The 144,179-nt window shown below is 42.7% G+C and overlaps 4 protein-coding genes across 17 annotated transcripts; 2 read left to right on the top strand and 2 right to left on the bottom strand.

Moving 5' to 3' along the window:
- Nucleotides 1–15,540: 15,540 nt before the first annotated feature.
- pou2af2b (POU class 2 homeobox associating factor 2b) lies at nucleotides 15,541–20,550 on the top strand. Of its 4 annotated transcripts, none has more exons than XM_014195828.3 (5): nucleotides 15,541–15,736; nucleotides 17,205–17,305; nucleotides 18,945–18,987; nucleotides 19,292–19,596; nucleotides 19,920–20,550. In XM_014195828.3, the coding sequence occupies exons 1-5, from the start codon at nucleotides 15,712–15,714 to the stop codon at nucleotides 20,334–20,336; spliced, it is 891 nt and encodes a 296-aa protein (XP_014051303.1). In that variant the 5' UTR covers nucleotides 15,541–15,711; the 3' UTR covers nucleotides 20,337–20,550. The 4 variants fall into 4 exon arrangements, with proteins under 4 accessions (XP_014051303.1, XP_014051302.1, XP_045572793.1 ...); XM_014195827.2 differs by having other exon boundaries at nucleotides 18,942–18,987; XM_045716837.1 differs by having other exon boundaries at nucleotides 15,568–15,721.
- A 3,068-nt stretch (nucleotides 20,551–23,618) lies between these two features.
- On the top strand, nucleotides 23,619–35,030 carry stk36 (serine/threonine kinase 36 (fused homolog, Drosophila)). Of its 5 annotated transcripts, XM_014195808.3 has the most exons (21): nucleotides 23,620–23,985; nucleotides 24,125–24,265; nucleotides 24,405–24,482; nucleotides 24,617–24,747; nucleotides 25,153–25,402; nucleotides 25,631–25,724; nucleotides 25,839–25,999; nucleotides 28,324–28,505; nucleotides 28,725–28,863; nucleotides 29,004–29,120; nucleotides 29,337–29,513; nucleotides 29,697–29,788; nucleotides 29,935–29,998; nucleotides 30,087–30,197; nucleotides 30,402–30,476; nucleotides 30,562–30,679; nucleotides 30,928–31,054; nucleotides 31,222–31,405; nucleotides 31,739–32,779; nucleotides 33,438–33,547; nucleotides 34,799–35,030. In XM_014195808.3, the coding sequence occupies exons 1-20, from the start codon at nucleotides 23,902–23,904 to the stop codon at nucleotides 33,534–33,536; spliced, it is 3,465 nt and encodes a 1,154-aa protein (XP_014051283.2). In that variant the 5' UTR covers nucleotides 23,620–23,901; the 3' UTR covers nucleotides 33,537–33,547; nucleotides 34,799–35,030. The 5 variants fall into 5 exon arrangements, with proteins under 5 accessions (XP_014051286.2, XP_014051283.2, XP_014051284.2 ...); XM_014195809.3 differs by lacking the exon at nucleotides 34,799–35,030 and having other exon boundaries at nucleotides 28,728–28,863; nucleotides 33,438–34,056; XM_014195810.3 differs by lacking the exon at nucleotides 34,799–35,030 and having other exon boundaries at nucleotides 30,565–30,679; nucleotides 33,438–34,056.
- A 234-nt stretch (nucleotides 35,031–35,264) lies between these two features.
- Nucleotides 35,265–40,829, bottom strand: atf5a (activating transcription factor 5a). Its single transcript, XM_014195818.3, has 4 exons — nucleotides 40,604–40,829; nucleotides 38,993–39,247; nucleotides 37,424–38,663; nucleotides 35,265–37,146 (listed from the first exon to the last, which is right to left on the bottom strand). The coding sequence occupies exons 2-4, from the start codon at nucleotides 39,135–39,137 to the stop codon at nucleotides 36,957–36,959; spliced, it is 1,575 nt and encodes a 524-aa protein (XP_014051293.1). The 5' UTR covers nucleotides 39,138–39,247; nucleotides 40,604–40,829; the 3' UTR covers nucleotides 35,265–36,956.
- Nucleotides 40,830–71,360: 30,531 nt separating this feature from the next.
- Nucleotides 71,361–141,216, bottom strand: phldb1a (pleckstrin homology-like domain, family B, member 1a). Of its 7 annotated transcripts, none has more exons than XM_045716823.2 (24): nucleotides 140,999–141,216; nucleotides 126,424–126,534; nucleotides 125,041–125,164; nucleotides 123,156–123,326; nucleotides 115,407–115,532; nucleotides 107,949–109,177; nucleotides 97,137–97,388; nucleotides 95,602–95,772; nucleotides 94,870–95,007; nucleotides 94,213–94,341; nucleotides 87,631–87,786; nucleotides 86,137–86,337; nucleotides 85,288–85,443; nucleotides 83,930–84,055; nucleotides 83,586–83,744; nucleotides 82,983–83,129; nucleotides 82,636–82,758; nucleotides 82,357–82,447; nucleotides 79,050–79,197; nucleotides 78,429–78,519; nucleotides 77,966–78,112; nucleotides 77,034–77,253; nucleotides 74,264–74,349; nucleotides 71,361–73,698 (listed from the first exon to the last, which is right to left on the bottom strand). In XM_045716823.2, exons 2-24 carry the CDS (start codon nucleotides 126,490–126,492, stop codon nucleotides 73,558–73,560), a joined length of 4,401 nt encoding a protein of 1,466 aa, XP_045572779.1. In that variant the 5' UTR covers nucleotides 126,493–126,534; nucleotides 140,999–141,216; the 3' UTR covers nucleotides 71,361–73,557. The 7 variants fall into 7 exon arrangements, with proteins under 7 accessions (XP_045572779.1, XP_014051272.1, XP_045572783.1 ...); XM_014195797.3 differs by lacking the exon at nucleotides 140,999–141,216 and adding an exon at nucleotides 134,569–134,758; XM_045716827.2 differs by lacking the exons at nucleotides 85,288–85,443; nucleotides 140,999–141,216 and adding an exon at nucleotides 134,569–134,758.
- Nucleotides 141,217–144,179: the final 2,963 nt, after the last annotated feature.

Here is a 144,179-nt window from a genome sequence, read left to right as displayed (position 1 = left end):
GCACGGCGCATTTCGTGACAAAAAAATTCTAAATATTCCAATACCGTACTTCGAAGCATGTCAACCGCTGTTTAAAATCAATTTTTATGCCATTTTTCTCGTAAAAAAGCGATAATATTCCGACCGGGAATCTGCGTTTAGGTAAAAAGAGGAAAGAAAATAAAGCACGGGGTCGACTCGTGCACACGCCTAAGCCCATTGTCCTCTGATTGGCCACTTGCCAAAAGCGTAAATGTGTTTCAGCCTGGGGCTGCCTCGATATCATTCAGCTTTTTCCCGGGCTCTGAGAGCCTATGGGAGCCGTAGGAAGTGTCACGTTACAGCAAAGATCCTCAGTCTTCAATAAACAGAGACAAGAAGAACAAGATCTTGTCAAAGAGGGCACTTCCTGTACAGAATCTTCTCAGGTTTTTGCCTGCCATATGAGTTCTGTTATACTCACAGACACCATTCAAACAGTTTTAGAAACTTTATGGTGTTTTCTATCCAAAGCCAATAATTATATGCATATTCTAGTTACTGGGCAGGAGTAGTAACCAGATTAAATCGGGTACATTTTTTATCCGGCCGTGTCAATACTGCCCCCTACCCCCAACAGGTTAAGGACATTACATCAAAGTTGGATCAGCCTGTAGTGTGGTTTTCCACTTTAATTCAGAGTGTGACTCCAAATCCAGACCTCCATGGGTTAATAAATTGGATTTCCATTGATTATTTTTGAGTGATTTTTGTTGTCAGCACATTCAACTATGTAAAGAAAAAAGTATTTAATAAGATTATTTCATTCATTCAGATCTAGGATGTGTTATTTTAGTGTTGCCTTTATTTTTTTGAGCATTGTATATTTAACCAGGTAGGCCAGTTGAGAACAAGTTCTCATTTACAACTTCGACCTGGCCAAGATAAAGCAAAGCTGTGCGACAAAAAACAACAGAGTCACACATGGAATAAACAAACGCACAGTCAATAAGACAATAGAAAAAGTCAAAATACAGTGTGTGCAAATGGCGTGAGGTGGTAAGGCAATAAATAGCCCATAGTAGCAAAGTAATTACAATTTAGCAAATTAACACTGGAGTGATATATGTGTAGATGATGATGTGCAAGTAGAAATACTGGTGTGCAAAAGAGCAAAAAAGTAAATAAAAACAATATGGGGATGAGGTAGATAGATTGGAAGGGCTATTTACAGATGGGCTATGTACAGCTGCAGCGATCGGTAAGCTGCCCAGATAGCTGATGCTTAAAGTTAGTGAGGGAGATATAAGTCTCCAACTTCAGCGATTTTTGCAATTTGTTCCAGTCGTTGGCAGCAGAGAACTAGAAGGAAAGGTGGCCAAAGTACGTGTTGGCTTTGGGGATGACCAGTGAGATATACCTGCTGGAGCGCGTGCTACGGTTGGGTGTTGTTATGGTGACCAGTGAGCTGAGATAAGGCGGAGCTTTACCTAGCAAAGACTTATAGATGACCTGGAGCCAGTGGATCTAGCGACGAATATGTAGCGAGGGCCAGCCGACGACAGCATACAGGTATCAGTGGTGGGTGGTATATGGGGCTTTGGTGACAAAACGGATGGCACTGTGATAGACTGCATCCAGTTTGCTGAGTAGAGTGTTGGAGGCTATCTTGTATATGACATAGCCGAAGTCGAGGATCGGTAAGATAATCAGTTTTACGAGGGTATGTTTGGCAGCGTGAGTGAAGGAGGCTTTGTTGCAAAATAGGAAGCCGACTCTAGATTTCATTTTGGATTGAAGATGTTTAATATGAGTCTGGAAGGAGAGTTTACAGTCTAGCCAGACACCTAGGTATTTGTAGTTGTCCACATATTCTACGTCAGAACCGTCCAGAGTAGTGATGCTAGTCGGGCAGGCGGGTGTGGGCAGCGATCGGTTGAAAGCATGCATTTAGTTTTACTAGCGTTTAAGAGCAGTTGGAGGCCATGGAAGGAGTGTTGTATGGCATTGGAGCTCGTTTGGAGGTTTGTTAACACAGTTTCCAAAGAAGGGCCAGATGTATACAGAATGGTGTCGTCTGCGTAGAGGTGGATCAGGGAATCACCCACAGCAAGAACGACATCGTTCATATATACAGAGAAGAGTCGGGCTGAGAATTGAACCCTGTGGTACCCCCATAGAGACTGCCAGAGGCCCTCTGATTTGACACACAGAACTCTATCTGAGAAGTAGTTAGTGAACCAGGCGAGGCAGTCATTTGAGAAACCAAGGCTGTTGTGTCTGCCGATAAGAATGTGGTGATTGACAGTTGAAATCCTTGGCCAGGTCGATGAAGACGGCTGCACAGTACTGTCTTCATTCGATGGCGGTTATGATATCGTTTAGTACCTTGAGCGTGGCTGAGGTGCACCCGTGACCAGCTCGGAAACTTGATTGCACAGCAGAGAAGGTACGGTTGGATTCGAAATGGTCAGTGATCCTTTTGTTAACTTGGCTTTCAAAGACTTTAGAAAGGCAGGACAGGATGGATATAGGTCTGTAACAGTTTTGGTCTAGAGTGTCACCCCCTTTGAAGAGGGGGATGACCGCGGCAGCTTTCCAACCTTCAGGGATCTCGGACGATACAAAAGAGAGGTTGAAGAGACTGATAATAGGAGTTGCAACAATGGTGGCAGATAATTTTAGAAAGAGAGGGTCCAGATTGTCTAGCCCAGCTGATTTGCACGTGTCCAGGTTTTGCAGCTTTTTCAGAACATCTGCTACCTGGATTTGGGTGAAGGAGAAGCTGGGGAGGCTCGGGCAAGTAGCTGCGGAGCTGTTGGCTGGGGTTGGGGTAACCAGGAGGAAAGCATGGCCAGCCGCAGAGAAATGCTTATTGAAATTTCCTAGCCTCAGTGCAGTGGGCAGCTGGGAGGAGGTGCTCTTATTCTCCATGGACTTTACAGTGTCCCAAAACATTTTGGAGTTAGCGCTACAAGATGCAAATTTCCGTTTGAAAAAGCTAGCCTTTGTTTTCCTAACTGACTGCGTGTATTGGTTCCTGACTTCCCTGAAAAGTTGCATATCGCAGGGACTATTCGATGCTAGTTATTATGTTTTTGTGCTGGTAGAGGGCAGTCAGGTCTGGAGTGAACAAAGGGCTACATCTGTTCTTAGTTCTAAATATTTTAAAGGGGCAAGCTTATTTAAGATGGTGAGGAAATTACTTTTAAAGAACGACTAGGCATCCTCAACTGACAAGATGAGGTCAATATCCTTCCAGGATACCAGGCCAGGTCGATTAGAAAGGCCTGCTCGCAGAAGTGTTTTAGGGAGCGTTTGACAGTGATGAGGGGTGGACGTTGGACCGTGGACCCATAGCGGATGCAGGCAATGAGGCAGTGATCACTGAGATCCTGATTGAAAACAGCAGAGGTGTATTTGGAGGGCAAGTTGGTGAGGATAATATCTATGAAGGTGCCCATGTTTACGAATTTAGGGTTGTACCTGGTGGGTTCCTTGATAATTTGTGTGAGATTGAGAGCATCTATCTTAGATTGTAGGACTGCCAGGTGTTAAGCATATCCCAGTTTAGGTCATCTAACAGAACTAACTCTGAAGATAGATGGTGGGCAATCAATTCACATATGGTGTCCAGGGCACAGCTGAGGGGGGTCTATAACAGGCGGCAACAGTGAGAGACTCATTTCTGGAGAGATTCATTTTTAAAATTAGAAGCTCGAACTGTTTGGGCGTAGACCTGGAAAGTATGACAGAACTTTGCAGGCTATCTCTGCAGTAGATTGCAACTCCTTCCCCTTTGGCAGTTCTATCTAGATGGAAAATGTTGTAGTTGGGGATGGAAATCTCAGATTTTTTGGTGGTCTTCCTAAACCAGGATTCAGACACGGCAAGGACATCAGGGATGGTGGAGTGTGCTAAAGCAGTGAGTAAAACAAACTTATGGAGGAGGCTTCTGATGTTAACATGCATGAAACCAAGGCTTTTACGGTTACAGAAGTAATTTGCCGCCATCCATTTCCTTCTGTCTGAAACACAGGCTTCCAGGGAGGGCAATTTTGAGGCTTCACCATGTTTCATCGAAATGTACAGCTGTGTGTCGTCCGCATAACAGTGAGGTAAAATATATAGTGAAAACAATAGTGGTCCTAACACGGAGCCTTGAGGAACACCAAAATGTACAGTTGATTTGTCAGAGGACAAACCATCTACAGAGACAAACTGATATCTTTCCGACAGATAAAATCTAAACCGGGCCAGAACTTGTTTATGTACAACAATTTGGGTTTCCAATCTCTCCAAAAGAATGTGGTGATCGATGGTATCAAAAGCAGCACTAAGGTCTAGGAGCACAAGGACAGATGCAGATCCTTGGTCTGACGCCATTAAAAGATTATTACCAAGTGCAGTCTCGGTGCTATGATGGGGTCTAAACCAGACTGAAGCATTTCGTATACATTTATTGTCTTCAGGAAGGCAATGAGTTGCTGTGCAACAGTTTTTTTTTAAATTTGAGAGGAATGGGAGTTTCGATATAGGTCAATCATTTTTTATATTTTCTGGGTCAAGGTTTGGCTTTTTCAAGAGAGGCTTTATTACTGCCACTTTTAGTGGGTTTGATACACATCCGGTAGATAGAGAGCCATTTATTATGTTCAACATAGGAGGGGCAAGCACAGGAAGCAGCTCCTTCAGTAGTTTAGTTGGAATAGGGTCCAGTATGCAGCTTGAAGATTTAGAGGCCATGATTAGTTTCATGTGTCAAGAGATATTGTATTAAAACACTTGAGTGTCTCCCTTGATCCTAGGTCCTGGCAGTGTTGTACAGACTCAGGACAACTGAGCTTTGGAGGAATACGCAGATTTAAAAGAGGAGTACGTAATTTGCTTTCGAATGATCATGATCTACAAGACTGTTTTGCTAGCACAGACTGGAATATGTTCCGGGATTCTTCCGATGGCATTAAGGAGTACACCACACTGGCTTTAATACTAAGTGCATCGAGGACATTGTCCCAACAGTGATTGCACGTTCTGTACATACCCCAACCAGAAGCCATGGATTACAGGAAACATTGGTACTGATCCAAAGAGTAGAGCTGCCGCTTTCAAGGAGCGGGACTCTAAACAGAGATGCTAATTCTAGGTCCCAAGAAACAAAGAGATCTTCTGTTGAATCTGACAATTAATCTTGATGGTTGTACAGTCCTCTCAAATAAAACTGTGAAGGACCTCGGCGTCAGTCTGGACCCTGATCTCTCTTTTGACGAACATATCAAGACTGTTTCAAGGACAGCTTTTTTCCATCTACGTAACATTGTAAAAATCTGAAAAATTCTGTCCAAACATGATGCAGAAAAATGAATCCATGCTTTTGTCACTTCTAAGTTAGACTACTGCAATGCTCTACTTTCTGGCTACCCGGCTAAAGCACTAAATAAAACTTCAGTTAGTGCTAAACATGGCTGCTAGAATCTTGACTAGAACCATCAAATTTGATCATATTACTCCAGTGCTAGCCTCTCTACACTGGCTTCCTGTTAAGCCAAGGGCTGATTTCAAGGTTTTACTGCTAACCTACAAAGCATTACATGGGCTTGCTCCTACCTATCTTTCTGATTTGGTCCTGCCATACATACCTATATGTACGCTACGGTCACAAGACGCAGGCCTCCTTACTGTCCCTAGAATGTCTAAGCAAACAGCTGGAGGCAGGGCTTTCTCCTATAGAGCTCCATTTTTATTGAATGGTCTGCCTAGCTATGTGAGAGATGCAGACTCGGTCTCGACCTTTAAGTCATTATTGAAGACTCATCTCTTCAGTAGGTCCTATGATTGAGTGTAGTCTGGCCCAGGAGTGTGAAGATGAGCGGAAAAGCACTGGAGCAACGAACCGCCCTTGCTGTCTTTGCCTGGCCAGTTCCCCTCTCTCCACTGGGATTCTCTGCCTCAAACCCTATTACAGGGGCTGAGTCACTGGTGCTCTTCCATGCCGTCCCCAGGATGGGTGCGTCACTTGAGTGGGTTGAGTCACTGACGTGATCTTTCTGTCCGGGTTGGCGCCCCCCTTGGGTTGTGCCGTGAGGGAGATCTTTGTGGGCTATACTCAGCCTTGTCTCAGGATGGTAAGTTGGTGGTTGAATCTCACTCACTCACTCACTCACTCACTCACTCGGCCTGATGACTCCTTGCTGTCCCCAGTCCACCTGGTCGTGCTGCTGCTCCAGTTTCAACTGTTCAGTTTCAACAACATGCTACCTGTCCCAGACCTGCTTTTTTCAACTCTCTAGAGACAGCAGGAGCAGTAGAGTTACTCTGAATGATCGTCTATGAAAAGCCAACTGACATTTACTCCCGAAGTGCTGACATGTTGTACCCTCTACAACCACTCTGATTATTATTATTTGGCCCTGCTGGTCATCTATGAACATTTGAACATCTTGGCCATGTTCTGTTATAATCTCCACCCTGGCACAGCCAGAAGAGGACTGGCCATCCCTCATAGCCTGTTTCTTCTCTAGGTTTATTCCTTGTTTCTGGCCTTTCTAGGGAGTTTTTCCTAGCCACCATGCTTCTACACCTGCATTGCTTGCTGTTTGGAATTTTAGGCTGGGTTTCTGTACAGCACTTTGTGACATCAGCTGATGTAAGAAGGGCTTTATAAATGAATTTGATTGATTCACCCGGAAGCTTATCATACTACACTGGCTTTGACACTCGTCGGATGTAGCAGGGCTTGCAAACTATTACAGACTACAAAAGGGAAGCACAGCAAAGAGCTGCCCAGTAACACGAGCCTACCAGACAAGCTAAATAACTTTGATGCTCGCTTCGAGGCAGGTAACACTGAAACAGGCATGAGAGCATCAGCTGTTCCGGACGACTATGTGATCATGCTCTCTGCAGTCGATGTGAGTAAGATCTTCAAACAGGTCAACATTCACAAGGCCGCAGGGCCAGACGGATTACCAGGACGTGTACTCCGAGCATGTTCTGACCAACTGGCAAGTGTCTTCACTGACATTTTCAACCTCTCCCTGTCCGAGTCTGTAATACCAACATGTTTCAAGCAGACCACCATAGTGCCTGTGCCCAAAAACACTAAAGGTAACCTGCCTAAATAACTACCGACCAGTAGCACTCATGTCTGTAGCCATGAAATGCTTTGAAAGGTTGGTCATGGCTCACATCAACACCATTACCTCAAAAACCCTAGACCCACTCCAATTTGCATACCGCACCAACAGATCCACAGATGACGCAATCTCTATTGCACTCCACACTGCCCTTTCACACCTGGACAAAAAGGAACACAGATGTGAGTATGCTATTTATTGACAACAGCTCACTGTTCAACACCATAGTGCCCTCAAAGCTCATCACTAAGCTAAGGACCCTGGGAATAAACACCTCCCTTTGCAACTGGTCCTGGACTTCCTGACGGGCCGCCCACAGGTGGTGAGGGTAGGTAACAACACATCCACCACGCTGATCCTCAACACGGGGGCCCCTCAGGGGGGCCCCTTCGCTTCCTTGGGCACAAGGACTATGGTGGTCTGCTTGAAACATGTAGGCATTACAGACTCGGTCAGGGAGAGGTTGAAAATGTCAGTGAAGACACTTGCCAGTTGGTCCGCGCATGCTTTGAGTACACGTCCTGGTAATCAGTCTGGCCCTGCGGCTTTGTGAATGCTGACCTGTTGAAATGTCTTGCTCACATCGGCTACCGAGAGTGTTATCACACAGTCGTCCGGAACAGTTGGTGCTCTCATGCATGCTTCAGTGTTGCTTGCCTCGAAGCGAGCATATAAAAGGCATTTAGCTCATCTGGTAGGCTCGCGTCACTGGGCAGCTCGCGGCTGGGTTTCCCTTTGTAGTCCATAATAGTTTTCAATCCCTGCCACATCCGACGAGTGTCAGAGCCGGTGTAGTAGGATTCAATCTTAATCCTGTATTGACGTTTTCCCTTTTTGATGGTTAGACTGAGGGCGTAGCGGGATATCTTATAAGCTTCTGGATTAGTGTCCTGCTCCTTGAAAAGGGCAGCTTTAGCCTTTAGCTCGATACGGATGTTGCCTGTAATCCATGGCTTCTGGTTGGAATATGTACGTACGGTCACTGTGGGGATAACGTCGTCGATGCACTTATTGATGAAGCCAATGACTGAGGTGGAATTCTCCTCAATGCCATTGGATGAATCCCGGAATATATTCCAGTCTGTGCTAGCAAAACAGTCCTGTAGCGTAGCAACCACGTCATCTGACCACTTCCGTATTGAGCGAGTCACTGGTACTTCCTGCTTTAGTTTTTGCTTGTACACAGGAATCAGGAGTATAGAATTATGGTCAGATTTGCCAAATGGAGTGCCAGTGACAGATTTGTATGCGTCTCTGTGTGTGGAGTAAAGGTGGCCTCAAGATTTTTTTCATCTGGTTGCACATGTGACACGCTGGTAGAAATGAGGTAAAACAGATTAAGTTTGCCTGGGGATTTGGGCCCATTCCCAAGAAAGCAGTATATCCTTTGCTTCAGACTCGTTATAGAAAGTGAGTAATCGCTGTTCTAATGTCCAGAAGTTATTTTCGGTCGTAAGAGATGGTAGCAGCAACATTATGTACAAAATAATTTAAAAATAAGTTACAAACAACGCGAAAAAACCCAAACAAAATAGCACAGTTGGTTAGGAGCCTGTAAAACGGCAGCCATCCCCTCCGACGCCATTCTAAGACAGTAATGAAATTACTGTTCACAAAAAATGTACGCTTAATCCAGTACAAACTATTGCATACAATTTATTATACAAGAGACAAAATTCACAAATTCTACTGGACAACACTAAAGTCCCTACTGTCTTAAGTTTAAAACTAACAGTGATTCAATAATCAATACTTTCTGGGAATGCTATAAAGTCCAAAAGTTATGGGCGGCGCTAGATAGTTGGCTGTCAGAAGCATTGCAATGTAAAGTTACTTTTAATCCGTCTGTTTGCATATTTCAAGACCTAACATGAACTGGACGATTCTCTTCTCATCACTCATCTTGAAAAAAATGTATATTAAAAACATGGACATCAATTAATCCGCCATCATTAACAAAATGTAAAAATCTGATGATTAATTATTAAAATAGCATGGGTGAACGAGAAAAATAATTGGTACAATTTAAGGCCATGTCGCAAACAATAATGCAGGCACTAGTGATGGAGGTGTAAGCATTTTTTTCACCTTTATTTAACCAGGTAGGCCAGTTGAGAACAAGTTCTCATTTACAACTGCGACCTGGCCAAGATAAAGCAAAGCAGTGCGACAAAAACAACATCACAGAGTTACACATGGGATAAACAAACGTACAGTCAATAACACAATAACAAAATCTATATACAGTGAGGTGCAGATCTGGGCAGAGGAGATGTAGTAGTTGTTTATGTGAATCTGTAAATTGTTGTTTGTATGTGTATGTTTGTATTTGGTGTGGAGAAAAATTAGACAAATAAATTAAAATAAAGAAATCGGCCGAGTCAAATGACAAAAGCGGGCCGGGCATGGGGAGACAATGATAGAACGTAGGTTCTTGTTATCTGTGAAAGCTATCAAAGGGATTTAAAGAGACTTGGATTTAAAGAGACTTGGAGAGAGAGAGAGAGAGAGAGAGAGAGAGAGAGAGAGAGTGCAGTCCACAGATGGTAGTGTCATCAGGTTTAGCTAGCTTCTGGTCACTGAGTTGGAGTCCAGAGCCCAGTAAGGCAGCTAACACTTATGCTTATTTATGATGGGAAGGAAAGGACAAGACTTGACTACTCCTGGCTTGGTTCTCTTCTCCAGGAACCCAGCGCCATGGCTGACCTCTCAGTCACTTCCTCATGCTGTGACGTCCGACTGTTGGTCCCCTGGATGTTTATTAATGATTGCTATCCCAGAAACCACGGAAGCAGTTATGACAGAACCTCGAAAGTGAACAATGAGAATCTACTGTATACTGCACAATACCTAACACCAACATTCATTGACAATACAGGACCGTTTTGCCAATTTCTTTTGAAATAATAATTGGCAATTTTGGGGGTGAAAATGGGGGATGGGGAGGAAAGAAGAGATCAAGGATCAGAGGAGGAAGAGAAAAGATGATGGCGTAGAGAGAATAAAAACAGAAGAATGGAGTGAATGGAGTGTATTTACAGCTTGTTGTTATGAGAGGATGTTGAGGTTAACCCTAAGCCTAAGAGATGAGGTGATGGAGGCTGACGGTGCAGGTTGAGGTTGTGGTTGACTCCTGATTGGAACTCCAGACTGTGTGTGTGTGTGTGTGTGTGTTCATGCGTACCTGTGTGCGTTATCTAGACACAATGGATGAGACAGACAGAGCCTCATCTCCCAGGCTCCACCACCATAACCTCTCTCATATGGTCAACATATCCCAGGCAGTTTCCTGGAAAGCAACAGGATTCTGGATGCAGAGAATATTTTGTGAGCAACATGCATGGGTCTCATTCAAAAGTTCCATAAGCAAAGGCTGTGCTCAGGTGTTTCAGAAAACTATTGGATTTTGGCTGGTTCGGATATCAAACCGTGTGGCTTGTGGCTTGGTCTTGTGGCTCCCTGTTTAACCATCTGAGACAGTCGGACAGATTTAGCCTACTGTAAGCAAGGGGAATACTGACACCTAGTGAAGTTAAAATAGAACTAGAGGGATATTTTACAGTTCTCCATTACCTTGTACACTAAATCAATAACTTGGGTGTTACACTGGTTTTAACGCAGAATGTCAACAGTGAGAAATAGGTTGACTTAAATTAAAGCAGCTAAACCCGATGTTTATTTATCTTGCCCTGTCACCCAACACTACCTCATCTCTCAGATCCAAAGGCCAGTGAGTGATCCAATGACATTATTTATACTTAGGATTTATAAATAGGATGACACAACTGTATATGAGTGAAAGAGCATAGCAACAGAGTGGGTACTGATCAGATCACCCAAACAGCGGTAAACAGACAGACAAATGTAATGTTATTGTAAGCAGTATTGACTCCTCAACTGTTGGGTGTGGTCACTAAGCAGACATAATACCACTACAGGTGAGGTGACAGTTGCCTCTGACATCATCCCTAAGTGAGGTAACTAACAGTAACACACCTTTGGGAAAAGGTGATGCTACAGTATTCTCAGCTGGATGACGACACCTATCTACCTGGTTTGGATAAACAGGTAGGTTGCTAGGCATTATTCTATTCTGTCAGGATCTGCCCTTAGCTTGGCTCCCCAACACAACATCATGGAAGGATAGCAACACGTTGTCATCTGACTGTAGAAACTTGGCAGATGAGTGATTGCCTTTAGGGGCAGAGTTTCCTGAACAAATCCGTCAATGAGCGTAATCAGCAGATGTCATCTACTGTATGTATGCACTCTATCACTGTCTTTAGATCATAGAAATTAGTCAACCAACAGACAGCAATGACGATTTTCTTATCATTTATCTTGCGCTAAATTAATGAATTAATGAGTGAACGAACGACTCGTAAATCGTCAAATAAAACAGTTATTTGCCACATGCGCCGAATAAAACGGGTGTAGACTTTACCGTGAAATACTTGCTTACGAACTGTTCAACGATGCAGAGTTAAAAAATAATAATAAAATGAAAAATATAGTTACACAAGAGGAATACAATGCACTAGAAGCGAGCTATTTACAACTTACAGGGAGAACCAGTACCAAATCAATGTGCAGGGGCACGAGGTATGAGGTAGATACACTACATGAAAATCGTCAAAAATCATGGGCATTAATATGGTGTTGTCACTGCCCCTATTTGCTGCTATAACAGCCTCCACTCTTCTGGGAAGGCTTTCCACTAGTTTTTGGAATGTTGCTGTGGAGACTTCCTTCCATTCAGCCACAAGAGCATTACAGAGGTCGGGTACTGACATTGGGCGTTTAGGCCTGGCTCTCAAACGGCATTACAATTCATCCCAAAGGCGTTCGATGGGGTTGAGGTCAGGGGTCTGTGCAGGCCAGTCAAGTTCTTCCACACTGATCTCTACAAACCATTTCTGTATGGGCCTCGCTTTGTGCAAGGGGGCATTGTCATGATGAAATAGGAAAGGGCCTTCCCCAAACTGTTGCCACAAAGTTGGAAGCACAGAATCGTCTAGAATATCATTGTATGCTGTAGGGTTAAGATCTTACCTTCACTGGAACTAAGGGGCCTAGCCCGAACGATAAAAAAGGCCCAGACCATTATTCCTCCGCCACCAAACTTTACAGTTGGCAATATGCATCTGGGCAGGTAGCGTTCTCCTGGCATCCGCCAAACCCAGATTAGTCTGTCTGACTGTCAGATCGTGAAGCATGATTCTTTACTCATCAGGATAGATAATAATAAGAGTAACATAAAGAACAGAGCAGCAGCAGCATATAAGTATAAAAGTGTGTGTGTGTGTGTGGGGAGGGAGGGGGTGAGAGTGTCAGTGTAGTGTGTGTGTCTATATACTGTGTATATATAGGAGTGTGAGTGTGCATACAGTCAGTGGAAGTTAGAGCCAGTGCAGATAGTCCGCGTAACCATTTAATGAACTATTTAGCAGTCTTATGGCTATTAAGCAGTCTTATGGCTTGGGGGTAGAAGCTGTCTCGGAGCCAGTTGGTCCGAGAGCCGATGTTTCATAAATATATGGTTCTTACAGCCGTCTAACCTGCTGGTTTGTTGATTTTGACTAATATATCTCCATGGTCATCTAGTTTAGCGGTGATATACTGTAGGTCGAATAAGAATGCCTTAGCATATTGAATCCTGAGCAGTGATTGGCCCATTGCCAGGAAGGAGAGAACAGTGATTGACCCGTAGCCAGGAAGGAGTCAGGATGGGATTTCCTGTTGGCTCCTTTGTAGTGTCAGACAGATACAGGGCCCAGTGTGCCTCAGGTGTCAGTCCTGTAGTGTCTACAGTACCCCACCTGCTATAAGCCCAAGGCCAGACAGTAGCCTGCACTATAGGCCAGACAGTACTCTCAGTACCCTCCACTGATTAAAAGAGACTAGAGAAGAGATGGCACTGACATTGACTGAGAATATCCTTTTGTAGGTCTATTGAGGCTGTTTTTTAATCAGGGATCCATTGATGTGGGCTTTAGAAGTAATAAGGGTCCTTTGTTTCTGAAATTAGTTTTTTTCATGTGGTTTTTATGATAAGAAAATAGGCTAAAGGCACAGATACTTTACATCCTGTGGATTGACTATCAGAGGATGTCTCGTTCTGATATGTGAATGAGTGTCAGATGCCTGTGCTGTTGTGGCCTTAATTAAAGATGGATGCTGCAACGTTAGGGACTTTTTGGTCAGTTTTACAAAATGATTAACTGGTCCGTCTCCATCCCTTCTAGGGCGCTCTTTGATCTCTCCTCCGGTTGTGTGTCTCTTTACGATGTAAGTCACAACCATCCCTCTCTCTCGCTCCCTCTGATGACATCCCTCTTTTGAAGGGAAAATGTTTGCCAGCCTCTCTTAAACCTCAAAGGCTGCCTGGCCTGTCGTAGGTGTGGACCATGTCACACTGCCTCCGCTCCCTCTGCCCACTTCCTCCTCGCTCCGATAGCCATCGACACACAGAGCCTGCAGGCCTAGTTAGTGCTCCTTCCTGTATTTAATTAAGGGTGCTGACAGGTCAGGAGCGTGAACGTCCTTCCGCGCCTCCTCCTGCATCTCAGCTGCGTGTCAAAGTCCACTTTGTTCACCCACCATATTGGATCCGCCATGAAGCATCCTGAGCCAATGCCTGTCCCTACTGTCCTGAGAAATTGTCCATAGAATAAAAAGTCCCTGAAGACCAAGTCCTGCAATGACTGTTGATTGTGCCTACCTGTGTCTCACTGTCTGTCTGCCTGCCTGCCATGGAAAGAACTGGAGCAAAGATAAGGTCAAGTTGTGCTTTTAATACTGTACTGTTATTTTGAATGAGATGCTATCTCTGATCGACGACTCCCACCTAACCGTCTGAACGCAACTGCACTTGTTGATGTACCACTCAGACAATAACGAACACTCAGCGCCAGAGGCTATACTCCACTCTGTCAGGCCATCTCTAACCCACAGGCCTCTACCCCCCCCACATCAACCATGACCCAATTACAGGGGGTACAAAACATGTATCATATTACCAAACATGCACACACAGGCACAGGTTTGAGGTGCCCAGGCTCCATTGATATTGAGTCTGTTCAATGTTTGCTTCTTCTGCAAACCAGCAGACAGTGGCCACTGGCCTTTGTAGCTCTGTGTTGCCAGAGAGAGATAGAGGGCACTGCGTTATCAAACTGTACACACAGAGCATGGGCAGAGGGTTTCTCTCTAGGAGAGGGTGGAGTTAGTTAACCTGATTATAATGTTCCCATGAAAACAGAAATGCAGCTTGAAACTATAATGATTGACTGTGCCTGGCCATTTCCATTTCTGTGGAAAGAGATGGTGCTTTCTACATAGGCTCCCCTGCAGGGGGTCAAAATAGCGGTTAGTCGGGTGGCAGGTCATTTAGTGGTTAGAGTGTTGGGCCAATAACCGAAAAGTTGCTGGATCGAATCCCCGAGCTGACAAGTTACAAATCTGTCGTTCAGCCCCTGAGCAAGGCAGTTAACCCACTGTTCCCCGTGCGCCGAAGACGTGGATGTCGATTATGGCAGCCCCTCACACCTCTCTGATTCAGAGGGGTTGGGTTAAATGCATAAGACACATTTCAGTTGAAGGCATTCAGTTGTACAACTGACTAGGTATCCCCCTTTCCCTTTTAACCCCTCCAAAATAACTTCCCTTTCCTGTGTCATATACTGTAATTCACTACTACTGCACATGACCCACTGACATGCATTACATGCATCAACAGTTTTACACACAGGACAGCCATGGTAGAAAACCGATCATCGAATTATAAAGCCCAGAGAACTTTTCCCAGGAACTGGATACACATTCAGCCATTTCCAATATTACAATGGCATTACACACAGGACAGCCATGCTCAAATCCCGAAATATCTTAATGAATCCTAGAAAATAAAAGTACGGTAATAATAATAATAAAATATATGCCATTTAGAAGACAACATTTTAACCCAAGTGAATTACAGTCATGCATGCATATATTTGACATAATAAAGCACACAGGACTTTTCCCAGAGATTCATATTGGACACCTGTTTAATCCCCTACATCAGGTCTACCCACATACAGCCGTTTGAGTCCTGGGAAACCCCCTCTACTAGAACAAGTTGGCTTTGTGAGATATACTGTAGCTTGACAGGTGAACAAGCCTGCCTTCTCAGTTAGGGCATAATTTTTATTTTTTTATTATGTAGTATTTATCATCAAAAGTTGTTGCCCTCCTCATTCTCTTACCGATCTCATCTTCTTTCTCATCATCAACACCATCATCATCATCATCTCTACCATCACCAAAACAATTCCAAAACACATCCCCTGCATCAGTACGATGGGTAAGGTAGGTTCTCTCTGTCTAATCTGGAAAAATAATGCAAATAATTTTTTTTTTAAACGTCCAGCCAATAATTTGCATTTACACAAAGCAAAAAGACTGCCTCAGAGGCACTTCAATGACTGGGCTATCACATCCGAACTTCTATAGGACTGGTACAGAGTTAGTTTGTAAGGGGCTGAAGTTTGGTATCATGAACACTGTTCACTTCAACTCCTGGAGACATTAAGAGAATACCCTTTAAGATCCTTGTGTGGATAACTAGGCCTACACGATGGAAGCAGGTGCGTTCATGGAGGGTACGGTATAGTATATTTTCTCATGTTTCATCTCAACATGGAAAGGCCTTTGTGCAAAACATCTTAGAACAACAATTGTTTACGTTTAGTGGCCGTATAAAAGAGCTTGGCTAAGTCCTTATTATAGAGTTAATTGACTTTTGAAGCCATGTTAAGTTACAACTGAGGAAAAACAGCATGTATGTTTTGTGTCCTGATGGATTAGCCTATGGCATTTGTTCAATGCCTTAAAATCTTTGGCTTAAGGTAGGTAGTTTAGCATATTACATTACTGGTATCTGGTCACTTTGAAGTTAAAGCCACTAGGGCTTATCGTTAGCCAACTGAATAAATCAAAATGACATTTTCCATGTCAATATTTAATTTATTTCTCCATTTCTTCTCCATAACAAGTTTTTATGGATGTGTAACATTTCTGAGTAGCTAGAAATAGCCTACCATTTCTCAGAATGACTGCTGACATCACTGTTATATCATTGATGTACGGCCTAGTACATCACTGTGGCCAAGCTTCCTGCCATCCAGGACCAATATACTAGGCTGTGTCAGAGGAAAGCCCAAAAAATTGTCAAAGACTCCCAAGTCATAGACTGTTCTCTCTGCTACCGCACGGCAATCGGTACCGGAGCGCCAAATCTAGGACCAAAAGGCTCCTTAACAGCTTCTACCCCCAAGCTATAAGACTGCTGAACAATTAATCAAATGGTCTCCTGGACTATTTACATTGACCCCCCCCACCCCCTGTATTTAGAGCCTCGTTATTGTTATTTTATTGTGTTACGTTTCATTATTATTTTATTTGGTAAATATTTTCTTAACTCTTTCTTGAACAGCACTGTTGTTTAAGGGTTTGTAAGTAAGCACTTCACGGTAAGGTATTCGGCGCATGTGACAATTAAAGTTTGATTTGATTTTGTTGAGGCGTATCTTGCTTCTTCTAGACTGTATTGTCTAAAATTATTTTATCTGAAATTAAATAATATGGCAGTGTGGGTTCCATCTAACTTCTCCCATGATCTCATGGTATGGAAACTAGAACATCACAAGGGATTAAATAAATGCAGATTGGACAATGCCAATGCACGTTGTAGCCATTGTTAATATAATATCTCAAATAGGGACTTTCTGTATCATATCTTTTCTTTTTACAGTGCTGAGGAAAATATGCTGCCAAAAAGTATGATTTAGCGCCGCAGCTCTTGCATAATAATCATGTTGTGTCATTTGAAACCCTGATGAAGAAATTATTACATTGGCGCTACTAGAGTGAGCAGATGTTCCTTTTCTTTTAATGTCTCATTTGATTGTACAATGTGTCTAGAGAGAGAGAGAGAATATCCTGCCTGTAGGCTACTAATATATTGACCAATACATACAGGTCAAATGTTTAAAAATATTATCATAACAGTGATCACTATTTGTATTCTCTGGATAAACAGGTTATGACTCTCCCGTGGTTTCTTTGCAGAGTACTCCAAAAGAGTGTACCAGGGTGTCAGGGTCAAACACACTGTCAAAGACCTTCTGGCAGAGAAGAGACAGAGACAGACAAGTGTTCCCAGGTTCAACGTGAGTTTACTTTTCGGCTTGTCCTCTTTTGCTCCCATCCATTTTCTCTCTTTCGGTCTTTCGCTCCCTAGTAGCCTCTCAGATTATTTACATTCCGCATCGTCTTTCTTTCAATTAAACAATCAACGTGAACACCACCCGACCACACAAAGGAAATACCCATGAAGAGAGTGTGTGAGAGAGTGAAAGTGTGTGCTCCCAAGAGGCTTCAGTTGACAGTAGGCTACATCCCTGCTGGGTTTTCTGTGGTAGCACTAGCAGGTCACCTATCAGAATCCTGATATCAGGCACACCTGCCAATGCTACTAGCCTTCTCCCCGGCAGATCATTTCTGACAAGCGAGCCATTGTTGGGCCCCAGACAGTTAAGCTGAGGTTAGGCCATCTCTAAACCCAGGCCTAGATCAAACAGGGAAAGACAACAAGCTCTTTTCATCAGCCACCACCAAATCATAAAATGGCTGCTCGTTTTCAGTTGGGGACAGGTCAGTCTGATGACGGATCACAAAGAGCTCGACTCTTTTTCATTAACTCTCAATGGGAATGGGGACTGTTTAAATAAACTGATGTATTGTCAGTTGACATATATTTGTATTCTCATAGATATGGTTGGTCATTGTTGGCTGGCTGAAAAGCTTGGTTCACACACATCTATGAAAATAGAATACAGATATATGGTTGGTCATTGTTGGCTGCCTGAAAAGCTTGGTTCACATGTGTGTCTTATGACAGTTTATGTGAAACCATTTCAAATGGTTCATGCAGCAGAGCATGAGGGAATTTACCTTGTTCTGCTATTACCCCGTAATCATACCATCCAAACAGTTTAGAAAAATAACAAAACCTGTGTGAAGGAGAATGTTGGTGGTGATTTGAATAAAATTCACTAACTGGAAAAACAATTGATTTATTCTAAACTGAATGATAGACTGGGGTCATTTTGCCAGTGCATTGCTACTCTTAGTATTTGGAAAATACAAGTCCATTTAACTCTCATATATTTTTCACTAGTCAAGTGTTCAGATAGGTATTGTATAATTAAATAAACCAACTCTGCAGGTGTGATGTCTTCTCAGCCATCAGGCCCAGTCAGTATTGGCTCTGTATTCTGTTTGTGCTGTAGTATACTAGTTTGTGTATCAAACACATTTATTTATAAAGCCATTTTTACATCAGCAGATGTCACAAATTGTTTATACAGAAACCAAGCCTAAACACCCAAAGAGCAAGCAATGTGTACTCACTAGGGAAATGGCACTTGGAGGGGGTAGGGCACATCCCAATGGCGAATTGGCAAATGACAATCAAATTTTTACCCACAACATTTGCCTGCCTGCCCTCCATTCCGCCTCCTTCCCTCTCCCTCGGTCTCACTCAGTCTCTCTCTCATGCTCATTGCTTACTTCCTCTCACTCTGTCTCACCGGAATTGTGTGCTTGATCCAAGTTCAGTGCATTGTTTTGCATAATGCACACACACACACACACACACACACACACACACACACACACACACACACACACACACACACACACACACACACACACACACACACACACACACACACACACACACAGAGAGAGAGACAAAGCGGTGCCAGTGTGGTAGGTAGTAATCATCAGTCTCTGTCTCACCAGCAGGCTGGGACAAGTAATTCCCAGGCAGCCTTTGTGCAGATGCCAGGTGAGTCTATTGTTGGAGCCTATTGTAATATTCACTATGGCTGAAGCTTTTACAACAGCATACAGTATGTGGGGGTTCATATGTAAAGATACCTACTTCTATTTAGCTCAATTGGTAAGAACATGGCGCTAGCAACGCCAAGGTCATGGGTTCAAGTCTGGCTGGGAATACATATACTAAAATGTATGGACACACAGTAATTTAAGTCTCTTTGGATAAAAGAATCTTCTAAATGGTATATAATATGGAGGGGGAGGGATTCCACTGTTACACTGGAAGCTTCACCTCTAGACTCTTTCTACAGGATCCCATATGCTTCCTGGTTACTATAGCATGAGGAGGCCCCCCTACCTGACTGACTCAGACTTCAGCCCGTCCACTAAACAGTACTCCTCAGATCCCTACAGCTCAGCCCTGGGGGGAAAGGCCCTCTCCTACGACCACCCCTCCACTTACCCTGCCTATATTGACAGCTACTATACACCCGAGTCATTTGGGGACTACCGTGGTGCCACAGCCTTCTCTACCAGCGGAGGATCCCTCTTCCCCACCTCGTCTCTACCTCATCTGCTACCACCTCTCCCTGGGGAATCATCAAATCTCCTCCTGGTACAAACACATTTCACCTTAACTGCTATAGAGACAGTTTCAAAAATAATACAAAGAAAGAGAGACAGAGAGTGAGAGAGTCTTCCTTTAGTGTGTCACAGTGCATTTCAGCTGCTGTCTTATAAAACGTAAAGGTCTCCCTGACGGTCAAGTCAAGTGTAAGACCTTTAAGTTGTAAAAGACACCAGTCTCTCCTCAAATGCTTCTCCATTACTTTCATATTTGTTTTATCATCACAACCTCTGAGTATTATGTGAATACAGTAGATCTGTGTTGCTCTCTTAACCTTCCCCTCACTGTTCTCATATGTCTTCCCTCAAAAGAGAGACTCTTGGGAGCAGTCTGACGGACACTCAGTGAGCCAGGATGAGGTCCTGTGTTCCGAGGGCCCAGTGCCCACCACAGCCTCCTCTGGCCTGGCTTCACCTGACCCCGACAGCCCCTCCCTCTATCGGCTGATACCTGGCCGTAGTGGAGGATCCACCCTGTCCGGCTCCCAGCCCTACTCTCTACACCCCCTGGAAGAGGTGCACTACCCTGGTGCCTCGTACAGCCCCTCATCCAGCTACCCCTCCAGTTACACATATTTGACATCCCCAGGGGAGACTCCAGGGGTCAAGGTATCACCTGTGCCCTCGGAGGACCCTGGCAGTGTAGCCGTCAACCTCAGTGATGCCTCGTGGGCCAAGGATGACGGGACTGGCTCTTGGTTGCCATATGAACCCAGGAAGGCCTATTGATACGCATGGACACTGACTGAGACACGGACTGACATGTCGTTGTGGACATTAATGGATAGATACAGTACAGTTCACTACAGAGTCACTACCACAGAGAATGTGGCTGAATGTGGATGTGGGTTTGTTATACAATATAATTATATACTTTGTATTCCGTTTGACCTGTATATAAACATTTCATTGTGCAAATGTTAAAATACAGATATAAATCTTTGATTGGGACATATGTGTCTGTGTTTTATAACTCTGTGTGTGTGTGTGTGTGTGTGTGTTTTTATAACCATTTAAAAACATTATTCAAGAAACTAGTATGAAAATGCATCATTAGGCCTACCTCTTTTGGGAGCATTGTAACTACATGGATGAGACAATAGAGGTCGCCGTAGACCATAAAAACGCTTCTCTTTTTGAGATGCATATTTGAATATTCAAATGCATACCCCACAATCATTGTTAATAGTTATGACGACAAGGTTGTACACTGTATATATATGAATCACAACACGCAGAAGTAAAAACAGAAGAAATACAACTGACCTGTATTTCTGGTTCACGTCTTAGCCACGTTTGTAGGTCCTACCTCGTGTTTCGTTTGTTTCCATTGAGTGAGTTGATCCAGCACCTTGCCGCTGTCCACTGACTGAATCCTCCACCTAATCGGCTTTGAACTGCATTCTTCTCAGTTTTGTGTCTCCAAGCAAAATGTCAGGTGGTGAGTTAATTCATATTTTGATAACTGTGTATTGGTTGGCTGAAAAAGCATCAGCAAGTAAGTAAGTGAAATAAAATAAGTTGAGGACGTTGTTATTCTCATGCTCAAAGTCATTTAAATGGACCATTGGCAGGAAATTACTGAAGTGTAGCCTAATGTTAAGATTCGGTCGACAATAAGGCTGGCGGCATATTCACCAATTAATGATTTAAGTGCGCAAAAAAGAAACTACGCACATTGCGTAAAATGGATAGGCGTAAATGCATGTGTGAGAAGGCCGCGCGAAAAGCCATTTTCTTATGTATAAATCTACTAATTTCTTTGACACAGAAAAGCCAAAGGTCTACGAAGGTGTTCGGGTGAAGATCACGGTAAAGGAATTGCTGGAAAAGCGCAGAGCTCGTCAAATGAAATTGTCATCGGTAAGCAGAGATCCTTCGTTCCAAAACCAGAGAAAGAACACACATGCTCTCACCATCATCACCATCTCCGCTTTAAATAACTTTGCAAAAAAGTAATGTGCAGTAAAATACGATAAGATCAAATTCACAATGCACCTTACTATGTGGTATATTAAACATACGATTTTGTGTAAAATAACACATTTTTGATATCTTACAGGAATATCCAAACTCTTGGTATCAAGATGCTGTTGCCACACCTTTCTTAAGTCTGGTGCCAGAGCCAAGTACACAACCCTGGCCCTGTGAAGACAACCCCAGTGACTATGGGACAGAGTGTCTCTCATTATACAGTGATAACTTCAGCTCAGCTCAACAGACTGAACCTGCAGCATACAGTGAACCCTGCAACTACACTCATCAACAGCCCTGGTCCCTTGGACATATATTGCACAAGGACTATAGGGAAGGACAGGTACGCATAATGGCTATTCACACAGTGATATCCTTTAGCTTCCTCCCCTGTTTTTTCCCCTTCTTAAATCCTTATCTATCGCTAATTCCCTCTGTTCTAGCTGTAGGCTAATTGATTATCTTCCTAAATGTCTAGGACTGTTAAATAGCCTCTTTGAATGTCCCCAAATCTTCAATATCCCTTTCGGAATATGGTGCCTTGAAAGCGCCTTGGCTACGGCATATTTGGTTGTCTGAAAGGACACACTACGACTTTTTAAATGCCGCAACGAAGACTTCTCTGGAAATACTGTAGTTTCGAAGCGCCACTGAACAGGCATGTAACTTGTCTGTAAAGGAATGATGCTTCTGAAGGGGGTCTAACGTCCATCAAGGCAACCAGCACTGTCAATCAAATTATCTTGAGCTGTCTGCACGTAGCCTGCGTGCAGACCACTCGCTCCTAAGAAAATTACTTTGACGTTCGTTAAAGACAATGACTTTCCAATAGATTTAGTAGAAAGAAAACACATATCTACCATACCATTAAAAAAACAGAAGGGCAACACAACAGCACATCAATATGTAAGGTTTATTGTTGTCAGGGAAACAATACCGAACATTCTATGAGGAGCAGAATTCTACAGTCTGAAAAGGTACAGAGGCTTCTGATGCGGCCCTTTTTGTAATTGTCTAAAAGGTTATCCATTTTCGCGATTGACCCATTACTGTAGCGGTGTCTTGTGTATGAAAAGGGTACAATTGGATGCATATTCTCTTGAACATCATCTTTTCATGTTTTGTTGCAGGCCTCCTGGTCATCATTAGAGACTTGGACTCCAGCCTGCACACCAGAGAATATTAATCCTTTGGACACCCATCATCTCCCCTCCTCACTACAAGAATACTCAGACCCTGTGGATCCCACTTACATATTGCTTAATACAAATGTCACTCAATACGATACCTCTGTGTACACAAACCGTACTGAATCGGCCTCTACAATACAGTGGATGCCCTGACCTAAGTAGCACAGGTTATTATGGGTTAACTTTGGACAACTGTTATTATAAATGGCAAGTGTCAAGCATGAGTCATGTTTAAATACAGAGTTTGTGGAGGGTGGCGGGGAGATGGTGGCTGGCTGGGCACACTCTGTTCTGTGCCCCATCTGGAGACCAACCTGAGGTTTAGGGCTGGCAGGGTCTACTGTGTGTGTGTGTGTGTGTGTGTGTGTGTGTGTGTGTGTGTGTGTGTGTGTGTGTGTGTGTGTGAGAGAGAGATAAGTTACTTTTTTATAGATTGCCATAATTATTTTTCAAGTCAATAAAATGAAACTGAAAAAGATTGTCGTTGTTGATCATCCAGAGCTGTAGTTTATCCAAATATGGTTTAGAAACTCTGGTTTATGTATCTTTTCCCCCATCCATCTATTCATTATATTTCTATGGCCCAAATCCACCGACAGCATCGGTTACTGGGAAGCAAAATCGGTTGTTAGGCTAAGGACTCATGTTAAATTTGCTGTCTTCTCAGTAGCCTGCCTCAAATATGTATTACGGTTTAATACAAACCATTCAAAGTAACGTAATGAAGTATTTTATCAATAAATATAATAATTTGTTACGAAAGAATTCCTGCGATGTAGTAATAATCATTAGTATTGTCCCTATGCTTCTTTATGAGACTGTTTTAAAACGGCGCTTTCTTTAGACGCAACAGGTTGTCAAGCGCTCTTTGTTTTCTTTCCTCTGCACGTTGGTTAGCGCTTCATTGCAGAAAAATAACCAATAGTCATATTTCATACTCATGGAGCAAATTTAATATATGTTAAGGTCCTTCAAGTAACTAGTCTCTGCGACAAACGTGTATCACCTCATTAGCTAGCCTCTATCATTTTTCGAGGGATAACGTGGAGTTTTGCTCCACGTTATAAAGTTTTGCTAGCTAACGTTAACGTCGTTTAGCGAGCTAGCTAAGTTCTCAAACCCTCTTCAACATGGACTTCTATCACGTTTTGGAGATGATAGGAGAGGGCTCGTTTGGACGAGTGTATAAAGGACGTAAAAAGTTCAGTGGCCAAGTGAGTATATGGTACATTATTGGGAAAATATAAAAGTTACACGCTGACCTTTCTGCTGTACGTTAACTTCAGCTTTGTCTACCATTAAGAGCTTACAGTCCCATTCATTGCGCATCCATTTTGTTTTGGTCCGTTGTAGGTCGTGGCACTAAAGTTTATCCCCAAGGTGGGCCGTTCTGAGAAGGAGCTGCGCAATCTCAAAAGGGAAATTGACATCATGAGGGGACTTCAACATCCAAACATTGTCCTGCTCTTAGACAGCTTTGAGACTGAAAGAGAGGTATGTAAAGCTGTTGTCTTCACCTGCATATAATGTCATCACTTATATGTTACATTATTACTTAGCATGAAAGATGCATGCTTACAATACATTTTAATTACATTAATAACATGATGATAATGCTGTCTGTTCATGGCAGGTTGTTGTTGTGACTGAGTATGCAGAGGGAGAGTTGTTCCAGATCCTTGAAGATGATGGGAACTTACCAGAGAGCCAGGTAAAGCCATTGACTCATAATTTAGTAGATTATTTCTCAACGTATTACAATAAGAACGGCAAAGTACTGTATAATGAAACCTATTATCTATCAAACAGCAGATATTCATGCATGTATTTTTTTCCTATGCAAAGGTCTGTGATATTGCCTGCCAGCTGGTCTCTGCCTTGTATTATTTGCATTCCCATCGGATTCTCCACCGTGACATGAAACCACAGAACATTCTGCTGGGCAAAGGAGGGGTGGTGAAGCTGTGTGATTTTGGGTGAGTATATTTGGTGCTGAAAGGACAGCCTTTGTGTTGAAGGAGAACTTTGTGGTGTTGAAAGCTGTGACATTCAATCCGTTAAGAAAAGCTCTGACGAGACCAACAGGCCAAAACGTAAGCTTGAATAAAAATAGTGATAACCATTAGCAAGAACAGTGTGCGGGTTTCTCTTTTCTTTCAAGTAATCTCTTTGTTACCATGCACCTGCAACAGACGGTTCAGATGTGCGAGTGCCTTTTTGAATTTTGATTCAATCAGTTATAGAAATCTCACTGATGAGGGCACACACTTTATTATATGTATGAGTAGAGGAAACTCAAGTGGAGAATGATGCCTAATATTACCCTATAGCGAGTCTGTCTCTCTGCCTTTAACTGTACCTGTGTGTGTCCTATCCTCCAGATTTGCTAGAGCAATGAGTGTGTCCACCCTGGTCCTGACCTCCATCAAGGGGACGCCCCTCTACATGTCCCCAGAACTGGTAGAGGAGAAGCCCTACGACCACACAGCTGACCTCTGGTCTCTGGGCTGCATCCTCTATGAGCTCCACACGGGGGCGCCACCATTCTACACCAACTCCATCTTTCAGCTGGTCCAGCTCATAGTCAGAGACCCGGTCAAGTGGCCGGACACCATGAGCCAGACCTGCATGGTACTACAGAGTCCCTGTTAACTCTGAATTAATCCAGTGTTTTACCTTGAAATACAAACTGAATCATGCTACATTTCACAGTGAAACTATAGTGAAACTAATAGTGAAACATTTAGTTTGTGTAATTCAATTTGGAATTGAAACTAGTGATTTTAAGCTCATGTATATTAATTAAGATAGCATTTAGAGTCCCAGCACCACATGGCTTGTCTAATCTTTCCATGCCAGACTTTCCTGAAAGGTTTGTTGACCAAAGACCCACAGAAGAGGTTGTCATGGCCACACCTCCTAAAACACCCATTTGTTGCTGATGGAGTTCTAGGTAAGACCCTTTTTCATTCTACATTCTATTTTTTATGATAGACCTCTTTAAATAACAGGCTTCTATAGTAGACACAGAGACCTCGTCTATTCCTTGTGTTGTTGTTGTCTGTAGTTCTCTCAGACCCTGTTGTGTCCAGCCCGCTGACAGTGGCCCCCAGCCCAGACCTGCAGGTGCTGAAACTCCAGCAGGCAGTGCAGAAGGCAGCGCCACATGGTGGAGAGGGGAGGTTACTGCGCAAGGCCAGGGAACAGAGGGACAAGAGGAACAGACAGGTAGGTAGACTGGGCAAGGGCCCTCACTAGCTTTAAGCACCAGCTGTCAGAGCAGCTCACAGATCACTGCACCTGTACATAGCCCATCTGTAAATAGCCCATCCAACTACATCATCCCCATACTGTATTTATTTATTTATCTTGCTCCTTTGCACCCCAGTATCTCTATTTGCACATTAATCTTCTGCACATCTATCACTCCAGTGTTTAATTGGTATATTGTAATTACTTCGCCACCATGGCCTATTTAAATAAAGATGAAATAAATCAAATAAAAAATGAACACCTGCCCGGGACAAGTAAAAAAATAAATAATAATAATTAAAAAAAAAAAAAAAAAAAAAAAAAGAATAGCAGGCAGGCAGACTAAAGATATAAGTTGACCGAATGGACAAGTCCAAAAAATATCACACTAAAATCACAATATCTTACACAATATATTACTCCGATCAGAAATTGGATCAGAGTGTCATCCGGATGCAATGTTTTGCGCACTATTCTCCCAATTTCAGCAGAGCGCGTCGGAGTAGAATTGTTTTGCAATGACAGGAATGAGCAGTCTTTTTCAATCACCAAGGGCCGGTTGCACCAGTTGATCGTAAGCCCTTCTATGAGTTACAAATGGGGCAAATTCAACGACTAGTGGGGAGCAGGCGTATGGTGTTAAATTGGGACTATATCATGATAGGCATAGAAAATATTAGCGATCTATATGTTTTTTAATGTGTCTCGGGTTTATATTGCACACACTCTGCAGGCTTTTGGATTTGCATATGCGTGAGGTTATTTAAGGTTTCATTAGCAAGCTAAATGTTTCTTATCAGTGATGGATCATCTATTTGTTGTCTCATCTATCACCTCCACTTATTTGCCCAGCTAGAGATCAATTAACCAAATACACAGAGCGATTCAGTTAGACTAATCAATCAATGTGGTTTTGTTTATCAGACAAGTCATGGGTTTTTGGTGGGAGAAGGCGATTGAAGAGAAAAATAATCCACTTGTTGAGATGAGCAAACTAGACTAAAGATGATCATAAGCACTCACCTCAATTAAGCTAACATTTTCCTAACCTAATTGCAACCAAATATCCAAACGGGGATTCAGTGAAAACTAAAGTCTGACATTGATTGATTTGTCAAGACATGTCCCCAGTCGCCACACTTGTCTCAAAGCAGCACGATGGCACTGTCCCAATCAAAACAGTGCTGAAATTATAATCTTTTCCACTATTGCTTTACTTTATTAACAGTTGGTGGCTTTGGGAGTTTCAGAATATTTTATCCTTACAAGGTTATAGATAAACATATCTTAGTTACCTTGTTTGAAGTAGCCTACCTTAGCCATTTGATCCCTTATTAATTGAATGAGGGAATTATTTTATAAAGACATAAAAAGTATTCGTTTTAATTGTAGTGTTGCAATATTTTATAGGCTACTTAAGGCGTCAGAATGCTTCAGTTCGGCTGGTGCCTAGCCTAACCGAACGAGTGTGCTTGCATACTCCCTTAAAAGACCTTTGCTTGAAAAACTAGAAAAAAACAGCAATAGTACTGTTTTGTCCGTTTTGAGACGAAGTAGCCAGTATGCACTTCCTCAAAAGAGTCAGAATGAATTTAAGATAACTCAAGAAATCTGTCATTAATTTCAACATTTTTGCCAAAGAGATCTTAGTTGTGCAATTTTACATCTAACAGATGTTTGGTGCAGTATTTTTCTATGAAAGAATGTGCATGTAAACAAGTCATCTCTCGTTGAACGACAACACTTTATTGAAGAATCCCTACTGTTGACCAATCACTGACGAAGGGGCATAGACTTTTTGTGTGCCCGATAAGCCAAGAAAACCCTCAAGTCCAAAACGAACAAAAATGTCACAAAATGTCGTCATAATAAATTCACGAACTAAACTGGGAAGCATGTGGACGCCTTTAGGGTGGCCAACCATCCACCAAGGGAGCCTTGTTGTATTTTGATAGGCAGAATGTAGGCAAAAGAAAAATCAGATTTGCTATGGTAGTAATAATAATGATAATGCATTTTATTTTGTAAAGTGGTTCCTTGCATAATACAATGATGTAAAAATGGTGTTACAAAAATCTGTCCTACTTGTCTGAAGGTTAATGTCAAGCACTGTGCGCACAAAGTGACAGACAGAGCTGTTGATTCAACACACAGTATTAGGCCAGAAATGTTGTAAAAGTAAAGTATCATGTGTATCATAATTGTGTGTGTCGTAATCATGAACGTACATAGAAATTGAAAGGAAGGACAAGTTGTTCTATTCACTGTAACTTTCACACTCATGTACACTCTATGCTCAGGTGGGAAACGGAAAGACTGAATCATCTAGTCGGGCACCTTCAAGGACAGCCCCTGCAGTGAAGCCCCTGTCCAAAGACAGCCTGGTGGCTCCCTCAGATGGTTTGGATCAAGATCTGTCACAATTAACCGCCAATCTGAGCCTTACCCCAAAACAGTCTGCCATTGAGATTTCCACTAACAGGTACAATGTGGTGAGCCTTTAAAACTCCAGACAGTCTACTCCCCACAGACAGGTGTGTTCTATGAAAATGATCAATGGAAAGCACTCACACATCTGAGGGTTGCTTCTCCAGGTGCATCGTAAATGTTCAAAGCTTTGACAAAGGCTGTCAACCTGAAACGTTACTAATTTACAAAAGTAGTTTATGTAAATGTAAAGGGGTTTCCCCCATGTCCCCAGCAGGGGTCAGATCAGCCGGGACTACGAACAGGAGTTCCCCTCTGTGGAGGTTGGGCCCCGACAGGCCCTGAGGCGACCTGAGACTCAGGAGCGGGGCCAGGCCAGGACCAGCCTGAGTGCTGTGAGGCTCCACAGCCAGGTTAGTGTCACTGCTGCTGGAGAGAAGTGCTCTTTGAGTGACGAAGACACAGTCTAGGATAGGGTTTTGGGTTTCATGAGTTTTGCTTAAGCTTATCATGGTTTGTAATTCATTGTTGGTTCTTTACTACTTTTTGTTAGGATGTTGACAGTGATGAGGAGTGGGAGAGGTTGATCCAGCAGACCTCCGTTTCCAGCGGCCAAACCATTCAAATCATACCTCGATTGAAAGAGAAGTTGCTGACATCCAAAACCCTGGTAACTACTACTCACAGGCAACTACAGTAGAATCAAGTTAGTTGAATTCAAGTTGGATAGAAAAAACTTATTTGGTGTGATTTGAATTCAGTGCCACCATAAAGTGAGGGATGTCTTCTATGCTGGTGACAAATCCAATTTCCCCTCTGAGGATCAATAACGTTTATTCAATTGTATTCTTTGACATAAACCCTGTGTTTCTGTGTTCTTGGTCAGCTATTGGATGGTATCCTGGAGGGGGCATGTCAGATCCGTCAGCCGCTGAAGGTCCTGTCCAACCTGATCTTGACCTCTGATTCAGAGGACTCCCATCGACTTAGACAGGAAGTTGGACTACCTCATTTCCTGTTCAACCTGGTCCAGGATATTGTGGAGAATCCAGTGGTCGTTAAGGTTAATTTGGTGACATTATCCAAAATATTTTCAATAATCCAATGAGATTGTGAGAACTATTTGATGGCTGTTTTATTCAAGTAAATATGTGCCAGTAAGGACTGCATTGTTCATTTCTGTGGATATCCCCTCAACTGCTAACTCGCTTTTTCTGTCTCTCATCATGTTAATAATCTCCATCAGCAACCCTGGAGTGTGACAGTACTGGGGGAAGTGATTGTTCTACTCTTGAACTATTGGGAGAAGCACCGTGACTGGCAACAAGCAGATAACAAGTTTGTTTCTTTATTTCTTCTCCTCTCTTAGTGGTTTAAAATTGTTGTATTTAGTACATTTACATAGTTAGAGGTCATAGTTTAAAATGACATAATTTTTAACAATATTTCAATGTCATATGACACAAAACCTTTTCTCACTGTAGACTGGAAGATTACGCCATGCCCTTTTTCAAGATTCTGCTTCGGCCTGACCCTAACCCATTGGCAGTAAGTATGAAACCTCTCAAAGAAATGCAGTAGGCTAGTCGTGTTGAATTGGCTCTGGACAGACTCCTTTTCTCCATCTCTCATCTAGCCTCTGGCTGCAGCCATTCTGGCCATATTCAGCCAGTGTGGAGTCTCTGTGGTTGTTAGCATGGACAGGATCACTGCCCAGCTCAACAAGCTTCTTTCAGACTCCGATGAGGTAGGCAATGAGTGTCTATTAAATTGCATAGCTAATGTACAGTGTAATATAAGTGTATGATTGAATGGTGTTATCTTTGTGTGTAAATATTTATACAAATAATTTGTATGACAGCTTTACTTCTTGAAATAGTTTTGCAATGAAAAAATATGTATGATTTGTTGTGTCTGACTAGACTGTTCCCTGAAATGTTCCCTCTCCCAGCCACGCGTCCCGTTACCATCAGGCTGGGGGTTCTGTGATGGCTTCTTGTCATTGGTTCTCCACACCCTAACTGAGGTTAATTGTGCCTGCATACAGATTTGTCAATAACAAAAATATTTTGATCCATTTAAAAAAAGATCCCCTTTTATTCTTTGAACAGCAGGAAAGCCCTCCACACTCTGCTTCTTTGGATCCAAGCATTCTGCGCCTCCTGTGGGTTAAAGTTGGTACTTCACTGGAGAAAACATCAGCCAGAACGAAGTTCTGCTCCTCAAACGGTATAAACTACACTACCTGATGATGTTGGTCTCTCACCAACATTGAACACAATGAAGAAGGCTAAAACCGAAACGTCTGTCTAATCTGTTTCCCTGCCTACTTAAAAAAGACATTAAACAACAAATAATTATTTTCTGGAATTCTGTTTTATTATTATTATTATTATTACCCTTCATTTTTTTTGACAAGTTTTGGGTTGAGCTCTCACCAATCTAATATAAATGGTTTCCATCTCCTCTCCCATCAGGGCTGTATGTGTTCCTGTCCCTCGCCCTTTTTGTCCTTACCAGAGACCCGTACTGCTGTGTTCCCCTGTTCTCAGACAGCGACACAAACTGCTTACTCACCCTGGGCCACCTGCTCACCACTGATTGGTTAGTGACCTCTCCATCTCTCTCTCCCTCTCTCCGTCTAGCTGTCTTCTTGCATAACACATCTTCTTATTCACTTGTGATTGTCCTAATAATACTTATAGCATATCAACAGTCAATCAATACCATACTGTTACGGTGGTGATATGTGGAGAGTGCCTCTTTTCCAGTGTTTCCAGGCTGTCTGACGAGACTCACGGCCAGCTTTGGGGTGGTGACTCCAGTGTGAACAGCCTATCAGTGTTGAGCTGCCACCTGCTGTGTTTCCCCTTTGCCCTGGACCTGTCCTCAGAGACCATGGACAGACTACTCCAGCTGTACCACAGCGCTGGCATTGTCTCTGGCCTGCTGCAGGTCAGACTCTCCCCTTACAGCACCCTTACAAGAACATTGTTAAGCCTTTGGATGTATGAGTAGATATTGACAATGCGCAAAGACCACACTCTTATTTGATCTCCCTCTGTTGATATGTCTGTCTGACATACCGAGTGACTGAAAACCTTAAAGTTTTTCTGATGCAATTTAAGATGACGCTTGCTCTAGTCACACATCAGGTTCATCCCACAACTGCTACTCCACCACACTGCTGTCTTGGCACCATTGGGAGAACATTGTGTTGTTCAATGTCTGGTGTCTTTGATGGTTGAACTGGATTGTGTGTGTTTGTTTTTTTCTGTTCTGGATCAGGTTATCCAGTCCGTTCCTCCGTCTCTCCTAGAACTGCCTCTCTCTCTGCTGTGTCGCCTGCTGCTGTGTGACCCCGGCCGCTCTGTCCCCTGCTTCACAGCAGCCGCCAGGGCCCAAGGATTCTTCTCTCCACCCAGCAGTGACCCCAAGGAGGATAGAAGAGACCAGGCCCCAGCCTCCAGTGTCGGGGACCAGGCTGGGCACCCAGTGTCTGTATCCAGGACTGCCAGCTCCCTTCTCTCTGACCTGCTAAAGCCTGATAGTGAAGCCCTGTGGGGGTCGGCCGTGGAGCTCTTCACCCTACTATCCCAGGCTGCCCGCTGTTCCCCCAGGTCCCGACCCTCCACCCCTCATCTCCACTTGGAGCCTACTCCCCTGCACCAGGCCCTGGCTCACCCAGACGACAGGGTCAGAGCTGCTGCCTGTAGCCTGCTAGGTAACCTGGACCCGTTTACACCTCATACTCCTCCCTCCACCAGTGACCCACAACGGACCCGGCTGCAACCCGCCATCCTCAGAGACATAATTGGCTGTCTCCACGACCCCTCCGCGTCCGTACGGAGGATGGCCTGCAAGGCCGTGGGCAATTGGCTGGGGCTCATCGGAAAGGCAGAGTTTAGAACACGGAGAGCCAATGGGAGAGAGAACAGTAGTGCCTCTATTGCAGCCCGGGACATGAAAAAGGGCAAGCCAGACAAGACTGTGTCCTCCCAGTCCCTGGTAGGAGATGGAGGAGACTCATCCACAACACTCAAACAGCAAGTAGCAGACCAGGAGGATGGAAGTGGATGGGTGGAGGAAGCCAATTGGGCAACAACTGAGCTACTCTCCCTCATAGCGGACCCTGATGCCCTGACGCGCCGCCACTGCTGCGCTGCCCTGGGCAACATGGCTGCTGTGGAAGGGGGTGTGGCCTCACTGCTGGAGGGAGATGTGCCCCTTCTCCTCCTACAGGCCGCCTGTACCGACTCCCAGCACGCAGTCCAACGAGCGGCTGTCGCTACCCTGAGCTTATACAGCCAACAGGATGCACTACGACAGGTAATAGAGGGTGATATTACCAGGGGGTAGACATTGAAATAAATATACGCACCATAGAATAGTTTAGTCACAGTGGATCAAACTTAATTTTTTTTAAAGAAAAATGGTTTCATATCCTCCATGAGATGGTGAATGTCTATCTAACACACATTAAAAAAATAAGAATAATAACTGTGGCTTGTTATCTAATTTAGAATGCAATTAATATAACTCTTTGAAGTGTTTACGTAGTTATTAGACTTTCTACATTTCTAAAACCTTTTTCAGTGTGTTGAGGCCAGGCTGTTGTGGAATGTTATCCTCTCCGAACCCCTTGCTTACACAAAAAGTTTTTATTTAGTCTTTCTATTATATCATTTATTGAGTTTCTTAAATGTTGCCATATCTCATGTCATGATCAAACACCAAAACTTTCTTTACTCACCATTGCCTTTAGTCATTTAACTCTGGATGCAACACTGCATGTCTGCTCACACACACACACACTCTTATCACTCTTATGCTTACACAGATACACACTCACACTTTCTCACACACTCACACTCTCTCACACACACACACACACACACACACACTCGCTCTCTCTAACACATACACAAACAGACAAACTCTGTCTCTACTCAGACCATATTCCAACCTCTTTCATCTGTGCCTTAAGGCTCTGCTGTCCCTTGATGCACGTGAGAAACTTCGTCAGGCTTCACAGCATGTCGCACCTCCACAGTGTGACTACTGTCAGATCATCAAGCTGCTATGAGGGCCAATGCAGTGAGTGAGAGAATAGTGTGTGTCTATTTGGTAAGATCAGACTTGTGGATCAGCCCGTCTGCCTTTGCCTTAATACTGGGATTCAATGTATAAGCTGGATGGCGGATGTTATATCCCCTACCCATAACTCATCTGTGCAGCGCGCTTGTTGATAAAATTATTGCCATCAATATTTTATGTCTTTGTTTTAGAAGATAAAAGTGAATTTCATTACATTGAGGGATTGTCATTTGGGATAACTTGTTAACATGTTTTACTCTCTTGAATTGAAAGGCGCATAATTGATTTGTTTAGTTTGGGCAATATGGTCTGGACTTGTACGGTGTAAGTCAAGTTTTTTGAGTGTAATGTAATTTGTAGTGCTTTGAATTTGATTAAAATATGTAGTGTAAGCCTATCATAAATTGATAGATTTTGTTTAACAATGTAAAATGGTAGTTTTCAAGTAATTCTTCACGAAGACTTTTGATTTGTTATGCACTGGTATTAATAAAACCTCCTGTGCCATTCTACTGACAAGGACTATATTTGTGATAGTTTGTTTTACCTGCTTTTGAGCCAATCTTAATTATTAGATAAAAATGTCATATGCACACACTATCAAGGCATTCATTCAAATCATAATTTAACAAAGTATAATAACTCAATTGTAAAACAAAAAAACTACAGATGGCCAAGTGAACAAGTTTTCAGAACAAAATAAAATTCTAAAAATCTGTTTATTTTGATTGGATTATTAAGATGTCAACTTTTAAATTAGCCCATTTTATGAGACGGAATATCATTCATGTATGAATATAAAGGGATTTAGAACATTGGCATTGCACATGTTGGTTGTACAACTTTCTTGCCAAAGTGCAGTTTGCGGCAATTAGCAGGAAGAGAGATCATGTTGCGGATTTCCTTGTGGCACAAAAATGTTTCGTATGATCCAATTGCATTTTAGATGGGCATAAGGTCTCTTGTGAAAATGTCTCAAATTAGTATTTGTCAAAGTAAATGTTTTTCCCCCGGAGTACATAAAACAATATATTTGAGTGTGATGTATCCCCTTAAAACATCCATTTTGAGGAGATAAAATATATATAAAATACTGTTGAACATTATATGCTTGATAACATTTGGTCCTAGGCTGTGTGATATAATGTGACTGATAGTCGAAACACACCTTCAATGATAATTGCATATTTGTTAGCATGTCATTTTTTTTATATGTCGGTCTACACCACTTAACTTGTCTTCTTTTCACAGAAAATGACATGCTCGGGAGTGAATACTGGGTCCATCTCACATGGAATGACTGGTTGCACTTGTTTGAAAAATGTATAAATGTATATGCTACAGGTATGTATATCAAAGAAAATCCTGTCGTGTATAAAAATTGCTTGCCCTCCATAACAAAAATATAGACGGGTGTTTTTGGCCTTACCCTCCGAGGAGCAGATTGATAAAGCAATAAAACGTTAAATATATTTGAAATCAAGCCAGATTCTGTACAATAGTCCATGTAATCCACGCTGTGTAAAAGACAACAACATAGCCTAAGCATCTAAAAAAAAATACTTTTAATTCCTCATTTCGAAACAGTTCCAAGAAGTATCCTAATCTGTCCGTTATTTCATTTATGTGGGCTAAATCTCCCCTGGCTTTTCACCAGAAATTACCCATGCATAACGGAGATGAGCTCAAAACAAGAATAAACTGTTAGGCTACTGTGTAGACACAAATCACTTTATTTGAATAAAACGAGTGACATGTAACACAAAGGAAATATATTGAGAGGAAACATTGGAATTATTTCAAAATTACTAAATGGTTGGTTATTTTATCTGGTGTAACTTATTGGTCGTAATCGTGTTGCTGAAATGTGTGAGGCTTAATATTGAAAGTAATAGAATCTCAATATCACAAAATAACATTAATACACATTGCATTAAAAGCTGTATTTCAGAAACATGATTGTATATCGCCAAGATAACAGACCATATTTGAAAAAGATGCAGTGTCCTACCCATTCATCCAAAAGATTGATAACAAATTATTACATTATATTAAGATCTTAACTATTCGTTAAGACATTTAAGAGTTATTGCATTTCAACTTAAATTCATTCAAAAAGCAACAGCAATTCAATTGGATTAATTCCTATTAAAGATCAAATTAGATTTTCAAATTTAAATATGATATATTGTTACATTTGCTTAAAGCAGATTGACCGTTTTTAGAAAAATGTAGAATTGTACCTAATTATAAAATAAAGGTTTATACTAAATTAATTGACACTGCATCCTCGTAGACAAAAGCGGGAAAGAACATGAAAAGCTATCACAAACATTCTAGTGAAAAATAGTTTTTTTGTTCTTTTTTAGAAAAAAGCAAAGGCTGACTACCTACCTACCATCTCTCCTTCAAGACACAATTGAAAAAGTCTTTATAAATTAGACGAGCATACCCGCCATATAAAATCACAAACCCTGATTTGCTTTTACAGCAAGTAAAGAGACAGAGGGTCCCACATTGATTTCTGAAATCCTATACCATCTAATCCAGTGAAGAGAAACGACTAGGAAAGAGCTAGAGACAAGTGAATTTGCTGAGAGAGAGCATGGAATGTGAGGCTGCTATGGAATCAGTGCACAGTAGCTATATAGCATTATATAGACAGACAGAACTTGTTAATTTTAGTAGCCATGAAAGTCTTTGCCATGCAAAAAAATCTTCAGTCAAGAATTACCAACTTACATACTTCTAGAACTTTGGGCATGAATTGCATAACCTGAGCTATAAAACTGATTGTATCATATTGCAATTAGCATTTAAGGTGACAACACTTTCAACAAAATCTTAAGTCTTCCCTAAAGGCTGTTTTTGCATTCATATTTATATTACTTTGCTTTCAATTATTGGAATAATAATTTGGGAAAATATACAAATAGTGCAAAGCTCCCACAAATAAACAAAGATTGTCTTTTGATAAAAAGCTAATGAGTATATTGAACCAGTAGCTAAGTTATTGACATCAAGACCAGTGTAAGGCCTTAGTTGAATCACATTAGTCTAACCAGTATATAAAAAACACCACTGGTGGAAATCAAACCCATCTCCATTCAACAGGAAACCCATTCAGAAATTGATTGTCAGCTGAGACTTTACAGCATCACAGTGCAGGCTTGCTTGGTTAGTGCCGATTGCCGAAACAGTGGAAGTATAAAGTAGTTGTTTGACTCGTAAAAAAAAAAAAATCACGTCATCAAAACATGCAATTGAACCCCTTTGTCGCCCCCCACCCTGACCCTCCCAAAGAAAAAGAAAAAAATGTATATTCAATTTCAAAACATTGAAAAACTAACATTTCCCTGTCATTTTTTTCTTCAAATCTACTTGCAGAAAGTCTTCGTCATCTTCATCATCAGGCGTCGGTGTCCGGTTGCTTGAGCCGCTGACTGCGGGCCTTGTACACTTCGATCAGTAGGTCTTTAACATACTGGATCTCCCTCTCCACTGACTCTGCTTTGTCCCGAAGTTCCCGGTTATGCCCCTCCAGACCGTGCAGCTGCTCCTCAAGGCAGTCCAGCTCTGCCCTTTTACGTTGGCGATACCTGGTAGGGTGGGGTCAAATGGGAGAAGATAGGATCAATCACAGTGAAATCAAAGTAAAAGTCAAATGCCAGTGGCAATGTTCTGTTATCAACAAATCAGACAACAAAATTTGGATAACCACAAACCTGTCGATTCAGAGTTGAGATAAGCACACACAACTCAGACTTTCGCTAAAATCATTTATTGATGCCAATGGGAGACTTGTGTAGAAATTGTGCGCAGATCTCAAGTTTGAATACCACCTTAAGTTTTCAGCGCTTGGTTGAATCATCATACCTATGAGCGGCAGTCTTGTTTTGGTCTCTCTTCTTCTGCTTGCGCTCTGGCGGATGGTGGACCTCCCCTGGCATTGTTTCGTCCAGCTCAGGCTTCGCGAGGGGACAGGGGTCCTCCTTCAACCCCAACATCACCTGCCTGTCAAGAGCCTCCCTATCCATTGCCAGACACTCAGAGCCCTGCTGGTCCTCTAGGAACCCACCACAGTGGAAGTCATGATGTTGACGGCCCATCTCTAAACCCTCTGCCTTGACCTGCTCGCTGACTGTCCCTTGGAAGCCGTGGTGGTAGGAGGCCTCTGATTGGGACGCTGCCTGAAGATAACAACCCTCACTAGTCTCCGTCTTCCAAGGAATAGTGGACATCTTGGAAGACAACTCACCGACTACGCCAACTTTGACATTACTACTCAACAATTCTATCTCACTGCTACTAGCACATCCTCCACCACCACTACTGACATTCACTTCCCTCATGCCATACATCAACAGCTCCTCTTTCTTGTGTGGGATATCCAACGGCCCGCCAAAGCCACCATACCCACTGCCAACAGCTATGACCTCTTCTGCGAACTGACAATTTTTCTCTTCCTTGGGTAAAAAGGGGCATCTTCGAATCTCAACTCCACTGCCTAGGCAGTAACCTTTCCCGACTACCCGCTCGTCCTCTACACAGCTGTAACTGCCACTTAGAGTCACCGATGGGTTACTTCCTTTGGAACTCCATATGCTATTCTCGTAGACCTCGCCCACCCTCACCCCATCTGAAACTCTTTTGCGACTACACCCATTGGGGCGATTGCTACAACTGTAAGGGGCGTGTCTAGGCAATTTTGATCGCCCAATGGGCCCACCTCCGCAAAAGCTCAGCAGGTCTAGTTCCCCAGTTGCCAGGGTAACAAGTAGAGGGCTGTGTTCCGATTGGTTGGAGGTGGAGTATGATGACGCATGAAAGGGCAACTGGTAGTATGACTGGTGGGGACCCACTGGCGGTGGACCCTTGTCGCATTTTCCCAGTTTCGGTCCTTTCTCCGGCAGCGGTTCAGACAGGAAGTAGTCCTCCAGTTGAGCGAGTTCCTCTTGCAGCAGAGAAGTCATGACCTCCAAGTCAGAGGGCACCTGGATGTCATGCTGAAGGGGTGAGGGAGGAAGGGAGGAATTGGGGGAGGGAGAGGGGTGAGGGTTTGGGAGGTACGAGGAGAAATCCACTTCTTCCGTCATCCAGTCCGTGAGACCATCACCTATTGAGAGAAGAAAAATACAAAATTGTCATAAATGCAAGAAACATCATCGTTAATTGATTGTAATTAATTAAAACTACATAGCAATGGTAATGAAATCTTAAACGTCGATAATGGAAAAACAAATAACGTGTTTGTATTTTAAAGCCTGAACATTAAAATGAGTGAAAACAACTTAAATCGTTTAGTAAAAAGTAGCTACATTTCAACAGGAAAAAACTTCAGACGTTAACTACTTTATTACTCACTGTTCGAAGGAGAACGAATGTGCTGCAGTGCGGTGCCCACCTGAAATGTGGAAAAATAAAAAAGCGTACTCTGCAACTCACCAATTAAGTGCTGGCTCTCCTCTGGCACCTCCCCCCTGCACTCCTGTGATTGGCTGAGGTTAGCCTGTGGGTGAGAGAGAGCGAGGGGGTCTGCCGGGCAGACGCGAAGAGTCTTCCAGAGAGGAGCTGCTGACATTGCCATCATTTTGTCTATTGGTCTTTTGATTCAATCTGATTAGTCCGATCGTAAGATATGAGTTGGTGGGGTCTGAGAGTTGAGCCACAGTGAGCAGGGCTGGGTGAGCATAATGACACCTATAGGAGATAAAGAATGAGTAGGGAGGCGTTTAAAGCGAGTCATTAAAAACTATACACTGACACTTTGGGTTGCTGATCATCATCACAGAAACAGTGGCTGAGACATTTCTTAAAACAGTATGGGTCACTCATCATACAAAAATAATAGATGTCCCACTTAACAAAGGATCAAGAAGAAAACATATTGGGTTGAACCCATTCAGTCTCTATGTGGCTAAGTAGGTAATGACCTCAACAGGTTTGCAAGCCCAACACTTACAACATTATGTTAAAAAATTGTGCTTTTGAATAGCAGGCAATCACAATAAATAGAAATATAACCTAATGTTGCACTATTACCATGTTATCATATTGTTATTAGTGCAAGTAACACATGTCCTCAAGGTCCCACTCCCAACTGAGGTTCTTGGCTTTTTGAACGTACCCATCTGACCTTACAAAATCTTAAAAGGTTCAGATCATAAAGGTGCGATAACATCCCAAGCCAAACCCACAATACAGACAGCAACATTCACACATTATGTTCACTTACATACAGTAAAAAAAACAACAACAAAAAAACGGTATAATCGTCAGAAATAAAAGATCTCTCAAAAGTCAGAATAACTTCACAGGAACTGAGAGTCCGTTGGTGTGCTGTCATACCGACCACACCACAAATGTTATGTTGATGCATTCAAAACACGTGGGCTTAAGCAAATGACAGAATGCACACCTGTTTATGTTCTAGGATAACCCAGACTCATCTGGAGCACCGTTACTTCCTCAATACGGTTAACTATCTAATTGGCCTACTCTAAACAATCAGCCTTCACATGCACCATTTAAGACGTCATTAATAATAGAGAAACACCTTAGCCTAATGGTTGTCTAACTATAACAACAGCTTAATTAATGGATACTCAGACAAAGTGAATAGAAAAACAAAAGAAACCTATTCCCACATGACAACACCTTTTGCCAAGACAGACTAAAATATACTGAGCCAATAAAGTTTACAGTAATGGCCATACTGTACATTTATCACAAAAATAGTGTGTTTTAAAAAAAAATTAACCGCAATAACATACGGTTATTATTTGCCTTTTGCTGCCATTGTCATTATCATTTATGGGCTGCCTATTTCTATTGTTGTGGTGTGATTACTGTTGTTGTTGACAAAGTTTTCAGCAGTCACCACACCGCTGTAGCTATTATAAACGTTCAGTTGAAAATACCACCCGTAGATTACATTATTGAGTTAAATGTATCTCAGACCGATACAATGTAATATGCACAACAGTTCAAGTGAGTGGGCTGGCAACAAAGTTTCGAACGCTTCAGAAAAGATCAAATGTAACAAGTGTCACTTACTCCATTCTTGCTGAAAATTCTTGTGAGTTTGGGGTGCGTTGCAAGAGCAAAGCACGGCGTCTTTCGGGGGTCCGAGTTCTTCTCAAATTTAACAAGCCATGGCTCCCTTGGAAAAATCCGAGACAGAAGTGAAGTCTTGTTGTTGCTTCTTTGTTGTGATGAACTTGATGACTGAGAGACGATTTATTGAGCGAGAGCATCAGTTCATTCACACCTAGCAACCGGCTGCGTCACGATGGGCAGGCAAACCATGCTGTAGATTCCTCCGCCCTCTCTCTCCAACCTCTTGTTTTCAAGACATCCACGCACGTTCCAGTGTGAGACTTGGGAGAATATCTATTCAATATATTTGCTATTGGTGGAGATGTCTTTACAATCATATTGACAATCGATGTTTAGGTGGGAGGAGGAGGAGGTAGGCTATAGCTGGTTCCCTATCAGAGCAGGTGCTCAGGAAATGTAAACAAGCCTGATGCCAAAAAATGTGACTTATTCTTGATGCCACGGGGCGTAAACCCACTTATGCGCCTCATTGTTTACATGGGGACTATTTAATTTCATGCTGCGAGGAAGGACACCATATGCTATACAGGGGATGCTTGGTTGCTATTGCAACTCAGTTGCATCAGCGCTTCAGGCAGAGCGCAGATTCGCTGGATGCACCGAACCTGTCGCTCCGCTATTGGCTGTGGAAGGATAGATCTGTTGCCCGATTGGCTACCCGGTGCTATGGATTCATCCCGGTGGTTTTTCAGTTTACCGCTCTCTGTGCACATGTTCCACGTAAACAACATCCCGAGTGTAAACGGAGGAAGAAGGAACGTTTCCAAAGAGGCGGCTGCGGCACATTATCTATGTTCTGAAAAGGGTTAGCATGTTGTATTGGGATTCCACTATAGGCTACGTTGTAGCCCAAGCATTACTCATGTAAAGTGGATTATACCTGGTTTGTAACATTGTCATAAAGATGTGCTACAAAGAACGTGTGAGAAATGTCTTAAATTGCATGTAGGCTATGGGAAATTATTCATGCGGCCCACAATCCATGTTAAAAAAAGATAACACTTAAAAGCAGGAGCTTATAGGGTTACACCGATTAAACACCTATTAAGCTTGTATTCCATTTCAATTGTCTTATCTAGGCTATAGAAAACTGCTTGGTGGTAAGTAAATGAACAACAGACGAAGAAAAACAACCACTCCAATCACCCCATCCCTTGTTCGTGCGTAGCCTAATATTGTATCATATGTAGACCAATTTACCATCTAGACCCACAGGGTGATGTGGAAACTGTAGCTACCTACTGTGATTAAACGATAGCAAGTGGAAACGACTCATTTAATCGCATCTTCAGCACATTTTATTTAGCCTGTAGGGAGTTGGCTTGAAGGAATCTTCCGCTTCACACCCCCTGCTCCCCTCTGCCTGTTGCTGCCTCGGAACACCTGACACGCGCGCTCCTGTAACTGGATTATAGGTTGTGATGTAAACAAACCGCATTAGATAAGTGTTAGGCTACATTTTTTTTGTTTTGGTAGTATCCTAATTCACTTGAAAATGGCATGCATCTCATGGGGGTTATGTTTAGGCATAGGTTTATGTCTGATACTTAGAAGCCTAAAGGCTTGCCCTGGGAGACGCAGCTGGTCTAATCAAATTAATACACTGATAAATTAAATCCAGCTAATGACGATTATGAAAAGAATAAGGCCTTGTTTTTCGCCCCTTTCAGCAAATCCAAAAGCTGATTGAAGGAGCGGTGTCTTCCTGTTGCTATAGTAATAGCGAACACTGCCCCCTATTTTAGACGTGTTTTCTGGTTGCTGTTGCCATGGGATTTGCAGTGCTTGCTCTCTTTCCCTTCCTCTCTCCTCTTGTCTCGAGCTCGACCCATGTTTCCCCTCTACCAGCTCACACCTGCTGAGTTGCATCTCTGAAAAAAAGTTTTCATGTTTGCAGTATTCTTTTGCCACATTCATAAGGACAAACTGTTTATGTCTGTGTACAATTTCTAAGGCTTTTGACTCCTTGTTGTTGGATGTCTAACTAAAAACATAAAAATAACAACAAATGGATAACATGGACCTCAGCTTATGTAATCTATTCAGGGAAATTGTTTTAAGCATCACCACATTATGTTGGGTCGCATAGCCTACCTATATTGTTGTCTGGAGGTAATGTTTTCAGGTGATAATTTGTTAACTTGTCATCTAAAAGCTTCCGCATAACCAATAGACCTACCCAGAGAGTTAGAGTAGCCTAACTCAAAAGAGAGTGTTTACTAAAGGTCAATGGGGTTTGATCTGCATGGGAAACACCCTGTTTCATTGAGACAAGTAGCCCTAGTAGCCTAATTACAGCCATGGGATGGAGACAACCTCTCTACACCTGCCGTCCCAAATAACACTAAACCTTCGAGTATCATAGCACATCCTTTGAAGTTGTAACACTGTACTAACGCACATGACGGTTCACAGTTGAGTTGTAGAAGAGCGACCTGATGCAATCTAGATACGCGCGATCGTAACGAAGACGAGAGTGAGATATAATAATGGTTGTTAAAGTGAGTATGTCTCGCAGGAAAGCGCTGACTCCTCTCGCGGGCCGTGTTAATTGGTCCACGGAGAGCACTACTGTTTGCGCAGTGTGAGAGGTATCCAGTGTACCGCACATGGCCTTATGCTGGATTTGTTCCCAAGTCTCCACTCCACTATACCTAGATTTAATTCCCTCTGTCAATATTTTTTAACTCCAGTCTCCACAAGTGTATACAAGTGCAGCAAATATTGAAGTTTTTAAAAAAAAAAGAGAAAAAAAAAGAAACGCAAGGTAGGCCCACTGAAAGTAGCCTAGTCTACAAGTTAAAAATCTGTGGGTTTTCTTATTTGGCCTTCAATTTGAAAACACAACAACTACAGTTTGTTAAAGAATGTTGTTGCAAATCGATAGGCCTACCAATCAATCTATTCTCAATGTAATGTTTCTGTCAATTAACTAAGCTACCGTATGCCTACATCGCACACGTCACCCATCCAAACCAGTGAAATTAGAAAATGATAACCTAATTAATATCAGCAACATTGCACCCGTCGCTATATGAAATAGTCAAACCCAGATATAATGCCTTGTCTGCGAGTTTTTGCAAGTTATTCTATTTATTTTTGAGTCTAAAGTGAACATACAGCACATGAAGTAAGCAAGTCAGAAAGCTAGGAGCACAGCATGCCAAGTGCATGTATGGCACATTAGTACGGGTTTCATCACCATTTCATCACACACCAACCAACTCTCTCTGAATTCATTGTTGTCTACAACTTTTACATCCCCTCCTTGAACATACGATCAAAACATTTGAAACTGAAAGAATGAATGACTTGTGAAGGGTATGCATGCATTCCAATAGGGATTTGTGATATTAACATTAAGCTGTGTAGCTTGCATGTTTTTTTTCCCATGTCTGCATTAATGAAAATATTAGTCACGATGAACCCAAACAATATAGGTTTGAAATATGTAATTATAGCTAAAATCTCCAAATTTGTTTCCATCATGCATGCTTGCATAAAAATCACCGTAAAGTAAGCTGGACTGGTGTAGCCTATATTAAAACCGTGGCACAGCCAGGGAGGTTGAACTGTTTAATATTCCACAAGGAGACCGTGGTAAATGAGAACTGTTTGATTTTGAGGACGAACATTTGTTTTTGTCCTCCTTTGGGATGGCAGGGTGTTAGAAATGCGAGAGCGCTTCTTGCATCCCAAATAAAAGGCGCGGCCATAGCGCGACAAGCAGGAACCCGAAACCACAGTGGAGCCGGGCGCTTTATTAAGGTGCAAAACTTCCAAACCTCGAGATCAGTTGTTCTTTCATCCTCACAACGTATACAATTGGTAAAGCAGGAATATAATGGACATTAATGAATTATGTATCAAGTACACTAATGACAAACAATTTCACAAGAGGTAGGGGCCCTATGGGCCACAGGTCTATGGTATCTTATTTAACCTTCTGTCAGCTTGAGGCATGACTTAAATCTATTCAGTGAAGCAATGTTTCACACTCAAGTGCAATCTTGTCCCAGGTGTCCCCTCTCATCAACTGCGCTCGTGATTTGTCAGGTTGATCTTCACATTCAGAGGCGCGCGAGAGCCCTTGGACCCGCTCGTCTCTCACCTTTGAGCTCGTGCAGTAGATACTTATATAGGGTATAGGCCTATACATCTCATTCAAGGTGTGGAAATTACTCAAAGTAGAATAATTAGCAAATTGTCAATTGTCTTTTTTGTACATGATCTAGGCCCACATTTGCCCCCCCCCCCCCCCCCATTTTTTAAATAATCCCCCCATTTTTTTAAATAATATAAATCATAATAAATCAAATGTGTTGCCTATAATTGTCGACATATAGGCTATCCCTCCATGATACATTTTCTGTTTCTTTGGTTCAGTCATAGGATTTAAATGATTCATATTCAAATGTAAAGCATGCAAGTTAAAATAGTGTAAATAAAATCGACATGACACAGATAAATATAACGTACATTCCATTAAACTTTGTGGTAGTCCTGAAAAGTGGTGGTAAATGTGGTGGTAGAAAGACAATGATTAAGTGTTTTGGAAAACTCACTTGGCAACGGTCTTCACTTTTAGTTAGTAATCTTATATGAAACTAGGCTACAGTAGATTGTAATACAGATAAATTGAATGATATTGGACATATGTTGCCCTCTTCTGGCCAAGGTGGGATTTGCACTTTAGGTTGCCTGTGGTTGTTTCAGGCCATATGCCAGTGTTTCCCAACTCCAGTCTTCGAGTACCGCCAACAGCACATATTTTTGTTTTAGCTCCTTGACAAAAACAACTGATTCAACTTGTCAAGGGCTTGATGATTAGTTGACAAGTAGAATCAGATGTGCTTGTCCATTGCCGCAACAAAAATATATAATGTTGGGTACTCAAGGATCAGAGTTGGGAAACACTGCCCTATGCTATGAGAAATATTCCCCCAGCATGGACATAGTAACTCTTGAATTTTTCAGTTTGGCAGCACCTATGTATTTTTGTTACGCAGTACTATATTATTCGAATGCCAAATTGTCTTAATTTCACCATATTTTCAGGATGTTTTTTAGCCCATCTTAACATTTCCCATGAATATTGATTGACACCATGCCATCCTGTGAGACGCGGCTTTGCTTACTCAGAACCAGACCCTCCTATTAATGCGTCTCTACAGCTCAAGGAGGGACCATGTCAACGTGTGCGTGTGAAACTGGAGAGAGATCACTCACTGCTCATCTATATTTCACCCACACTGAACCTGGGTGTCACTCAACACCTGCTCTCCTTGGTAATGAGCGTAGACGGGCCTTTTAAAGATCCTGTTTATTATTCAATATGGCATCCTCACAGGTCTCTGAAGCCTCACAGGTATTACTTCATGTTGGCATGTGGAATTCTCAATGTCAAACAAAGACCCACTATAGGTTCTCAACAGCTCTTATTGTTATTCACAGAGACATGTAAGAGACAGAACCTGTTATGGTTGATAAGTGTTTTCAGGTAAGGTTAATATGGCTGTTGGAGTGTAGGTTTATAGCGTCACCTGTGCTGAACCGAGGGGACTGTATGTGTGCCATGTACCTGTCTGACTCTATCACCATCAGAGGAAAGAGCATTAGGGTGTTATTCAGTTGCACCTCTGCTCCGTTTCTAGATCGCGAGGGAATGACAAGTTGACTGGGTTCTTCAGCAGCGCTAAATTCCATCTAATCTACCTCTCAAAATAAAGTGTTTGCCTGTTAACCTGCACTAAGTGTGTGCCTTTGATGACCTTACCCTGCGTGTGTCTGTTTCAGCCTTACTAGTCTTTGGGGATCTGTGTTCATACATTAATCATATAGAATGTCACACGCTAGTGTTCGTCTGTCAACAACACCTCCCCTTTAACTCTCTCAAATTCAAGCCAGATTTTCCCAAAACTCCCTCTCCTGAAATAATCTACATGAACCCAAAAGTTAATACCTGGTTCTAACATGCGTCTGTTGTCCTGATCTTGTCCACATTCTGATTGTGCCCACATTTGTCAGCAGGTGTAGACAATCAAGACACATTGTGATCTGATTGTAAGATCTTCCTGACCATGTCCAGAGGTAGTCGAAGACGTATATTGTACGGATAGTCTTGAAATGTAAATGGATCCTGACAACTAAAGCATATACGTTTGGCCAATGTCACGAAATAATAACTTGCAAATTGGTTGTAGTCATACAAGTGCCACGTTCAACCAGTTAGCAAGTGGGACATTTCAGAGTTTCCTAGTTCCGACTAGCACGTGATGGCGCCCTAATTATGGACAACGCAGTGACTTGCGGGCAGGGTAGGCACACAAATGAATGAAAAAATAACTGTAATTAAAATAAATATAAATGTTTTCATCTTAGTTTTTCCTGCATGATAAAATCGATTTTCAGTCAGCGGCAGTCCTGTGGGTGAAAACAGCTCGTTGATGTAAGGTCAAAGGAAAATGGCAAGAACCCTGCAAGCTGATAGGCAGGCCACAAACAGGCAAACAAGTGTGCAGTACAACAGTGGTGTGCAGAAACGGCATCTCGGAACGCACAACTCGTCGGTCCTTGTCACAAATTGGCTATTGCAGCAGACGACCACGTCAGGTTCCACTCCTATCAGCTAAAAGCAAAAATAAACAGGCTCCAGTGGGCACACTGGACAATTGAGGAGTGGAAAACATTGCCTGGTCTGATGAATCCCGGTTCATGTTGCGTCATGCTGATGGCAGAGTCAACATTTGGCGTAAGCAGCATGAGTCCTTGGCCCCATCCCGCTGTCCTGGCACACGTTAGGTGCCTTTATACCAATTCAGCAACATGTCCATGCCCCAAAGAATTCAGACTGTTCTGGAGGCAAAGGGGGTTCAACCCCCCTTTGAACCCCCCCTAGATGGGTGTACCTAATAAACTGTATGTGTGTGCATTGTACAATCAATTGGTGAGAGAGAGACTCATATCATACTTATTTGTACATATCCACTGTATAAATGAAGTTCGGCAAATTTGGTTCCTGTTTCAGTCATGTCTTTGGTCACGTTCACGTGGGTCAAACAAAACACCCTAATGATTGCTTGACAATAGAGCCTCTCATAATACAGTGACCTTTGATCACTTTTTTGCAATGTTCATGCAGTTGACATGTAGGCACAAAACTGACATTTTTTTTATCCCTATAATGCAGCACCCTTTGAAAGGCGCCACCGACTTGACAGAAGTGATCCGCTTGAATGCGCCCACAGACATGACTTGTGCATGCATGTTTCTACCGTGTTTGAGAGGATCAAAACCTCAATGTATCAGAGGTAACTTGTGACTGACTGACAGACAAATAATGAGTCGTTATTTATGATGCAAGGTGACTTGTAGATCAGTTAGTCGGCAGTCGCCTGCAGTCGTTTTGATGCTCTCAAGTAAGGCCAATATGTCCCATTAATTTTCATTGCACTCAAATAATAAATGTGCATGCATATTGCTGTTAAAAAAGTAATGGGATAGGAAGGAGGATAGGCAGAGCTCGCTCCTGCCTATGGACGTCACACGTCATCTGCTTCCTTTTAGTGATCAGTATGGCGAACATATTGTATCTGATACCGTTTTCAAAGTTGGATTTTCTAGCGAAACGGGGTTATAACAGATGGAAGACCAACACCTGAGCCTAGGGACATACATCAAAGAAAGGGACAGAAAATAACATGATATTTTCAATCTGAGTGGTATCAACAGAAATAATAGAAAAGGCTCAATTTAAAGTGCCTACCCGGCCTCAGACCTTACTGCATGTCACTGGGACAACGATACCTCTACAATTCCTCCAGAATTAAGATCATGGTCTTCATTGGAAACCAAGTGCCTACTGGCACTGTGGTCGGATGCCACTGTCCAATCGAAATTAGATCAAACTTTTAGAAATAAAGATATTTATGAAGAGATATCGTGCCGAATGAGAGAAAAAGGCAGTTTGGCTGAGGTCATTCCGTTCCGACTGTCTAGTAACTGTCAGGTGACTATTGACATATTCCTCTGACATTTTTCCTTTCAGAGGGGTGCTAGTGAGCTGAATACCAAGCTGACGTGTTATTCCTTTTGACATTTTTCCTGTCAGAGGCGCTAGTGAGTTGGTCATTTATTGACGTTTACTGACAGGGTGGCGCTCTTGAGGATTGTCACTGACGCATAGTTATTAATATGAACACAGTTCAGCACTCGTGAGTAACCAGTTGCGTTTGAGCAACTATTTATATAGAAGAAAAATAAACTATAGAAAATGTTGCATTATTTTTGTTCTGGAAGATACCAGTGTTTTATACCTCTATGGAAGAGACAAGGCAGGACTTCATAGGTATGTTTTATTGAAAGCTAAGGTAGTTATTTTATTTGATGTCAATACATTTAAGTGGCAGTGTTAACATGAATTATCTGTAAAAAAAACAACAACATTTAAACGGTACGTTAAATGTAATGTAAATGTGAAAAGAAGTGTATGAAAGTCAGTGTGCATGAACAGCAGCTAGTTAGCTAGTTAACTTTAGCTCTGTTATTAGACTGTATCTAGCTAATGTGTCACTCCTACTTCCGCTCCCCTGCTCCAGCGCTTGACGTCGCCGTTCTACTAATCACCGGTCCTGGCAATCATCATTACGCACACCTGCTCCCCATCGTTATGCACATCTGGACCTCATCATCACTTTGATTACTCTTCTTTTATTTAGCCCTCAGTAGGCTCAGTGTTCAGGCAGTATTGGTTTTTGTCACATTCAGTACGCTTCTCCTGTTTTTATTTATCTACCCTTCTTATCATTAAACTTACTTTCTGCACCTGCGTCCTGACTCCAAGCGTATACATTACAAAAGGGTCATTATACATACAGGCTTTGTCTCTTAGTAGCTATGTCTAGATATTTTTGACAAACGTAATTCATATTCAACGACATCTCCATTTGTGTGAATGCATCTGAAGACTGGGGTGTATTCCTTAGTGAAGACCATAACCAACCATAGTGAAACACTTTGCAGTGTTAAACATATGCAAGGAAAACCTGCATTATTTTGTTGTACAAGTTCAGATTATTCTCTCTCCGCTTCAATGCATTTGCTTCCATTTGGTTCCTAGGGAATAGAACCCTGAAGAATATGGCTGCACTCTTCACTGATATCTGCGAGGTTAGCCAGCTACATAGATGGTTTATTGATCTGATTGCTGAACTTTGAAGAATGCAACAACTGTTTCAGAACAGGTGGGTGAGATATTTATGATACAAAAACCATGGTGATTTGCGTTGTTTGAGACGAGCCCTGAGTGGCTGGAGTGAGGTAGCCAGCTAACCAACTACAGTAGCCAGCTAGCTAGCTTGTAGTTAGATATCTCTAGCTACTGTTACATTTGATTAAGATTTCTTCTTAGGTCGTTTTTTGAATCTTTAACAAGCTGGCTATCTATTTCAATGTCATTCTCATCTAGGTACCAGGTAATAATGAAGTTGAAAGTTTTCTCAACTTGCTCAATTTCCACATTATTTATTACAAGATTTAGTTGAGGTTAAGGGTTTAGTGAGTGTTTTGTTCCAAATACAATGCTTTAAGTTTTAGAAATATTTAGGGCCAACTTATTCCTTGCCACCCACTCTGAAACTAACTGCAGCTCTTTGTTGAGTGTTGCAGTCATTTCAGTCGCTGAAGTAACTGACGTATATAGTGTTGAGTCATCCGCATACATAGAAACTCTGGCTTTACTCAAAGTCAGTGGCATGTTGTTTGTAAAAATTGAAAAAAGCAAGGGGCCTAAACAGCTACCCTGCAGAATTCCTGATTCTAACTGGATTGTATTTGATAGGGGTCCATTAAAGAACACCCTCTGTGTTATGTTAGACAAGTAACTCTTTATCCACATTATAGCAGGGGGTTTAAAGCCATAACACATACGTTTTTCCAGCAGCAGACTATGATCAATAATGTCAAAAGCTACACTGAAGTCTAACAAGACAGCCCCCAATCATTTTATCATCAATTTCTCTCAGTCATTTGTGTAAGTGCTGTGCTTGTTGAGTGTCCTTCCCTATAAGTATGCTGACATTCTGTTGTCAATTTGTTTACAGTACAATAGCATTGTATCTGGTCAAACACACATTTTTCAAGAAGTTTACTAAGGGTTGGTAACAGGCTGATTGGTCGGCAATTTGAGCCAGTAAAGGGGGCTTTACTATTCCTGGGTAGAGGAATGACTTTAGCTTCCCCCCAGGCCTGAGGGCACACGCTGTCTAGTAGGCTTAAATTGAAGATGAGGCAAATAGGAGTGGCAGTATCGTCTGCTATTATCCTCAGTAATTTTCCATCTAAATTGTCAGACCCTGGTGGCTTGTCATTGTTGATAGACAACAATTATTTTTTTTATCTCTTCTACACTGACTTTACGGAATTCAAAAGTACAATTCTTGTCTTTCATAATTTGGTCAGATATACTTTGTGATGAATGAGCCATCTGATTCAATAAATGAAGGAGCCGAGATGGCTTTTTTCCCAAAAATTTCATTTCAGGTGCCCCAAAGCTTTTAACTATCATTGTTTACATAATTTATCTTTGTTTCATATTGTAGTTTCTTTTTCTTTTTATGTAGTTTAGTCACATGATTTCTTAATTTGCAGTACGTTTGCCAATCAGTTGGGCTACCAGACTTAATTGCCAATTGCCACCTTTTGCCTCATCCCTCTCAACCATACAATTTTCAATTCCTCATCAATCCAAGGGGATTTAACAGTTTATACAGTCATTTTCTTAATGGTTGCGTTCTTATTAGTAACTGGAATAAGTAATTTCATAAATGCGTCAAGTGCAGCATCTGGTTGCTCCTCATTACACACCACAGACCAGCAAATATTCTTTACATCATCAACATATGAATCACAACAAAAGTTCTTGTATGATCTCTTATACACTATGTTAGGCCCAGCCTTTGGAACTTTGGTTTTCCTAGAAATGGATATTATATTGTGATCACTACATCCTATGAATTTGGATACTGCTTTAAAGCAAATATCTGCAGCGTTAGTAAAAATGTGATCAATACATGTTGATGATTTAATTCCTGTGCTGTTTGTAACTATCCTGGTAGGTTGACTGATAACCTGATCAAGTTTGCAGTCACTGGTTACAGTTTGAAGTTTTTTCCTGAGTGGGCAGCTTGATGATAGCAAGTCAATATTTAAATCACCCAGAAAATATACTTCTCTGTTTATATCACATACATTATCAAGCATTTCACACGTATTATCCAGATACTGATTGTTAGCACTTGGTGGTCTATAGCAGCTTCCCACAAGAATGGGCTTTAGGTGAGGCAGATGAACCTGTAGCCATATTACTTCAACTGTATTTAACATTAGATCGTTTCTAAGCTTTACAGGAATGTGGTTCTGAATATAGACAGCAACACCGCCTCCGTTGGCATTTCTGTCTTTTCGGTAGATGTTATAATCATGTATTGCTACCACTGTATCATCAAAGGTATTATCTAAGTGAGTTTCAGAGATAGTCAGAATATGAATGTCATCTGTTACACGCAAGTTATTGACTTCATGGACCTTGTTTCTTAGGCTACATCTGTTAATATGGGCTATTTTTAGCACTTTTCTGGGTTGCTTGATTGTTTTTAATGCTTTACTGGGAAACTTATCAGAGTCAGACTTACTCATGTTATTTACATTGGAGCTGATAGTGCAGAGTGAACTGCATAAAGTGGTCTTCCTACAATTGCACACCGGCTCAGTGCTAACAGTGTAACTCTGGTTTATAGGCTCATTATTACTGCTTACAATAGCTGTAGGATTAACAGATGTATTCAATGTATTCAATGCCCCTAAAATCATGTACATTTGATGCAGCATTATGATGACTCATTGTCACAATGGTAGGGATTAACTGAGCTGGTCTTGGATCATCATACCAGTCATTGTTTCAACGGAGCCTTGAAAAGAGTCCAGGAGCCAAGATGATCTGGACGGACTCCGTCATTCCTGTAGAGTATCTTCAGTTTCCAGAAGGTGTCAAAGTTATCAATAAAAGTGACTCCAGCAGAGCAACAGTAGTCGTTTAAACAGATGTGTAATGCCAGCAGTCTGCTGAATCTTTCACACCCGCGGCCCAATGATGGTACTGGACCTGAAATTATTGGCCGTTTTTCTGGAGTCTTTTAATGCTAAAATCAGTTCTTTAAAATCAATTTTAAGTGTTCAGAGCTCCTGATGTCGTTTGACCCCAAATGGACTACAACAGTGTCAGCTCCCAGCATCTGTGGTAGAACAGTCAGAAGCAGCCTTGTTATGTCCTGTACTCATGCTCCTAGGTAAGCACAGGGTTTTTGCCTTTGGGACTGAGATGTTTCTCACCATAGAGCTGCCTATGATTACAGCTGGTGATGTTGAACACCATTATTAGCGTAGCCTAGTGGTTAGAGCATTGACCTAAAAACTGAAAGGTTGCGAGTTCAAATCCCTGAGCTGACAAGGTAGAAATCTGTTGTTCTGCCCCTGAACAAGGCAGTTAACCCACTGTTCCAAGGCTCTCATTGGAAATAAGAATTTGTTCTTAACTGACTTGCCTGGTAAAATAAAATGATCATTTTCTGCCACATGGCCTCAAGGTGCAGGATTTTGTTTCTCTCTTATAATATTGTATTTGACCTTTCCATTGCGTGAACGACGGAGGATTGGCTGGTTTCCATTTTTTGAGTATACGGTTGAAGTCAGAAGTTTACATACACCTTAGCCAAATACATTTAAACTCAGTTTGTCACAATTCCTGACATTTAATCTTTATAAAAATTCGCTGTCTTAGGTCAGTTAGGATCACCACTTTATTTTAAGCATGTGAAATGTCAGAATAATAGTTAAGAGAATTATTTATTTCAGCTTTTATTTCTTTCATCACATTCCCAGTGGGTCAGAAGTTTACATACACTCAATTAGTATTTGGTTGCATTGCCTTTAAATTGTTTAACTTGGGTCAAATGTTTTGGGTAGCCTTCCACAAGCTTCCCACAATAAGTTGGGTGAATTTTGGCCCATTCCTCCTGACACAGCTGGTGTAACTGAGTCAGGTTTGTAGACCTCCTTGCTCGCACATGCTTCTTCAGTTCTGCCCACAAATTTTCTATAGGATTGAGGTCAGGGCTTTGTGATGGCCACTCCAATATCTTGACTTTGTTGTCCTTAAACCATTTTGCCACAACTTTGAAAGTATGCTTGGGGTATTGTCCATTTGGAAGACCCATTTGCGACCAAGCTTTAACTTCCTAACTGATGTCTTGAGATGTTTCTTCAATATATCCACGTAATTTTCCTGCCTCATCATGCCATCTATTTCGTGAAGTGCACCAGTCCCTCCTGCAGCAAAGCACCCACACAACACGATGCTGCCACCCCTGTGCTTCACGGTTGGGATGGTGTTCTTCGGCTTGCAAGCCTCCCCTTTTTTCCTCCAAACATAACGATGGTCATTATGGCCGAACAGTTACAGTGGGGGAAAAAGTATTTGATCCCCTGTTGATTTTGTACGTTTTCCCACTTACAAAGAAATGATCAGTCTATCATTTTAATAGTAGGTTTATTTGAAAAGTGAGAGACAGAATAACAACAAAAAAATCCAGGAAAACGCATGTCAGAAATGTTATAAAATGATTTGCATTTTAATGAGGGAAATAAGTATTTGACCCCTCTGCAAAACATGACTTAGTACTTGGTGGCAAAACCCTTGTAGGCAATCACAGAGGTCAGACGTTTCTTGTAGTTGGCCACCAGGTTTGCACACATCTCAGGAGGGATTTTGTCCCACTCCTCTTTGCAGATCTTCTCCAAGTCATTAAGGTTTCGAGGCTGACGTTTTGCAACTCGAACCTTCAGCTCCCTCCACAGATTTTCTATGGGATTAAGGTCTGGAGACTGGCTAGGCCAGTCCAGGACCTTAATGTGCTTCTTCTTGAGCCACTCCTTTTTTGCCTTGGCCGTGTGTTTTGGGTCATTGTCATGCTGGAATACCCATCCACGACCCATTTTCAATGCCCTGGCTGAGGGAAGGAGGTTCTCACCCAAGATTTGACGGTACATGGCCCCGTCCATCGTCCCTTTGATGCGGTGAAGTTATCCTGTCCCCTTAGCAGAAAAACACCCCCAAAGCATAATGTTTCCACGTCTATGTTTGATGGTGGAGATGGTGTTCTTGGGGTCATAGGCAGCATTCCTCCTCCTCCAAACACGGCGAGTTGAGTTGATGTCAAAGAGCTCCATTTTGGTCTCATCTGACCACAACACTTTCACCAGTTGTCCTCTGAGTCATTCAGATGTTCATTGGCAAACTTCAGACGGGCATGTATATGTATTCTTGAGCAGGGGGACCTTGCGGGTGCTGCAGGATTTCAGTCCTTCACGGCGTAGTGTGTTACTGATTGTTTTCTTGGTGACTATGGTCATAGCTGCCTTGAGATCATTGACAAGATCCTCCGTGTAGTTCTGGGCTGATTCCTCACCGTTCTCATGATCATTGCAACTCCACGAGGTGAGATCTTGCATGGAGCCCCAGGCCGAGGGAGATTGACAGTTATTTTGTGTTTCTTCCATTTGCGAATAATCACACCAAATGTTCACCTTCTCACCAAGCTGCTTGGCGATGGTCTTGTAGCCAGTTCCAGCCTTGTGTAGGTATACAATCTTGTCCCTGACATCCTTGGAGTGCTCTTTGGTCTTGGCCATGGTGGAGAGTTTGGAATCTGATTGATTGATTGCTTCTGTGGACAGGTATGTTTTTTACAGGTAACAAGCTGCGGTTAGGAGCACTCCCTTTAAGAGTGTGCTCCTAATCTCAGCTGGTTACCTGTATAAAATACACTTGGGAGCCAGAAATCTTTATGATTGAGAGCTTCTTCCTTGCTGAGTGGCCTTTCAGGTTTTCTCGATATAGGACTCGTTTTACTGTGTATATAGATACTTTTGTACCTGTTTCCTCCAGGATCTTCACAAGGTCCTTTGCTGTTGTTCTAGGATTGATTTGCACTTTTTCCACTAAAGTACATTCATCTCTAGGAGACAGAACACATCTCCTTCCTGAGCGGTATGACGACTGCGTGGTCCCATGGTGTTTATACTTGTTTGTACTATTGTTTGTTTAGATGAACGTGGTACCGTCAGGCGTTTGGAAATTGCTCCCAAGGATGAACCAGACTTGTGGAGGTCTAAAAAAAGAATTCTGAGGTCTTAGCGGATTTCTTTAGATTTTCCCATGATGTCAAGCAAAGAGGCACTGCGTTTGAAGGTAGGCTTTGAAATACATCCACAGGTACACCTCCAATTGACTCAAATGATGTAATTTAGCCTAACAGAAGCTTCTAAAGCCATAACATATTTTCTGGAATTTTCCAAGCTGTTTAAACCTACAGTCAACTTAGTGTATGTAAACTTCTGACCCATTGGAATTGTGATACAGTGAATTATAAGTCTGTAAACAATTGTTGGAAAAATGACTTGTGTCATGCACAAAGTAGATGTCCTAACTGAGTTGCCAATACTATAGTTTGTTAACAAGAAATTTGTGGAGTGGTTGAAAAACGAGTTTTAATGACTCCAACCTAAGTGTATGTAAACTTCCGACTTCAACTGCATGTTTTTTTTAAAATTGATTTGAAGAATATTGTCCAACCCATCTGATATCTCACTGCACCCTCATATGTCATGTCTTGAAATATACAGACAGATTCCTTAAAAGTATATTTACATTGCAAACCTCTGACATCCATCTTATCAACTCTGCCCATAACTGTTGAATTTTGTAAGATTCCAAGAAGGCATGAACTATTGAGTCATTAGTAGTTTTATTTATCAGACATGACTCTGCCTTTGTGCTGTATAATTTGTGAATTTTGTCTCTTGTATAATAAATTCTATACATTCGTTTATACTGGATTAAGCATATATCTTTGTTAACTGTAATCTTGTTAGTTATGTTCCAATATTCCCTCAATTTTATGCTAATATCAGTTATTTTAAATCGTAGTTCCAATAGATGTTATAATCATTTGTACAGTTTACCTATCATATGACAATCATTTTCTGAGTCAAATAGGATTTCCTCAAGATGTTGTGATATACAACTTCTATGCCTTTAGTTTTCCATGTGGGTCAATTTATCAATGAATTCTGAAAAGCTATCCAAGGATTGTTCCATAAGGTTGTGTTTCTAGGGAGTGATATTTTCTTCCATATTATTATAGTGTTCTTAACTATTAAAATGTTAATGTTCTTGTTTTTTTCCTTTGAAAATAGACACGTGTAATGATTCTGGAGATGAGAATGCACATCTTCAATATGTACCCATTGCTTCTCTTTACTGCATTTAGCTACTGTGCATTCGGAAAGTATTCAGACCCCTTCATTTTTTCCACATTTTGTTATGTTACAGTCTTATTCTAGAGTGGATTAAATGTTTTTTTCTCTCTCATCAATCTACACACAATACCCCATAATGACAAAGAAAAAAAAGATTTTTAGAAATATTAGCAAATTTATTTAAAAAAAAACCTCAACTATCACATTTGCATAAGTATTCAGACCCTTAACTCAGTACTTTGTTGAAACACCTTTGGCAGTGATTACAGCCTTGAGTCTTCTTGGGTTTGACGCTACAAGCTTGTCACACCTTGTGGCGGATGAATCAGGATTAGTTGGTTAACATAGATAATTATGATGTTTTATGTGAGATACTTGTCATTAGAATGTATCCCTTTGGACACTGGTGTTACCACAGATGCACTTTTCCCTTAGCTAGGGCTCAGTCACTTGGGGCCCAGAGAGGGGAGAGGTCAGGCTTGTCTTTCACATGTCCCTGGGGCTATGCAGAATATCAGAAGGGAAGAGGACAGAATGGAACATTGTCTTCATATGTGAATGTGTCTTTACCTATTCTTAAACCATGTGAAGGGATGGCGTGATTAATGGGGAACCAATTACTTGTCTCCACAATGTCTGTGCTCAAGTCACTCACTTCAGTGAGCTTGTCCAGGAGTGGGATCAAGAGGGGGTTTACTTGAGATGGGAGTATCTAGAGTTGACAAATGATATATGCCATTGGATGAGTTGGTGTTTTTGTACTATGAAGTACAAGGAACGAGATTAGAACCTCGTCTTAGGGACCAAACTGAACGATAATTTATAGCGAATGCTATCTGGCTAAGGGAAACTCCTTTCTCAATTATAAAGTCCCTTTGTGAAATGTTCCTAAGATCTGTGGTCCGTCATGTACGTTGAGAGGGGTGTATCTTGGCTATAAAAGATCTTTGTACTTTTGTGTTGTCACTTTCAATGGTTCATTAGAGATAGCGCGTCATTGAAAGTCAAGTGCTTTTGCAAAGCTCTTATTATTAAAGATGTAGTTTAAGTATAACTCTGACTGGTGTGTGAAGTTTGTCTCTCTCCTCATTTGGTAATGCAGAAATTAGCCACCACAACCTGTATTTGGGGAGTTTCTCCCATTCTTCTCTGCAGATCCGGTTGGATGGGGAGCGTCGCTGCAGAGCTATTTTCTGGTCTCTCTAGAGATGTTTGATCAGGTTCAAGTCCGGACACTGGTTGGCCCACTCAAGAACATTCAAGAACACTCCTGTGTTGTCTTGGCTGTGTGCTTAGGGTCGTTGTCCTGTTGGAAGGTGAACCTTTGCCCCAGGCTGAGGTCCTGAGCACTCTGGAGGTTTTCATCAAGGATCTCTCTGTACATTGCTCTGCTCATCTTTCCCTCGATCCTGACTAGTATCCCAGTCCCTGCCCCTGAAAAACATCCCCACAGTGCTGCCACCACCATGCCTCACAATAGGGATGGTATTGGCCAGGTGATGAGCGGTGCCTGGTTTCCTCCAGACGTGACGCTTGGCATTCAGGACAAAGAGTTCAATCTTGGTTTCATCAGAACAGAGAATCTTGTTTCTCATGGTCTGAGATTCCTTTAGGTGCCTTTTGACACTCCAAGCAGGCTGTCATGTGCCTTTTACTGAGGAGTGGCTTCTGTCTGGAGATGGTTGTCCTTCTGGAAGGTTCTCCCATCTCCACAGAGGAACTCTGGAGCTCTGTCAGAGTGACCATCGGGTTCATGGTCACCTCCCTGACCAAGGCCCTTCTCCATCGATTGCACAGTTTGGCCTGGCAGCAAGCTCTAGGAATAGTCTTGGTGGTTCCAAACTTCTTCCATTTAAGAATGATTTACATTTACATTTTACATTTTAGTCATTTAGCAGACGCTCTTATCCAGAGCGACTTACAGTAGTGAATGCATACATTTCATACATTTTTTTTTTCTGTGCTGGCCCCCCGTGGGAAACGAACCCACAACCCTGGTGTTGCAAACACCATGCTCTACCAACTGAGCTACAGGGAAGGCCAATGATGTGTCCACTATGTTCTTGGGGACCTTCAATGCTGCAGAAATGTTTTGGTACCCTTCACTAGATCTGTGCCTCGACACAATCCATGCCTCGGAGCTCTACGGACAATTCCTTCGACTTCATGGCTTGGTTTTTGCTCTGACATGCACTGTCAACTGTGGGACCTTATATTGACAGGTGTGTTCTTTTCCAAATCATGTCCAGTCAATTGCATTTATCACAGGTGGACTCCAACACAAGTTTTAGAAACATGTCAAAGATGATCAATGGAAACAGGATGCACCTGAGCTCAATTTCGAGTCTCATAGCAAAGGGTCTGAATAGTTATGTAAATAAGGTATTTCTGTTTTTTATTTCTAATACATTTGCAAAATTAAAAAAAAAAACTTTTCACTTTGTCATTATGCGGTATTGTGAAGATTGATGAGGATTTTTTTTTATTTAATCCATTCTACAATATGGCTTTCCGAATGCACTGCATATGTCGAAAAATGCCTTTAGTAATGAGTTGATACAATTCTAAGTCTGCAAGGTTAAAACCACCCTCAGATTTAGGAAGATGTAAAACGTTCATATTTATTCTATTAATTGTATTTGCCCATATAAAGTCTGTTATGACAGAGTATACTTTTTTTAAAGAACGTCTTCGGTGGGATAATTTGTATTACCGACAATAAATACAAAAACTTTAGGAGCCATGCCATTCTAAAGAGGTTACATTTAATTAGATCTGCTTTCATATTGTTGAGTAATGGAATAATGTTATCTTTTTATATTTGTTGTTTATCGTCATTTATTAAACATCCTAAGTATTTAATATTTTTTTGTGGTCCACTTAAAGCATTGCTGTAAACCGTGAGTTATTTTCTTTCCTATTGCCATTTAGTTTATAACCTGAGATTTTTGAGTATTCAGAAAATATTTTTAGCAAAAGGGGTATTGAGTTTTCAATATTTGTCAGGTATATCAGGATATCGTCTGCAAAAAAAACAGTTTTGGGTCCTGTCTAATTCTTTCTGCAAGCGTTTCAATTGCCAATGCAAACAGGAGGGGGGAGAGGGAACATTCCTGTCTTGTACCTCTTTATAAAGCAATTTCATCAGATAATGTATTATTTGTGTATATTTTTGCTTTTGGACATTTAAACAATATTTTTATTAAATGTATGATTTCAGCTGGATTTATTTTTCAAAACTTGTGAACATTCTCTGTGTGCCAGAGTACTGCCGGGAATTGGAGATGAGACTTGATAGTTCCACAGCTTAAATATTACTTTGCGAGGGCACTTACTCCACACCAAGCTCCTCCGATATCAGGTTGATCACATAGCTGGAAAAGTCCCATTTTCCTTGTCCTCTGGTAAGGACAATATTCTCATATTATTTTTGTGACCCTTTTCAGGAAGCGTGGTGTATGTAGCATGTCACTACTTCACAAGAGAGTCATTTGAACATCATTTTTTAGATGATCAAAATGCGTTTTTTGGCAGAAATGCCTTCTGGAACAAGTGAAGTTTCAATTGCTTTAATAACAAACTTGCATTCCATCTGTAAATACAAATACAATTGTTCAATTACAAGCCTAGTTGGTTTAGCCACAGAAACATACAGGAACCTTCCAACTAGCTATGATTGGCTGAGATAATGGATGGGCTGGACATGCCGAGAGATGAGTTCAGATTGGTCTGCCATGTAGCATGCTTCTGTCTATAACATTAGCTGCTCAGTATGTGTAGATCATCCTTGAAACCACAACTTTTTTGAAAGATATAACGTTGCCATAGAGAACTGCAAAAGTTTTGTACTGCTCTCATCAACATTGCTGCCCTGAATTTAGCAGCCGCTATCACCAAAGATCAGTGGGAGTTGTGATGGACTACTTTCTGCACACGTTCAGTGTGAACTGGAGTGACTTGACACAACGCGGGCCAAAAAGTTTTATTTACATTTATTTATTCAACGTTTATTTAACCAGGAAGGGCTCATTATGATTTGAAATCTCTTTTTCAAGAGCGTCCTGGCCAAGATAGGCAACACCAAGTCATTACACAATTACAGACAGACAAAATGAAAAACTACATGTAATCTTGTAAAAACCATAGAAATCACAGGTGTGTAACGAAATCATAGATCAGCAATTTAAAAACATTGACAGGTCAAGGAATCAACCTCAAAAACCTCGATCAAGGATTTGAAAACACCAATCGGGACAAGTTCTTCCAGTGTAAAACTATTTTGTAAGGAGTTCCAAGCCAATGGCGCAGAGTACATAAATGCCCTTAAACCAAATTCAGTTAGCAGGATAAAGTCCTGTGAACAAAGAGAGTACCCAACACATTTCTGAAGAATAAAAATGCCAAAATCAAATGGTAGTTAACCCAAAATGGCTTTGGAAATAAGTATACCAGTGACTGAGCCTACGAGTGACTAGAGAAGGCCAGCCAATCCTGGTGCAGTAAGGGTTTTGCAGTTCAAAGAAATCTCAATGCTCTATGATAAAGGTTGTCAATTGATCTCAAACACTGAGCGGAAGCATTCCGATATAAAATATCACCATAGTCTAGTATAGGTGTAAATGTAGCTGATACTAGCCTCCTGGCTTCAAAAGAAAACAGGCCTCATTACTAAAATAAAAACATTTAATTTTACAAACAAAATGTAAATGGCTCAGGACGTCTTACTTAGTTAGATAAAGGGGATCCAGTCTGCTGTCAAGAGTTCATCCATGTATATGCGTAAGAGTCTAGCTATATTTTCAGATATGTTTCTAATTTTGTCAGAAAGTCGTTTTCATTGCAAGTTATAGCATACTGTTCGCTAGCTAGTGAACATTAGCTTGCTGGCTCATTAGCTAACGTTACGTGTATGGTCTGTGTAGTAATATTATTTGTATCTCAGAAAGCCATTTGCATTGCTAGTCAAAGCCTAATGTTAGCTAACTAGCTAAAAATGTACCTATACTGAACAAAAATATAAACACAACATGTAAAGTGTTGGTCCCATGTTTCAGCTCAAATAAAATATCTCAGGAATTGAACATACGCACAAAAAGCGTATTTCTCTCAAATTGTGTGTACAAATTTGTTTACATCACTGTTAGTGAGCAGTTATCCTTTGCCAAGATAATCCATCCACCTGACAGGTGTGGCATATCAAGAAGCTGATTAAACAGCATGATCGTTGCACAGGTGCACCTTGTGCTTGGGACAATTAAAGGCCACTCTAAAATGTGCAGCTTTGTCACACAACACAATGCCACAGATATCTCAAGTTTTGAGGGAGTGTGCAATTGGCATGCTGACTAAAAGAATGTCCACCAGAGCTGTTGCCAGAAAATGTAAGGTTCATTTCTCTACCAACATCACCATGCTGATACCTGGAGGCGAAGGGGCTGAAGTATGAAAAAAGAAGCTGTCACGTATACTCCCTCTACGGCCTCTAGGTCACCAGGCTGCTGATTATTACGCACACCTGTCACCATCGTCACATGCACCAGCGCTTCATGACACTCTCTTGGACTCCATCACCTCCTTGATTACCTTCCCTATATCTGTCACTCCCCTTGGTTCTTTCCACAGGTGTTATTGAAGCAGAGGTTTTCTGAAACCTTTTTTTATGTTCTTGTGGATGTATACTTGCCTTCCCATCAGTACTTACTTTAACCAGTTTGTGATAATGTTATATTTTGGTTCTTTATTTTGGTTTTGAGAAGATTTTAGAGCATTTTTGTGTTTTTCTTTTTTGATTGGTAGGGCCTGACTCCCCAGTGGGTGGGCCTGGTTCCAAAATGGGTGGGCTTATGCCCTCCCAGGCACACCCATGGCTGCGCCCCTGCCCAGTCATGTGAAATCCGTTGATTCGGGCCTAAGGAATTTATTTCAATTGACAAATTTCCTTATATGAACTGTAACTCTGAACTGAAATTGCTGCATGTTGCGTTTTATATTTTTTATCAGTATAGTTGGTCAACTTTAGCTACCTGCAAATTCATACTACAGCATTTCATGCGTGGTGGCTAGCTATGACAATCCGTTTGTGTTGCTAGTAGTTTGAGTTGGGATTATGGTTTGTTGTTTAGCTAGCTAGCTACATATCTAAACAAAAGATTACAGCCATCTATTGTATTTCATGAACATGTGTACATGTCTAGACAATAATGACCCGTCCACTTAGCTAGATGTGACTGATGGGGGGGGGGGGTTATAGGATTTCATTCACATGACCCATCAATTTAGATATGTGTGTCTGGAAGGGCATCATCTAATAATTATACAATATTTATTCTGGACACTTTCCATTTTTGATATTGCTACTATGCAAATATGCAAGTAACCATTTCACTCTACCGTTTACACCTTCTGTATCCTGTGAATGTGACAATAAAACATACATTTTATTTGATACAGTGTGTGTTTACCAGAGATGATAATTTGAAGAAGAACATGATCTGCACTAAAGTCAGATTAGGATATAAGCTAAGGACTAGGTAGTGTATTTTTTACCTGGAGTTTTTCCTTATTGTTGTACGCTTCAAGTTTCACCACTTTTAGTCTTGAAATATTTGGTTGTTTACTACACTACCTTACTCACTCTGTTTAGCACATGGTTAGCTACTAGTAGATGTACTGAAAATTCAAGGGCCATTTACATGTTTATCAACTTCCAAAGCAGAATTACTTTCCCATTGTTCCTCAACTGCAGTGTATTATATACCATTTTGAAATTTTGCAACATAAGACTGAATTGAGGTTGTAGGTCACATTTTGTCTCGATCTGTTTTCTAGCTGATCCAGTTCATCTTCTAAAGTTTGTTTCCAGAAGGCCAATTTTGTTTTCTTGTTTGTCCTCAAACCAACCCTGTATATGCACATCTTACTCGATAGACTCTACTTTTTTTAACAACAGATTTTAACAGTTTGTTTGTTTTGGTGAGCATTGAGGGCATTTTAGCTAGATTTTCCTGGATATCCTTATCCTCTCTCCTGGTTACTTGGTGATACAGTGCATTCGGAAAGTACTCAGACCCCTTGACTTTTTCCACATTTTGTTTCGTTACAGCCTTATTCTAAAATGGATTAAATAACCTTTTTCCCTCATCAATCTACACGCAATACCCCATAATGACAAAGCGAAAACAGCTTTTTCAGAAAAAAACTGAAATACCTTATGTACATACATTTACATTTACGTCATTTAGCAGACGCTCTTATCCAGAGCGACTTAGAAATTGGTGCATTCACCTTATGATATCCAGTGGAACAACCACTTTACAATAGTACATCTATATCTTTTTTTTTTTGGGGGGGGGGGGGGGGGGGTTAGAAGGATTACTTTATCCTATCCCAGGTATTCCTTAAAGAGGTGGGGTTTCAGGTGTCTCCGGAAGGTGGTGATTGACTCCGCTGTCCTGGCGTCGTGAGGGAGCTTGTTCCACCATTGGGGTGCCAGAGCAGCGGACAGTTTTGACTGGGCTGAGCGGGAACTGTGCTTCCGCAGAGGTAGGGGGGCCAGCAGGCCAGAGGTGGATGAACGCAGTGCCCTTGTTTGGGTGTAGGGACTGATCAGAGCCTGAAGGTACGGAGGTGCCGTTCCCCTCACAGCTCCGTAGGCAAGCACCATGGTCTTGTAGCAGATGCGAGCTTCAACTGGAAGCCAGTGGAGTGTGCGGAGGAGCGGGGTGACGTGAGAGAACTTGGGAAGGTTGAACACCAGACGGGCTGCGGCATTCTGGATGAGTTGTAGGGGTTTAATAGCACAGGCAGGGAGCCCAGCCAACAGCGACTTGCAGTAATCCAGACGGGAGATGACAAGTGCCTGGATTAGGACCTGCGCCGCTTCCTGTGTAAGGCAGGGTCGTACTCTGCGAATGTTGTAGAGCATGAACCTACAGGATCGGGTCACCGCCTTGATGTTAGCGGAGAACGACAGGGTGTTGTCCAGGGTCATGCCAAGGCTCTTAGCACTCTGGGAGGAGGACACAATGAAGTTGTCAACCGTGATGGCGAGATCATGGAACGGGCAGTCCTTCTTGCCGAGGTTCAGCTTGAGGTGGTGATCCGTCATCCACACTGATATGTCTGCCAGACATGCAGAGATGTGATTCGCCACCTGGTTATCAGAAGGGGGAAAGGAGAAGATTAATTGTGTGTTGTCTGCATAACAATGATAGGAGAGACCCTGTGAGGATATGACAGAGCCAAGTGACTTGGTGTATAGTGAGAATAGGAGAGGGCCTAGAACTGAGCCCTGGGGGACATCAGTGGTGAGAGCACGTGGTGTGGAGACAGATTCTCGCCACGCCACCTGGTAGGAGCGACCTGTCAGGTAGGACGCAATCCAAAAGTGAGCCGCGCCGAAGATGCCCAACTCGGAGAGGGTGGAGAGGAGGATCTGGTGGTTCACAGTGTCAAAGGCAGCAGATAGGTCTAGAAGGATGAGAGCAGAGGAGAGAGTGTTAGCTGTAGCAGTGCGGAGAGCCTCCGTGACACAGAGAAGAGCAGTCTCAGTTGAATGACCAGTCTTGAAACCTGACTGATTTGGATCAAGAAGGTCATTCTGAGAGCGATAGCAAGAGAGCTGGCCAAGGACGGCACGCTCAAGAGTTTTGGAGAGAAAAGAAAGAAGGGATACTGGTCTGTAGTTGTTGACATCGGAGGGATCGAGTGTAGGTTTTTTGAGAAGGGGTGCAACTCTCGCTCTCTTGAAGACGGAAGGGACGTAGCCAGCGGTCAAGGATGAGTTGATGAGGTAAGGGAGAAGGTCTCCGGAAATGGTCTGGAGAAGAGAGGAGGGGATAGGGTCAAGTGGGCAGGTTGTTGGGCGGCTGGCCGTCACAAGTCGCAGGATTTCATCTGGAGAGAGAGGGGAGAAGGAGGTCAAAGCATAGGGTAGGGCAATGTGAGCAGGACCAGCGGTGTCGTTTGACTTAACAAACGAGGATCGGATGCCGTCAACCTTCTTTTCAAAATGGTTGACGAAGTCATCCGCAGAGAGGGAGGAGGGGGGGAGGAGGATTCAGGAGGGAGGAGAAGGTGGCAAAGAGCTTCCTAGGGTTAGAGGCAGATGCTTGGAATTTAGAGTGGTAGAAAGTGGCTTTAGCAGCAGAGACAGAGGAAGAAAATGTAGAGAGGAGGGAGTGAAAAGATGCCAGGTCCGCAGGGAGGCTAGTTTTCCTCCATTTCCGCTCGGCTGGCCGGAGCCCTGTTCTGTGAGCTCGCAATGAGTCGTCAAGCCACAGAGCAGGAGGGGAGGACCGAGCCGGCCGGGAGGATAGGGGACATAGAGAGTCAAAGGATGCAGAAAGGGAGGAGAGGAGGGTTGAGGAGGCAGAATCAGGAGATTGGTTGGAGAAGGATTGAGCAGAGGGAAGAGATGATAGGATGGAAGAGGAGAGAGGAGCGGGACATAGCTATTCAGACCCTTTGCTATGAGACTTGAAATTGAGCTCAGGTGCCTACTGCTCCCATTTATCATCCTTGAGATGTTTCTACAACTTGATTGGAGTCCACCTGTGATACATTCAATTGATTGGACCTGATTTGGAAAGGCACACACCCGTCTATACAAGGTCCCACAGTTGACAGTGCATGTCAGAGCAAAAACCAATCCATGAGGTTCGAAGGAATTTGCCCGTAGAGCTCCAAGACAGGATTGTGTCAAGGCACAGATTGAGGGAAGAGTACCAAAAATATCTGCAGCATTGAAGGTACCCAAGAACAGTGGCCTCCATTATTCTTAAATGGAAGAAGTTTGGAACCACCAAGACTCTTCCTAGAGCTGGCCATCCGGGCCAAACTGTAAAATCGGGGGAGAAGGGCCTTGGTCTGGTAGGTGACCATGAACCCGATGGTCACTCTGACAGAGCTCTAGAGTTCCTCTGTGGAGATGGGAGAACATTCCAGAAGTACAACAATCTCTGCAGCACTCCAGCAAACACACCTTTATGGTAGAGTGGAAAGCAGAAACAACATTCTCTGTTCACTGTTCTGATGAAACCAAGATTGAACTCTTTGGCCTGAATGCCAAGCATCACGTCTGGAGGAAACCTGGCACCATCCCTTCGGGACATGCTGTGGGAATAGTTTTCAGTGGCAGGGCCTGGGAGACTAGTCAGGGTTGAGGGAAAGATGAACGGAGCAAAGTACAGAGAAATCCTTGATGAAATTCTCCAGAGTGCTCAGTACCTCAGACTGGGGCAATGGTTCACCTTCCAACAGGACAACGACCTGAAAATAGCTGTGCAGCGACGCTCCCCTTCCAACCTGACAGAGCTTGAGAGGATCTGCAGAGAAGAATGGGATAAACTCCCCAAATACAGGTGTGCCAAGCTTGTAGCGACATACCCAAGACTCAAGGCTGTAATCGGTGTCAAAGGTGCTTCAACAAAGTACTGAGTAAAGGGTCTGAATACTTATGTAAATGTAATATTAGTTTTTTTATTTTTCATAAATTTGCAAAAAAATATAAAAACCTGTTTTTGCTTTGTCATTATGGGTATTGTGTGTAGATTGGATTAAATAGTTTTTTCCCCCTCGTCATTTTAGAATAAGGCTGTAACGTAACAAAATGTGGAAAATGTCAAGGGGTCTGAATACTTTCCAATGCACTGTATATTGATTTATCGATTTTAAAGGCTTCATTTAGACTACACTGAACAAAAATATAAATTTAACATGCAAAATTTCAAATTTTTTACTGGGTTACAGTTCATGTAAAGAAATTAGTCAATTGAAATAAATTCATTAGGCCCTAATCTATGGATTTCACATGACTGGGAATACAGACATCCATCTGTTGGTCTTAGATACATGTTTCTTAGTCAAGACACGCTTTGTTTAAGAGCTGTTAAAGAATGAAATCCAGAAGAATAAAAAGTATTTCCTCAGTTAGTGTAACCACCATTCAGCGCGACACATCTCCTTTACATAGAGTTGATGAGGCTGTTGATTGTGGCCTGCGGAATGTTGTCCCACTCCTCTTCCATGGCTGTGAGAAGTTGCTGAATATTGGTGGGAACTGGAACACGCTGTCGTGCACGTCGATCCAGAGTATCCCAAATCTGCTCAATGGCAATGGGTGACATATTAGAAATTGTATTTATGTTTAAGAACTCTTGGAAGATTAGTCCAAATGAGGACTAAAAAGGATCCTATTATAAAATCTAAAAATCTGCAGGCCATGGAAGAACGATTCTTGTGACAAGGGGCCATGCATTATAGTGTTGAAACATGGCGGTGGATGAATGGCACGACAATGGACCTCGGGATCTTGTCATGGTATCTCTGTGCATTCAAATTGCCATCGATAAAATGCAATTTTGTTGCCCATAGCTTATGTCTGCCCATACCATACTGCCACCATGGGGCATACTGTTCACAACATTTACATCAGCAAACCACTTGGCAAAGAAGAAATGCTCGCTAACAGGGATATAAACAAATTTGTTTCTGAGAAATACACTTTTTGTGCGTATGGAAAATGTATTTGCTCTTTTATTTCAGCTCATTAAACATTTGACCAACACTTTTCATGTTGCGTTTATATTTCTGTTCAGTATATGTTGTCTGGTTTCTTCATATAACCACAGTCTTGTCTTTACAAACCGGAGCTAGACTCTCCCCATTTTTTATTTATTTTTTATTTCACCTTTATTTAACCAGGTAGGCTAGTTGAGAACAAGTTCTCATTTACACTGCGACCTGGCCAAGATAAAGCACAGCAGTTTGACACATACAACAACACAGAGTTACACATGGAATGAACAAACATACAGTCAATAATACAGTAGAAAAAAGAAAAGTCTATATACAGTGAGTGCAAATGAGGTAAGATAAGGGAGGTAAGGCAATAAATAGCCCATGGTGGCGAAGTAATTACAATATAGCAATTAAACACTGGAATGGTAGATGTGCAGAAGATGAATGTGCAAGTAGAGATACTGGGGTGCAAAGGAGCAAGATAAATAAATAAATACAGTATGGGGATGAGGTAGTTGGATGGGCTGTTTACAGATGGGCTATGTACAGGTGCAGTGACCTGTGAGCTGCTCTGACAGCTGGTGCTTAAAGCTAGTGAGGGAGATAAGAGTCTCCAGCTTCAGTGATTTTTGCAGTTCCTTCCAGTCATTTGCAGTAGAGAACTGGAATGAGAGGCAGCCAAAGAAGGAATTGGCTTTGGGGTGACCAGTGAGATATACCTGCTGGAGCGCGTGCTACGGGTGGGTGCTGCTATGGTGACCAGTGAGCTGAGATAAGGCGGGGCTTTACCTAGCAGAGACTTGTAGATGACCTGGAGCCAGTGGGTTTGGCGACGAGTATGAAGCGATGGCCAGCCAACGAGAGCGTACAGGTTGCAGTGGTGGGTAATATATGGGGCTTTGGTGAGAAAACGGATGGCACTGTGATAGACTGCATCCTATCGGTACACAAATGCTCCTCCTCCGCCATTCTCTTGTTGCTGATGCCATCATATGCAGACAGCCAGCGGTGAGACACAAGCCTCTGTGTGTCTCACCGCTGGCTGTCTGTGTTTTATTGCCCATCTTAATCTTTTCTTTTTATTGGCCAGTCTGAGATATGGCTTTTCTTTGCAACTCGGCCTAGAAGGCAAGCATCCCGGAGTCGCCTCTTCACTGTTGACGTTGAGACTGGTGTTTTGCGGGTACTATTTAATGAAGCTGCCAGTTGAGGACTTGTGAGGCGTCTGTTTCTCAAACTAGACACTCTAAGGTACTTGTCCTCTTGCTTAGTTGTGCACCTGGGCCTCCCACTCCTCTTTCTATTCTGGTTAGAGACAGTTTGCTCTGTTCTGTGAAGGGAGTAGTACACAGCGTTGTACGAGATCTTCAGTTTCTTGGCAATTTCTCACATGGAATAGCCTTAATTTCTTAGAACAAGAATAAACTGACAAGTTTCAGAAGAAAGTTCTTTGTTTCTGGTCATTTTGAGCCTGTAATCGAACCCACAAATGCTGATGCTCCAGATACTCAACTAGTCTAAAGAAGGACAGTTTTATTGCTTCTTTAATCAGAACAACAGTTTTCAGCTCTGCTACCATAATTCCAAAAGGGTTTTCTAATGATCAATTATCCTTTTAAAATAATTAACTTGGATTAACACAACATGCCATTGGAACACAGTAGCGATGGTTGCTGATAATGGGCCTCTGTATGCCTATGTAGATATTCCATTTAAAAAAATCTGCCTTTTCCAGCTACAATAGTCATTTAAAACATTAACAATGTCTACACTGTATTTCTGATCAATTTCATGTTATTTTAATGGACAAAAAATTTGCTTTTGAATGGTAGTGTATATAGACTGAAACTCAGACTGGTTGGGGGCTGTGCACCCTGGCCCCGCGGGGGTCCTCCCTGACCCAGCCATGGACCCCTAGTCCACCCTCATTAGCCTCAGGTCACTCCGCAGGACACTGTCTGTTGGTACTGGCATGCTGTCGGTCGACACAGGCCGGCTGACTGTCGACATTGGCTGGCTGTCCTTTGACAATAGCCATAGGAGGATCTCAGCCCCTGTTGAAAAAGGGTTCCCGTTCCCACATGCAATGCCAGCACAAAATCTAATATTTGGAAAGGCCAAGGACTATAATAGCAGGAGTGGGAATGGGAGAACCCAATGCCCATTTTATTCAGACCATCCCATCACCCGCCCACCACTCATTCTGGTTAGTGGTGTGGCAATATTGAGGGAAAGCTGCTGAACGCTTTATGTGTGTGTGTGTGTGGGTGGGTGTGTTGTGCATGCATGTATTTTAACCCTTCTGTTGTTGTGTTACAAGGAATGAAACAAATAAAGTATAACATTGCAAGAAGAGAAAATCACTCTAATCCCATAGGTCCTGTGGAGGGAAGGGGGAGGGAGATAGTTAGATCCCACTGGACTGCTCTCTCTTGTCCTAGATTTATTGCATATGAATGATCTTCTTAAAATGCACCTTCACCTATAAATGCCACCCAGAATAGTTGTCACGTTATTTATTTTTTATGTTGAATATGTTTTTTATTAATATTATTTTTTAAATAAATAAATCGTTAATTCACTGTTGTAGTTTCTTTTCATAAAAAAAAGGAAAGAAATGAGCTTTTCTTTGGAGAACTGCGCGGAATAAGCCATGTCTGCTTAAACAACCAGGCCTTGTATGGCATTCACATCCGCAAAGGTACAAAGTAACTATTGTACTTTGTTGTGTCTATTTAGTACACATTGATTTACTGTTTGAGCTGCCTGATTTGTCAGTGACAAAATTAAGATTACACAATTGGTAATTATGCATTTGCAACTTTTATTTAAAAGGTGTTTATGTTGAGATAGTGTAAACACTGTCAGTACCGTCCTGTTCGCGGTGTAGAAGACTGGTTTGAAATGTTGGTGTGCTTGTGTTATGTTATTTTCCATATGAAAAGTCTTTAAAATAATATAAAAAACTAATATAATTTTTCTGACAGTCTGACCAAACATACATAAAGCATACAATAGCTGGCACAAAGATTTAGATTTCATCAGAATGAGTGAACTCTAAATAATATGCCATTAATATGATGACTTATAGTTAATCAAATATTAGACTAATTCAACAAAATAGGAATTATTTTCATAGGCAATATAGTAGCATATACACTCTGTTAAAAACATTTGACAAAAAAAGGGAAATTATCCTTTACAAATTTTCATATTGTCTTTATACAGAGTTCCCTTTATAGATCCAGAGAGTCAGGTAGTATAAACTCTCATTTAGCTAGTCTGGCTCTTTTCAATCTGTGTCGCTGAAGCGTTAGAAATGTAAAAGTAATTTCAGATTGAGCCGACATACGCAGCGTTTACCATGAATGTAGTCTCCGCTAATGCAGGAACATTGCCTTTAAATTTCAATCACACTGTAATGCTGAACTTCTGCGATACGGATTGAACAGAGCCCTTAAACTGACTATTATATTAAACAGAGTGAGTAAAAACACATCCCTTTAAGTATCGTATGTAAAACCTTTCTTCCTTTATGATCTTTACTGGTCTGAGACCCAGAGCTACCTCTGGAAAGCTACAGGTAACTGCCAAAATAAAAGAGATGCCAACATGAAGAGTCTTAATAGGGCATTGGGCCACCACGAGCCGCCAGAACAGCTTCAATGCACCTTGGCATATATTCTACAGGTGTCTGGAACTCTATTGGAGGGATGCAACACCATTCTTCCACGAGAAATTCCATCACTTGGTGTTTTGTTGATGGTGGTGGAAAACGCTGTCTCAGGCGCCACTCCAGAATCTCTCATAAGTGTTCAATTGGATTGAGATCTGGTGAATGAGATATTTATATATACATTTAAGTCATTGAGCGGACGCTCTTATCCAGAGCGACTTACACACACACACACACACACACACCCTCTAAACCCCATATGCTTCTTTATTTCCCCCCCCCCCCTTTTTCTCCCCAATTTCATGGTATCCAATTGGTAGTTACAGTCTTGTCCGTACGGGAGTTGCAGCGATGGGACTCCAAAACACGATCCCGCCAAGTCGCACTGCATGCGCCCGGCCCCCCACAGGAGTTGCTAGAGAGCGATGGGACATGGACATCCCAGCCAGCCCAACCCTCCCCTAACCCAGACGACGCTGGACCAATTGTGCACCACCTCATGGGTCTTCCGGTTGTGGCCGGCTGCGACACTGCCTGGAATCCATCCAGGATCTGTAGTGACACAGCTAGTGCCTTAGACTGCTGTGCCACTCGGGAGGCCCCACCTATGCTCCTTTGAGAGCCCTCTTTCAAAGTCACTAAGATCTCCTGTTATAGCCAAAATAATGGGCAACCAGGCATTTTTATACTGTACATGACCCTAGGTGTGATGGGATGTTAATTGCTTGATTATCCCTAATTTACTCAAGTGTTTCCTTTATTTTATGCAGTTACCTGTATATTGAATAACTTCCCATCATATCCATGTGAGTCCTATCCATGTGAGTTACAGAGATCTATACGTCTGAAAGGTACAGGGGTGGCAGGTAGGCCTAGTGGTTAGAGCGTTGGACTAGTAACCGAAAGGTTGCAAGATGAAATCCCCGAGCTGACAAGGTAAAAATCTGTCGTTCTGCCCTTGAACAAGACAGTTAACCCACTGTTCCTAGGCCGTCATTGAAAATAAGAATTTGTTCTTAACTGACTTGCATTGTTAAATAAAGGTAAAATTAACAAGGACTCAAAGAACAGCAGTAGTGGAGTGCAGTGATGCAGACAGAAATCTGGGAGCAGCAAGCCCATGGTCTCTCTCTCTCTCCTGGGTCATATTCATTAGGCACCAAACGGAAGAAGAAGGACTGAAACATAGAGGAACTACTTGGACTTGTCCAAAAATAAACTAACATTTTTGTTGCAAATGGTTTAAAAATGTTTTTTTCCATTACATGCCCTAACAAACACAACCCTGTTGTAAGGTCTGTCACCCTGAGAGCTCAGTCCCTTAGGTCATGAACTGTGTGTATCCCTCTGCCCCGGTTACTATGACGTCCATCCAGATCCTCATGGCCTCTGGAGATGGGGCCACCATAAAGTAGAGCCGATCGTGAGTCTTCACACAGAAGGTCAGCGACGGGTTGGGGCTCTGGAGAGAGAGAGAAGGAGAGGGTGAGGGGAAATAAAATAAAGTATTATCAAGGTGAAAAATACTTTGTGGAAAAGAGTACATTGTGAGCACTCACAGTCACTCTGTAAAAATAAATTGCACCATCAATTCAACTTTATTTGACAGTGTGTTAATTATCACAAAATTACTAAGAATATAATTGGTAACTTGTCTTTGAATATTAATACATTTTGTTGACAAATAAGTTAATTACTGCAGCTCTCTCTTTGCCGAGAGCTCTTACACACACTGTTCTGTGATTTGAAAATTCACATATATCGCCAATAAATAACATCTAGTAAGAGCATTCTTTGCAAAAATGTTACATTCTTGCTAATTACCTTTAATGTATTTATAATCAATTTCAAACAAAATATTAATATTGGAATAAAACAAAACAAAATCTGTACATTAACTAGTAAAAAAGTGATCACAGCAAATACATTCAAAATAAATTCAGAACTATCTCAGAAAGATGACTGAAGAACGTAATGACAATATACTGAGTATTGAGCTGTAGCGGATAGAATGAAGGGTTCTGTACCTTAGTGGCACTGCGCAGGTGATCGTAGTACACTTCCTCTATAGCCTGAAAGTAGATCAGTCCTTTCAGCTTGGACTCATGCTTATCTGAGAGAATTAGAGAAAAAAAATAGTGTTTTAAGTTGTCTGAGAGGAGAGAAAGGAAAATCACAGTATTTTATAGTCTTATACTGACGCAATAACAGGCCTTTCGGTTTCAGAATGAACTCGGACAAAATAACACTGAATTTAAGTGTGTCAAGCTTTCTTGCTGCTTCAAGGAAAAAACATACATGAGAAATCGTGAAATGAAGATATTGTAGTGCGTCTACTTTGTGAATCTACCCTATTTTTCATTGTACTGTATTGAACTGAATTGGAATTCAACAAGAATTTCTAAATGTTCTGTTTTTGATTTTCCTACATACTTAAATGGTCAAGTGCAGTCCAAAATATAAACTGCAAATTAATTAATAAATATACTTAAAATAAGTCTTAGGATGCATGTGGGACTGTCTAAAAATGCCCTTAATTAAGTTAACTGAGTTTAACAGAGCCAAACTGATATTGGAGTTAATAATTAATTCTCCCTCCTGTCAGGCAAAATAAGGATTTTATATACAGTACCAGTCAAAAGTTTAGACACACCTACTCTTTATTTTGACTATTTTCCTCATTGTAGAAAAATAGTGAAGACATCAAAACTATGAAATAACATATATGGAATCATGTAGTAACCAAAAAAGTGTTAAACAAATAAAAATATAATTTAATATAATCAAAGTAGCCACCCTTTGCCTTGATGACAGCTTTGTACACTCTTGGCATTCTCTCATCCAGCTTCACCTGGAATGTTTTTCCAACATTCTTGAAGGAGTTCCCACATATGCTGAGCACTTGTTGGCTGCGTTTCCTTCACTCTGCGGTCCAACTCATCCCAAACCATCTCAATTGGGTTGAGGCCAGGTGATTGTGGAGGCCAGGTCATTTGATGCAGCTTAGATGCAGCTTAGATTTCAATACACATTTTAAAAAGAGAGGTCCTATCAACACACTCTCCTTCTTGGTCAAATAGCCCCTACACAGCCTGGAGGTGTGTGGGGTCATTGTGCTGTTGAAAAATAAATGATAGTCCCACTAAGCGCAAACAAGATGGGATGGCGTATAGCTGCAGAATGCTGTGGTAGCCATGCTGGTTAAGTGTGCCTTGAATTCTAAATAAATCACAGACAGTGTTACCAGCAAAGCACCCCACACCATCACACCTCCTCCTCCATGCTTCCTGGTCGGAACCACATATGTGGAGATCATCCGTTCACCTACTCTGCATCTCACTAAGACACAGCGGTTGGAACCAAAAATCTAAAATTTGGACTCATCAGACCAAAAGGACAGATTTCCACCGGTCTAATGTCCATTGCTCGTGTTTCTTGGCCAAAGCAAGTCTCTTCTTCTTATTGGTGCCCTTTAGTAGTGGTTACTTTGCAGCAATTCGACCATGAAGGCCTGATTCACGCAGTCTCCTCTGAACAGTTGATGTTGAGATGTGTCTGTTACTTGAACTCTGTGAAGCATTTATTTGGGCTGCAATTTCTGAGGCTGGTAACTCTAATGAACTTATCCTCTGCAGCAGAGGTAACTGTGGGTCGTCCTTTCCTGTGGCGGTCCTCATGAGATCCAGTTTCTTCATAGCGGTTGATGGTTTTTGCGACTGCACTTGAAGAAACTTTCAAAGGTCTTGAAATTTTCAGGATTAACTGACCTTCATGTCTTATAGTAATGATGAACTGTTTGCTTATTTGAGCTGTTCTTGCCACAATATGGACTTGGTCTTTTACCAAATAGGGCTATCTTCTGTGTACCACCCCTACCTTGTCACAACACACCTGATTGGCTCAAATGCATTAAGAAGGAAAGAAATTACACAAATTAACTTCAAGGCACACCTCATGAAGCTGGTTGAGATCATTCTAAAAGTGTGCAAAGCTGTCCTCAAGGCAAAGGGTGGCTACTTTGAAGAATCTCAAATATAAACTGTATATATTTGTTTAAAACATTTTTGGTTAATACATGATTCCATGTGTGTTATTTCATAGTTTTGATGCCTTCACTACTATTCTACAATGTAGAAAATAGTAAAAAATTAAGAAAAACCCTTGAATTAGTAGGTCTGTCCAAACTTTTGACTGGTACTGTGTGTGTGTGTATATATATATATATATATATATATATATCCTTATTCAGCCAGCGAGGCGCTTTAGTGTACATGGAAAACAAAGAAAGCAGACCAATAGCCGACAATTAAAAAGCAAATCCTTTGAAACCCATCCCACTTTTTCTCTTTCACCATCTTTCCTTTTTTGATTAGCCAAATCTGCTTAGTAATGAGATAAATGTTTTTGAAGATGTTGTGAGTTTGGTTTTGTTAGTCACGACCAAGCCAGCCAGGAGCTAGCCTAGCCTCTTTGCCTCCCTTAGAAACGCACAGCACCACAAAGTATTGCAGCTTATTTCATCACCATCATCATCGTCAGGAGTGAGGGGGTGAAAAGGCTAGGCGGAAGTGATCCGAGAGAGGGAGAAAGAGAGAGAGGAGTGGAGATTTGGAGAACAGGGCAGAAGTGGGCAAACCACACCATAGGGAATAGGGTGCCAAATCTTATCTTCGGGGCTACATAACAGAAATCTGTCATTAACCCACTAATAGAGTGGTTAGGCCATTGCCTCTTTCCTATGTGGTTCATAGAAATAAATGTTGTGATTACTAATTAAGGAATGGCTTCCTTCCTCACCAGCATAGTAGGAGAAGTTCCTCTTGAGGCGGTCGAAGACAAACCAGCGTTTCTTCCATGACTTGATCTTGCCGCCCATCTTGACCAGGTGTCCCTTGCACATCTTCTCTGAGAGTATGACGTAGGGACAGGTGTCTAAGTTGTGACCCGATGACTCCACGTGCGAACGCAAGTCAAACTCCTCCTTCCTGATGGGTAGGTAGCGTGTCATGGGGCGGGCCTGGGAAGAGGACAGAGAGGGAGGTGAAGAACATTACTTTATTATCATAGAGACACTTACAATTGTCTGTTTCCTTTATCCACCCCCCCCCCCCCCCCCATAAAAATAGAATGACTAGTATGGATATCCCGTTGAAATAAATGGTTTGTGATGGGTGGACCGACGGCCATGTTGAGTGTGCCCATGAGTATTCTATTTCAACTGTAGTGGTCTGAGGCTCGGCTATGTCCCTTTTAGTAATTCTATTTTTATGACTATTACCGCGTGAATGACAGTTCCATCCATATACTGCACAAGCTGAGGCAGCAGTGTAGTGGGGAGACTTAATATGTATGATAATATAAGTATTACTTAACTAGGCACGCCAGGTGCACCTTTATCATCCCAGAGGATGTTTGTTTAGTTTCATTGTTCATGGCAGAAAATATAGACAATGAAACCCAATCAACTGAAATAAAAGCACTCGTGATATATATCATACTTTAGCGTGAACCCTCTCTCTCTCTCTTGCGCTCTCTCCCTCTGTCTCTCTCTCTTCTTCCTTCAAACTCTCCATTCCCCTCCCTCTCTTTTTGTTTTCTCTATTCACTCACCGTTTGATCTTCCCACCCTCACTCCCCATTTCTTGTCTTTCCTTCTCTCCACCCCCCCTCTTTCTCCATCCTCCCTCCCTCCATCCTGTCCTCCTCTCCTGCTGCGTTGTTACACTAACCTGAGAGAAGTGCTTCTCTCTCATCTTCACCTCCTCCTCCACCAGTCTCTGCCTGTGGGTCGTCTCGTCCTGCAGCCTCCTCTCGGCCTCCTCGCGCCTCCTCCGCTCCTCCTCCAACATCTGCCTCCGTGCCTGCACCTCCCTCTCCTGGGGACGGGCAGGAGGAAAAGAGAGGAGAACAGATGGAGAGAAGGATGGAGGAAGGGAGAGTGGAGGAATAGAGATGAGAGAGAGGAAGTATAGACATGTTAGTAGAGTGCAGGACGTAAAGAATAACAAGGTGATTGGTAGGGTCAGGGGAAATAAGGGTTAATGATTGAGAGTGAGACACATAGAAGAGATAAGGGTGTAGAGACAACTAAAATTCAGTTGCACTGTAGTAGAAGGAATCTCCATTTGCCATAATTATCTGTAGGTTATATGCTCCATTGGTGTTGGTGGGAGACATGTTGTTTGTACTCACTCTGCTCTCCACCAGCCTGGCTTTCTCCTGCTGAGCCTCCTTCAACATCTTTTCCATCTCCTCGATCCTCAGGGCCTCAAGCCCACTGCCACTACATGGAGAGAGAGAGATGTTATGTTACTACTACACAGGGGGGGGAATCTCAAATTAGATGTTTACTACAGTACTGCACTGGGAATGAAAAGTAAATAAAAACATAACTCCAAATCCAACAGTCTACAAACAACAAAGCTCCAAAGCAGAGCCAGTTACCAGAGTAGCACTCCTCTGTGGATAACATTCAAGACGATTTTGTACAACACTATGGAACTGCTATTATATCTGCCTCAGTTATATATGAAACAGTTTCTACTGTAGTATCTTCCCCGGGGGAACTCCATAAACAACTCAAACAGGTGAGGTTCTCCTCGCCTACCGCTTGAGTGGGTTGGCATAGCAACAAGCTAGAGTGAAACTTGTTGTCAAGGGAACAGACGTGTAACAAAACATGTTGTCAAGGGAACAAAAGTGAACACAGTGACCCCTCATCGTCAGGGACACAGAGAGGGCAGATTTGAGTGTTCCCATGGAAACAGACTGAGTTGCCGTGGTATCCCCGTCTCTCCCCTTCTCGTCTCTCACCTTTCTGGAGAACAGGCAGAGTTGTTGCCGGTGGAGACGGAGGTCTCGACGCTGTCAGAGCTCTCCAGGCTGAGGGTGTCGTACTGCGGGTCCCCAGAGGGGGATGTCTGGTGGTGCAGGATGGAGTGGTGGACCATGGGAGGAGGGCCTGTGGGAGGAGGTGAAAACAGGACAGTGAAATGGTTAACTAATGACTGCAGCGCAAGCGCCACCCAGTGGTACTGAGATGTCATAGCAGGCCGTTGTTTAGACCTGACAGAGGCCAGGATATTTGTAAAAACATCAACAGTGAAGAGGCTAGGATGCTGGCCTTCTAGGCAGAGTTCCTCTGTCCAGTGTCTGTGTTCTTTTGCCCATCTTATTATTTAATTTTTATTGTCCAGTCTTCTTTGCAACTCTGCCTAGAAGACCAGCATCCCGGAGTCGCCTCTTCACTGTTGACGTTGAGACTGGTGTTTTGCGGGTTCTATTTAATGAAGCTGCCAGTTGAGGACTCTGTTTCTCAAACTAGACTCTAATGTACTTGTCCTCGACTCTCAGTTGTGCACCGGGGCCTCCCACTCCTCTTTCTATTCTGGTTAGAGACAGTTTGCGCTGTTCTGTGAAGGGAGTAGTACACAGTATTGTACAAGAGCTTCAGTTTCTTGGCAATTTCTCACATGGAATAGCCTTCATTTCTCAGAACTAGAATAGACTGATGAGTTTCAGAAGAAAGTTCTTTATTTCTGGCCATTTTGAGCCTGCAATCAAACCCACAAATGCTGATGCTCCAGATACTCAACTAGTCTAAAGAAGGACAGTTTTATTGCTTCTTTAATCAGAACAACAGTTTTCAGCTCTGCTAACATAATTCCAAAAGGGTTTTCTAATGATCAATTAGCCTTTTAAAATGATAAACTTGGATTAGCTAACACAACGTGCCATTGAAACACAGGAGTGATGGTTGCTGATAATGGGCCTATGTACGCCTATGTAGATATTCCATAACAAATCAGCCATTTCCAGCTACAATAGTCATTTACAACATTAACAATGTCTACACTGTATTTCTGATCAATTTGATGTTATTTTAATGGACCAAAAAAATGCTTTTCTTTCAAAAACAAGGACATTTCTAAGTGAACCCAAACTTTTGAACGGCAGTGTACATAAAATAATAATTAAAAAAATTAAATAATATATACTAGTAAAAACATTACATTTCACAACAGATTTCACAACACATTGTTTGCACTCAGGCCACTACTCGATTACCACAAATCTACAACACAAAATCCATGTGGATGTGTTTGTATAATGCATACGTTATCGTGTGTGCATGCGTGTGTCTGTGACTGTGTGTGTGTCACACAGTCCCCATTGTTCCATAAGGTATATTTTGACTTGTTTTTTAAAATCTGATTCTACTGCTTGCATCAGTTACCTGATGTGGAATAGTGTTCCATGTAGTCTTGGCTCTATGTAGTACTGTGCACCTCCCATAGTCTGTTCTGGACTTGGTGACTGTGAATAGACCTTTGGTGGCATGTCTTGTAGGGTATGCATGGGTGTCTGAGCGGTGTGCTAGTGGTTTAAACAGACAGCTTGGTGCATTCAACATGTCAATACTTCTCACAGATACAAGTAGTGATGAAGTCAATCTCTCCTCTACTTTGAGCCAGGTGAGATTGACAATTGTAATTTTCCTAAATCCCTCTTTGTGGCACCTGACCACATGACTGGACAGTAGTCCAGGTGCGACAAAACTACGGCCTGTAGGACCTGCCTTGTTGATAGTGTTGTTAAGAAGGCAGAGCAGTCCTTTATTATGGACAAACTTCTCCCCATCTTAGCTACTACTGCATCAATATGTTTTGACCATGACAATTTAAAATCCAGGGTTACTCCAAGCAGTTTAATCTCCTCAACTTGCAAAATGTCCACATTATTAATTACAAGATTTAGTTGAGGTTTAGGGTTTAGTGAATTATTTGTCCCAAATACAATGATTTTCAGGTGTTTTTATATTTAAGACTAACTTATTTCTAGCCACCCATTCTGAAACTGACTGCAGCTCTTTATGTGTTGCAGTGATTTCACTTGCTGTGGTAACTGACGTGTATTGTGTTGAGTCATGTATTGTGTCGAGTCATCATATGGAGTACAATAAAAAATCTGCTTCTTTTTCACATTTGCATTAAGCTATTACTTTGCTTTATTTTAACTAAGGAAAAGTCTGGAACATTGTCAAGAGCACCTACACATGCAATAGGCCAAACAACTGGGCAACTCTGAAACAACTATCTGTAAAGGACATATTAACCGCAGCATCAGCTGAGAAAGCATGAAATACTCATAGACAAATATTTAGCAGAGGAAATATTTACATCTATCTACAGGGCATTGGATGCAGCAGTTAGCTAGAATGCTAACGCTCAATGATATACAGTGCATTCAGAATGTATTTAGACCCCTTGACTTTTTCTAAATTTTCGTACGTTACAGCCTTATTCTAAAATTGATTAAATTGTTGTTTTTCCTCATCAATCAACACACAATACCACATAATGACAAAGCAAAATGTGCCTTTTACAGAGGAGTGGCTTCCGTCTGGCCACTCTACCATAAAGGCCTGATTGGTGGAGTGCTGCAGAGATGGGAGAACCTTCCAGAAGGACAATCATCTCCACAGAGGAACTCTGGAGCTCTGTCAGACTGATCATCAGGTTCTTGGTCACCTCCCTGACCAAGGGTCTTCTCCCCGATTGTTGCTGCCTGTCCCGCAGGTGTGATGTTCAGATGTACCGATCCTGTGCAGGTGTTGTTACACGTGGTCTACCACTACGAGGATGATCAGCTGTCCATCCTGTCTCCCTGTAGCGCTGTCTTAGGTGTCTCACAGTACGGACATTGCAATTTATTGGCCTGGCCACATCTGCAGTCCTCATGCCTCCTTGCAGCATGCCTAAGGCACGTTCACGCAGATGAGCAGGGACCCTGTGCATCTTTCTTTTGGTGTTTTTCAAAGTCAGTAGAAAGGCCTCTCTAGTGTCCTAAGTTTTCACAACTGTGACCTTAATTGCCTACCATCTGTAAGCTGTTAGTGTCTTAACGACCGTTCCACAGGTGCATGTTCATTCATTGTTTATGGTTCATTGAACAAGCATGGGAAAACAGTGTTTAAACCCTTTACAATGGAGATCTGTGAAGTTATTTGGATTTTTACAAATTATCTTTAAAAGACAGGGTCCTGAAAAGGGGACGTTTCTTTTTTTGCTGAGTTTAGATGGAACCAGACAGGGGAAAGGGAGGGGAGGGGCTCTGTTACCTTTGCTCTGCAGTGACAGCTGTCTCCTGGTGTCCATCACCATGTCTGGAGGGCCTGATGCTGACAGCTCTCTGGACACCAGCTGGAGACCCTGGGAGGGGACAGAGAGAGTTGGGAGTTATGAAGAGGTATTACGTATACATGTAGAATATAATAGAGAATAGCAGAATAGAATATGGAATAGAATAGAATAAAAGAGAAGGGAAGAGCATAGAGTAGAATAAAATAGTTCCTACCACCATGATCTATAGATAGAGGATGTATTAGAGAGTCCCTTACCTTGGTTGGTGTGCTTCGGCCCAGTGTAACCCCATTGGCCTGTGGAGGGCTGGCAGTACCGTTGACACTACTAGAGCGTGATGCTGTCTGACCTACATCACCATCTGGTTTTGACCGGTACACCTGAAGACAAGACCAGAGGAGTCAAACAAGTCAGTCAGACAGGTGACCAGAAGAGGTCTCCATGACACAACCGTAGACCAAGATGACTGATGTCAACAATCACCACCACTGGCCAGCAACCCAACCCTGATCAAAATGCCAAACATAATATCAGGAATTGAAATTAAGAATAGAACAAATAGAAGAGCGTAGTAGATTAAAGCAAAGAGAGGCGAGAGGTTTACCTGGCTAGGTCTGCGTGAGGAGTGAGACTTAGCAGGGAGAGGGGGAGGGCATGACTGGTGGTGGGGCTCCCCTGCTGACATTATGTCCTGGTACCAGCGCTCTAAGTTAAGGGCCGGGTTGTGAGGTCTAATCCACTCAGGCTGGCTCTGAGGGGGGTGGTGGTGCAGAGAGTCCAGGCAGAGGAGAGCAAAGAAGGAGAGCAACAGAGACAGGATGAGAAGCATAAAAGAGGTAGGAGGCGGGAAAAATAAGAAGTAATAGAATGGAAATTCCTTGATAGGAGTAATATAAAGCTGATGTCGAATACTTTCTTTTACCCAGACAGTAATAGGCACCATTCATAACATAGTCATAAAATTATTCACAATGAATAAAGTAATTTCAGAACATTCTATGCGCAGAAAGGTTGGTCCATTCACCAAAAACTAAATTCTAACCACACTATATGAAAAGGGAGAAAGTTCAGTTTATCTATACAAATGCTCAAGATAACTTTATCCACAATACATTTTATTCCATATCTCCATAAACCGTATAAACGTGGTCTACGTGTGACAGTCTGAAAGGTAAGAGGGGTTTAAAGCCAGGAGGGAGGCACACACCTCAACAGAGATAGTGGGGGAGGTGTCACATGGAGTTGAGTGGCAGGAGAAGGCAGGGTCAGCGAGCGCAAGCTGGAATGACTGGATAGAAAGTGCGGGGGAGGGGCCAAGTTTCTGCATCCCCAACATCTGGCTTAACTGACTAACTGTGACGTATTCCTTTACAAAAGATAATCAACACACAAATGCGCACGGACGCACACACACATCCAAACACACACACAAGGCAAAGGTTGTAGATATTGGGAGAGAGCAGAGAGAGGTAAGAATGTTAACCAAGGGTATATGTCCAAGAAAGCCAACCGAAACAGAAGGAATAATAGAAAGTAGGTGGTATATTCTACCTCGCCGGGCAGAGCTGCTGGAGCAACAGTGAGAGAGAGGCAGTGAGGAGCAGTGGAGGTAGAGTAGGTCGGGAGAGGACCACCGCTCCCATACATCTTATAGACATCAGCGAGCCTGAGGTACTCCTGCATCAACACCAACACCCACAACACAAGTTGAAATAAGGGATAGATTGTATACCTAAAGACAAAATACCCCTACATTTTTTTTTTAACATTTTAGTTATTTACCAGACGCTCTTATCCAGAGCGACTCACAGTAGGGAGTGCACACATGTTTGTACTTTTTCGTACATACAACACCACCCCCCCCCCCCCCACACACACACACACTTTTGTATTGCTATCCTTGTGGGGACCAAATAATTTATTCCCCCCAAAATCCTATTTCCCTAACCCATAACCCTGAATCTAACCTTAACCTTTAATCTAACCATAACCCAAACTGTAATCCCTAACCCTAACCTTAATTCTAACCCTAATTGTAACCCTAACCCTAATCCCAAAACCTAAAATTGCATTTTTCCTTGTGGACCTGGCAAAATGTCCACCCCAAATTGTCCTTGTTTTACTATCCTTGTGAGGACTTCTGCTGCCCACAAGGATAGTTAAACACACACACACACACACACACACACACACACACACACACACACACACACACACACACACACACACACACACACACACACACACACACACACACACACACACACACACACACACACACAGATTCCGAGACACAGATTCCCACACACATGCATTAAGTTCCTAAAATATATTTGGTATATGATCATTATCACACAAACAATAACTCACCTCAAACTACAGTACTGGTACTCATCACAAAGGGTAAATGTAAGCCAACCAAGCCACAAAAAACAGACAGACACTTGGTCCAAACACACTGGATCCAATGTCACAAATTGAGACAACCCCAACACAAACAATACAAACGTAGATGCTGAAACATTCAGGCACAGGCCACAGACTAATACAAACAAGGGATTATTTTTCAAGCTTCTCAAAAACACATATTGGGGCGGTAGGTAGCCTAGTGGTTAGAGCATTGGACTAGTAACCGAAAGGTTGCAAGATCGAATCCCTAAGCCGACAAGGTAAAAATCTGTTGTTCTGCCCCTGAACAAGGCAGTTAACCCACTGTTCCTAGGCCGTCATTGAAAATAAGAATTTGTTCTTAACTGACTTGCCTAGTTAAATAAAGGTAAAATATTCCTCTCATGTCCATTTCTCTTAGTGGACACAACACAAATGCAGAGCAAGCCAGGTAGGATACGTCCCCAGAGGAAGGGGGATTGTGGGTAGTTTAGTCAGTCCACATGCGTCAGAGTGTTTACCTCCTGTGGCCTGGTGGGACAGATGTCAGGGGAGGGGGCGTATGAGGAGGAAGAAGAGAAGGAGGCAGGAGGAGGGCAGGGAGGATGTGGAGGAGGGACAACCTCCCCCTCTACCTGTAGCAGATCAGGTTCGCTGATATGCAGCACTGGTACTTCCTGTTTTCAGTAAAAGTTTTCAGTCAAACGTGTACTCAAAAGTCTATAGTTAAACCTGTTACCCTACTATTGTAAATACACTGTAAACAACACATACTAACCCTAATGAGTATCCTCTATTCATTACAGCACCACAGCAGTACAAAAGCCTTCACCTATATCATTTCGACTAGAGTCCAGCTTGACAAACATAGCTGATCTCCTCTCAGTAAGAGAGGCCAGCTCAGTGTTGTCAGCAAAAGGACAATTTACAGTATCAAGAGTCCTCTGCATCTCTGAGGTACTGCGGCCTCACTTGTTAGTTGTCAGGCTTATAGGTTTTTTTTATTTTGATAGATGGCTCTCTAGGAAACTCTCTTTATAGATGGCTCTCTAGGAAACAGTGACAGTTGCTGCTGAGTGGACTATTTATTTATTTATTTATTTATTTATTTATGTGTTTATTTATTTGCACACAAAAAATGCAAAAATCAATATAAAGAGAGTTTTAAAGGCAAACAAAAAGAGCATGTGCCAAAGAGGTAAAAACAAACTGAGGCTTGTAAGGCACCTCCCCTTTTCAAATGATTCTAAAACAATAACAAACAAAAAAGTATCAAGATTTTTAAGCCTAAGAAACAAATAATTAAATAATTTAAATACTATCCTGGATAAATCAAGATGAATTCAATTGATTGTGTTCCTCCTTCTCACCTCTTTCATGGTGCTACAGGGCTTGGGGAAGCTCCGTCCTCCTGTCAGAGTGTGGTATCTCTTCTCCAGAGTAGACAGCCTGTCCTTCTCTTTATGAAGCAGCTGTAGGGCCAGGGTCCTGTCTTTAGCCATCCTCTCACAGTCCTGAGCTGCCTGCACCCCTAACTGGTTGGCCTGCACCTCCAGAGTAGCCATCTTCTCCTAAAGAACAAGGGGCACTTCGCTTTACATCCCATCTTACAATGCAAGCTCCAAGGTTTTTTTAATTCCATACTGATCCATGATGGTATGACTGTTATAGCTCTCACACTATTGTCCCAACCCGAACCATACTGAACATGTTCTGATATTTTATTTTCACATTGTCCTTTTCAGTACGGTATTAGCAACTGTGGTGGATGCTTAAAAACCTCTTAAGGATCGTACCCTTTTTTTCAATTTTTGCCTAAAATGACATACCCAAATCTAACTGCCTGTAGCTCAGGACCTGATGCAAGGATATGCATATTCTTGGTACCATTTTAAAGGAAACACTTTGAAGTTTGTGGAAATGTGAAATTAATGTAGGAGAATATAACACATTAAATCTGGTAAAAGATAATAGATAATACAAACAAAAAAACATGCGTTTTCTATATATATGTTGTCCATCACATTTGAAATGCAAGAGAAATGCCATAATATAATATTGCTGTTTAGCTGCAATTTAGATGTTGGCCAATAGATGACAGCAGTGTGTGTGCAGTTTCAGATTGATCCAGTGAAGCATTGCAATACTGGACAATATTATGTCTGCCTAATGTGCTGAATTGGTCAATTGATACATTTTCAAGTACATAACTATAGAGAACATACAAAAATGATATGGTAATACAAAATGTAAGTTTACACACTCCCAGGAATGTCATACACGATGGATCATTAGCTTAAACACTAACTTTCACACATCTAGATGGCCAGGTGGGGTGGGTGTGGAGCCAGAGACAGCAGGGGTTCAAACTGTAGAACCCAGTTCCTACATTTTAATATAAAAATGGATTTTATCAAACAAAACTATGCTACATTTTATCTCTGGGACCCTCAGGATGACAAATCAGAGCAAGATTACTGAATATAAGTACATTATTTACCTTCAGAGGTGAATATATCAAACCAGTTTCCGTGATAAAAGTTTGTTGTTGTTGTGCCCTCTCCTCAAACAATAGCATGGTCTTTTTTCACTGTAATAGCCACTGAAATTGGACAGTGCCGTTAGATTAACAGGAATTTAAGCGTTCTGCCCATATAAGACATGTCTATGTCCTGGAAAGTTTGCTGTTACTTTCAGTGTCATGCTAATCACATTAGCTCAACTATCCCAGTATAGGGACACCAATCCCGTAGAGACTAACAACTAACCAGGCCAGCGTATTACAGTTCAGCTCAGCAGTGTGAAAAGGGTTCATAATGACCAATATGGTGTAGACTACTGTGTAGCAGTGTGTCCTGTTCTACCTTTCTCTTGGCCACGCTGCGGTGGTACTCGGCCCTTTCCAGGAGCAGCTGTCTGCTGAGCGTCTCCTTCTCTTCCTCCAGACGGCTCTCTCTCTCCAGCTGACGGAACTCCAAGTCCTCAAACTGCTTGGTCCCCACCTCAAGCGCCTCTGCCTCCTACAGATAGGCAGACAGATGGACCAACAGACAGACAGATCAAATCTAATTTTATTGGTCACATACATATATTTAGTAGATGTTACTGCGGGTGTAGCGAAATGCTTGTGTTCTTAGCTCCAACAGTGCAGTATCTAACAAAAAGAAATTACACACAAAAAAACGAAATACTGCAAAGTTGCTAAGGAGCTAGAAGCAGAGCTGCCATGTCTGTCGGTGCCATCTTGCATCTTGCCATAGACACAAACAGACGGATAGACAAGAGGCAAGAAAGACACACAGACAGGTCACACCAATTCAAAATTGGGAGGTCTTATTCACTGACAAATAGAAGTAATAACAACATGAAAACATGTTCTTGGATTTTTAAAAATCCTATAGCATGCAGCTAGTTATTTCATTAGTAAAGTACATTTTTATATGGTATTGCAACATACACAGCAGAAAGGGCACAGTAGGGCACACAAGGCTCCTTTTTCTTTTTTTTCTTTTTTTAATACAAGCACATGCAAAGCGATAAAACTTCCAAAGTCCTGAATGAAGTCCAGTGTCCAAATGTCATTTCATTCACAGCTTTGATATGCTTGCTCTTTTCCAAGGAAATACATTTAAGCAGTCGCTAGGTACTTTTTGGGTCCCTTTGATATTTTAAGTAGCAATTGAGCACCAATATTGCATGTAAAAGCCTGTTATATTAAATTAAGTGCCCTTTAATATAGACCACATGTAAAATTCTATAAACTTGTTCCAAGATTCAGCATTTTGGCATGTCCCTCTGTGACTTCTAGGAAATTGTTAACAAACTAAACATTTTGAGGTTAAGTGTTCATCATCATTGTAAAGCAGTACTTATTTTGTAGCTTTGACAAAGTCATTTCTGGAGATGATTATTTATGTGATAAGTGATTCATTTTAAGGTATAAAAAAAAACTTACGTGAATTGAATTAATGTTTCAATATGGTGAAATATTCATTTAAAAAAATCGAAAGAGACATTAAACATCTAATAGTAAAATCATAGTGGTTCTGGTTCTGCTCTTTTTGGCCATTTTCTGGTGTTTTGTGGTGGAAAACTGAGTGGGTCGACGCAAAAACTAGTTTTTTTATTAAGTTGAACACATGCCCTTTCTGACAGAATGTTAAAATTATGTGAATTAAAACGCCTTCTTCTCATGAAGTTACACTACCAAAAATGGACTCATTTTGTGGAAAGACCCAGCTCTATTTGTTGTGGATGGGTGATGTTTTGTAAGGGGTCCTGACAGTAATGTAAATTGTATGACTGTATGATGTGTTGTGATTGTATCTGCTGTACTTCAGGTGTTTCTGTCTGATTGTAGCCCATGGTTTGTTATGACTCTGGAGTCCGTTCTGTTTTGGGGCAGCTAGTTCTAGTATTCAAGTTCTAGTGTTCTACAGTTTTCTAGTTGTAGTATTGTAATTCTAGTGGTCAAGTTCTAGTGTTAAAGTTCTAGTGTTCTTGTTCTAGGGCTCTATTTTAACAAACCTATCGCAATGGTAAATCTTAGCGCTGGAGGTAGTGTTATAGGTTCGGGGGGCTGTCAGAAATATTTTAGATATTTTCAGAACCGGAATTATGGGCGTAGAAGCTGGCAGTGGCACGAAAGGGCTGGGTTTTGATGAATAAACAAGTTGTGGGTGTGTCGAGGCTTGGCCCCTCAACGGCCAATGAAAACGTGCTCCATGGCTAAATATGTAGCTGCTTCAAGTTGTGTATTTACTGTATTTTATGTATTGCGTTGTCATCAACTCCAATTCAAATGTTAGTCCGTTATAGCCTAGTTCGTTAAATAGCCTGCCCATATTTGCAAAATAGGTTGAACATGCTTGCAGTCCACATTGTTCCAATTGCATTGCTTCAATATGGAAATACATTGTTAAACATAGGCTATGAAATTTGCACTGATATAGTGGCTAGGTCTACTGTACATTGCAGTCTGGACATGCCAAACATACTCAATAAGCAAGATTAAATTCACTAGGCTATTGATAAAGCCTAAAAAGACAGTCTATAATTCAAAAAAATTCAACAACAACTTGTTTTAAATAGGCTATGTCTAAATACAGTTACAGGCACCATAACTGCTCCCCATGGGCGTATAATACAGACAAGGCAACTGGATAAAGAGAAAGGCAAATATAGTGTTTTATAGCCATCATGGAACCATCTTACAGATCATATTTGCTCTTCTCCAGAAATAGCAGATGAAATTGCATTGCATTCGAGCCATAAACCCATAGACAGTGAATCTTTCTAATAAGTTTGGTTTTTAACTTCTTTGGGCTAGGGGGCAGTATTTTGACATCCGGATGAAAAATGTGCCCAAAGTAAACTGCCTGCTACTCAGGCCCAGAAGCTAGGATATGCATATAATTGGTAGATGTGAATAGGAAACACTCTAAAGTTTCTAAAACTGTTAAAATTATGTCTGTGAGTATAACAGAACTTATTTGGCAGGTGAAACCCCGAGGACAAACCATCCAGGATTTCTTTTTTGAGGTGACAGTGTTTTCAATGGGATTTCTATGTGTATCTAGATTTATAAGGCACTTGCTTGCAGTTCCTATCGCTTCCACTGGATGTCAACAGTCTTTAGAAATTGGTTGATGTTTTTCTTTAGAGAAATTAAGAAGTACGACAGTTCAGAACGAGGGTCCAGCCTAGTGCACTCTAATGTTTTGATGCGCGCTCCAGGTCACGCGCATCACGTTGTTTTTACCTGGTTTTGAACACTGTTTATCCCGTGTTAAATTTTATCGATTATTTACGTAAAAAAAATACCTAAAGTTGTATTAGGAAAGTTGTTTCAAATGTTTGAACAGTGTTTACAGGTAACTTATTAGATATTTTGTAGTCATGCTGGGCAAGTTGGAACCAGTGTTTTTCTGAATCAAACGCGCCAAATAAATGGACATTCTGGAGATATAACGACAGAATTAATCGAACAAAAGGACCATTTCTGATGTTTATGGGACATATTGGAGTGCCAACAGAAGAAGTTCTTCAAAGGTAAGGCATGAATTAAATCGTTATTTCTGACTTTTGTGTTGCGCCTGGCGGGTTGAAATCTGATTTTCATGTGTTGGTATGCTGGGCGCTGTCCGAAGATGATTGCATGGTTTGCTTTCGCCGTAAAGCCTTTTTGAAATCTGACACGGTGGCTAGATTATCGAGAAGTTAAGCTTTAATTTGGTGTGTTGCACTTGTGAATGTATGAAAGTTAAATCCTTTTTAATATTTTTGGGGGAATTTGGCGCACAATAAATCCCTTACTTTTGAAGATCTTCCTCTCTTTGCAATCCCAAGGGTCCCAGCTACACAATGAATGGTCGCTTTGTTCGATAAAGTCCTTCTTTATATCCCAAAAATGCTGTTTAGTTGGCGCCATTGAATTCAATAATCCAGTCCTTCAACATGCACACAAAGGATTCCAAAAAGTTACCAGCAAAGTTCATCCAAACGAGTCAAACAATGTTTTTTATTAATCCTCAGGTTGTCTAATATCTAAATGAATGATAATATTCCAGACGGAGATTACTATGTTCAATAACGAAGGAAAAGAACGAAGAGCGCGTCCACGTTCATGTGCGCAAAAAGACAAGCCTAAAACCTTGTATAAAGACTGTTGACATCTAGTGGAAGCCATAGGAACTGCAAGCTGGGAGGTGGAAATTAGATCTTTCAATAGCATTGCATTGGAAGTCATTGTGAGCTCAAAAAAAAAATCTGGATCGATTTACCTCGGGTTTTCGCCTGCTATATCAGTTTTGTTATATTTGCAGACATTATTTTAACAGTTTTAGAAACTTCAGAGTGTTTTCTATCCAATTCTACCAATTATATGCATATCCTAGCTTCTGGGCCTGAGTAACAGGCAGTTTACTTTGGGCACGTTTTACATTTTAGTTATTTAGCAGATGCTCTTATCCAGAGCGACTTACAGTAGTGAATGCATACATTTCATACAATTTCATAATTTATTTTTTTCTATGTTGGCCCCCCGTGGGAATCGAACCCACAACCCTGGCATTGCAAACACCATGCTCTACCAACTGAGCTACAGGGCACGTCAGCCAGGTGGAAATTCAGGAAACTAGCCTTACTCGCAGAGGGTAATGAAATGAAACAAAAAACAATCAATCTGTTTTTAAAACCAACAACAATATTTCTAAATAGGATAGGGTCAGAAGCATGATATCATAAATCGCTTCTCTCATTCCATGGCACTGTGTGCACATGTAGGCCTAATGTCTTTATGCATTCATTCGCACGTCTATACAAAATATTAGGCTCCTGTCAGTTGTATCCTTGCCTATGTGCAAGACAGATTTCACAGAAAACTGTCGTTGATATAACATTATAGGATGACTGAATAGTGGCGTGTCTTTGGTAATCGGACGAGGGGCACTCTTTGAAAACAATAATTTGGTGTGTGCTTACATTTGATCTATTTCACACATGTACAAGTGTGTATGTACAGTATACGCATGTGTAAGTTGGAAATGTGTTGTTTGCGTATCCCACGTTCCCTGAGATACCCTTGGAGAATGGGGTCACGGCAAGCGTCTGCCATTATCAACGGCTGCCCTGGAACAATAAGGGTTAAGTGGCTTGCTCAAGGGCACCGCAACAAATTTTCCACAATGTTGGCTCTGGGATTCCAACTACCAACTTTTCTGTTACTGGCCCAACGCTCTAACCGCTAGGCTACCTGCTGCCCTAAATGGGGATGGATAGCCTACTTGAACAAGCAAATGCAGGTATGTAAATTGTGAAAAATGAGGGCAAAAACTTTTCAAAGCACTCTAAGTAGACCATTTAAAACCCCTTTATTCATAACCTACTTTTGGCTAATGGCAAGGATAAAAAGACGCACCTATGTGATGCTGCTAAACCAGCTTTGATTAAGGGTAGGCTTGGTTTTTAATCAAATTAAACAAAATGGTGGGGGAAAAAATTATAAAATGTATGTTTCTAAATACGAGATTCACCAGCACAAAAGGTACATCTCTCCTTCCATGGGCAATGTGCGTCATGGCTGGATAGGCTGCGCTTCAGCTCTCAAAATTCATGCCATAATACACTGCGTAACCGTTAAGACCTTAAAACTTACCATTAGCACTGCATGAAATGTACACTGTTGTGCTTGGACACACCTCAAAGGACACACCTCAAATATTGCCACCCCTCCCACCTCAGTGCAAGTGAGCTTATGTTAGACAGATAAATTGCCGAACCTTGCATTAGGGCAGGAAAATGCCAGTGCGCCAATTTTTAAATGCCGAAATTGCAATCTAACGTGCATTTGACACAGCCGAAAATAGAGCCCCTAGTCTTCTAGTTCTAGCGTTCTACTTCTAGTGTTCAAGTTCTAGTGTTCAAGTTCCAGTGTTCAAGTTCCAGTGATCTAGTTCCAGTGATCTAGTTCTAGTTCCTAATGTTCTAGTTCCTAGTGTTCTAGTTCCTAGTGTTTCTAGCTCTAGTGTTCTAGCTCTAGTGATCTAGTTCTAGTGATCTAGTTCCAGTGATCTAGTTCCAGTGATCTAGTTCCCAGTGTTCTAGTTCCTAGTGTTCTAGTTCCTAGTGTTCTAGTTCCAGTGTTTCTAGCTCTAGTGTTCTAGTTCCAGTGTTTCTAGCTCTAGTGTTCTAGTTCCAGTGTTTCTAGCTCTAGTGATCTAGTTCCAGTGATCTAGTTCCTAGTGTTCTAGTTCCTAGTGTTCTAGTTCCTAGTGTTCTAGTTCCAGTGTTTCTAGTTCCAGTGTTTCTAGCTCTAGTGATCTAGTTCCAGTGATCTAGTTCCAGTGATCTAGTTCCTAGTGTTCTAGTTCCTAGTGTTCTAGTTCCTAGTGTTCTAGTTCCTAGTGTTCTAGTTCCAGTGTTTCTAGCTCTAGTGTTCTAGTTCCAGTGTTTCTAGCTCTAGTGATCTAGTTCCAGTGATCTAGTTCCAGTGATCTAGTTCCTAGTGTTCTAGTTCCTAGTGTTCTAGTTCCTAGTGTTCTAGTTCCTAGTGTTCTAGTTCCAGTGTTTCTAGCTCTAGTGTTCTAGTTCCAGTGATCTAGTTCCAGTGTTCTAGTTCCAGTGATCTAGTTCCAGTGTTTCTAGTTCCAGTGATCTAGTTCCAGTGATCTAGTTCCAGTGATCTAGTTCCTAGTGTTCTAGTTCCAGTGTTTCTAGTTCCAGTGTTTCTAGTTCCAGTGTTTCTAGTTCCTAGTGTTCTAGTTCCAGTGTTCTAGTGTTCTATTTCCTAGTGTTCTAGTTCCAGTGTTCTAGTTCCAGTGTTCTAGTTCCAGTGTTCTAGTTCCAGTGTTCTAGTTCCAGTGTTCTAGTTCCTAGTGTTCTATTTCCTAGTGTTCTAGTTAAATTTTTCTAGTTCTAGTGGACTAGGGGGGGTGAAGAGCACTGACCCTCCGTAGCTGCTCCTGTAACTGTTCCCTCAGAGATTCAGGACAGTTATGAACCTGGCTCTTCAGCTCTCTGTATCCCTCATGAAGTCTCTCCAGCAGCTGCCGCTCAGCAGACACATTAGCCCTCCCCTAGAACACAAACCACATACACACACCGTACACACACACACACCGTACACACACACACCGTACACACAAACCGTACACACACACCGTACACACACACCGTACACACACACCGTACACACACACCGTACACACACACACACACACACACACACACACACACACACACACACACACACACACACACACACACACACAGTCCCAGGAAGAAACAAAACACACGTCTCAAAACCACGCCATGCAGCCAAGCAGCTTTAAAGAGAGGTCAAAGGCAGTAGGTGAGTGACGGGTAGGAGGATTAGGGTGCCGGGAGTTAAGGTTGCAAGGCTTCAAGCATCTTTTTGAGTCAAAAGGAAAAAAATAAGCTGAAAAGTGTGTAGCTATCAGTACTCAACACGCTTGGCCATATAAATTAAGGTTGATCATTGATACAGAGCTTTGATGTAGAACTACTAGTACAAGTTCTATGCACACTCGCATGCACATGTAGGTAGCTGTGTAGCTGTGTGGTCTGTTACTAGACGGTCCTACCTTGTCTTTCTCCCTCTGGGTGGCCCTGTCCAGCTGGCTGAGTTTAGACTGGAGCTGAGAGATGATCTCTGTCTCTGTCTCGACCTGCTCCTGCTCAGCCTGCCTCTCCCCCTGTAGCAGAGCCCTCTCCATCTCCGCCTGGGAGGGACAGACAGGCAAACAAGACAACAGTGCTTAGTTTACAGTAACTCGGCCTAGACTCCCAAAGAGCAAGTAGAAGCACAGCGGCAAGAAACCTGGAGAGGAACCAGACTCTAAAGTCCATCCTTAGCTGGCTGTATCAGGTAGAAGTTGCTATTATCCTATAATAATATAATTTGGGGGGTGCTTATATTTTTCCTGTTACACACAAGTGACTTGTCTAATTAAATAAAGGTTAAATATATATATACAGTTTGTAATGGAAAAGTGTTTATCATATCCCAACTCCCCCTGAGACACCCGCAGGGAGTGGGGTCACGGCCAGGGTTGCCATTGTATAGTGCCCCTGGAGCAATTAAGGTTAAGCGCCTTGCTCAAAGGGCACAGCAACCTTTTAGTTACCGACTCACAACGCTCGAACCTCAAGGCTACCTGCCACAAAGTTAAGATTTAGTTTCGACTAAGTTGGTGGCAGCTCAGTTGCCACTAGTTTAAGTGTTACAAAGCACTTTATTTTAACAGTGCACTTACAACTGGAGAGTAGTGCAGTGCTTACGGGAAATGGACAAGGGTTACTGTTTGTTAACCTACCTCCTGTCTGGACTCCTGTAGCTGCTGCTCCAGCTCTGTGACTCTGTGTTTCAGCTCATCCACCCTGGACAGAACCCTGGTCCTCTCCTCCTCCAGGTACTGCTGCTCCTGACGCCCAGACACACCTGATCCTAACCCTGACACACCCACACCTAACCCTGAGTCTTCCTGCTGGATAAAGCACACATGCACCAATGTGAGTACTTACATAATAAAATAGAACATTCAGAGAACACTGAGCCGCCGACATAGGCCCACGCCGCTCTCAAGGACTGTGTGCTCCCGATCGCCATGGCCGACGTGAGTAAGACATTTAAGTGTGTTAACCCCTCACAAGACTGCATCCCAAGCCGCACCCTTAGAGCATGTGCCGACCAGCCAGCTGGATTGTTTACAGACATGTTCAATCTCTCCCTATCCCAGTCTGTTGTCCCCACTTACTTCAAAATGTCCACCATTGTTCCTGTACCCAAGTTAACTCAGCTAAGTGACTATCGCCTCGTAGCAGTCACTTATGTCATCATAAAGTGCTTTGAGAGGCTAGTTAAGGATAATATCACCTCCACCTTACCCGACACCCTAAACCCACTACAATTTCCATACCGCCCCAACAGATAAACAGATGACACAATCACCATTGCACTGCACACTGCAATATCCCACCTGGAAGAAGGATTACCTATGTAAGAATGCTGTTCATCGACTACAGCTCACCCTTCAACACCATAGTGCCCTCCAAGCTCATCACCAAGCCTTGGGCCCTGGGTCTGAAACCCTTCCTGTGCAACTGGGTCCTAGACTTTGATGGGCCAACCCCAGGTGGTGAAGTTAGGCAACAACACCTCTGCCACACTGATCCTCAACATGGGGGTCCCACACGGGTGTGTGCTCAGCCCCCTCCTGTACTCCCTGTTCACCCATGACTGTGTGGCCACGCACGTCTTCAACTCAATCATCAAGTTTGCTTACGACAAGACAGCCTACAGGAAGGAGGTAAGAGTCCTGGCGGCGTGGTACCAGGAATATGACCTCTCCCTCAACAAAATGAAGGTGCTGATCGTGGACTACAGGACAGTCTACGGTGTCCTGTAGTCCACGATCAGCACCTTCATTTTGTTGAAGGTGCTGATTTTGTTGAAGGTGCTGAGAGCACGTTGGTGTGAAGGGATCCACAACGACAGGACCGTAGTGGAGAGGGTCAAAAGCTTCAAGTCCATCGGCGTGCACATCACTGAGGACCTGAAATGGTCCCTTCATACCGACAGTGTGGTGAAGAAGACGTAACAACGCCTCTTCAACTTCAGGAGGCTGAAGAAATTCTACTTGGCCCCTAAGACCCTCATAAACTTCTACCGATGCACCGTCGAGAGCATCCTGTCAGGCTGTCTTACCACATGGTACGGCAATTGCACCGTCCGAGAATGAGTGTGTGCGTGTGTTTGTCTACTTGAGCATGCATGTGTGCTTGTGTGTGTGAGTGCCTTCGTCGCGTGTGTGTGTTTGTTTGTGCGTGTGTGTGTGTGTTTTTTCCTCACCTCCTGGTGAGTGCTCTCTGTGCTGCTGGACTCCTCTCTCTGGTTCTCCTCGTCACTCTCTCTCTGCCTCTGAGTCACTCCTCCTCGCTGAGTCGCCCCACCACCTGTCTCTGTACAGGGTCTCTCTCTAGCGCCCCCCTCCCCTGGTCCAGGGAAGTGCCCTGTTGTACTCCCCGTCTCACCACCCAGACACTGGGGAGAGTTGGTGTACTCCGCACACAGGCTAAGGATGGTCTCCAACCTCTGTCGCTCCTACACACACATCCACATGCACGCGTGCGCACACACACACACACACACACACACACACACCACACACACACACACACACACACACACACACACACACACACACACACACACACACACACACACACACACACACACAGCAAAGGGGTAAGAAGGCCTGCACACCACACAATGACACAGCTCAGATTGCCTCTAAAATTGTCCTTGTGTGACATTGTCCCGTCCAGGCAGCTGTCTCCGAGCCATCGGCTGTTCCTGCTGGCTGACTGTAACCAGACACCAGAAGTGACGGAGCAGGCATGAGCATAACTGTCCCTTTACAGGGGTCCTCTAGCCATCATGCCAGACTCATACTGTATAGGCTAAGTCTGTATTTTGATATAGAACAGGGAAAGTGTTAAACTTTCTCTCTGGCCCCACCCAGGCTAGAGCTTTCTTCTTCTAATATACAAATATTTTAGACTTCCATAAAGCACCATTTCTAGCCGCTTGACCACCTCTTAGGAAACAGATATGTTGAGAGCCCCTAAGCTAAACCTAACTAATATTAACTCACATATACACCAACCAAATAAAGGTGTAAACCAATACACCTACTTCCAGTACAAATATACAGATACGCACATACTCAATATAGACACATTAGGTAACACAAGCAAAAACACAGCTCTCACATACACACACACACAGCTCTCTCTCTCTCACACACACACACACACACACACACACACACACACACACACACACACACACCCAGACAATGCTGCCATCATTCCCTTAGTACCCCCTGCTGCTACCCATTTTGTGACCCCCATCAGTGTCTTCAGCCGACCTTTCACCTCTGACCGCACCATCTGCTGCAGTCATTTACCCTCACATGTATCTCCACTCTGCCCCACTCCACTGTGTACCACACACAGTACATATAGTCTGTATAGTTAAACAAACATCACTTGTTAGGGGGTGCTGAGCTCGCTGTAGAAAACTTGGATTAACATGTTGTGTATTTATTAGACTGATTAAAGATATCTAGTGAAGTAATCGTGTATGTAGGTCCTACTTCATTTCTACCATATACTATATGGCCTCTAGTCTGCCTGTAGAGCAGCCAGGTTGGCAGTACCATTGGCAGGACATGCCACCCATGCCACCCATTACTCCACACCATTCAGGCCAGAGAAGCTAGGCTAAATGATAATAGTGGCATGAGATGACAGACACCACAGCTCACCATGACCTGCAAACAGGTAGATGGAGTCATGCAATGTATTCACAGACACGTACTGCTATGTATTGTCACTCTGCATATAACAAATTGAATCATACTGCACCTACAAAGCACAACTCGGTATAGGTACATTTGTAGACATTATGACAGTGTTACAGTACATTATTTCGTCAAAACTCTTGGCAAACAGCTAGAATCATATGAACTCTTGACCACTGTTGCCCAGACTGAAAACGGATTTCAAATCAATACAGCCATATTGGAAATGCCAACTCTTGTGAAAAGAGGTGTCAGAATCAGCATTTAGAGCCATATACAAAGCTGTGTCTACTTAAGGTTAAGTCCACAACATGAGCCTCAGCAGAGGGTCAGAACAGGGTACTTAACGGTGTGTGTGTGTGTGTGTGTGTGTGTGTGTGTGTGTGGTGTGTGTAAACAACACTGTGACTGAAACAAAATAACAAATGTCTCATGCCACCCACCCACTACTGACCCGTGTAACATGTTTGTGAAACCACCAGGGAGGAAATGCACAAGAGAGTGAAGAGAGAAAAGCTTGTGAATGCCCAACTATAATATACTTCATCTACTTTCTGAGTATCTAAGTATCTACAAACATTCAGACATTCCTTATGGCTTAGCGTGAACACTCAGCCTTTTTGTCAGGATATGACATATTTTGATTGCATCACATGGGGTCCTAAAGTCAAATTCCTTACAACCCATTCATAACTCCAGATTGCTACTTCTATAAGAGTGGATTCAGTTTAACAACAGCAACAAGGCTCCCAAATGTTCAGTGGAACAGTGAGAAAAGTAACTGCCCGTTTGTTATTTTGTGTAATTCATTCCAGTCTTGGAAGAAGGAACTGTTAATCCCAAAGTGAATATAATAAAATATGATTAAAAGGGAGATGTCGGCAGTCAGTCTACCACAGCATGACACAAAGAGAGCAGGCTGAACTGACATCACTATATCTAGTAACAGGTTCAATTAATAACCTTCCTAGCACCAGTTAATCCTACTCTAAAAATTCCTCCACATTTGTAGGTTCAAGGATATGGTACTTGGTTGCCCCCTGGTGGTGAGTAGCCTAAACTACAAACAGAGGGAGTTCCAAAGGCAACAACAGTCAAACAGCCAGGGTAAGCCGGGGTAAACCAGGAACAGATACAGTACAAAGGTATGGGCCTCTGATAATGACCTAAATCTACAACGGAAACCAATCTATCTATGGCTCTGCTGAAAACTGGATATCTTTGAGTTAGTTAAAACTGTTGAGTAAGCGGACTTGGCTCTATTTTCGGCTGTCAAACGCACGTGAGTTTGCAATTTCGGCATGTAAAAACTACCACACGCATTTTCCACCCCTTAAGCCAGTTTCGGCAATTGACCTGTCTAACATCAGCCTGCTTGCGCTGAGAGGGGTGAAAATATTTGAGGAGTGTTTTTTTTATTTATTTAACCTTTATTTAACTAGGCAAGTCAGTTAAGAACAAACTCAAATTTACAATGACGGCCTACCAGGAAACAGTGGGTTAACTGCATTTTTTTTTACCTTGTCAGCTCAGGATTTCGATCCAGCAACCTTTCGGTTACTGGCCCAACGCTCTAACCACTAGGCTACCTACCGCCCCCATTTGTGCAATATGCCAATTTCAGTCAGCGCTGTGACTGTACAGTCAAATTGTTGTGGTCTGAGGGTCTTTTTCCATTTTAGCAATTCAATTTCTATGGGCTGCTCTGCCCCGACTCTTTCTGGGAATTAGACCACAGATACACCATGACCCACATTACCTCACTGACAGCACAGGACAGGAGAGAGGACAACAGAAAAGCTCTCTGTCTCGCTCTGATCCTTTTAGCTTTATTATCTTATCCTTCTCCCTGCGTTTCTCTTTATCTCTCTTACTCATAAAATAACATTATGAGGATAAGTGTAATCTTGTGTAAAGAATTGGGATATCTGATCATTTCACGATTACATTCACATGCATGCACACACAGACACACACACATAGACAGACAAACCATCAGCACCATAGCAGATGGGTATCTGCTAGCATGCTAGCAGAAACCTGTAAACTTCCAGTCATTGCGCTAACACTAGTTAGCAATTACGCTAGTGCAAGTTAGCAACTCCCTTCACACTGCACGTAGAGACATAAAAATGGTATTCACGAGTTCATCTGACTCATTGCCAAAATCCCTAAGTATTCCTTTAGGATCTACTGTAGCCTATTTTTTTAATCATGCTCTGGATCGCATAGAGCAAAATACTTGAAATAGCTTATCTATTTACTACTGTGAAGTAGTTCCAATTCAATGAGAGATGGGACGAATAGTATCCTTGTGGTATCAAATCAAACTCTATTTGTCACATGCGCCGAATACAACAGGTGTAGACCTTACAGTGAAACGCTTACTTACAAGCCCTTAACCAACACTGTTTTAAGAAAATATAGATAAGAAAATATTTACTAAATAAACTAAAGTAAAAATGAAATAAAATAAAAAAAGAACACAATAGAATAACAATAATGAAGCTAAACTCAGTAACAACAAAAAACGTCCTCTCCCTGTCAACTTCGTTTATTTTCAGCAAACTTGTGTAAATATTTGTATGAACATAACAAGATTCAACAACTGAGACATGAACTGAACAAGTGTAAATATTTGTATGAACATAACAAGATTCAATAACTGAGACATGAACTGAACAAGTTCCACAGACATGTAACAGAAATTGAATAATGTGTCCCTGAACAAAGGGGAAAAAAACAAAAGTAACAGTCAGTATCTGGTGTGGCCACCAGCTGCATTATGTACTGCAGTGCATCTCCTCCTCATGCACTGCACCAGATTTGCCAGTTCTTGCAGTGAGATGTTACCCCACTCTTCCACCAAGGCACCTGCAAGTTCCTAGACATTTCTGTGGGGAATGGCCCTAGCCCTCACCCTCCGATCCAACAGGTCCCAGACGTGCGCAATGGGATTGAGATCCGGGCTCTTTGCTGGCCATGGCAGAACACTGGCATTCCTGTCTTGCAGGAAATCACACACAGAACGAGCAGTATGGCTGGTGGCATTGTTATGCTGGAGGGTCATATTAGGATGAGCCTGCAGGAAGGGTACCGCATGAGGAAGGAGGATGTCTTCCCTGTAACGCACAACGTTGAGATTGCTTGCAATGACAACAAGCTCAGTCCGATGATGCGGTGACACACTGCCCCAAACCATGACGGACCCTCCACCTCCAAATAGATCCCACTCCAGAGTACAGGCCTCATTATAACACTCATTCTTTCGACGATAAACGCAAATCTGACCATCACCCCTGGTGAGACAAAACCGCGACTCGTCAGTGAAGAGCAATTTTTGCCAGTCCTGTCTGATCCAGCGACGGTAGGTTTGTGCCCATAAGCGACGTTGTTGCCGGTGATGTCTGGTGAGGACCTGCCTTACAACAGGCCTACAAGCCCTCAGTCCAGCCCATCTCAGCCTATTGTGGACAGTCTGAGCACTGATGGAGGGATTGTGTGTTCCTGGTGTACTTCGGGCAGTTGTGTTGCCATCCTGTACCTGTCCCACAGGTGTGATGTTCGGATGTACCGATCCTGTGCAGGTGTTGTTACACGTGGTCTGCCACAGCGAGGATGATCAGCTGTCCGTCCAGTCACCCTGTAGCGCTGTCTTAGGCGTCTCATAGTACGGACATTGCAATTTATTGGCCTGGCCACATCTGCAGTCCTCATGCCTCCTTGCAGCATGCCTAAGGCACGTTCAAGCAGATGAGCAGGGACCCTGGGGCATCTTTCTTTTGGTGTTTTTCAGAGTCAGTAGAAAGGCCTCTTTAGTGTCCTAAGTTTTCATAACTGTGACCTTAATTGCCTACCGTCTGTAAGCTGTTAGTGTCTTAACGACCGTTCCACAGGTGCATGTTCATTCATTGTTTATGGTTCATTGAACAAGCATCGGAAACAGTGTTTAAACCCTTTACAATGGAGATCTGTGAAGTTATTTGGATTTTAAGAATTATCTTTGAAAGACAGGGCCATTTCTTTTTCTGCTGAGTTTATATACATGGGGTACCATTACCGAGTCAATGTGCGGGGGTACAGGTTAGTCGAGGTAATTTGTACATGTAGCTAGGGGTAAAGTGACTATGCATAAACAGTAAACAGCTTGTAAAGCTGAAAAAGCTGGAAATAACATTTCAGCCACAATGTATTCAAATCAATAGCTGTTCTATTTTATATTTCATGTTTAATATAATTTATTTATATTTTTTTCTGCTCCTAGGAATGAATAAACAAGGGGAAAAAAATACGCAATTATGCCATTAAATCAAATGCTTATTTTTTCATTCTTTCTGTCAGTGTAAAAAAAAGTGCAGGGTGTCAGTGCAAATAGTCTGGGTGGCAATTTGATTAATTGTTCAGCAGTCTTATGGCTTGGGGTTAGAAGCTGTTAAGGAGCCTTTTGGACATAGACTTGGCACTCCGGTAACACTTGCCGTGCGGTAGCAAAGAACAGTCTATGACTTGGGTGACTGGAGTCTTTGACAATTTTTTGTGCCTTCCTCTGACACCGCCTAATATATGCAATAGGTCCTGGATAGCAGGAAGCTTGGCCCCAGTGATGTACTAGGCTGTACGCACTACCCTCTGTAGCGTCTTAAGGTCAGATGCCGAACAGTTGCCATACCAGGCGGTGATACAACTGGTCAGGATGCTCTCGATGGTGCAGCTGTATAACTTTTTGAGGATCTGGGGACCCATGCCAAATCTTTTCTTTCTCCTGAGTGGGAAAAGGCGACCCGCTCCACTACAGCCCCGTCAATGTGAATCCTTTTCCTGTAGTCCAAGATCATCTCCTTTTTCTTACTCACGTTGAGGGAGAGGTTGTTGTCCTGGCACCACACTACCAGGTCTCTGACCTAATACCTATAGGCTATCTCATCGTTGTCGGTGATCAGGCTTACCACCTTTGTGTCTTCATCAACTTAATGATGGTGTTGGAGTTGTGCTTGGCCACACAGTCGTGGGTGAACAGGGAGTACAGGAGGGGACTAAGCACGCACCCCGGAGGGGACCCCGTGTTGAGGATCACACTTCCCTCTGCAACTGGATTATGGACTTCCTGACAAGCTGGCAGCAGGTGGTGAGGATAGGCAACAACACCTCTGCCACGCTGAACCTCAACACGGGGGTCCCTCAGGGGCATGTGCTTAATCCCCTCATGAACTCCCTGTTCACCCATGACTGTGTGGCCACGCACTACTCCAACACCATCTTCAAGTTCGCTGACAACACAATAGTGGTAGGACTGATAACCAATGGAAGTCTAACACCATTTTTACAACATTGTATGATGCAAGGATGCCACATTACAAAATAAAATGCATTACTATCTTTTTTTACCATAGAGAATCAGACAAAAATGTATATACACACTTTTCATATCTGAAAATACAACACTCCCCTTTTAAGGCTCTCCTGGAGGATGGTTGGCCACCCTTAGTAGCCTATAAAATATTGCAATATAACAATTAAAACCAAATACTTTTCATGTCTTTATAAAATAATTCCCTCCAGGGCTTGAAATTAAAGGCGTCCTATCTCCCTGGGAAGATGAAAAATATGTCTACGGTACAAAACAGACGCGAACAGATCTGGGACGGCAGATCCAAAATTCATACAACCACTGCACATAAAACATTTTTAAAAATCAATGAGGTTGACCATTTAGCTTACAATGTTGATAAAGTTGTATTTCTTTATATTATAAGCTCAACAATACGCACATGGCTGTATGCTATCCATGAATGTTCCAAAATGCAATTTTTATCTGTTAGAAATGAACTGCTTGTTTCAATAGCATGTTTATAAAATAAATCCCTCAACATTTCCATGGTCATATTTTGGCTAAGCTAGGCTATTTTGAAACAAATTAAGACATGCTTCATAAAATTACATAAAATGTCCAGGTTTGAAACAATTAAATGTATGGTTAAATCATTTCAAAATTCTATTTAGCCTATTTTTATGTAATTAAAAGCCTCATTAAAGTTTGGCTACATTTTCTAGTGCCTCCCTCATGTCAGGATCGGTTTGGACATGTAGCCAATATGCACATAGAATTTTAAAAAAGCCTATCTATGTACATGAACAATAGATTTGAATACTATTCCAACGTTGGACTCTCTGATCCAATTGTGATCGGAGTAATTCTTGATATTGGGGTTTTTGTGTCATTGGGACATCACTAAGCACTTAACATGCTCCACAAACACAGTCTTGAAGAGGGCACGACAGTGCCTCTTCCCTCTCAGGAGGCTGAAAAGATTTGACATGGTCCCTCAGATCCTCAAAAAGTTCCACCGCTGGACCATTGAGAGCATCTTGACTGACTGCATCACCGCTTAGTATTTTATTCCTCTTGTGTTATTATTTATATTTTTCTTATTTTTACCTCTGTTGGGAAGAGTTCGTAAGTAAGCATTTCACCATAAAGTCTACACCTGTTGTATTCGGCGCATGTGTCTTGGTGAAAAATACAATTGTATTATAATTTATTATTTTATTTGAAACCATCACAGTCAGAAAAGGTGAGGAATTTATTCTGGAAATGATAATGGAAATGAAATACATTCATATGAAATATATTCCAGTTTGTAATTATTTTAGATTGCAAAGAAAAAAGACAAAGATTTTAGCCCATTTCACTAACGGCAAATGATTGCATCTTGTTACTATATTTTCCTTTTTTATGCATAAGGGTGTCATCATATAACCCATTTTCATAAAATACTACTTACCTGCTTGTAATGCAAAACTTCAACCACTAGATATTGTGTGTACGCATTGTCTAAAGTTTGCGGTAAGTTAAGCACTTTCTCATGTCAAGTTCCGTTTTTATAAATGCCAAGTTTTGCGTGAAAACTGACTCACGCAAGTTTTGGGGTATATTTTGTACGTACGCAAAGTTTATAAATGAGGCCCCTGACACATTCCCTCCCAACTCACAGCTCTGACCACCCTGACCTTTCTTCCATACATGCTAACACTCTGCCCCCTCTCTGGCTCTCTCCCATGCTTATTGCAAAATGCTGTCAATAACTGTCCTGTTTGTTCCCAGAGACTTCTTGGCTCCTGAAATAGCGTCCCCCCCCCCCCCCCCCCCCCCCCCCGTGGTCTCATCAGCTGCTATCTGCCAGGAGCACGAACCCAGATCCCTGAGCTACTGGTATGTGTGTGTGTGTGTGTGTGTGTGTGTGGGTGTGTGTGTTTGCCAGGTGACTGAGCCACCCTGCCCTGGGCTCAGTCAGAGGTGTGTCCCCCAAATGGCACCCTATTCCCTAAAAAGTGAGCTACTTTTGACCAGAGCCCACAGAGCTCTGGTCCAAAGTAGTGCACTATATACAGTGGGCTCCAAATTTACTGGCACCCCTGACTGGCAATGCACAAACAATACTTTAAAAAATATAAACAATATAATTACAGAGAAACTCAAAATACCAACATGTGAGAAATACTGTACTTTATTAATGTTTCAATGGAACCAACCAAAATCATAGAATTATTTAATACAACATTAATTTCACCAAAATCAAGGTTTCATAATTATTGGCATTTAGTACTTAGTGCTACCACCTCTGGCAAGGATAACAGCATGGAGTCTTTTCCTGTAATGTTTGACAAGGTTAAGGAACACATTTGGAGGGATTTTGGACCATTTCTCTATTCAGATCCTTTCAAGATCATTCACATTTTTGGGTTTGCGCTTATCAACTGCCCTCTTCAACTCAGCCCACAGGTTTTCGATTGGATTGAGGTCCGGCGACTGAGATGGCCATGGCAGAACATTGATTTTGTTGACACAGAACCATTTCTGTGTGGATCTTGAGGTATGTTTGGGGTCATTGTCTTGTTGGAAAGTCCACCTAGAGCCAAGTCCCAGCCTTATGGCAGAGGCAACCAGATTGTCAGCCAAAATTGCCTGATACTTGGTGGAATTCATTATGCCATCAATCTTAACCAGTGCCCTTGGACCTCTGAAATTAAAACAGCCCCAAAACATCTTTGACCCACCACCATATTTCACCGTGGGTATGAGGTGCCTCTCCTTGAATGCATTTCTGTTTCGATGCCAAACATGCCGATGCTGTATCTGACCAAAACGTTCAATTTTGGTCTCATCTGACCAGAGCACCTTCTTCCAATCATAATTTAAATGATGTTTAGGAAACTCCAAGCGCTTGCGACTGTGTCTTGGGGTCAGAAAGGGCTTTCTTCTGGCAACCCTTCCAAAGAGCCTGGGGTTGTGAAGGTGGCGTCTGATGGTGCTTTTTGAAACCTGGTGACCCCAAGATGCCACCAAAGCCTGCAATTCTTTCACAGGGATTCTTGGGGATTTTGTTGCTTCTCTCACCATCCTCCTCCCTATCCTGGGGGGCAAAATGCATTTGCGTCCACGACCCGTGAGGTTTTCAACTGTTCTATATCTTTAGAATTTTTTTACAATTACCCTGACAGTGCTCAGTGGTATATTCAATCGTTTGTGGATCTTCTTGTAGCCATTACCAGATTAATAAAGGTCTACAGCCATCGGTCTCTTTTGAACTGCCAGTTCTTTTGTTTTCTTCATGGTGTTGGATGTTAAAGGGATATTGCATGCGTGTTACCTCATTTGTATACCCTAGTGAAACAGTGATGTAATGGCTCAATATAGCTCCTAAGATAAACTAAAATAAGTGGAATTTAATTCCTGGTTTAATTTTGGTAGATGTTTACAATTCACAATAATGTTGGTAGATGTTTACAATTTACAATAATCTTTAAGAGTGCCTTAATTGTGAAACCTTGATTTGGAGGACATAGATTTTTAATTAAATCAGTAAATAATTTTGGTGCATTCCATTGAAACATTAACAAAATACAGTATTTCTCACATGCTGGTATTTTGAGTTTCTCTCTGAAATTATATTGTTTATATTTTTTAAGTATTGTTTGTGCATTGCCAGTCAGGGGTGCCAGTAATTTTGGAGCCCACTGTAGGGAATAGGGTGTCATTTGGGACGCAATCAGAGTGACATGCTTGTGTAAATTCCTTAGGGAGTCTGAAAGTCCATGTGCTGAGGGCGTGGGTGTCTCACTGACTGCTATATATACACCCAACACAGGAGCGGGGGAGCAGCAGTCAATTGCAAGGCAAGCTTCCTCTGGACTGGAACACCCACCCAGCACATATAGACACCACCCCATCTTTTTACAACTCCACTCCTCTGAGCACATATAGCCGCCCACCTCCTCACACACACCTGAATACTCACCAGCTTCTCCATCTCCTGCTCGCGGAGTCTCTCCTCTCTCTGCCAGCGGTGGTACTCCAGCAGCTCATCCTCGTTGTCGCTGATCTCTGAGATGCTGTTCTTGCGTTCCCGGGTCCGGGGCCGTACAGGCCCCTTGGGGTCCCTAGATGCTCCAGTTGGGTCCCTGGTGGCCCCAGCACTACCAGACTTCTTCCTCTTTCCATGGGGGCTCGTGAGAGGAGAGGGCCCAGCTCCTGTCCCAGACCCAGACAGAGAGCCCAGGGCTGGGGTGATGGCGATACCCGAGCTGCCCTTCTGCTGCCTGCCTCCCCCGGAGGTGGGAGAGGGACTCCTGGCTCGCAGCCCCCTATCCTGGAGGGAGCCCTGTGCTGGAGAAGCCCCTCTACGAGACATGGAGGGGCTGGGAGGGGGTAGCTCCCTCAGGCTGGAGGGTCCAGAGGGCTCTGGGGTCCTATGTGTCTGCTGAGGGCTGTCTGTGTGGGACTGGACCTGGAAGAGGTGCTGGGGGCTGGGAGGACGAGAGCCTAAGCCGCCCACCCTCACCCTAGGGCTGGAGGGGGCCGTGGATGTCTGACATCCAGAGAACTTAGAGTTTAGTCTGGCGCTGGAGACTGGGATATGGGATGGTCCATGTACTGCTCTGGGAGTCTCTGAACTGCCTATTGGGCTGTCCTGACCCACGCCTCTACGGGAAGCAGTGGGGCTTGGCAAGGCCTCCGCTAGTGTCCTCCTCAGAGGCCTGGGGCTCTCCGGGACCCTCTGCACATCAGCAGGTCCACTGTAGCCCCCAGGAGGGGTGGTCCGTGGCTGGGTGACAGGGGTCTGGGTGGTGAGGGTGTAGCTGGAGGAGCGGGCAGGCACTGCAGGAGTACCAGGCCCCGGGAAAGCATCACTACTGGCAGCCGACAGAGGAGAGGAGAGCGGGGAGAAGGGGCCGAGCGGGGAGGCGTTCTCATAGCTGGAGCCCATGGACATGGCCCCAGGGCTGGTGGGAGGGTAGAGCAGGTAACGTCCTCCCCCATTCAGCATGGGAGAGAGGGGGGACTGAGGAATGGGGTTGTGGGCCAGCTTCCCGGAGGACTGGGGGTCATCCATCACCAGAGAGTCCATGATGTCCTGGAGGTCCCTCTCTATGGTGCTGGTCAGGGGGCCTGGGTGTGGGCCAGAGCCGGAACGGGTCCTCTCACAGGGGGCAGGCTGGTGGTTCCCATTCAGCACCGTGTGGGAGTCTATGGTAAGACAGGAAAAGGAACCAGTCAGTGTTTTAAAGGTATATACTGTATGTTTCTAAAGTAGTCTACACACATCAACAATGACTGAGAGACAGACAGACACACCCACAAGTATTTTATATCCTATTAAAACATCCAGTACTGTATATAGGCTACTGTGACCACACCCTGTGTAAGTTTTGTTTCTCAGCTGTGTGTGCTGTAATCCTATAGGGATCTGGGGCTGCTAAATTTAAACAATCTCTACTTCAATCACAGGCTCACTGGGCCCAGTGCAATCTCACTGGGCCCAGTCAGGAAAGTGTGGTTCTCTCACACACACACACACACACACACACACACACACACACACGATCGGGTGCGGCTCTCAGACCAGCTGCAGCACTAAGGTCAGAGGAGAATGGACTCTCAGTCAGCACCACCCACAGCACAGGCCAAGAGACATCATCAGCACAGGCAGTGGGCCAGAATTAAGACACAAAGTGTATAGAGGCTTCTATATCTATGGATCCAGTCGTTCATTTCAATCACTATGCATGCTTGCTAAGGTTCTTCACTCATCAAAGTAGCACATCCCTTGATTGCACGTGGGACTATTTGACAGCACTAGCGCCAGCTAGTTTGTAGGCTATAAGGCTAAGGATTAGCTATCTACAGTGTATATCACGGCATACAAAATGTATTGCATTAATATAATAAGAGCAGTGTGTTTGTTTCTCTTTTCTTTTAAGTTATTGCATTGTGTCCAACACACCTGCATCAAGATAACTCAGATCTGTAATATTTTTTTTTTAACTTAAGCCTATAATAATAGCATAAAAAATATATTCCATCAATGTAAAACTTTTGTTTTGGTTTTACAAAAACACCAAGACACAAGTTTAAAAAAAAGATGACAATAATTGAATTAGTTGTTGTGATGTCAGGAGTTAGGGCTTAACCAGCTTAGCTTGCTAGGTTCTTCGCAGCTAGCTGTCTTGCCAGCTACTTTTTGAAATTAAATAGGACGCTGCCATTAATGGTGAAGTAGGACATCTTCAAGCCACCGAACGACTCACTCTCTTGTGATGATGGGCCTGGCACCATTTCCATCCGTTTGTTATTGTTGGTTGTTGTTGTTGTTACTGCTGCTTTCGGCGGGAGCACTCCGTTCTGCCACCTCCAGTCTCTTGGCCTCCCAAACCCTACAGGAGGGCAGCTCCCCTCAACCCAGTCCAAGCTCTTCTCTGTCCTGGCACCCCAATGGTTGAACCAGCTTCCCCTAAAGCTAGAACAGCAGAGTCCCCCCCCCCCCCCCATACTTTCCTGAACCAACACTTGCACTTGACTCCTCCCTGCCCCCTTTTCCTACTCTGACTTTGCTGATAGCTACTTTATTGAGGAAAAGTGTACTTACTATGCCTGTGATATGTGGTTGTCCCACCTAGCTGTGCATTCATCTTAATTCATCTTAACTTGTTATGGATAGGGGGCAGTATTTTCACGGCCGGATAAAAAACGTACCCGATTTAATCTGGTTATTACTCCTGCCCAGAAAATAGAATATGCATATAATTAGTAGCTTTGGATAGAAAACACTCCAAAGTTTCTAAAACTGTTTGAATGGTGTCTGTGAGTATAACAGAACTCAAATGGCAGGCCAAAACATGAGAAGATTCTGTACAGGAAGTACCCTGTCTGACCATTTATTGGCCTTCTTTGTCATCTCTATCCGAAACAAAGGATCTCTGCTGTAACGTGACACTTTCTAAGGGTCCCATAGGCTCTCAGAAGGCGCCAGAACGTTGAATGATGACTCTGCAGTTACTGGCTGAAAAACAGTAGTGCATTTGGTAAGTGGTCGATCTGAGAACAATGAGACGGGCGTGTGCGTGAAGAGTCCATTTTACTTTTTCAGACTTTGAACGAAAACAACGACTCCCGGTTGGAATATTATCGCTATTTTATGAGAAAAATCGCATAAAAATTGATTTTAAACAGCGTTTGACATGCTTCGAAATACGGTAATGGAATATTTCGATTTTTTTTGTCACGATACGCGTCCGCGCGTCACCGTTCGTTACCCTTCGGATATTGTCTTGAACGCACAAACAAAACGCCGCTATTTGGATATAACTATGGATTATTTGGAACCAAACCAACATTTGTTGTTGAAGTAGAAGTCCTGGGAGTGCATTCTGATGAAGAACAGCAAAGGTAATCCAATTTTTCTTATAGTAAATCTGAGTTTGGTGAGTACCAAACTTGGTGGGTGTCAAATTAGCTAGCCCGTGATGGCGAGCTATCTACTCAGAATATTGCAAAATGTGCTTTCACCGAAAAGCTATTTTAAAATCGGACACCGCGATTGCATAAAGGAGTTCTGTATCTATAATTCTTAAAATAATTGTTATGTTTTTTGTGAACGTTTATCGTGAGTAATTTAGTAAATTCACCGGAAGTGTTCGGTGGGAATGCTAGTTCTGAACATCACATGCTAATGTAAAAAGCTGGTTTTTGATATAAATATGTACTTGATTGAACAAAACATGCATGTATTGTATAACATAATGTCCTAGGAGTGTCATCTGATGAAGATCATCAAAGGTTAGTGCTGCATTTAGCTGTGGTTTTGGTTTTTGTGACATTATATGCTAGCTTGAAAAATGGGTGTCTGATTATTTCTGGCTGGGTACTCTGCTGACATAATCTAATGTTTTGCTTTCGTTGTAAAGCCTTTTTGAAATCGGACAGTGTGGTTAGATAAAGGAGAGTCTTGTCTTTAAAATGGTGTAAAATAGTCATATGTTTGAAAAATGGAAGTTTTCGGATTTTCGAGGAGTTTGTATTTCGCGCCACGCCGTATCATTGGATATTGGAGTGGTGTTCCGCTAGCGGAACGTCTAGATGTAAGAGGTTTTAAGATGAATGCACAAATTAAGTTGGGTAAAGTTTTTCCTTCTTAATGCGTTTCAGCCAATCAGTTGTGTTGTGACAAGGTAGGGGTGGTGTACAGAAGATAGCCCTATTTGGTAAAAGACCAAGTCCATATTATGGCAAGAACAGCTCAAATAAGCAAAGAGAAACGACAGTCCATCATTACTTTAAGACATGAAGGTCAGTCGATGCAAAAAATGTCTAGAACTTTAAAAGTTCCTTTAAGTGCAGTCGCAAAAACCATCAAGCTCCATGTTGAAACTGGATCTCATGAGGACCGCCACAGGAAAGGAACACCCACAGCTACCTCTGCTGCAGAGGATAAGTTCATTAGAGTTAACTGCACCTCAGATTGCAGCCCAAATAAATGCTTCACAGAGTTCAAGTAACAGACACATCTCAACATCAACTATTCAGAGGAGGCTGCATGAATCAGGCCTTCGTGGTCGAATTTCTGCAACAACAAAAAAACACTACTAAAGGACACCAATAAGAAGAAGAGTGTCACGCACTGGCATGAGAGAGTCGTTTTTCTCTGTTTGGTTAGGTCAGGGTGTGACATGGGGTGGGCATTCTATGTGTTGTATGTCTGTTGTTTTTGTAGTTCTTTGTTGGGCCGAGTATGGTTCCTAATCAGAGGCAGCTGTCTATCGTTGTCTCTGATTAGGAATCATACTTAGGCAGCCTGTTCCCCACCTGTGTTTGTGGGTTATTGTATTTTCTGTGTGTGTTCGGCACAGTGCGTAACGTTTATTGCTGCGTACCCGTCTTTTGTTTTGGTTTCCGTCAATAAAGATGTGGAATTACGGGCACGCTGCGCCTTGGCTCCTTTATGACAGGGAATTTGAAGATTCAGAACGTGACAAAGAGACTTGCTTGAGCCAAGAAACATGAGCAATGGACATTAGACCGGTGGAAATCTGTCCTTTTGGTCTGATGAGTCCAAATTTGAGATTTTTGGTTCCAACCGCCGTGTCTTTGTGAGACGCAGAGTAGGTGAACGGATGGTCTTCCCATGTGTGGTTCCCACCGTGAAGCATGTAGGAGGCGGTGTGATGGTGTGGGGATGCTTTGCTGGTGACACTGTCTGTGATTTATTTAGAATTCAAGGCACACTTAACCAGGATGGCTACCATAGCATTCTGCAGTGATACCTCATCCCATCCGTTTAGGCTTAGTGGGACTATCATTTGTTTTTCAACAGGACAATGACTCAAACACACCTCCAGACTGTGTAAGTGCTATTTGACCAAGGAGAGTGATGGAGTGCTGCATCATATGAACTGGCCTCCACAATCACCCGACCTCAACCCAATTGAGATGGTTTGGGATAAGTTGAACCACAGAGTGAAGGAAACGCAGCCAACAAGTGCTCAGCATATGTGGGAACTCCTTCAAGACTGTTGGAAAAGGATTCCTCATGAAGCTGGTTGAGAGAATGCCAAGAATGTGCAAAGCTGTCATCAAGGCAAAGGGTGGCTATTTGAACAATCTCAAATATAAAATATATGTTGATTTGTTTAACACTTTTTTGGTTACTACATGATTCCATATGTGTTCTTTCATAGTTTTGATGTCTTCACTATTATTCTATAATGTAGAAAATAGTAAAAATAAAGAAAAACCATTGAATGAGTAGGTATTCTAAAACTTTTAACCGGTAATATATATATATATATATATATATATATATATATATATATATATATATATATATATACACACACACACACACACACACACACACACACACACACACACACACACACACACACACACACACACACACACACACACACACACACACACACCAAAAGGGCACTTGGCGAGTGGGGGGGCAAAGGGGCATGTGCTCAGCACCGGTGGACTCCTATCTAATGTGCATGACGCTGTGGTATAAAGGCTAATACTCTACAGTCATTTCTTCTATTAGGAGATTGTCTTGTTGTCCATAAAATTACAATCTTTGACCCCTACACAATGAAGGACACACCCACCACCCACCACATATTGCAACAATATGTTTTGTCACACGTCGAGCCAAGAGAACTGACAGCGAGACAGTGTCCTAAATAGGGTACAGACCTTAAGGGGCAGTCTTTCACAATAGGCTCAAAGTGGTGCCATACGAGAGGGAGGGGGAGCGCTATCTATATTCCTTCTTTCGTTTGTCCCTTCAGTTATCTAGAAACCCTGACCACCTCATTAATTACAATCAATTCATATCGGATACAGTAGCTTGATGTATTGGTTTGTTCAGCTAGTGCATATTTCTGTAGTGTCAACTGAATGTCACCAGACAGGGTGGAACCGTACTGTCTACTACTCTCTGTCATTGATTACAATGAGTTTGAAACACTAAATCTGACATAAATTGCGGGTTTCCTATTTGGTCTATTATGATGGCTTGATGCTGATCTTTACCTGTATGAATCCTACAGTGTAGAGCTATGATGTCATGTCATGTGATATGATGCGATGGTTAGACGCTGGTCTTTACCTGTGTGATGTCATTACCTTGCAGCGTGTTTTATCACAGCTGTACTCAACTGGCGGACCGCAATCCGGACCCAGAAATAATTTATTGATTTATTTCATTTTTGAGGGAACTCAGTCTGATTTTCAACTTACTGCTGTTGAGAGATATAATAATAGAATGCCCAAAGTGTCATTTTGAAATTTGGTAGAGCTTGGGTAGTTTTCCTCTTGTTATGTCATTCACTGACAGACCTTAGAGAGCTATTTATAACCTGTCAGAAATGTCCAGTCGATCAACTACTAGCCCATGTTAACTAGATAGGTAAGTTAAGCTAACAAGCTATCTAAATCTTGTAGTTAACATGGCCAGAATACGTGCCCAGGGGCCTCAACCCCCAGGGGACCCCCATTGATTTTGTTGAGTCACTCAGGTATCATATGAACACACATACGCCATTGTATAATGTGTAGAATTTCAGCAAATTAGCTTAGAAAACGGCACAATGTTCTTTCCACTCAATGGCAAAATGTGTAGAATTGCAGGAACTGAGCTTTAAAATGTCCAACAAGAAAGGCGTGAGCAGTTTGAACAGTTTGGGGTTGCATGGATTGCGAGACGGTTTTTGTTACTATGCCAATAAATGTATTTTACCGGACCTTCTCAAATAACAGTTGAGTACACCTGCTCTATCATTACCTGTGTGGTTCCTATAGTGTTGAGATGTGATGGTTACCTGTGTGGTGGGTCTTGTAGGCACTGGGCCCCTGGCTCCCTCCAGGCAGCATGCTGTGTAGTGTAGTGTGATGTGAGTTGGTGTGGTGTGATGGTTACCTGTGTGATGGCTCTTGTAGGCACTGGGCCCCTGGCTTCCTCCAGGCAGCATGCTCTTCATTCTGAGGGCCTCTTCTGGGTGGTTGAAGCGGAAAAAGGCTGACTGACCAAAACACAGCATGCACCCTGGAGGGACAAGAGAATGAGTACTGTAGGAGATTAGGAAGGTTAGGCTTCCAAGACTGTGTTAACATGCATCCCAATGGTGGTGGAACCATAGAATTAGGAATTAGAGTAATTTAATAGGATCTCTATGGGTGGAATGGAGATTTGCCACCTGCGAACCGCATTTGCCAAAACGACAATGATCCAATCTATGCTTGCTTGCTAGGTAAAATCCACAGCACCCAACATCAGCGTTGTAACTTGATTGATATTTAAAAGGCAATGTTTCCGCAATCGCGGAGACTTAATTCACGGTAAACGCTGCATACAGTATGTCGGCTCAATCGAAAATGACTTTTACATTTCAACAACGCTGATCTTCAGCGCTACGGATTTAATCCAGTCCTTAGTTTACTACTTCTCCTGGCACTATACATCTGAGAGTCAAGCTGGTACTTCCAGGTGTGGTTCACATCCATCATGATAGATATAGATAGCCAGTGCTGAATCTTTAAGCTTTCCACACACCTCACACACAAACCTATATCAAAACAGAATGATGAAGCTTAGTCCTTGTTTCTATTCATACTCTTCTCGTCATCTCCGACTCATTCATACACAGTCATTGTCTCTGACTCACACCACTCAGACCACTCAGGGCTGGCTGGTGACATTGTAGTGAGTAAAGAGCTGATTAATCAATCTCAGCCAGGTGTGTTTCAGTGGAGGATAGACACCTCGTGGTGAGTTATGACTTCTAAAGGCCATTTAATTATGAAAATGTCCCTGGCTGTGTGAGCAGAATAATCAGTGAAAGAGAGAGTGAGAGAGAGAAACAGAGATCGAGAGAGTCATAAATCTATAGACTGTCTATGAGGTAACATGTTAGGAGATGCTGTGTAGGACAAGTCTCAGCCAACACAAAATCACAGAGAGAGAAATGACATAATGTCCTGTAGACCTAAGGGACTGTGCGTTATTTATAATAAGTGGTACATGGAGAAAATTGTACCACTAAGAAATGAAAATGGATGACCCCCTTAAGCAAAATATATTTTAGACCAGAGCCTTAGATATGCCGTTTGAGAAACTCTTCCTCGTCTCAAAAGCATTACATGCAACATAGCAATTTTGATGTTAATAGCCTATCATATTTAGGAAATTGTCTTGTAAATATAACTTTACCATGTGCTTCTCCACTCATGCACTTCGTATAGCCTATGGCTCATTTGATTGAGACCACAGTAAATTATTAGGTGCGCACACACTTGATATTGCGCACCCAGCAAAGGATCAGAAATGAGGGGAGGCATCGAGCACACATTGAGATATAATAAGCAATTAATTCAGAAACACTGAGAAATAAATGCAATACTATAAAAAAAAAAATACTAAACCCTTCACGGACTGAAATTGAAAAAGTATGACTCCCCCACAAATTCATCTTAGTACTCCATCGCGTAAATCCCTAATCAATGTATTGGTTGAATGGTTAGGATTCCCTGTTACACTGATCTTAGATTTACAAATGAACTGAAAATAAAGAAAAATACCTGAAAATACAATATGGCACAATAAATATTTGTTAGCCAACATTTGATTGGTCAGAGGATCCCGGTCAAAATGTTCCTTAGCACCAGTGACAATCTACTGTATTGACACAACAACAGTGGAATGTGAACCACGTTCCATTCTAGGGCAGGTGTGAAGGGAGGGAGCTAGGGTGACAGCACGTGGTGGTCCAGATCCACGGTGAAAGGGTCAAGGGGAGATGTTTTAACGGTAACAAGAACAGCACATAAATTCTAGGAACAAGCCAGTGGAATAGCAGGCAGAGAGAGAGAGATGAACAACAGGTGAGTTGCCTAAAGTATATTGTTAAATTTCACCCTTAAAATAGTTCACTCCCACGCACATGCACAGATAGAGTCTACCTCTGCAGAGCACATGTCCCTTTGCCTTCCCACTTGCCAAGTGCCCTTTTAGGTGGTGGTATACAGTATATATATACACATTTTTTGTTATACAGTTTTTATGTTGTTTTTCTCAACCCACTGCCCGCAAGTTGTCGTGATGTCGTCAAATTGTGAGTGAAATGGCAAAACGGCAGCACCCCCTGCAGAAGAGGTGTCAGAATTTGTGTTGTTGCACCAAAACCTTTTTTACAAAAATATCCATTGCATTATTGATATAAATAATAATGGGATTTGGGGTAGGGGAGAGAATTTTTATTTTTTTTATCAAATATTTATACTGTAAGCTACAGTGCACTACGGTGATGTTGAAGTTTTCCGGTTCATTCCTTCCTGTAGGCTAGCAGTTAGCATTTACAAGATCAAGGTCAATCAAAATATCTCAGAAATAATTTCAGATTTCTTCAATCCTGGTACTAGCCAACCAAAAAAAACTGCCATCACAGCAGCCCTAACAGATGAAAACCCTGGGTCTGCTGCTAAGCCACCAGTAACGTGACTGGCACCAAAACCATAGCCTCCATGGAGCAAGATGCTAACTCCACCAACTGCCACAGCTCCACGTTAGCCCGGCCCCAGGCAGAGGAGCATGCTAGGCCTACTGCACTCCGGCAAAGCTAGCTAATCAGCCATTCCAGCTGAAGGATGACTGCCTTCCCCAGGGAGGCAATTTGGAACAGAAAACTTCTCCTGTGCTTTTAAGCCAGGTTGATTGGCAAAATGTCAGTGGCTGCATTATGTTTAGGAAGATGAATGAGTGCTTTGCTTCACATGCATTAAAACAGTGAAGAAAAATGTTATCAATGAGGAAAATGTTTAAGCGGATTCAGCAGTTTCAGATATGGCTGTTACAGGACAGTGCATTGCCAGGAACGAAGCTGTTGTTCCTTTCAGGGGTGACACAACTCGTGACAGTGTGCTTTACAAGTTGATGATAGAACCCATTTAAAGTCTACCAAAGGAACAGGAATGGGTTCTCAGGAGAGACAACTGGATGTGGGACACGATACAGAATGAGATTATTCAACAACTGGCTCATGCCGTACAGAGGGCGATTGTGTCTCGCGTATCAGTGTCTCTTCTATGGCCTGACTGATGATGGCACCACTGATGTGTGCACTATGGAACAATCTCCAGTACGTCGACCAGAACCTGGTGTCAAACTGAGTTTTGGGGGTTTTACAACGCCCCCGACTCTACGGCTGAAAATCTGTTCTTGTGTGTGAAGGACATCTTTTTGCGTTGTTAAACATTCCCATGGAACAGCTCCAGGGATATTGCTTTGATGGAGCAAGCATGTCAAACCGTTTTTCAGGTGTGCAGACTCGACTGTCCAGGGTCCATGTGCAGTATGTGCACTGTAGTCACCATTCACTGGATCTGATTTTGCAAGAGGTTTTGTGCAAGGTGAGCCTTGTGGCTGACACAATGAACTTTGTGCAGGGCTTGTCAGTCATCATAAGGGAATCACACAAGCGTAAACAGTTGTACAAGTCTCTTTTTGGTGTGGAAGAAGTAGTGACCAATATCCTAGGCATGTGTCCAACCAGGTGGTGCATGCGCACAAAAGCCATCTCGTTTGTCTGCAGTACTCTCCTCTCCACACTCAACATACAGAAGGATGACAAGAGTGTCAAGGGGAAACGAGAGCAAAAATCGAGTGACTACACAAACAGGCGCTCAGCTGTGTAGTGAAGCACTGTTCGGGCCCTGTGAAGCAGTCGCCAGGACCCTACAGAGCACCAAGGCAAGTGCACTCGGCGACCTCGAATGTGCCAATGTGCTGAGGGAACGAGTCAAGGCACAGAGATGACCGCGTCGTGTAGGAGATGACAGCCAAGGTTTGTATTAAAATACAATTTAATTAAATTAATGACACACATAGACAACACAAGATTAAAACATATGCAAGACATACTGTAAATAATAATGTACTAATATGACATATAACATTGATAAAATGCTTGACAACATGCCTGCCGACCCCATCCCCTCCTCCCTTCTCCAGACCATCTCGAGACCTTCTCTCATTCCTCACTTCCCTCAACTCATCCCTGACCACTGGCTGCGTCCCCTCTGACTTCAAAAGGGACCGAGTCACTCCCCTCCTCAAAAACCCCACATTCGACTCCTCTGACGTAAAGAACTACAGACCAGTATCCTTTCTTTCTTTTCTTTCCAAAACCCTTGAGGGTGCTGTCTCTGACCAACTCTCTCACTATCTCCGAGAACGATTTTCTTGACCCTAAACAGTCAGGCTTCAAGATGGGTCACTCAACCGAGACTGCTATTCTCTGTGTCACGGATGCTCTCCGCACTGCCAAAGCTCTCTCCTCTGTTCTCATCCTCCTAGATCTATCCACTGCCTTTGACACCATGAACCATCAGATCCTACCCCTCTCAGAGATGGGCGTCTCAGGCTCAGCACACTCTTGGATTGCATCCTACCTGGCAGGCCACTTACCAGGTGATGTGGCGAGGATCTGTGTCTTCACTCCGTACTCTCACTACTGGTGTCCCCCAGGGCTCGGTTCTAGGCCCTCTCCTCTTCTCTCTACACATCAAGTCACTCGGCTCTGTCATATCTTTACATGGTCTCTCCTATCATTGCTATGCAGGTGACACTTAACTACTTTTCTCATTCCTCCCTTCTGACACCCAGGTGGTGACACACATCTCTGCGTGCCTGGCAGATATCTCATCTTAGATGTCTGCCAACCACATCAAACTCAACAAGACGGAGCTGCTCTTCCTCCCAGGGAAGGCCTGCCTGCTCCAAGACTTCTCCATCATGGTTGACAACTCCACGCTGTCCCCCTCCCAGAGTGCAAAGATCCTTGGTGTGACAACACCCTGTCGTTCTCTGCAAACATCAAAGCAGTTACTCGCTTCTGTAGGTTCATGCACTACAACATTCGTAGAGTACGGCCCTAACTCACAAAGGAAGCAGCACAGGTCATAATGCAGGCACTTGTCATCCCCACTTGTCTGGAATACTGCAACTCACTATTGGCTAGTCCCCCGCTTGTGCCATCAAACCCCTACAACTTATCCAGAACTCTGCAGCCTGCCTGGTGTTCAACCTTCCCAAGTTCTCCCGTGTCATTCCGCTCCTCCGCACTAGCTTCCAGTCAAAGTTCGCATCCACTACAAGACCATGGTACTTGCCTGTGGAGCAGCAAGAGGAACTGCCCCTCCCTACCTTCAGGCTACGCTCAAACCCTACACCCCATCCCGACCACCCCATTCTGCCACCTCTGGTCTATTGGCCAGTCCAAACTATTGTCTGTCCTGGCACCCAAACGGCCGGACCAGCTTCTCCTTGAAGCTAGGACAGCAGAGTCCCTGCCCATCTTCCGAAAACATCTGAAACTCTACCTCTTCAAAGAGTATTTTAAATAATCCCTGTCCCCCTCACCTGTTCACTACAATAACAGCTCATGAACTGTTTGCAAACAGTGTCTGTGTAATAAAGCATTGGTATTTTCTCATCAACACAGCAATGACTGCCCACCCCAACATATCCAATCTTGGTGCTCAGCACACCTTATGAAAATGACTCTCACACAATTAGGAATGTAACAGGCATTAGGGCAATTCCACCACTTTTCAACCTAATTTTAATTATCTCCAGCACAATACCAGTGTCTACATATGTGAAAACGGTGCATTTCTACGTTGCATAGAAAACATTTTAAAAACACTATGAGAATCACTGTTGTTCATACTTTTAATCCTACAATGTGATGTCACAGAGAAGCATTTTTTTTAGGACCTTTCATATCTTTTTAACCACAGATCATATAAACGCGTCTTTTTCATACATGGAGATAATAAATATGAGGTTGAAAAGTGGCGGAATTGCGCTCTAATAATCAAATAGGTATATGCACTTACGTGTATCTGCAATTAATTTGATACATTCACTGGCATAATTGTCATTTAAAAGCAAGAGCTGCCTTTCTTTTGAAATGTAATTATAACGTGCATGTAGCGCGTGCGTCTGCAGCGTCTTTGTAAGAATGAATACAATTCCGTGCGCTCCTTGACGTCCTGCTTCTTCAGCACAAAAAGCGCTGATGTCCAGCGTCCGATTAAAGTGAATTAGAAGACCCTTTATGCTAAGCAGGATTTTGTGATATGTTTCATCTATAACATTTTGCTGGCCAATTATACAAGTTCCAAAAATAACGCAGATAGAGGGCAACAACAACAATTGTAGAACTCAGCCACACTCTTCTACATACAGACTACTTGTCTTTCCCGTCGTTTCTTTATCCAACAACGCTGAATCCGGAGTACCAATGCCTTATTGTCAGTGTCGTCCTAACAGCTGTCTGTTTGCTCCGTGTCCCACACACCGGCTGTCCAGTCCACAAATGATATTATTGTCAAACTGCCTTCCCAACCCTGTCTGCATAACGCCGGAGGGGGGCGTGGAGCTCGTTTTATTACGTGACCATGTCCCAGTGAGCTGCGAGTTTTGCAAACGGAATGCACAACCCAGGGCAGGATTAGAGTTTGTTTTACTTTTCTATTGTATTATAACCTGATTGTTAGTCTGCGTTGCCTTACTCTTACTCACCACTTCTCTCGTCAATGCTGCAGCCCACCCAATTCCTAGCACTTTACATAACAGCAAATAATTAAGTGTTAAGGCTATAACATGCTAATAATGTTGGAAAAAGTTGACTAGAGTTAGGCCTATGTATATATTTGGTGGTTAGATTACATTCAAAGATACATCCCTACTCCACTTAGCTATTTTATATGAAAATATATTCATGATTCATGAATAACCAGCCCTTAAACGTTTTCAGATTTTAAAAGAGAAAGAGAGAGAGAGAGAGAGAGAGAGAGAGAGAGAGAGAGAGAGATACAGAGAGAGAGGATAGAGATACAGAGAGAGAGAGGGAAAGAGAGAGATAATGGAGATACAGAGAGAGAGGATAGAGATGCAGAGAGAGACCCACAAAGAATTCGTAAACAAATAAAAGGTTGATGAACTCCCATATCTATTGGGTGAAATACCACAGTGTGCCATCACAGCAGCAAGATTTGTGACCCGTTGCCACAAGAAAAGGGCAACCGGTGAAGAACAAACACCATTGTAAATACAGCCTATATTTATTTTCCCTTTTGTATATAGACATAATGACATTCGAAATGTCTTTATTCTTTTTGGAACTTTTGTGAGTGTAATGTTTACTGTACATTTTTGATTGTTTATTTCACTTTAGTTTATTATCTATTTCACTTGCTTTGGCAATGTAAACATATGTTTCCCATGCCAATAAAGTCCTTTAAATTGACATTGAAATGTAATTGAAAATTGAGAGAGAGAGGCTGACTGTGTGAACCAATTATTACAGCCTGTTTAATCAAGTTTCCCTTCCATCTAGGTCAAGGTCATGCACGAGCCATAAAGCATGGGCGGTTCTCTATGTCTTGCCTGTGTTTCTTATTAATGGAAAAAAAGCTAGCTCGGTATTCAATTAATGACCATGGTGATTTAGTGAAATGGAAACCTGGTTTCATGTTGATGACCAACTGGAGATATTAGGCTACAGACAGGTACAGGTATATGAAGACACTATGGCATGAAATGTCAGATAATAATCAAAATCACTCTTATAACATTGTAAAAATGTGTTATTTAACAGTTTAGTACCTTGTGAAAGGCGCACAGGCTTGGAGACGGGGAGACCATCCATGGAGCAATGGTTCCCACAGGGGTTGAGGGTGATACTGCCGGCCCTATTGTCAATATAGCAGTGTTGATCAGTGATGCCTGGACCCTGCAGAGGGATGTCTGTGTTCCCACTGCCCAGGGTCGTCCTCCCTGCAACAACACAGTGATGAGTTACATATACATGTCAACATGAATCCTTTAAACACATCATCAGACATCATCAGAAAGAATATCCCATTGAGATATTAAACTATTAGATTCAATTTTATTATCTTCTTCTGTTTTATTATATCATGCCCACGTTTGGTAGTAAATTATTTTCTAGAAGGACTGGACTGTAGTTCAAAGCCACAGTCAGTCAGTGGAACGCTGATCACTCTGATGTCACAGTAAAGGAATAGAGCCTGGGGTCAAGGCCATCACGGGTCCAAACCACTTGTAGAGTGTAGATTCAAGCTCACAGCAGGTGCTAGCCCTGATAGAGACAGACCACTGGCAGATGGCAGACGAATGGTGGTTAGAGGGAATGTATTAGAATAACCACTGTCTTCCTATTTTGAATACTTCCAGGACCTTGATTTTCAAATAGATAAGTTACATTACATTACATTACATTACATTACATGTCTGTCTGTCTGTCTGTCTGTCTGTAGGGATGAGAGACAAGAAACAAGGAGTGGAGCACATTACTCCACCAGCCCAAGAGGGGTGAAACACTTTACCGCAAAAGCCCCCTCCCTCTCTTCATCTATCAAGCCCCTTGCCTTTCCCCTGGCCTCACCACACTGTTAAAATAGCCCTGGAACATAGGGGAGAGACACCACTGAGAATACCCCAGCAGGCTGCCTTAGATTCCTATTCACTATTTCCATGTCCAGTGGGCTATTCCACTTCACCTCCTTCCAGCCTCCCAGCACTGCTCCTTTTGTTCTGGCGTCTGGGCCCTCCAGACGGACAGATGTGGATAAAGGAATAATAAGACATTAGAGGAACTAACACAGTGGCACTGGCAGAGTTACAATGCTGAGGGTGAGAGGGCAGAGGGGGAGTGTGTGTAGAGAGAGAGAGAGAGGAGAGAGAGAGAGAGAGAGAGAGAGAGAGAGAGAGAGAGAGAGAGAGAGAGAGAGAGAGAGAGAGAGAGAGAGAGAGAGAGAGAGTGTGCTTCAACTGGGGTTTTTTAAGGGGGTGAAAACAAGGTCAGGCCATGGTCCTATTTTTCCCTCCCAGTGTTTTATGGTGTATCTCAAACCTTTAGAATGAATCCCTGTTTCAGCTTCTCCATCCCCTCCATATCACAAAGTCCTCTAGTTGTCATTCTTAGGATGATTAGATATGGCAGGGCTCTGAATACACTGGCTCCACTGTTCAACTACAGCACTGCACTTTCATTTCATCCCTCCCTCCCTCCTCTTCCTCCTCCCCGATGCCTATGATATCATCCACCAGCTGGCTCTATGCCAGGGAATAAGTGAGTGCATGGATGGATGGATATTGCCATAAATAAATCAGTTAGGGATTTTTCTCTTCAGAAGTACTAGCTTTGGTCATTACTGTGTAAGAATGTCCGGTATCATTCTCAATCAGCGTCTTATGGAAAGACTCGAATGCTTCTAGGAAACCAGTCTGGGATGATGTGTGTAATAGTTTTAATAGACATTTTAATAGCTCATTTCCTGTAATGGACCTTTTGTCACTTATGGTCATAATATTTCTTGGTGTAACTGGAAACCATTTAGGAGTTCTCTCTATTTATCAATATTTTTTCAAGGTTTCAGCACAAGGCCTTTTTTCAAGACCAGTCTGCATAAACAAAGCATTGAATAGAAGACCCCTTTTAATGTTTCTGAGATGCAGAAGTGCTTACCTTCTTGCAGGGGTAACAAAGTGATGGCTGTGCTGAGACGGCCACTACCCAGACTGACCAGGTGGGGGTGCTCTGCTTGGAACCTCAGTGACTTGCCCATCTCGATCAGGTCCAATGGAGTGCTCTGGTAATGACAAAAACAAGACAGAAGAAAACTGGCATGAGACCTAAGACATGAGACTAATTTTAGATGAGACTTATTTTAGAGGATACATAACTTATGATTGCTCAGTCCTAGCACTCCCTTATCTTTGCATTTCAGTGATTGCATACCCATGTCCACATTGCTATCTTCCTGAGAGCAGAGTCCCAGTGATTCCCCTTCTCCTTTACTCCTTGAAGCGTTACTGGAACAATAGGGCAGACTGGTCTGTGTGTGTCTGCCCAATCTAAGCTGTGTTATGTCTGCCCACGGCCCACTCCCCACTGCTCCCCTTACAGGATTAATAAGAGGCTTTAGTGAGACAGGATAAGTGGGTTCACCCCCCCACCCACCCCCCTCCGGGCAATGCGGGGAGAGACCAATCTGTTTAGCTTTGAAGACAAAAGCACAAGACTGTCCATGTGTGTCAGTCAAATATGGACTAGTCAAATATGGCATAAAAAGTAAACAGATTAGCTTTATGGCATCTAGATGACTCACCTTTGGACTGCTTTCATTAAATTAAGGTCTTGGCATCATGCCTTTGGAGTCTGTCTTTAAATAGTTCCAATTTTCCCTGCTCTTTGAAGAAGGTATGAAGATAAAACTAGTGTTGCCCAGATCAAGCAGCCAATATGCCAGAAGGCACTGTTTCAGCCTTTCACCTGCAGTTTAACAAGCTAGATAAGTATTTCCTGTGCGTGCGTGTGTAAATTACACAGACACTACTACTTTTATTGTAAGTACTTGATAAAGCAATTTTAGAAGCTTTACTTGTTACATTTTACATGATGAAATGCTTTTGCTATACCATAATTTGCTCCCCCTGGATTTATTCAGTCACCACTGATTTCAACTCTTGAGCCCAGACCTTTCGGGTTCTCCTCTCTGTCTAAAGTTAATCAACATTTCTCTCCTAGAATTCATAATGTCACATAAGTTTATTTAAGCCCCTTCTCCTCCCTGGCCATCTCCTGACCTTCGCTGTAAGCGCTGGTTTTATTGTTTTCTGACCATTACTACGCTTTACCATACTGAACTATGCTTTACTGTGCCTTACACATTGTTCCTTATGGGTCAGTGACTCTTCAATCTTTTTCATTTGATCTCTCATGACAGCTAAGTTGAATAAACACTGCTTTCTGCATGTGAATAATGGCACCTGACTCACTTCCATGGCACCTGAGTCACCTGTAAGGCACGTGCGCACACACAAAAACACACACACACACACGACTCACCTGTAAGACCTGGTGTTGGTGAGTCTGTCGTCCATTATGCTCCAATACGTTCCTTTTCAGGCTGTCCATGTCGTCTGGATTGTCAATCACACCTACTGGCACATGAAGATCCTGTCGGAACACACACAGGAAAGAGGACACACATGAAGACATCCTGCAGTAACACACATATACATCCACATACACATACACATACACACACACACACACACACACACACACACGACATACTCAATATAGAAACACTGCTCTCCTTAGAGATCCCTGCTGTCCCAGATAACAGCTCAACTAGAGAAATTAAGATCCTAAAATATATAGTAATCTCATTGATTTGTAGCTTTGTAGGCTGTCTATTAAGTGACATGAATGGATCCTATAGACTCTATCGCCATCTCCTGACCATGAGACAGAAGCTGTATATATTTGTCCAGCTGATCATTTGTTAACATAGGAAATATGCCGTCATCTTTTTTGATGTTCAATATTAATGAACGTTGCCTACGTGGACAACAGTAGAATACTACGCTATCGCCATCCAAAATGGCACCCTATTCCCTTTATAGTGCTCTGGTCAAAAGTAGTGCACTATAAAGGGAACAGGGTGCCATATGGCACACACACATGATACCATACGCGCTATACATACACATGGATTTAGTACTGTAGATATGTGGTAGTGGTGTAGTAGGGGCCTGAGGACACACATTGTGTTGTGAAATCTGTGAATGTATTGTAATGTTTTCAAATTGTATAAACTGCCTTAATTTTGCTGGACCCCAGGAAGAGTAGTTGCTGCTTTGGCAGCAACTAATGGGGATCCTTAATAAATACAAATATCAGGCATATGGCGAAAGGTCATTTCAGCAGGACAGGAAAATTGTCAAATTCACACATTTATCAAGAGAACACGTGGTCATGCCTACTGCCTCTGGCCTGGCGAACTCACTGAACACATATGCACCTTTCGTAAATGTCTGAGTGTTGGAGTGTGCCCTGGCTATCCGTACATTATGAAAACAAGAAAATGCTTTGCTTAATATAAGGAATAGTAAATTACTTACACTTTTACTTTTGATACGTAAGTATATTTTAGCAATTACATTACTTTTACTTTTGATACTTAAGTATATGTAAAATCAAATACTTTTAGACTTTTACTCATGTAGTATTTACTGGATGATTTTCACTTTTACTTGAGTAACTTTCTATTAATTAAGGTATATTTTACTCAAGTATGATAATTGGGTGCTTTTTCCACCACTGGTCATTTCAACTCACCCACACAATGAAGATGTGTGTGTATCTTAGGTAAGAATGCAGCAGCCCGCCAGGTTTTCAACCTTCCCCAGTTTTCTCATGTCACCCCGCTCCTCCACACACTCCACTGGCTTCCAGTCTAAGCGCGCATCCACTACAAGACCATGGTGCTTACCTAAGGAACAGCAAGAGGAATTGCCCCTACCTGCCTTCAGGCTATGCTCAAACCCTACACCCCAACCCGAGCACTCCGTTCTGCCACCTTAGGTCTCTTGGCCCTCCCACCCCAACGAGAGGGTAGCGCTCGGTCAGCCCAGTCCAAGCTCTTCTCTGTCCTGGCACCCCAGCACATGCAGCACTTGACCCCCACCCCCCACCCCCCCTTCTAGCTCTGACTACTGATATCTACGTTATTGAGGAAAAATGTACTTTGTGATGCCTGTGATATGTGGTTGTCCAACCTAGCTATCTTAAGATGAATGCACTAACTGTAAGTCACTGGATAAGAGCGTCTGCTAAATGACTAAAATGTAAATGTAAAAAATGATATATTTACCCTGGCTGCTTCCCCTCACCATGAATCACTGTCTTTGACTCAGCCTCGCACAACACACAGACACACACACACACAGATACTGTAGATTAGGCCCAGCTGTGGACATGTTCTCACCTCAGTGAAGAGGAAAAGCCTCTGAGGATCAGACATGTCTACTACAGTATACACAAACCATAGACGTTGTAGACACATAAATACAAACAATAGACAACTCTGAAGAGTCATGTCTGTCTGGTCTGCTCTAGCTGAAGAATCCTCCAACCATTCACTCACTCACTTTTAGTCTCATCAACATTCCATACCTCTGAGTTGATCTGAGCCCAAACAAAATGTAAATAGTCATAAATATTGTTCCCTGAAGGAAGGAAACAAGGTACAACACAACTATGGGGAGTCACACTGTCGCCCACTTCGACTGAAAAACTGAAGAAAAAACAAAACTAAAGAGAGCGCCCTGCCGCAAGCTGGATAAACAAAACAGACAAAAAGCTGGTCACATAAGCGAATATCTTGGGTCTGCTCAATGTACTTATGTAAAGCTCGTATTGGATACAGGGCATGCAGCCTATGTTGCTCTTCAGAAGCAAAAGGAGAAGGCTCAAAGGGAATAGCTCAATGCTAAAGACCTTTCGGGGCGAAGGCCGCATTCGGAAGCAACGCCACCTTAAGAGTCGCCAGAGACGGACTGAATAGTAGCAATAATGTTCAGAGGTAAACCTCTAGCCATCAGACTGGCCTTCTCAGGGGCCAGACCAACAGGAACCAACTCTCTGGCTTTGCGTGCCAAAGCTGCCCGTGCTCCTGGGACAACAGGTCCCTACGCAAAAGGAGTTGCATCGGGACCAAGCCCAACAGGCGAATGATCTCAGCGAAACAAGGCTGCTTGGGCCAACGGGGAGACACATAAATCAACTATAAGTTGGTTAGTAGATCCACACCCGAGTTGACGCAACCGGGAACATGCGTCGCCTGAAGCGAGAGCATGTGTGCACTGCTCCCCAGCAATAGGGAGCGAGCCAAGGTAAGGAGGGAGAGAGACCTAGTCTCTTCCTGTTGGTTGATGTACGCCACCACTGACATACTGTCGGTTCTGACCAGCACAAGCTGGCCCGACAAAAGCACGAGGGAGCGCCTGAGCGCCATATACACCGTTAGGAGCTCCAGGTTATTGACATGCAGTAAGTTCCGCACCACTGTCCATAACCCCCCCCCCCCCAAATCTAGTTGCCTTCATACCGCACACCACCACTGGGCCAAGGCCTGACAGGGACACCTGAAGCGACCAGTTAAAGTTGTGAGATGCGTCCAGGTGAGTGGCTAGCCCTCAGTGCTGGAAAGGCTGCATCAACAATATCCCCAGGGGAACAACTTCTATCACAGAAGCCTTCATCCCCAGTAGGCGCAGGAAACTGGTGAAAACGCACTATGACCCAGGCGAAATGTGTCTGGGCTCTGCTTAGACACCCTATGTGAGGATAGAAAAGAGTGATAAGCAAGTGAGTCTAGCTCAAGACTCAGAAGCAGAATGCGCTGAGATTGAGTCAGACAGCTCTTTTTCTGTTTTCTTATAAAGCCTAGAGACTGAATACGGGACAGTAGCATGGATGTAGCAATCGACTGTATTAGCTGGTGGCTTGTGAGCAGTCTGAATTTGTCGACTCTGAGGTGCCTATTGAAGGCTCGTAGGTCTAGAATGGGACACAAAGCCCCTTTTCAGAACCAGAAAATACCTACTATACCAGCCATCCTGGATCTCCGACATAGGAACAACTCTGATTGCCTGCTTCTGGAGAAGGGAGGATATTTCCTTCCCCAAAATGGGCGCTGAGGACTTGGAAACAGTCAAAGTGATGACGCACAACAAATTGTAGCTGGACCCCAACGTCCCTGTTCCATGATCCAGTGCGACACCGTGCATGCATGCCTTTGGTCGTGGCAGACAGTGAGCCTCGCGTGAAGTGCCATCTGAAGGGGCAGATGCCACCTTGTGGACAGGGAGAGAATGATTCTTTTTTCAATTTCCACCACTCTTGACAACCGTCTGTCTGAATGTGGAGAAGGGACACCTTTCATTGAACTCACAACCCTTTTGACACCCGTGAACACTGTGGAACTTGGGGTTGAAAATGTTTTGTTTATGTGCCGAGGTTTGCCTAAAGCCCCGGCCCACTCTGGGTACAAGAGCTCCGACGATCAGTGATGTAATCCGATTGGCAGTGCCAATGAGCCTCACACGGTTTAGGCGGTAAGATATGTTCTGGTAACCGGATGGCACCCTGCGCTGAACCACACACATACAATTCCATTATCATGGAGGATACCCTACTGACCAGTCATAGGTACTGGCGACAAAGCGCCTAGTAACCTAGCTGGGAATGGGACAGACAGCTTCTGTGGTAACAGATAGGGGAGATTTGTAATTTAATCTAATTCCCAGGAATTACAAGTATTGAGCTGGAGATAGGCAGCTCATTACGGAGTTCATATGAACTACAGAGACTGTGTGTTGTATAATAGTATGGTCATGTCCAACCTGCTCGTTCCCTCGACTCCGCTACCAACAGCCAATTGCCTATAGAGCCCATTACATGTATCACTAGACACCACATAGGGACTAATGAGCTACAGGCACGAATCAGCAATGAATCCCAGTAATGACCCAACTATTGGGGAGGGGTACCTCCTTGTGGATAGAGAACGATTTGCCCAACTTATTACTCTCACCCTGGGGAGATTGATATACCCCTTGGACCCTGTAAACACCATGGAACACGGGGTAACAAAGGGGGGCATTAAAATTGGACAAGCTTCCAACATACAGTACGTTGTGCTTCCATGAGACTGTATAGCCTGCATAAAGCCCGTCCCCCTTACAAGCATACAGGGCTCCAGTAATGGCTGATGTAGTACCCTGTTTGGCCCTAACCAAATGTGGGGGCACTGTTGTCACAGTAATGTTTTTGTGGAGGGGCGCACCGGTCGCTCAGACCCGTGCTCAGGCCCGTGCCCCTCACTCCGGATGTTCACTCGGTGGCTGCTTCCTCATCTGAGGTGCACGCAAGCCCCGCTTCCTCCACTCCCTCCAACTCCAGGATTTGGAAATAGGAATGGGGTTGCCATAACATCGGGGGAAAGTTAGTTAGTCATGCATGCTAGCCAACATAAGCCAGTAGACTTTTTAGTCTAAGCTAGGCTACCTAGGTTCATTGACCGCAGTCTCAAAGAGCATAACAGTGCTAGCTTAGCTAACCAGGTCTCGAAAGTCTACGTATGACCGGATCATGAATGTGGGACCGGACCCTTCATCAATAAGTCTGGGAAGAGAGGCAAGCGGTGCTTGACCAAGGCAGGCACAGGTTGTGGGTGGGTACCCACTGAACCTGGCCGCCCCCTCACTCTTAGAGTAGTCTCCCGCAACCGGAGACAGAATGCACAGGAGCTGGGTTGAGCGAGGGCACCTACTGCATAGCCCTCTCAAGAATGCTACACGGTTGTCAAGAGAACCTGAGCCGTGGACTAGGGGAACAGTGCCAGCTGCGGACAAGCCACTGTTACTGGCACCATCTCCTAGTCTCTCACACAAACTGATTCAAGCGAGAGCAGCCAGAGCACGCACCGAGCCGAGACATACAAGAGAACACACTTGAGTATCTTTTTATTCATTTGGGCATGGTCGCTTGTTAGCCTTCATCGTTTCAGTCGCGTTAGCCATCTTACTCATTGCTACTGCCAGGCCAAACAATCCAAAAAAGAACACATTTGTTTGTGGTTAGGAAACTAAGAGAACAAATACAAACTCCAGCACACAATGTCCAGGGGGTGAGCACGCGCTTCCACAAAGGGACAGTTTAGTTGATGCAAAGTCAGATAGTCTCACAAAATGTTTGTTTTTAGTAGCGTGAATCATTCCTGCTCATATCGAGGTGAAGAATTGATGGAATTAATCCAAATCTCGGGCTTAGCACCTGTGGAAGGCGGGACTTTCAGCAAGTTGTGGATTTCATTGGCATTGTCACGCATGATTTTAGCTCTTCAGTCTAAGTTGCGAGAGTAGAACTCCCCATAATTGTGTTTTACCGAGAGTACTGACTGAAAGGGAACTACTGTATCTACAGAAAGACAGTTGATATGATCAGTTGATAGCTGATGTTGCGCACACCTTTCTTAACTCTGAACCTTTTATGGCTACCAGTCTACCATACACATAATATGCTCTATGTCACAGCTTTGACTGTGTGGACTGCTATGTAGACTCCACCTGCTCATCTGTCTCTCTAGTCCTCTCTAGTCTCTACACTTGAATTTAAGTAATTGTGTCCCATTGCAAACATATCCAGTGAGCTGTCTCAACCACAAACGGAAGCAGACAAACATTTAGCATAACCCTCCATTACCACCTACTTCATCCATCTAGGATGTTGTTTTAGAAACCTAAACCATATCCTATGCTAAAGTTAAACAAGGCAACAGTAAACATGTTGTCCCGCACGAATGGATGCAGCGCCCTTGGGCCAACCAGTATAATTTTGTAAATGACAGATCTCTATGGCAAGATGTATCATTCACCCATGTTTCATCAAAATTGGGTTAGTGGTGTCTGAGATATCACCTGGGTGAGCTAGATTCATTTCCCTGAGCATGTGTGCCAAATTTCATCACTCAATCAAACAGATCAAGAGATATAAACATGTGCCTGTTATAGCACCACCGTGTGATCAATATGAATGTTCTTGCAAATATTGAGTCTTTTTGCAAGATGTGTACCAAATTTTGTTACAATACCAATATCATTGACTGATGTATATGCAATTATGTGCCAGACCTTGCCCACGTAAATGTTTATTGGTCAATAGCAGCCATGTTTTAGATTCTAGTCTGTAAAATATTGTGTTAAGAGGCAAATCTGTTCCATGTGAGGAGAGGGGCCTATGTACCGCATTTCATGACTTTAGGTTAAATGGGGTGAGGGGTGTGACCTTTCAAATGTAGCATTTTCAATCATGTTATATAGCGCCACCATCTAGCCAATCAATCAGTGTAATTTTGTAAATGCGGATCTCTATCCTAGACGCATCATTCACCGAAGTTTAGTCAAAATCGTGCCAATGCTGTCTGAGATATCACGTGAGACTAACATACGAACGCAGTAAACTACTAACAGACAGAGACAGATCCACATTGTGGGGAACAACTCCTAAAGCCAACAATAAGTGATGATTACTTTGTTCTGGTTATCTGGCAGTTTTATGGTTTCTATGGCTAAAGAGTAGATAAGGAACACACCTTAAAACGCCTTCTCTCCTTCCGCCTCAAAAACGCTATCTGAGGACAACAACTTTTCTAAAGCCTCTGTCCCTTTCTCTCCCCTCTCATGCATGTTCTGCATTTTATCAGGGAGATTGCTGGAATGTGAAGCTTTGCTCGCTCAAGCAAGCAAAGACAGAGCTAGTGTGAATTTCAGGAATTATTTCCCCCTTATAATCTTGTCCTTAGAACTTTAGAGTAATTAAGCAAAATAGGCTAAAAGCATTTTTCTCCCACTGTGTCTCCCTCGGTCTCTCTGTGATGTCATATCAGCCCAGGCAGCTGGGTAGTGCCACATGGGCATCTCTGACAATCCTCTCCAGTGTTAGATTCTCAGAGAGCCGATGGCATGGAGAACAGAGTATCCTCCTGTCCTGTTCACCACTGGCTCTGGCCACTGGCTCCTTAACCCTGTCTTACCACCCAGCACACAACACAGCAACAGTAGTCAACAGACTCATCCACACAGAGGAATGGACTGAAGAACTCAGACACAGAGGGACAGGGAGCACTGGACAGCGTAATGTGTCATACACACAGACACAGAAACACACACACACACACACACACACACACACACACACACTCCTACACAGCACAGGCCACTCTGATCTCATACAGTGCACACACCCATGTGGGAGAGATGTCTCATGCTTGTAAATGCTGGGCCTTCCTCTGTAACGTGTGATTACGGGGGCAATTATGCCCTGTAGGGTTGCCATGGGCTGCTAGAAATAGACCTAGCCAGCCACACAGTCTGGGCTCTGCTCTGGGCTGATCCCTGCTCCCCTTTCACAGTAAAGTGAAATTAAATTAAGAAAGAGAGAGACAAGGGGACATTGGAAAACAGAGAAAAACGTGGATACTGTACATCTAAAAAGCACATGTATAGAGTGGTACTGTAATAGAAAATGTACAGGATTTAAATGAATTGACTTCTGAGTTTTATCAATGATCCCCTGATGTATAAAAGGTCAATACTGTTAACATGTTAAAAACTTCAGCGGGTATAGCAGTCAATCACTCACCATCTCCACTCATAGGGAATCCAAGTTTCAGTAAAGTTCTTGTAATTTCTGTAATATATTCCACAGGGCAGTTGCAGCAGCGAAGCAGACACATGGTTGTTTACGTCTAACCTCCCGTTCACTTCAGTCACTCACTAAGCTGAGCTCTAGGGGGCCCCAGGGTGCAACGTTACACCCTCGTCATTAAAGACTGGGGGGCAACAACATCAGAGGTGTTCTCCGAAGTAGATATGCCATCAGGTCAAAGGTTGTACCTCCCAGGACTTCCCTGAACTTCCTACTCAGACACCCTGAGTAACCCTCGGGTGTAACTTAAAGTTCAGCACCAACGTCTGTGGTCTAAACACACACAGAACAAATAGCCATGAGGTCAAGTCTGAGGGAGAGAGAGAGAGAGGGAACTTGACCTAATCCAATCTGTTCCTCATCCACAGACAGTCCTACCATTGATCGGGGGGAGTTGAGGCAGGACAGATGAGCCCAGCTGGACAGCCCAACAGCCCAACTCTGCTTTGCTATGGATACGAACCACTAATAACACTGAACACTCAGTGTTTCCAGTGATTTATAAAAGCAGACATTGACAGTCACAGGAGGTCGGGGACCCACAGTGGAAATACGTGGAGTTGTAGCGTAGGCGCAGGAAGAGGAGGAGACAGAAAAGAGGGAAAAGACCTTGAGTCATAAGTGGAATTCCACCAGGCAGCTTCCTGCTGTTGGTCTCTGTATTGTTGGCAAACAAAGGGGGGGTTTCCAAACTGGAAATGTGGGAATTTTCAGGACCATTTGGGAATTGTTTTATATGACATAGATGATCATTGTAGCATTGATAATGACATATAGAGATATAACTATCTTTCCATAAGATGTGAGAGAATTTATGAGCCTGTTGTTGTGATGTCCCTCAGCAACTATCTGGCTGAGAGAGAGAGAGAATCTACTATCTCTGATCTCTCATGTCTGTTCCCATGGTCAAGCCCAAAGGAGTGATGTAACAAATGGAGAGCAGATGATGGATCATTTAAAAAAAATAATAATAATAATAAATAAAGGCAGACAACCAAGTAACCAGATGGAATGGATTCCTCCAGGATCCGGCCTAAAGAGCAGGGCTGTTTCCTGTGAGCCAACCCAGGGACGTGGAGGTCTCTTGGGAATGGTGAAGTGGATGCTCCAGCTGGACCTCGAGAAGCCTTTCACTAAACATCCACCTTCAGTCCGCAAGGAACATTATGGGGAGTTTAATAGATATGTTTAGTATGTTAAATAGTGAGAGTTCAGCTTAGCAATTAAAGGGGACGGCCTTAGAGATAGAGACGGATATAAGTACTGTAGTACTCCTACAATGTTCATTTGATACGGAACTTTCATAAAAGGTTCAAAGTCCCAAAAGAGAAATTCAAAGACAACATGTTATCAGGGCCAGATTACCGAACGGGCATACAGTGCATGAGACCCGGGCCCTCAGATTAGGACTAGCACAATTATTGTAAAATAATAATATTTTTATTACATTTTATTTGTTTGGTACTTTTAAACCCTTTTTCTCCCCAATTTCGTGATATCCAAATTGGTAGTTACAGTCTTGTCCCATCGCTGCAACTCCCGTACGGACTCGGGAGAGGTGAAGGTTGGGAGCCATGCATCCTCTGGAACACAACCCCGCCAAGCCCCACTACTTCTTGACACACTGCTTGCTTAAACCGAAAACCAGCCGCACCAATGTGTCGTTGGAAACACCGTACAGCTGGTGACCGAAGTCAGCATGCACACGCCCGGCCGCCACAAGGAGTCGCTAGAGAGCGAAGGGACAAGGGAATCCCAGACTGCCAAATCCTCCCCTAACCCGCACGATGCTGGGCCAATTGTGCGCCTCCTCATGGGTCTCCCGGTCGCGGCCAGCTGCGATACGGGATCGAATCCGAATCTGTAGTGACGCCTCTAGCACTACGATGCAGTGCCTTAGACCGCTGCGCTACTCGGGAGATTGTAAAATAATTTAACAAGCAATTATGGACAATAACCGTGAACCCCCCCAAAAATCTACATAATCATCTTAATACATTCATTTTAGGAGAAGGGGGGATTCAATGTTATATTCAAGTAGATATACAGTAGTTTACCCAATAGCCAGGAAGAGGGTAAATTGGTAATCATTTTAAGAGCAGAACGGCACGGTCGGGAAGAAAGGTTTCATTTCCAAAAGTTCCAAGTGTTCAAAACCATTTGTTTTGGAGACAGGGGTGTCACCAAAGCAGTGTTGTATTCATTAGGTATGTCATAGCTAATTTTCAAAAGATGCGTTATGATGCATTACAATCTTAATGTTTTTCAACAAAAATGTAAAATATGACAATAACCGTGTCCTTTTGCATGACAATTAATCGTTACCCAAAATTCCATAATCGTCACAGCCCTACCCCAGACAGCATATGATAGCAAAATGTGTAGAATTGCAGGAAATTAGCCTTGAAACTGCACATTTTTCTCTCAGTCTCATGGTATGTGTAGAATAGTAGGAAATTATCTTTTAAACTGCAAAATGTTATTTTAGCCTCATGACAAAATAAGACTGTAAAACTGCAAATTGTTCTCCCCCTCCTCATTGCAAAATTTGTTGAAATGCAGTAAATTAGCTGAGTCCCAAATGCGGTAGTCCGACCCTATATGTTAAAATTCAAAGTTACCAATCAAAAATTCCAATCTATTATTACTGACTCCTTGGAGACCTCTGGATCTTAATTCAAAGTGTTGGGTATAAGATCAGTCTCTGAGATTCCAGCTTTTCCCACCACAAATGCTCACCATAAAGTCTGGGTCTGGGGCACATTATCAGTAGAGGATAGCATGTCCTCGCGTGACCACACTTCTCCTCAGTTCAGACCTGGGTTCAAACACCATTTGAAACAATTTCCAATACTTGTTCGAGCTTGCCTGACTTAGTTGACCAAAACAAGAGATCCAAAACTGTAAACCTAGACCATCTGCAGGCACTCCAGACCCGCTAGAGCAAACGCTCAAAGTATTTGAACGATTTCAAATAGTATTTGAACCCAGGTCTGCTTCAGTGAAAAAGCATGGTTGGCCCGCTGCATGGTGTGCCAGTGTGTCTGAATACCATAGCCTCATAGCCTCAGGTCTGGAAGCTACACTTATACTGGGGATGAGTCAGTCTTTCTCTGGCAACACAACATGTTCTCCTCGGCCAGTGTGTGTGTGTGTGTGTGTGTGTGTGTGTGTGTGTGTGTGTGTGTGTGTGTGTGTGTGTGTGTGTGTGTGTGTGTGTCCATGTTTATGTGCAAGTATGTGAGAAGGCCGGTTGCCTCCCTGGCAATGGAGCATGATGGAATGTGTGTTTGTTCAAAGGAAGGCTTGGACAGGGGGAAATGGGATGGTAGAACATTGGGAACACATTATTCTACTGTTGCACATTTTTGGGTTCCAAATGTTCCGTTGTGTATTATGTTGTCACGCTTCGCTGTTCCTATCCACCGATTCAGAGGGCTCCACATATTCCAGTCACTTTCCTTTGGCAGTGAGAGCTCTTTTCACTGTGGAGATTATGATTATCCATTCAGGCATACTGTGAATAGAGTCTGCATTAAAGCACTTAAGCCTGCACACTTGCACTGAGTCTGGAAGGTAGGGGTCCCACACAGGTGGGATGGGAGTTGTGGTTGGATCAAGCGTAAACAGGGAACACATTCATGAACATTAACTCAGCTGTCTTCAGAGAGCCATTGAGAAACAATGAAAAGAATACAATTTAGAATCAATAAAAAAGTATGCTGTACACTGAGTGTACCAAACACTAGGAACACCTTCCTAATATTGAGTTGCCCATTCACCCTCTGTATGACACACATACACAGTCCATTTCTCAATTGTCTCAAGACTTAAAATCCTTCTTTAACTTGTCTCCTCCCCTTCATCTACACTGTTTGAAGTGGATTTAACAAGTGACAACAATAAGGGATCATTCACCTGGATTCACCTGATCAGTCTGTCATGGAAAGAGGGTGTGTTCCTAATGTTTTGTATACTCAGTGTATTTTATATTCCCAACCCAACACGTGCGGCATGGCAGCTACCATAAGGATTGCACACCTTGTTGTATTTCTAGACAGCGGTGAGCAGTGACTTAGTGAGTACTAAACGGAGACAGACTTGGCCTAGAGGAGAAGGTATTTCCACCTAAACTGGAGCACATTCAGATGACCACAGTTCTCCTGCTTCACCACTGAAACCCACAATCCAGCTGCTTCAATTCAATTAGCTTCAGACTGAGGCTCCAGGCAAGTTTCTACTCAGTGAATAAACAAGAAGTTGTGAGAAGTGGAAAAAAAATCTGTGAAAATGTATTTGTAAATTTCACCATCGTAACACCAGTACCATCACTGAATAGGCAACATCATCTTACGAACTCGCTAGATGTCTTTACACTCCACCAATTTATACCCAAGTTCAATGATCTACTACTACATGCAAAATAGCTCTCTGTGAATCAGCACACCAGCAAAGTGAGTGGCTACTCAAAGTCTCTCATACACACATGCATGAGCACACACACCAGGAGAAACTAATTCAATATAAATTGTTCTACCTGAACGTGCACTGAAAATAAATACCTACCAGGCTTCAACACAGGTGTGAGCACAAGACAAGACACATCACATTCACCCGGGTAAAGTAGGTGTAATGTTTCCAACAGCGACTCCAGCCCTCATCTCTCCTTCTCTTATTCTGTTTCTCTCTGATAGAATTAATGAACACACACAAAGAAATGAACAAACACACATTTCAACTTTTTATAATACATACTGCTTCTAATCCACAATTAGTGATTCTGTCCCAATGGTGGGAGCACAACAGTTCAGAAAGACAAGTACTTATTTTTCAGCATTTTACTAAGATAACATTACACACTCATATCTTCTACTGCAGTCTGAGAAACAATTGATTCAAGAATGCAAAGCTGCAGCAAATTACCGAAGTGCCAATGAAGCAGCTTGATCTCCCACACATGAAAGCCTCCATTCACTGAGCCTGCTGGGTTTGGCCCAGAATCGCATTGGCTTACTTACACATACACGCAGGCACGCACACACACACCTGTGCTCTCTAGTCCTCCACCAATATCCGGCCATGGGAGTTCAACAGCTGTGTTTCTTGGCTATTATAGTGCATATGTGTAACTTTAACTAGCACAAACATGGCACTCATACTATAATCGCACCGTACATCTGATCTGAGCATTCAGAGTTTCAGAAATGTCAATGCCACCAGACATTCCTGGTTGAGCTTCCACAATTATAAATATGAGAGCTCAATTGGTGGAGCTCTGTGGTCTACTCCTACTGTGATGGTCAGCACACACACACACAGTGCAGGAATAAGTGGGCCATGTGAGACTAGGACCCCTGACACACACTGGTACAATAGATCCATTATCCTTCTGCTTGAGGTAAGACAAAGCCACCACTCTATCCCAGCTCTGCTCCCTCTGCATTACACACTGCAATATTAGTATGGTGTGCTGTCTAGTACCTCCATTTCTACCCCTTATTCTGTGTGACTGTGACCAAAAGTATGCATGATCATGGATAGGCTACTACTTGTATCCAGTGATGAGTAAATATGACATTTCTCTCCTAAGTTTTTCCATTTCCCATGACACTTTCCCTCTTTACATATTTCCTCAATCTCACTCTGAGAGAAATGAAATGCAGTGTGCAGTCTTTCATAAACTCATTCTGCTGTAGGACAGCAAACCAAGGGGAAAAATACCCTTTTGATGCTTACAAGCACTGAAAGACAGGTTGCACTGTGTGTCACATATACACTGAGTGTACAAAACATTAGGACACCTGTTCTTTCTATTACATAGACTGACCAGGTGAAACCTATGATCCCTTATTGGTGTCACCTGTTAAATCCACTTCAATCAGTGTAGATGAAGGGGAGGTGACAGGTTAAATAAGGATTGAGACAATTGTGATATGGATTGTGTGTGTGCCATTCAGAGGGTGAATGGGCAAGACAAAAGATGCAAGTGCCTTTGAACAGATGCAAGTGCCTTTGAACAGGTATTAGGTGCAGGCGCATCAGTTTGAGTGTGTCAAGAACTGCAACGCTGCTGGGTTTTTCACGCTTGACAGTTTGCCGTGTCTATCAAGAATGGTCTACCACCCAAAGGATATCCAGCCAACTTGACACAACTGTGGGAAGCATTGGAGTCAACATGGGCCAGCATCCCTGTGGAATGCTTTCGACACCTTGAAAAGTCCATGCCCTAACGAATGGAGGCTGTCCTGAGGGCAAAAGGGGGTGCAACTCAATATTAGGAAGGTGTTCCTAATGTTCTGTACATTCAGTGTACATTTAATACTTCCTTACACAAACACAGCAAATAGAATAAAAATATAGTTACCTGGTCTCAGAAGAGATTTTGGTCACAGAAACGGTCAAATCCAATACTTTTCAGAGACAAGGCATGATTTCAACATTGCATGAGAGAGAAGAGAAATGTCCTAGTTGGTGATATCCTTAGGAAGATGTATCCTGATTGTTTTTGTTATGCTGTGGTCAGAGATTGGTCAGAGATTAACACATTGTACAGACTGACAGACGGAGGATGGGAAAGAGACAGCCAGCCTCTTTACATATCTCTCCCTCCATGCTCCCACCCTCTATCCCTCCCTTTTCTTACAACCACTCTCTTTCCCTCCCTCCCTCCCCCTCTTTTCTTTTTTTTACCATTTGCATCCACCCACCCTTTCTTTCTACTCCTTTTCTTGCTCTCTCCCTCTCTTTTCTCCTCTCTCTCCCTCTCTGAGCTAACACAAGGCTGTTATTTATTCTCTAGCTGAGCGGTAGCCCACTTGTTCGGACCCCTGGACCAGAGAGAGAGAGAGAGAGAGAGAGACATTTAACTGAGGATGACAACACATTGACAAACTCAGATAAGACAGTTTCATTTGTGCCGTCACAGGGTTCGAGAGTCATATAGTCATGGGTTTCTCCCAATGACTATAACAATATAGCAATGTGCACCTCTTGTTTGCCATAATCAGGGTTAATTTGAGCTGTTTGACAGATTCTCTCTCCTTCTGTGAGGAGAGTTCTCCATCCCTCTTTGTAATATCCAATTTAGGAAGGAAGGTATATGGTAATATCGGGAAAGGAACACATTTACAAACACACCAACCATAACTAGCTTCGCGAGCCGCCTGATTCCGCGAGCTTACATTAATGGTTCGATATCCGTGTTGTGAACCATTAATGTAAGGTCGCGAGAACAGGCGGCTCCTGAGACTAAACCATAACCACAACACAACCAGAATAACCCCAAAGAGTATGAAAACAATTTTGGAAAGGTTAACAAAATAACTTTATGACATATGTGAATGAGAAACGGTGTGCTCTTAGACAGCCTTGGAGAGAACGACAGTACGGAAATAATAGTTAACGCAGCCAGTGGATATTTTCACATTTTCCCCCTCATAGATGGAAATTGCAGACTCCTGTTTCTCTTGGACACGTTGGCTAGGACGCCGTAATTGGTTCCTGCTGTCCTGGGTTTGGTTCAGTTCTTTGGTGCGTCATGCTGGTTTTGCTACAAATAAAACACAAACATTCCCACCCTCTACCCCTTCTACTGGGTTATGGGCCTTTCGCCCTCCTATGTCTGTAATGTGCGTGGAGTGTACATTACTGTAATGTACATTACTAAATCTGGGGGTGAATTGTAAATAAATTAACTTCATAAACATCTTCCACTCACAGAAAGCAATTAATTACCCAGAATTATTGTTTTTGGTGGCAGGGAAATGTAGAGTGCATTCGGAAAGTATTCAGACCCCTTCCCTTTTTCTACATTTTATTACGTTACAGCCTTATTCTGAAATAGATTAAATACATTTTTTCCCTCATTAATCTAAACACAATACCCCATAATAACAAAGTGAAAACAGTTTTATACATTTTTGCAAATGTATTAAATATAAAAAAACAGAAATACCTTATTACATAAGTATTCAGACGCTTTGCTATGAGACTCGAAATTGAGCTCAGGTGCATCCAGTTTCTATTGATCATCCTTGAGATGTTTTTACAACTTGGAGTCCACCTGTGGAAAATTCAATTGATTGGACATGATTTGGACATGATTTGGAAAGGCATACACAGTCCCACAGTTGATAGTGCATGTCAGAGAAAAAGCCAAGCCACGAGGTTGAAGGAATTGCCCGTAGAGCTCCGAGACAGGATTGTGTTGAGGCACAGATCTGGGGAAGGGTAACAAAACATTTCTGCAGTATTGAAGGTCCCCAAGAACACAGTGGCCTCCATCATTCTTAAATGGAAGAAGTTTGGAACCACCAAGACTCTTCCTAGAGGTGACCAAGAACCCGATGGTCCCGCTGACAGAGCTCCAGAGTTCCTCTGTGGAGATGGGAGAATCTTTCAGTAGGACAACCATCTCTGCAGCACTCAACCAAATCAGGCATTTATGATATTGGCCAGATGGAAGCCACTCCTCAGAAAAAGGCACATGACAGCCTGCTTGGAGTTTGCCAAAAGTCACCTAAAGGACTCTGACCATGAAAAACAAGATTCTCTGGTCTGATGAAACCAAGATTGAACTATTTGGCTTGAATGCCAAACGTCACGTCTGGAGGAAACTTTGCACCATCCTTACGGTGAAGCATGGTGGTGGCAGCATCATGCTGTGGGGATGTTTTTCAGCGGCAGGGACTGGGAGACAAGTCAGGATCGAGGGAAAGATGAACGGTGAAAAGTACAGAGAGATCCTTAAAGAAGAACCTGCTCCAGAGCACTCAGGACCTCAGACTGGGGTGAAGGTTCACCTTCCAACAGGACAACAACCCTAAGCACACAGCCAAGACAACGCAGAAGTAGCTTCGGGACAAGTCTCTGAATGTCCTTCAGTGGCCAAGCCAGAGCCCGGACTTGATCCCGATAAAACATCTTTGGAGAGACCTGAAAATAGCTGTGCAGCAACGCGCCCCATCCAACCTGACAGAGCTTGAGAGGATCTGCAGAGAAGAATGGGAGAAACTCCCTAAATACAGGTGTGCGAAGATTTTAGCGTCATACCCAAGAAGACTCGAGGCAGTAATCGCTGCCGAAGGTGCTTCGACAAAGTACAAGGGGTCTGAATACTTATGTAAATGTGATATTTCATTTTTCTTTCTTTTTTTAATAAATCCGCAAAAATAAATATAGGTTTTTGCTTTCTTATTGTCAGTTATTATGTGTAGATTGATGAGCGGGAAAAAAAACATTTGATCAATTTTATAATAAGGCTGTAACGTAACAAAATGTGGAAAAAGTCAAGGGGTCTGAATATTTTTACAAATGCTCTGTAGCTGACAATCAACACTCAATACCCATGTGGTTTGTAACCCAGACAGACATGAGAGAAGTGCAACTTTGGATGCGTTACAACAAGTGTCCCAGCATGTAGTCTGAAGGTTTTTTTTAAAATGATCTGCGTATTTTATGTGAACGAGCTGTAGACAGTAGCAGTTACTCTAGTAGCCAGCAGTTCTAACAATATGTAGTCACTACTGCGTACTCAGCATGACACC

Source organism: Salmo salar, chromosome 04 (genome assembly GCF_965601325.2).
Source record: "Salmo salar chromosome 04, fSalSal1, whole genome shotgun sequence".
Lineage (NCBI taxonomy): Eukaryota > Metazoa > Chordata > Actinopteri > Salmoniformes > Salmonidae > Salmo > Salmo salar.
The sequence above is the reverse complement of the archived record's forward strand: the minus strand, read 5'-3'. Positions and strand labels throughout refer to the sequence as shown.

Coding starts and splice junctions, on each gene's coding strand:
- pou2af2b (XM_014195827.2), top strand. CDS start 15,712: ATGGAAGCAGGTGCGTTCATGGAGG. Junction 15,737..17,204: donor AGCAGGTGCGTTCATGGAGG/GTACGGTATAGT, acceptor GTTTCTTTGCAG/AGTACTCCAAAAGAGTGTAC. Junction 18,988..19,291: donor AGCCTTTGTGCAGATGCCAG/GTGAGTCTATTG, acceptor CTCTTTCTACAG/GATCCCATATGCTTCCTGGT.
- stk36 (XM_014195808.3), top strand. CDS start 23,902: ATGGACTTCTATCACGTTTTGGAGATGATAGGAGAGGGCTCGTTTGGA. Junction 24,266..24,404: donor GCTTTGAGACTGAAAGAGAG/GTATGTAAAGCT, acceptor TGTTCATGGCAG/GTTGTTGTTGTGACTGAGTA. Junction 28,506..28,724: donor ATTGAGATTTCCACTAACAG/GTACAATGTGGT, acceptor CCATGTCCCCAG/CAGGGGTCAGATCAGCCGGG.
- atf5a (XM_014195818.3), bottom strand. CDS start 39,137: ATGATGGCAATGTCAGCAGCTCCTCTCTGGAAGACTCTTCGCGTCTGC. Junction 38,664..38,992: donor GGAGAGCCAGCACTTAATTG/GTGAGTTGCAGA, acceptor TTCTCTCAATAG/GTGATGGTCTCACGGACTGG. Junction 37,147..37,423: donor AACAAGACTGCCGCTCATAG/GTATGATGATTC, acceptor CCACCCTACCAG/GTATCGCCAACGTAAAAGGG.
- phldb1a (XM_014195797.3), bottom strand. Junction 95,773..97,136: donor CAGAGAGCACTCACCAGGAG/GTGAGGAAAAAA, acceptor TGCTTTATCCAG/CAGGAAGACTCAGGGTTAGG. Junction 82,759..82,982: donor CCTCACGCAGACCTAGCCAG/GTAAACCTCTCG, acceptor TCTTGTCTTCAG/GTGTACCGGTCAAAACCAGA.